The sequence below is a fragment of the Danio rerio genome, chromosome 1 (genome assembly GCF_052040795.2).
Source record: "Danio rerio strain M-AB ecotype USA chromosome 1, GRCz13ab, whole genome shotgun sequence".
Lineage (NCBI taxonomy): Eukaryota > Metazoa > Chordata > Actinopteri > Cypriniformes > Danionidae > Danio > Danio rerio.
In genome coordinates, this window is record NC_141021.1 from 54,793,865 (window position 1) to 54,917,939 (window position 124,075).

The window sequence follows — 124,075 nt, forward strand, 5'->3', positions numbered from 1 at the left end:
GGGCTTCTGTCTGCCGGAAGACTCTAGCTTCATAGCTAAATGGCTAACATGGATTTTGAGAAGAAAATAACAGTGTTTATGTGCTTTATGAAGACTGAAAAACAGCGTTGATACGTTTAGGGTCGTGTCTGAGTCCACTATATTCTTTCAGAGGTGCATCCAGCTCTGTGAGCTCATAAACTCCTCTAGAAACTTAACCTGGATGACGGAGGCTTTCAGCGGTGCTTCTGACTGAGCCAAGCCGAGTTTGATGAACTGTTGTCGGTGAAGGCTGGAGGATTTCCCTCGGAGCACCAACAACGTGTTCTACGTCACAATCACACCCCCACAAGAGCAAGCTTCTGATTGGTTATTGCGGCGCGAATGTCCGCTGAAGTTCAGATTTTCGAAATCGAGAGATTCGCGCGAAACGCTCGTTAAGCGCGTCAAACACGCAAAACGCTCAATTCGCCCCGCGCCATTCGCGCAGTTTGCGTTTGCATTGACTTAACATGTAAATCACTCGCGCTTGACGCGTGTTCTGCGTCTGGTGTGAACGCAGCATTAGACCGGCCCACCTCAGTCGACGACTGACTATATTAAAATAACGTCATTTACAAATTTAGTTTCAAATGACACTAACACGTCTTTTTCAAGGACACAGCTCCTTTAGAACTTCAAATGTTTTTCATAAATATGAAAACATTAATTCTTTATAGATATCCAGTTCTTTGTAATGGTCGTCACACACACACACACACACACACACACACACACACACACACACACACACACACACACACACACACACACACACACACACACACACACACACAAAAAGCACCCCTACATAAGTAACCCAAACAGTATTATATGTCTTAACACTAAAAATGAAAAAATAAAAATAAAAAAAGTATCCTGGTGAGGTTCAAACTCGGATTGGAGGCAATGTAATGCAACGTGCTAACCACTAGACCAAGATGGCAATTATAAAGTGATGTGTTCGGGATTAAAATATAAGTATTGCACTATTATCTGCTGCTATTGATGTCTACTCCTTTTCTCCCCTTTTTAGATTTCTGATCAAGTTATGTCAAATTTATTAATGTAGTGAATCATCTGATTTTCATTGAGCAGGTGTAATATTCTTTAATATTAATTAATATTCACTAACGTGCCGCCGTTTGAGGTGGAATGATAGTTACAACATTATTAACCAGCGGGCGGCATTTTGATCACAGGGCTGCGAGAAAATAAATAAAAAGAGCGAGGCTGCGGCAAAATAATGAATAAAAATGGTGTGGCTAGGTCAAATAAATAAATAAATGAAAAAAAGTGCAACTGCTGAGAGTGCAAGCAGCTAGGGACACCAGCCCTCGTGGCCAAAAAACGGACCGGCCCACCGGGAATTCTCCCGGTGCTCCCGATTAGCCAATCCGGGCCTGAATGAGACTAATAAAGTGGCCGGTGAGTGCATATTGCAAATGAAATTAATTATTGCAATGTCAGAATTCACAGCATTGCATGATGACATTGTGTTTATCATCAGCGATTACGTCATCCTTCAGATGCTCGAGCTGCGAGGATTGTGGTTGGTTGTAAAAGTTTTTATTGTTCAGAAATGTGCATTGCATTGTACGGTGCAGATTAACTTTTGTATAAGCTTGACAGCTGAACTCACACCCTAACTTTTTCTGATTGATTGTTATATAATAGCACGCTTCATTTGTAAAGCTGCTTTGGAACAACAGATCTTTTGAAAAGCATTATAAAAATAAACTCGCATTGAATTGAAACATTGTGTCTTTGGCATGATTGAACCTTAACAAGCAAATCAAGTTAGATTGTTTGAACACAAACACTTCTTAAAGCTACTCAAATCCAAAGTGACAAAGCAAAAATAAACACAGAAACAGAGAATTATATTTCACTCTTTCATTTTCTTTTCAGCTTAGTCCCTTTATTAATCTATACATAGACCCATTTCAAACCTGTATTAGCTTGTACACCCTGAAAATAATGGCGATTTTGTTTGATTTAAACATTTAGAAATGAAACTTATGAGACAGCTGTTGCTTAATTTTATTGGTGATACCAAATAAACGATGCAATCGTAAGCTAACAGTTTTAGAGGATTTGATGTTTCCACATTCAGACAGAATGCCCAAACATACTGCCTAAGAGGCGTTTCAAAGATGGCAGCCGAGGGAAATGACTTGCTTTAATGCTTTGAATGCTTGCTCAACCAAATGGTTGACCATATTTAGACTGTTTTAAATAATGACTGTAAATTCATTTAAATGATGACTGTTTTAAATAATAGTTTACACACACACACATCACTGTTGGTTCACACACAAAAAAAAAAAAAAATCAAACAAACATAATCCTGTTACACTACTACACCTGATTTTGGTTTTATTGTAAAAAAAAACAAACAACAACAACAACAGCAAAAAAAAACAACAAAAAAAAAACATGTTAAATGAGAATCCGATTTATTTTATGGCGTAAACCAGGGGTTTTCAAAGTGTGAGGCGCGCCTCCCCAGGGGGGCGCCAGAGCATGTCAGGGGAGGCGCGGGAAAAATATTATATAATAAAAATATAATGATTAAGTTTAATTATTATATGTGTTTTTTATTATTTTTAAACGTTTTAATTAAACAAAGCTTAAAAAATATTACGTCAAAAATAAGAAAACCTTTTTTACCCAGAAGGCCATAGCTGTGAATTCGCTTCTGTTTGGCAAGCCTGCCAATACAGGTATAAGCCTGCTAATCATGCTGCTAATATCGGTTTCTGAGACCGATCCATGATGAGGTAGCAGAAAAACCTCCAGAATTTTTTGTGTGTGTGTGTGTGTGTGTGTGTGTGCGCGTGCGTGTTTGGGAGGAGGGGGGCGCCAATGGATAAGTTGTGTCAAAAGGGAGGCCCACTGTCTTAGACTTTAAAAAACCCTGGCGTAAACCAAAAGTAAAGATAATTTAGTATTCAAAAATGTTTTATTTTTAATATATATATTTGTAATAATTTGGCCTTATGTTTCATATTTTCAGATTTTTCATAGTATATGTGTTAATTACGGTACTTTTACCATAAACCGACAAATCAACCATTTGGTAAAGGTTGATGTTTTAGAAATTATGGGATGTGTTGAACAAAAAATGCATTGAGTGCGTTAACTAGCGACATTAAGAGTTAAGTCTTGGTGGGGTACTTAAAGGCACTTTGATTATGTTTCTATATGTTTTCATTCAAATCTGAAAATCACTGCAGTCAACAAGACAATGAATGAACACAATGTACAATGAATGTTGAACACACATCTCTATACTGGTCGTTGAATATAATTTGTGGTGTGAAATATGCATAACTGCCAATCTCTAATTGTCAATAAAGCTGGACTCTGAACACACAAACTCTTTCTGACAATTGACACTCATGTTAACGCTACGGGACAGGTGTCATTACAGCCCAGACTCCACGGAGCCTGAAGAAAGGCTAAAAACAACACGGTCTGACTGTGGCCAAACACTCTCTCCACAGAACCCTGTAAAACAGCTACATTAAGACACACAGCAATGCTGGATTGTACAGTGCTTTTTACATGTTCTGTAAAATTCCTTCTGCATGCTGATTTTGCCTTCAAACACAATGAAAATGAAAAAATAACACTAAATTTGCTCTAAAGTATGTTTGTTTACATGCATAAGAACTAGTTATGCGCTATAATAACAACAATGCATGATAATATTAAACTACAATTCCATTAGGCTGTTGAGCTTGGACTAAATATCTCAGCTTTGCTTTAATGTTCTCATTTAATGACATTTCCGCAATAAACTCACAATCAGTGAATCACTGAATGAAGACTTGCTCTTTACAAATCAATTGAATCTGTGATTTGTTGACTGGATCGTTTTGGAAATGAGAAATCCAATTCAAATGATTCGGTCAGAGCAAGTCTCTATGTCCAAGTGATTCACCAGAAAATAACTCACTGATTCAAAAGATTCAGTTATAATGAATCTTGTTCAGGTTTAACTGATCCAGTCAGAACAAGTCTTGGGTTGCAAACTCTCTGTTTGAAATGATCTGGTCAGAGTGATTCTCTATGTAACACTTCAGTGATTCAATCTATCCGATCAAAGTGAGTCTTTAGGAAATGACTCACTGATTCAAATGATCCAATCAGAGGTAAACTGTTCACCATTTCAACTGATTCAGTCACAGCGAGTCTTAAGTTAATTATCAACTGATTCAACTGATCCACTCTGAACAAGTCTTGAGTTACAAACTCACTGATTTAAATGATCCAGTCAAAATGAGTCTATGTGCAACTCAAGGATTCAAATGATCTGGTCAGAGTGAGTCTTCAGAAAATGACTCACAGATTCAAATGATCCAGTCAGAGTTGATCTGTTCACTGTTTCTATTGATTCAGTCAGAGGGAGTCTTAAGTAAATTGTTTACTGATTCAATTGATCCACTCTAAACAAGTCTTGAGTTACAAACTCACTTATTCAAATGATCCAGTCAGAATGAGTCTATGTACAACTCAAGTTTTCAGGAAATGACTCACAGATTTAAAGGATCCAGTCAGAGTTAATCTGTTCACAGTTTCAATTGATTCAGTCAGAGAGAGTCTTAAGTAAAATTATTAAGTGATTCAACTGATCCACTCTGAACGAGTCTTGGCTTACAACTCACCAATTCAAATGATCTGGTCAGATCGAGTCTCTATGTCCAAGTGAGTCTCCAGAAAATAACTAACTAATACAAAAGATTTGGTTATAGTGAATCTGTTCAGTTTCACCTGATCCAGTCAGAACAAGTCTTTGGGTTACAAACTCACTGATTCATATGATCCGGTCACAGTGATTCTCGATGTAACACCTCAGTGATTCAAATGATCCGGTCAAAGTGAGTCGTTAGGAAATGACTCATTGATTTAAATGATCCAGTCGGAGTTGATCTGTTCACAGTTTTAATTGATTCAGTCAGAGTGAGTCTTAAAGTAATTGTTAACTGATTCAACTGATCCACTCCGAACAAGTCAAGTTACAAACTCACTGATTCCAATGATCTGGTCAGAGTAAGTCTTCAGGAAATGACTCACAGATTCAAATGATCCAGTAAGAGTTAATCTGCTTACTGTTTCAATCAATTCAGTCTGGATGAGTCTGAAGTTGATGGCTAAAGGATTTAACTGATCCAGTCAGGACAAGCCTTGGGTTACAAACTCACTGATTCAAATGATCCGGTCAGAGTAAGTGATCAGCAAATGGCTCCCTCATTCAAATGATCCAATCAGAGGGAGTCTCCAGTTTATGTTTTAGAGATTCAAATAATAAAGACAGAACGAGTGTCTATGTAACAGCTCAGAGATTCAAATCATCCAGTCAGAGTGAGTCTCCTGTAAACGTCTATTCAATAAGCATTTGAAAACACAATATGCAGCAATGGATTCCCTGCCCTTATTGATGACAAATGTACATCATGGAAATATCAAAACAACTGGGGCTCATTTAACTTTGACCAAATAAGTAACCAACTGTGTCACAGTCTGTAGTAAAGTTTGGTAAACAGTAATGTCAAATGAGGCTCCCAGGATACCATTCTTAATCAGTGAAGAACCTGAGTGATATAATGATTTTCTGCACTGTGATGATGGCAGTGCTGTGGAAGAATCGAGAAGCGTGGCTGCATATTTGAGGAAGACCACCAAGGTGCTGCCACCCACAAACACATATGACTGATGACCTGGCAACCTCTCCACTCAGCGTCTACGCTTCCAGCCAAAATTATATCATTATTACATGGTGCAAATGTCACATAAAATGAACTCATGAAAAGACAACAGTATTAAAACCCATCGTACTATTATAATATGCAGTAGAGTTAAAGACAGCTTGTTAGAGTTCCAGTGAAAATGTAATTCTTATTCAGTTATTTGTGTGCTGTTTAAAAGAGCAAGGACTGTTCATCTCTTTTAAAATAATAAGACAGGATGCTTTACAGTAATATATTTGTGCATAAACATTAGCCAGTACCAAAGCCAAAACTGCAACTAATCTAGCAAGAAAACGTAAGATCTCAGTCCAAAAACTAGTAAACATGAAATGATTATGTTAAGGAAAAATATTAAGTTCAGTAATGAAGTCTGCACTCGGTTTTTAAAACATTGGTGTATTAATCTTGTTAATAATGCCATTCGGGATGTGATTTGAGCTCGTTATTTTACATTCTTAGGAGATATAACAATAATAACAATAGAAATAAAAATAATAATAATAATTCTCATCATCATAATTCCTGACATTTATACGGAGCTTTTCTGGACACTCAAATGCTTTACACATTTTTGGAGTGAATCTCCTCATCCATCACTAGTGTGCAGCATCCACGTGAACGTGGGAACGGTGGGCGGGGATGACTAGCCTTAAAGGCCCAGTGCAAAAAACAGCAACAACCTTTTCCCAGCTATAATACAGACACTACAAACAGCTATAATAAATACTCTGATGGGTGTTTTGAGCTGAAACTTTACAGACACATTCTGGGGACACAAAAGACTTATAATAAATATGAAAAAAGGGGTAACCTATGTGCCCTTTAAGATCAATATTATTAGCCTCATATGCAGAATTATTTCAATAGTCTACAGATCAAACCATCATTGTACAATTAACCTAACTACCCTAGTTAAGCCTTTAAGTGTCTTGAAAAAGATCTAGTCAAATATTATGTGCTGTTATCATGGCAAAGATAAAATAAATCAGTTATTAAAACTATTATGTTTAGAAATGTGTCTGTGAAACAAAATCTGGTCCCACTTTATATTGTGGCCTTAACTAATATGTACTTACACATGAATTAATAGTTTGTTACAATGTACTTATTGTGTAAATACATGTATTTACTGTGTATTTATGCATGATTAAATACCTGTATATATATATACATCTTTTGTAATTACATTTGTAAATACACTGTTGACCATCCCTTACACCTTAACCCATCCTTAAACCTACCCATGCCACCAAACCTGTCCATAACCCAACCCCTATCCCAACTCAAAAGCACCACAAGTGTTCTTAAATACATTATGCACACAGTAAGTACATTGTATTTATTTTTTGATGTAAGTACATAGTAGTTAAGGACACCTAATATAAAGTGGGACCCAAAATCTTCTTTCCCTTTAACATAAATTGGGGGAAATATACAGGGGGATAATAATTCTGACTTAATATACCTCATAGATATACATCTCACAGATAAGCAATACTGATCAAATAGTAAGAGCTGCCATTGATATAATCATTTTCGTCAGAATATAACCAGAAGCTCCCAAACCGGTTCTTTTACTCTAAACTTGGAGGAACTCTCTGTGTTATCTGTGAGTCATGTTCAGAGCTATGCACCACTGCAGGTCAAACTGGTTACACTAGACCAAAACTCCTTTTAAACGGTGCATTTAGTTGAACAAAATTTATTGAAGGCATATGGTATTTTCCCGCATTTATGAGCATGTTTGAGATTTCTGGATTGGTTACCTGTTTACATGCCATTTAGCAGATGCTTGTCATTCATAAAGACCTCTCGTATCATCTGATAATTGAAGTGTTGGCTGGAGACACCTGAAGTTATGCGCTTCCTCTTTGGCCAAAGCTGTAATTTCAGAAAATCTTCCTTTCCTGACTCACATTAAATGCTTAAGCAGACTTTAAAAAGGCACATGACAAAATCCAATAACGGTAAAAGTTGTTGAACCGGGTCTTACGTCAGAAATGCAACCCGTCTAACAGTGAAAATGATTCATTGCAAATTGTTGCAAACAATTATTATAAGCTGAATTTAAACAAACAAGTAAAGTTGAACATTAATAACTTGATTTTATTAGTTTAATTTCAGCCCATATAAATTGTTTACAACCACTTACCTTTATAACATTTATATAAAATAAGCGCAAATGCATGCGAGTATTAGGATAAAAACTAAATGAGTTGTGGTTTGTTAATGTTATGACCCACATTGTTTTATAAAATAATAAAGGAAATTAAAGAGTAGTGCTGCCAAATGATTGATCATCCAAAACGTTTATTTGTGCAAATAGTACATATACTATGGTACTATGGCAAATGGTACATATATATATATATATATATATATATATATATATATATATATATATATATATATATATATATATATATATATATATATATATATATATATATATATATATATATATATATGCATAACTACATTGTATAGAATGCAAATTTATGTGCATGTATGTGTGCATATATACATATATATATATATATATATATATATATATATATATATATATAACTAAAAATCGGCAGTGCCCCTGTAAATGTTTTGACATAGAATTTACTTTATATGCAAGTGTATTTATTAAGAGTGGTAATCCCGCGATAAAAGCGTTATTCTTTATGTGCAACCAAACCAACGCTGGTGAAAGCAATTTAGCTTAATCTAAAAGTAATCTGACGCATCTCTGCACGTGCGTGGAAAACCATACCTGCGCACCTCACACACTGCTCCTGTTGGACCCTGACGTGCTGCTTTTCTCCAGGGAAAGTGCCGGTTGTTTACCTACGCCAACACGGGGAGAACATGCAAACTCCACACAGAAATGCCACTGACCCAGCCAGGACTCGAACAAGCGACCTTCTTGCTGTGAGGCAACTGCTAACCACTGAGCCACTGTGTCACCTTACACAAACACACAAAAATATTCTTAAACAGCAGTTGTCTAAAGTAAAATTTAAAAAGTGAAAAAAGAGAAACTGCCACAAACTTTCCTGTGAAACGTATTTACCAAGTGATGTTTAACAAAGCAAAGAATAGTATTTCCACCCAAAAAAATGTCTTCTGGAAATTGTTTTTTTTTTTTTATTTGTCTGAAATTAAAGCATTTTATTGAAGATCTAGCCCGTTAAGATTTTTTTGTTTGATTTTGATTGTTTGATTTATTTATTTTATTTTATTTTATATACATTTGAAGTTAGAATTATTAGCCCCCCTCAATTATAAGACCGCTCGTTTAATTTTCCCCCAATTTCTGCTTAATGGAGAGCAAATTTTTTCAACACATTTCTAAACATAATAAACTGTTTTTATTCTAGCCAAAATAAAACAAATAAGACTTTTTCCAAAGAAAAAATATTATCAGACATACTGTAAACATCCGTTGGAAAACATTAAAAAAATTCAAAGGGAACTAATAATTCTGACTTCATTTGTATATATATATATATATATATATATATATATATATATATATATATATATATATATATATATATATATATATATATTTGTTTATTTATTAATTTATTTATTTTTGACTGGCTACAGAATCCAACTGCTGTCCAATGGTTTGTCCAAATTTACTTGGTTAGCCCAATTAACAACATTTAAATGTCACTTTAAGCTGAATACTAGCTACTATATAATATTACTTTACTACTATAACATATCATGTACTGTAATCATGCCAAAGAAATTAGTTATTAAAACTATAATACTTAAAAATGTGTTGAAAAAAACAATTCCACTAATAATTTTGCTTTCAACCATACACTATCTGACAATTGTCTTCCCGGTTGTATAAGCAACAAATAATAATAACTTCACTTCTAGTTGATCATCTGGAAAAGTGATTTTTCAGATGAATCATCTGCTGAACAGCATCCCAATCATCACAAATACTGCAGAAGATCTACTGGAACCCACACGGACTCAAAATTTTCAGAGAAATCAGTCAAAATTGGTGAAGGAAAAATCATGGTTTGGGGTTACATTCAGTATGGGGGCACGCGAGAGATCTGCAGAATGGATGGCAACATCAACAGCCTGAGGTATCAAGACATTTGTGCTGCTCATTACATCACAAACCACAGGAGAGGGCAAATTCTTCAGCACGATAGCAAGAAGGTCAAGGTGCTCCAGGATTGGCCAGCCCAGTCACCAAACATGAACATAATTGAGCATGATGGAGACTTTTATCTAAGCAAAGTCAGAGCTTACTGTCCTAATGAAATAATTAAAAATCAATGTATGATCCTATTATATTTTGGTAAAATAAGACTAGAGTCTTTTGGCTTTCACTTCTGATACCAAATGATCAACTAGAAGTCAAGTTTTTATTTGTTTTCCTAAAACTTGGATAGACCACAAGACTGTAGTCAGGCAGTGTACATATGCATATGTGTTTTTGCCTGAAGCACTTTGAAATATCATCAAACAGCTGTGTATCTGTGCTATCTGCATCAACTAATCCCACCTTATATTAAATGTTTTTTTGCCAATGTCCTTGATCACCTTCAACCAGATGTGGCATTTGTTTTCACAGCTGGAGAGGTGTTTCTTTAATATTGCACAAACACTTGAGCACGCATTCATACTGACACTCAAACACCGTTTAATCTGTGCTCGATCGCTAAACGGTAAATGAGGGCAGATCGCATCGCGCTAATGGTTCATAAACAACAGCACGTTCGCACAACTTTCCAAAGTCACCTGCCTCCCAACGCAGAGGAGCGTGAGATAAACACATCTACTGCTCAACACCTGGATTCGGTGGCATTTCAGGCACTCAAATTAGCCTGAAAAGCACTGCGCCCTTAAGCGTGCATTTTTTTGGCACTCGACACAGTGTTTGCACATGAAAGCTGCTGGAGTCTACGGTGGCAAAGCCAGGCTCTCTACACTGCATGGTATGGGAGGCCTGTGGTTAGTCTTAAGTATAGGGAAGGCATGAATTACATTACAGTGAATGGGTGTAGCAGTCGAGAAGAAGAGGGAAAAGCAAAAAATGGCAGAAGGAGACAGACTCAAAGGGGTTTTCGATGGGCTTGTCGGGACAGGACGTCTTCCAAAGTGCTTTGAAAACCTTAAAGGTGAACTGTGTAATTTCTGTGGTGGAAAAAAAAAATCTAAAGTAATCACTTTTTAAGTTTGGTGCCACTAGTAGCACAGAAATTACATGCTGAACCTTCAGAGTCATTAGCTGTTTCCATCCACCTATTTTATGTGCATTTTGCAAATGCGCATAAAAAAACCAGCATACATTTTGAAAATGTGCATAAAAAACTTATGCGCCTAACTGGGTAAGATAAACTTTTTATTTAATAAGAAAAGATGTGCATAAACTGCCATGGAAACACTTTTACCGCACAAACTCCAGCATGCGCATTAAAAAAGGTCATGTGATTTTGTTAAAAGAGATCATGTGATGCTTAAAATGTGTGAATGGATAAAACGTCAGGCTGCACTGCAAAGATTTTTTGTCTTGTTTCTTGTCCAAATATCTAAAATTTCTTATATCAAGAAGCATTTTCTAGACAAGCAAAACATATTGTCTTGTTTTGAGAAATAATATGCCAATATTAAGTGAGTTTTTCCTTAAAACAAGCAAAATAATCTGCCAATGGGGTAAGCAAATTAATCTAGTTTTTTCTTTTGACGAAAGATTATTTTGCTTACCCCATTGGCAGATTATTTTGCTTGTTTTAAGGAAAAACTCACTTAATATTGGCATATTATTTCTCAAAACAAGGCAATATGTTTTACTTGTCTAGAAAATTCCTCTTGATTTAGGAAGTTTTAGATTTTTGGACTAGAAACAAGACAAAAAATCTAAGTAAGAAAAGCATTTTTTGCAGTGTGAGCACATTATAAAACATCTGAAATGTTGTTTTGGTCATTATAAAACGTCTAACCATTTCAGTATTAATGTTATTATATTATTAATGACCTCCAGAAGAGCGCCTGTGCTCCGCGTCTGACACCTTCAAACGCCACTGCGCGCTCACTGCTTGTCAGGATTGTCCTCTGAGGCGCATTCATTTAGAAAAGACTGATGCAGCTTCTCCTACTGCAGCAAATGCAGTTTTTACTGTTGATATTTGCCGCCAGTTAATCAGGAAGTGACGATTTTGTTCGCTTTGACTCGTTGGATGGAAACGATGCTTCATTCGCACAACTTTTTTGCGATAATCCAGTTTTGCGCATAAAGTGTATTCGCATTTTTGGATGGAAACATAGCTAATGTGAAATAGTGTTCATACAAGTGAAACAAGATTCGCAACAATTAAAAACATTATAACTTTATCGGAAATTGACTGGGAAAAGTGGGAGAGTCCAGATTAGGGCACAGGTACAGTATAAGACGAATAAGCAGTGTTATCTCAAGTCATTTTAGAGCTGAAGGAGATTGTAGTAAGTTCAACTGTCGTGTTTATATGTGACCAAAGGTCTATTGCACAGAATGAATCATTTTTAAGGCAAGTCTCTTCACTCGGTGTTCATCTTTGAAACGCCTCTCGGGCAGTATGATCGGGCATTCTGTCTGAATAAGGAAACATCAAATTCTTTAAAACCGTTTGGCAGACTTGCGATTACATTATATATTTGGGACCTTCAATAAAATTAAACAACAACTGTCTCATAAGTTTTGTTTCTAAACATTTGTATCAAACAAAATCTGTATATTTTCAGGGTGTCCAGGCTATTGCGCATGAAGAAAGAAACGAGATCACGACACCAACCTCATTTATGGTCGTGTTATACATTGTCATCCTCTGGATATTGATCGTTAGATTGTGCTGATCTTCTAAAGTAAGTCACAACTTGGTCATGATGGTGAATCTCCTCCACAAATGACCGAGACTCTTTGTTTATAAGTTTGTGGGCATTTGAGTAGTGTCTGTCGTGTGATGTGCGTTCGACAAGACTAACTGCTCCTCGTGTTCGTTTCATACAGATTACAAAACCGAAAAAAACTTTTGTTTTCAAGTGTAGTTGGTTCATTTAAAAGTACAGATGTTAAGCTTCTTATGTCCCTGAAACAAAGTATTTTTTGAGATTCCAGTGTGTTTGTTGACCACCAAACTGTTGTAAAAGCACACGCCTGGTCTGAGCTACTCCACTGGAGAAACGTTTTATATATATATATATATATATATATATATATATATATATATATATATATTTGCTTAATATATTTATAAGTCATAATTTAATAGTAAAACGCTGTCAAACACACATGTTTGAGTAATATGGTAGGGTTGTATGCTAAACTAGCAGTATTCCGCTGTATTGTATAGACAAGCATAGTCATTTGAGTTCTGAATGACCCAAATAGGCTCAACAAACCTGCTTACTGTAGTAAAAGCGCTTTGTATGTTGAAGTACATTTTTTGTGTCTATTAAATGGTATAAATATAAATGTATATATTTTTTAAACCTACAGTCTAATTCACATATTTCATTGCCTGAATCATAATATTAAAATACGAAGTATTTTTTTATACTAGACAACACATGGGGCTCTATTTTGACAATCCATGTGCATAATTAAACAAATATAAATTTGAATATAATAAATAAAACTGCTAATAATAATAATAACATTATACAAAAGCAAATTGTCATGAATAAACTGAAAAGCCTCTTGAGATGAAGAAGACATTAAAGTATGTTTAATTTTTGTTTAAGATTTATGTAGGCTAGAAAATAATGTTTTGTAATATTTTAATTCTTTATATTTATATCCTATTTATATCCTTATTATATCATATATATATATATATATATATATATATATATATATATATATATATATATATATATATATATATATATATATATATATATATATATATATATATATATGTGTGTGTGTGTCCTTAATATTTTAATTTTTTTTTAGGTTTAGGAAAGTGGGTGGCCGCTGGTCAATCTGTGCTTTTAAAAAACACCCTCGGCTGGGTTTAGGGACAGGGGTGGGTGAAGGAGATCGGTCAGTCAGTCAGTCAACAGCGGACTCTGGTGGATTTACAAAAAGCACTCGTGAGAGAAAAGCATACACAGTGACCTCTGGTAAATTTGAGAACACAAAAAAATGCCTAAGTATGTAGCTCCTGAGACTCTTACTATGAGTGCTCGAAGCAGTCAGCGACTAACCAAGAAACTAAAGATAAGTAGGCAAGGCAAGGCAAGTTTATTTATATAGCACATTTCATACACATTGGCAATTCAAAGCGATTTACATAAACAAGAATAAAAGAGACAAGTATAAGAAAATGAAAACAAATCATAAGAATTATAAAAAATCGGAATAAAAAATAGATAAAACAGATAAAAAATGTGTTAAAATATGTAATAAGATAATGAAAAAGAAGAAGAAAAAACACAATAGTGTGATCTGTAACAAAAGATACAATTAAATATACCTTGTGACTGTTCAGTGGGGCATTGAGAAATGTATAATCTGTATATCCTGCATTTTGCCATTCTCTTAAGTCGTTGCATAGTAATGGTGTGGTCACACAAGAGTTTGAGGATGCATATTTATGACATACGGTGCTGTGAAAATTGGCGGCATTGATTTGCAAGCAAGCGATTGGTCCATGTTTTACATTTATGTAAAAGAGGCCATGTTTTGATCTTCGTTTCGTCTTACGCAATCATGTATAATCACTGTTGTAATCTCAAAACAAAGCCTGGGGCAAAATTTATGATCCCTTGTTCAACACATCAGTTTGTCTTTTGGCTGACAATCTCCTTAGAATGTTCTTCAGGTCTTTATATGCAAATTTTTATGGTGTGCACCGTGAGCAATGCAACTATGTATTGATGGGCCTGCTTTTCTTTGGGGGTTTTACACTTGTGGAGTTTACATAAGAATGAGGAAACAATGGTGTTTGAGGCTCGCGGTTTGGCTATTTCTATGTACTGAACCCTTATTATTCAACTATGCCTATGGTATATCCAAATTTGATTATAGGGCACCTTTAAAGAAGGCAACAAAAAAAAAAAAACCTTTTTGATCTACATTTTTTATTCATCATAATGTAAAAAAAAAATGTTGTTGGACTTAAAAATCTGAATTTAGCTCTAGCCAAAGCAATTTAAATGCATCTGACATCATAATAACAGCTTGCCTACTTGTAAATACGTATTTAAATACTCATAAATACTTGCTAGAAGGACATGAACGCCCTATTATTTCATGTTTAAAGATTAAAGGGGCATTTACACAACACCTTTTTATCTAAAGAGTTTTTATGAGCTTTGGCTGTTTCTTCTGTGTTTCTTGAAGAAAACCTTTTGGGCAATTTATACAGATCAGTGTGAACGGAGACAGCTTTGACAGCCCTGACGTCTGTATGAGAAACGTTTCAAAAATGCAGGGAAAACGTTTCCATTTTTAGACCATTACCGTCATGAGAACTCACCCTAACATTTACCAAAGCATTTTCTTTTGAATATTTCTTGTAGACTTGTCAAAAATGACTTGTTTAAACCACTAAAAAGAGTTAAACAACACAATTCTTAAGGTTTTTTTAGGGGACAACTTAATTGTTTTATGTTCAATCCAATTAAATTTGTATAAAACAATCAAGCTAACTTGACAGCTTGAAGGAAATGTGTCAACATAGGCTCATTCTGAAAATGTACCCCTATATGCATTTCTGGAGATTGTGAATTATGTAACAAGAAGTACGTATGGCAGCCTTTTGTTTTTCAAAGGAACGCTACGGGGCAGTAAATATGCCGTTTCTTTTTGCACTAACCGGTGGCCCGCCATGTCGGTGGACTTAAGACACAGAGAGGAGTTAACCACAACGACGGAATTTGGCGAAGAACAGTTCCAGAAAGCAGTTAAAACAAAATCAAAAGCCAAAACACAAAATAAACAAGTAAATAACAGGGTGGAAATGTGGTTAAAATCAGGCAAGAGCTTTTCTTTTTCTGGATTGCTTTTTAAAACTGCTGGTTAAGTTTAGGGAAGTTGGTGATCTGGTCAATCGGTGTTTTTGAAAAAAACACTATTGGTTGGGTCAGTGATCTTTAGTGGATTTATGCAAGAATGGCAGGCGCGAATGGCACTCACGAGAGAAATTTGAGATCTGAAAAAGAGTACACAGCGCCCTCTGGTGTCTTCATGAAAACGAAAACTACAAAAAAAGTAACTTCTGGGATGTATTTGGCGCTCTCCAGAAATGTATATAGGGGTACATTTTTATAATGAACCTGGTTGAATTGTGGAACCCAGCATTTTTTACAGTGTACTAAAAAAGGAAAGGGTCGGTTCTGATTTCACTTTGATTCTAAGGTGCAAGGATAGCACACATTGAAACAGGCACGGACAGTAGAAGCATAAATCTCCAACTCCATTAAACATTTTTTATTGCAGTTAGTAAAGTGCTTTTATTATCCAATAAAGGCCAGTTGTTTAAACAGCTTTAATAATCATCAAAGCATATGACACACGGTTTCTCTTTTGCGCTGCCGTCTCAATGCTTTTCAAAGCAGCTTTTTTGTGAGTTGATTTAGTGTGTAAAGGCAGACATATGTTGCTTTGAGATCTTTATAAAAGAAAATACATGAATGCGTTTTTTCCCTCAGATAAATCAGGTTATTGCGATTTGAACAGTACAACTTTTAACCAATCAAACAGGAATTTATTTAGCTTTGCTATAAACATAATTACTCATCAACTAATTATGCATGTTTACTTAATATAGATTCATTCTTCTTTAACTGATTATATCTTTTCTCATTTTTAAACTACATTTAAAAACATTATGTTTGCTATCTGTTCAAACTACTTATTTAAAATGAGTTGAACACAATTCTTGAGTTTCTTTGAGACAACTTTTTTATGCTCAGTTTACTTTGTAAAAAATGTGCAAGCTAACTTCCTTCCTTCATGTTGTCCCAACACAAATCGCTTGTGGAACCCAGCATTTTTTACAGTGCATTAACAAAAGATAACTCCCTAAAATGAACACTGACATTTTTTTATTATAAGAAAGTAATAAAAAGGCAAAAAAAACAACAACTAGCTATTAAATATAAAGCATACAGCAACACCGCTCACAAATCTATGTTTTAAAATTATATTTAGCTCTACAATATTATATTTGTGCATATACAGTAGATTAGTCAGTACTGAAGCCAAATCTGGAGTTTATATAACAAAATACCTGATGATAACAGTCCAAAAACTACAGCCAAATTTAAATGTTAGAAAAAAAATTATTAAATAGAAATTTTAAAAAGAAGAAGCAAAAAAGAGAAGCAAAAAATAAATAAATAAAAAAAAGCAAAAAAATATTTATTTTTGCAATATTTTGCTTGAGTTTAATTGTATTATCTTTCAATATATAGATATGTTTGGTGACTAAAATATTATTTGAATAATTATATAAATCTAAATATATAAATCTGTTTTGCTTAAATGCACCAAAATACATTGCCTATATTTACAGAGAAATGGAGAAAAATATTCAGTTTCAAATAGCCAATTAATTCCAAACACTGACTAATAATATATATTTAAATGTTAAACTCTTAGTATTTCCATATGCGCAAGTGCCTCAAGAGATGAGACTTTATCCAATTTGATGGCACATTTAAAGATTGACAAAACAGTTTTCTTTTTGGCACTCCTTTCCTGTTATCATTCTCAGAGAGCGTTTGTTGTATTCTTGTCTTTGCTGAAATGTGCTTATCTATCTAAGATTCACATCTGCGGCAGGTGCAGACAGATAAAACTCTTCTCTCAAGCACATCTTTGAAGTGCAATATACACAAAAATACAAGTGTGTTTGTGCCTGTGTTGAGAGAGCGCGGATGTACCTGTATTGTCTCATCGCATGCCATGATCTTTGATCTTCAGCCTTAAAGGTGATGTTTACCTTTGTACTTGGGTGCCCAAAAAGGAGAAATAACTTTTGATGATAAATATGTATACTGCAAAATATGTTTATAAAGAGATTCATTTATTAATATATTTTTTGTATCAGTTAAATGTAAGTTTTTTTATATAGCACTTTACATACAATTTACAAGTAGACTGTGTCAAGCCGCTTCACATAGGATTACTAATAAAATCCAGAGTTCAGAATTGAATTTAAGAGTTAGTTATCAGTTACAACATATTCATTCTGTTTATTTAGACTTTTGTATTGTACAATGGGTCTATAACCTTTGCTTTGAGAACTTTTAAAGTAAAACAAAACTTTTATTGCCATTTTATTATATATATATATATATATATATATATATATATATATATATATATATATATATATATATATATATATATATATATATATATATATGTATGTGTGTGTGTGTGTGTGTGTGTATACACACACACACACACACACACACACACACACACACACACACACACACACACACACACACACACACACACACACACACTTACTGGCCACCTTATTTTTTTAATTACATGGCAGCAACTCAATGCATTTAGGCATGTAAGCATGTAGACATGGTCAAGACGATCTGCTGCAGTTCAAACCGAGCTGCTTTGAGTATTTCAGAAACTGCTGATCTACTGGGATTTTCACGCACAACCATCTCTAGGGTTTACAGATTCTATGGGCACAAATGCCTTGTTGATGGCAGAGGTCAGAGGAGAATGGCCTGTCTGAGTCCAGCTGATAAAAAGGCAACAGTAACTCAAATGACCACTCATTACAACTGAGGTCTGCAGAAGAGCACCACTGAACACTCAACAGAAGACGACACCGGGTGCCACTCCGGTCAGCTAATAACAGGAAAATTAGGCTATAATTTGCACAGGCTCACCAAAATTGTACAATAGAAGATTGGAAAAACGTTCCTGGTCTGATGAGTCTCGATTTCTGCTGCAACATTCGGATTTTAGGGTCAGAATTTGGCCTCAACAACATGAAAGCATGGCTGGTGGTGGTGGTGTCTGGGGGATATTTCCTTGGGCCCATTAGTGCCAATTGATCGTGTCAGCGCTACAGCCTACCTGAGTATTGTTGCTGACCATGTCCATACCTTTATAACCACAGTGTACCCATCTTCTGATGGCTACTTCCTGCAGGATAATGCACCATGTCATAAAGCGTGAATCATCTCAGACTGGTTTGTTGAACATGACAATGAGTTCACTGTACTCAAATGGCCTCCACAGTCACCAGAGCTCAATCCAATAGAGCACCTTTGGGATGTGGTGGAACGGGAGATTCGCATCATGGATGTGCAGCCGACAAGTCTGCAGCAACTGCGTGATGCTATCGTGTCAATATGGACCAATTTTCCCTGAGGAATATTTCCTGGATCTTGTTGAATCTATGCCACGAAGGATTAAGGCAAAAGGGGGTCCAACCTGGTACTAGTAAGGTGTACCTAATAAAGTGGCCGGTGTATATAAACAAATTCAATTTGTATTTATTTATTTGCAAGGGTTCACCTACGACCCTGGAAAAGTGTTTTTTGGCTTTAGAATTTTTAAGGTTTAAAAGCTCAAATGATCACTAGGTGCTGACAGAGATATCCTCATGAGAGGATTCACAAAGTAACAAAGAGCAGAAAAATAAACGCCTACAGAGCCTGAATGTCATGATGAAAGGAATGTCACAAGGTTCCCCGAGTTGCATTCTTTGCTGGCATAACATTGCACAACCTACAGTATCGCGTTGACACCAATTTACTCCTGGATCATTTCACATCAATAGACGTGACGCATTCCCTCTGAATGCCACTACAAAGTAAGCAGAAATGTTGGTATTGTGATTATTACAAGTGTTTAGGGCAAAACTATTTATGTTAGTACAAGGAAAGAGCTGTCATTTTCATGTGAGAAGTCACATGGATTGAGTTAATCTGCTATCAATATTATTACATACCATATTACAGAGCAATCAAGCCTGCCCTCTTCTGGACAAATCCAAACGTGTTTGACAAGCTCAAATGAGGCACACACATGCATCCCAATTCACGTGCTTACTTGACACCCCAAAGGTTTGCATTCCTTAGTGCATAAAAATAGCTGACTTCGAGTATGAAAGCAAAATAATAGACTAGTCTTAGGACAAACATTATAAAATCTTCCACATACATACTTTCCATATACGACACACCAGTTGATTTAATAAAATGCAAGTGGTGCTCGCTGCAGAGCCATTTGGGCGAGCTGAGCTCCAGCGAGGGGGAGCTTGAGCTTGAGCTCCACCTTTTTTTTGCACTTCTTCTACTAGTGATGTCACTGGGGGTAGGGTTAGGGGTGGGGTTGGTGTACGCATTAAAACAGCTTACAGGAGGCAGAGCGAGAGCTCATGCTCTGCTCAAATGGCTCTGCAGCGAGCACCCTCTCATAAAATGTCCACCATTCAAGCCATTCTTCCTAATGCCCGTTGACTATTCATGTGAAGAACTCATGGTCTTACAAAAAAAGCAGATGAAATATAAAAACACTTTATCATCTGGTTAGATATTATAACTAACATTATACTGCTAATGTTATCAGTTGATATTTTTAACCAATATAATTACCAAAGAGTTAACTATTCCTAAATATTAAACAGTAATCAAAGCATCTCTAAAACATCTACTTGCCTTGTAGTTCTTTTATTTTTGTGTTTGGGGTTCTGAACCAAATGTTCTTCAAAGCAAAATGGAAGCAGAGTTGACTATTCAAATGTCTCGACTTTAAACTGTTTATGAACTAAACATCCATCATGTTTGTCGTTCTGTTTGAGTTAGCAAAAAACTAATGTTGCTGGTGAAAGGAATCAGCTTATATGAGCCTAAGGAGCAGGAAGGCGCATTATTAGTCCACCACGCTGTTTGTTTGTTGTTAAATGGTGTGGTTTGACCAACGTTGATTGGGCAGACTGAGACTGTGCTCATTCAGTTAGCTAGTAAGCCTGTCATTCAGGCACTTACTCTTGGCTGCATATTTCTGTTATATTATTTATATTGCGGTTTTGAAACTTCAGCTCTATTCTCCACCTCTACTGATCTACTGAGAGGATCTCAGGGTATCTATAATCCTGGACCAGGCCGTATCCCGAGCTGATGCTGTTGTCGACATGGAGGAAAGAAGTCCCTGCATTGATCTTGTGGCCCAGCCTGACCTCCTGCTGGAGTCCTGCTCACACCTGCAGCTTCTCCATGATAGACGTCCAGCAGTTTAAAGCTGCTCGCCTAGACAGGAAGTTTGGCCAAAAGAATAATGATCATGCCCAACAGAGCCTAGTCTCTGTCAAGGTTTTTTTTCCCCTTCACTTCATCAATTGGTGAAGCTTTTTTTTTTTGTCCTTGCCACTGTCACGACTGGCTTGCTTGGATCAGGACTTGTGAAGCTGTGCTTCGATGGATTTGCTCTTTGGTGTTTGAAGTTTCATCAATGAAACATAAACCACACTGAACTAAACGTAACTGAACGTCAGCTCTGAAATCTGGACTTTACTAGAACTATATTGAGCTGCTTTGACACAATCTACATCATGAAAGCGCTATAGAAATAAACATGAATTGAATTGAATACTGGAAAAGAAGCAGCAGTTTCTCACCAACACTGTTAATTGTGAAGGTGGGGAGCTGTTGACCTAAAATGGGGATGTTGTCAGACAATGGAAGAGATACTTATCCTGAAGAATAAAAGACGGGGTTGGCACATATTTTGACTTCACCATACCCCGAGCTGAAGCCTGTGAGGTAAGCGGCAAGGCATTGGGTGTGGATCAGATCTTGAGTATCTCAAGTCGAATGTGTGTTGGGGCTCTCTTGGGTGACATCCCTTTATAACATTGCGTGGGGGTCGGGGACAGTGCCTCTGGATTGAGCAACTGTTTATTTTTAAGAAGGGGGACTGGAGAATGTGTTCCAACTATAGGGGCATCTATGTCAGATCCATGCCAGTGTACTGGAGAGCAGAAACTGGCTGATAGCACAACCTCAAATTTAGGAGAAATCATATGGTGTTCACTTGGGCCGTGGAACATTGTAGCAGCTAAATACACACAGCTCTTGACAGCTCTACACCCTTAGGGTGCTTGAAGAATAATAGGAGTTTATCCGACTAGTCCAGATTTGTTTCATGGACCAAGAGAAAGTGTTGATTGTGTTCCTCATGGCATTCTGTGGGTGGCACTCTGGAAGCATGGGGTCGGAGGTTCTCTGTTAAGGGCTGTAAGGTTTATGTGTTAGTCCAACACAATCTCACGGCAATTCGTAACTTTTTCATTTAGTGGCTAATTCGTATGAATTCGTACGATCTAATTCGTACAATTTAGTATGATTTGCTCATCCCCCAATGACGGTTGGGGTTAGGGGTGGGGTCAGGTGCCACGCCTCCTTTTTAAAATCGTACCATTTCGTACGACTGAACTCGTACGAATTCATACGAATTTGCCACTAAACTGGCAAAACGTAAAATACTTACGTTTTCTCGTGAGATCAGGCTGGTTAGTCAATATTAGGTCAGTAATAAGTCAGACTTGTTCACAGTGCATCTTGAACTCTGGCAGGGCTGCCCTCTTTTCATTGGTTCTGTTCATTTTATTTTTGGACAGAATTTCTTGGCACATCCTGGGGGCTGGAGGCGGACTGATTCAGGGACCATATTTTGATCTCTGCAATATGCAGATGGTGTGGTCCTGTTGGCTTAATGGCCCGTTTCCACTGAGTGGTACAGTATGGGTCGGTACAGGTCACCTTTATCAGGCTTGCATTTCCACTGCCAAAATGGTACCAATGGCAGGGCCGGAGTGGGACTCCTTTTCAGCCCTGGAGTTTCAAGCCTCAGACCGGCCCACCTCAGTTCACGACTGACTATATTGAAATAAGGTAATTTCCAATTCAGTTTCTAATTACACTATCACATCTTTTTTTTTTTTGAGAAAACAGCTGCTTTAGAACTTCAAATGTTCAACAACCCTAACAGTATTATATGTCTTAACAATAAAAATGTACTCAGACGAGGGTCGGTGGCGTCAAAACTTAACGTGCTAACCACTCAACCACAACAGTTATATGATCATTAACCTGCAGGCTGCATGTTGTTCACGAGGCTGCGAGAAAATTGATAAAAAGAACAGAGCTGCGGTAAAATAATGAATAAGAAGACTGTCGTCAAGTAAATAAATACATTAATTTAAAAAGCGAGACTGCTGAGAGCAACAAATTCTGGACGGACCGGCGGACCGGCCCACTGGGAATTCTCCCGGTCCTCCTGATTAGCCAATCCGGGCCTGACCAATGGTGTACGACAGAGTTTGCAAAGGGTACCCAAAAAGTGGAATGTTATGGTTCGCTTTTAGATACCTTTTGACAGTGGAAACCATACCGCACCATTCAGTGGAAACAGGCCTTAATCGGACCTGGGTGGTCCAGTATACTCTAGAATGGTTTGTAGCCAAGTGTAACGTGGACAAGAATCAGTCCCTCCAAGTCTTAGGCCATGGTGCTCAATGGAAAAAAGGTGTCTTGCCCTCTCAAGATAGGAGAAGAATTTGTGCCTCAGGTGTTCAAGAGATCAAGTGGCTTGAGGTCTTGGTCATGAGTGAAGGAAGGATGGAATGTGAGACTAACTGACAGATCTGTGCAGCGGTATCAGCAATGCGCTCAGTGTACTGGTCTGTTGAGTTAAAGACGGCGCCGAGCTGAATGAAGATACACCGGTCAGTCGATGTTTCTACTCTCACCTATGGTCATGAGCTTGGATACAAACAGCTTAATTGAGCTTCCTTCACAGAGGGGACAGAGAGGGAGTAGATCCAGAGACAGAAAGTAGAGCCACTGCTCCTCTGCATCTAGAGGACGTAGATAAGGAGGCTCAGGCATAGATTTTAGATAAGTCCTGAGGAGCGTTCTGGTCTTGTCTAAATTGGAATAGGCCTGAAGGAAGACCCAGGACACCCTGGAAGGCTTGCCTGGGGATTTCCTAGAGGAGCTGGAGAAAGTGTCTAGAGAGAGGAAAGTCTGAGGCTTCCCGCTGAGACTGCTGATCCTACCACTGTAGTTAATAATGTAAGAATGAATGCATGTTATTTCCAGTAGGATGGACAGTATGGACATTGGAAAATAAGGGATGGTCAGTAAACAGGATATACTTGTATCTCTCTAAATTTGTAAATGTGCAGCAGCAATGAAATGCTTTTACAACGTAATTACAGTCGAACGCAGGTGTGATTTTTTTCAAAACTACTGCTACAAGAACTATAATTACCATTGAGGATGTGAGTTTACACCCTTGACGAATGACAACTGCAGTTGGAAGGGTTGCCAAAAGGTCAAAGACGAAAATAAATGTCTTTCTTAATTTCTTCATAATAGTACATATGTCTTTTCAGATGAAGTAAACCAATGGCACCAGGTAAATAAAAATGCTAAACAGCCCCAGTGAGCAGTGAAGCTACACGTTTTTTATGTTAAGTATATTTGTGTTGTAATTTATTTGTACGCAATTCAATAAAATAACAAACACAAACTGGTTTGGTTAACATATTGGTGGTCTTCACTTGCTGTAATACAGGGGTGACAAACTCAATTCCCGGAGGCCCGAAGCCCTGCACAGTTTAGTTCCAACCCTGCTCCAACACACTTACCTGTAGGTTTCAAACAAGCCTGAAGGACTCAATTAGTTTGATCAGGTGTGTTTAATTAGGGTTGAAACTAAACTGTGCAGAGCTGCGGCCCTTTTGGAACTGAGTTTGACACCTGTGCTGTAATACAAATAAAAATAAACTGAATGTGTGTGTGTGTGTGTGTGTGTGTGTGTGTGAATTCATATCTAAACCAAATGCATTCATTTTGAAACACACAGTGGGTTAGATATTATATTAGTATTATCCATATTGCAGTAATTGACAGATGCATAAATATGAAAACACCTGGATTTATTCAGTGCACATCCTTTGACATCAATAACAAAAAGGTTATGACAAGCTTTATCTCCACCCTTTTGAAGCTGATTTGCCTGTTTATGATGTTATGTCAGCTATGCTGAATGCAAATTATAAAAAGAACTAACCATAGAATGTGCAGAATCTGTCATCTATTTTCCTGCAGTTTGTAGCCATTTTCAGTTCATGACACACCGTTTGAGAAACAGTAGGCTACAACAGATGACCTCTGAATGTATAAATTTAGCCTTGATCATTATCTTCATTTTAATATTCATTTTGTTTATCACTTGTCTGCCAGGTTAAGAAGGGTGGAGTGGGCGTAGTGGACTGAGCTGGTAACCACAAGGTTGAATGGAACTTTTTCTGTGGGATTTTAAAGGTTACGAACCAGACAGAATGTGTTTTGACACATACACTCCTTAAAAATATTTATTTTTAGACACCACTAGAGGTGACTCAGTGGTTAGCACTGTTGCCTAACAGCAAGAAGGTCACTGGATCGAGTCCCAGCTGATTCAATTAGCATTTCTATGTGGAGTTTGCATGTTCTCCCACAGTTGGTGCGGGTTTCCTCCATGTGCTCCGGTTTCCCCCACAGTCCAAAGACATGCACTAGGTCAGTGATGTCCAGACTAGGTCAGTGATGTCCAGGTGTCCTCCAAAGTTTAGTTCCAACCCCAATCAGACACCTGGGCTAGCTAATCAAGCTCTTACTAGGCATTCTAGAAACATGCTTGCAGGTGTGTTTAAGCAAACTGGAGCTAAAATCTGCAGGACGCCGGCTCTCCAGGACCGAGTTTGGACACCCTTGCACGAGGTGAAGTGGATAAACTAAACTGGCTGCAGAGTATGAGTGTGCATGGGTGTTTCCACATATTGAGTTGCAGCTGAAAAGCATGTGCTAAAATGTATGCTGGATTAGTTGGCGGTTCATTCCGCTGTGGCGAACCATGATAAACAAAGAGACTAAGCCGAAAGAAAAGGAATGAACAGATAGCACTATTCAATCCAACAGAAGACTTTTGCTGCTTGTTAAAAATGAGTTGAAACATCACAATTCTTAAGGTGTTTTTAAACAACTTAATTTTTTATGTTCAATAGACTGCAATTTATAAAAATGCATTTTTTTTTTACAGTGTGTGTTTTGTAATGTTTCATCTTTCAGTCTAATTCAGCTTCTGTATACCGAATAAACACTGTGGGGAAACTTGCTGGTTATGTGACTCTGGGATTCCAGCTGTATTTATTTAAAGATGTATGCTGCTCATCAAGTTTGTTGACCTTTTTGAGTGACGCTAAAGACAGATTTTATTATTCATTCAAAGCGAAACAGAAAGTGGCTTCATGCCATTTAATTAAATTTATCATTAGTTCAAGGACAATACACAGATCACACCCATGCAATTATAATGCACAGTGTTGTGTCAGGTGGTATAAAAATGTATTGCAATTATTTGTGACACAACAAAGGACGGTCAATAGTGACTATACAACAACCTTCCAGTAAGCTTGCTTAAACTTGACATGACATAAAGACCAATTATGAAAACCCAAATCTAAAGGCATATAATAGCTAAAAAGCTTTTAGAACATGCATTTTGCAACAGTTCATGATAGCTCGCCCATCTTCTACTCATCCTCCACATTTTCTAAGCCTGTTTGGGTTTCATTCTTCTGTTGAACACTAAAGGAGATGTTTACAAAACATTTAAAAAGCAGAATATCCATAATATCTATGGAAGTCAATGGCTGCTGATGTCCAACATTCTTCTGAATGTCTTGTTTGTTTTCAACAGAAGAACAAATCTTACAGTTTAGAACCACTTGAATGCAAATAAATAGTGAAATATTTTGTCATGCTTTTCATTGGTTGTGCATAAACAACATGACTAAAGTCTTGTCGCCTATCTAAGTTTTAGGAAGTTGACCTCTAGTTGATCATTTGGAATCAGAAGTGGCTTATATGAAAGGTAAAGGCCTCTAGATTACGCTTATTTTACCAAAATTAAATATGATCATGCCTTGATTTTTAATGATTTCAATAAGACAGTAAGTTCGGACTTTGCTTAGACTAAAGTCTTGTCACTTAACAGAAATAATGTCCAGTATAGAATATAAACTCATGCTGCAGTGGAAAAAGAATGACTATTGTGTCTGACTCCATCATGAGCTTGTAGGACTGCATCCTTACATCTGCAACGACTCAAATCACTTATTAATAAAGTCATCTGGAATGGCAAAGAAAGCGTTCTTGCAGGACTTCCAGAGTTCATCAAGATTCTTTGGATTCATTTTTAATGTCTCCTCCTGTGTCTTAAGGCAGATTTATACTTCTGCGTCAAGAGCATGTGTATGCTTTGGCGCGGCCTACTCGTGGACGCAAAGCCCTCGCCGTGGCCATCGCTGACATGCACCTCTTAAAAAAATTTACCTACACGTCGCAACGACTCATAGCGCAAGCTCTGTGATTGGTCGGCTTGGTAGGGGTGATGAGTGTGGGCGGGACCGAGAGCCATACGAGCCCGATGGAGCGAATGTTTACAAGTGTGGAGTCCCGTGAGAGAGCTCTGGATGGAAAGTGTTTACCTCATGTTTAAAGTGGTTGCATGTCCGCCGGTTCCTGCTTCAAAATGAGCAAGTTTGAACCACTTGTACATCTAGGAAGTGTTCAGAAAAAACAAAACCCCAGCGAAGAAACTCGACACAGTGGAAAATAAACACTTCACTGCCAACTAGCGTTTCGGAAGTGTTATTGCAGAGCAACAGAATCAGCGTGCAGAAGTATCAATGCACAGCAACGCGCGTTGCATGCGCTATGAGTCACGTCAATCACTTGACGCAGAAGTATAAACCAGGCTTTACCTTAAACATGCTCAATTATGTTCATTTCTGGTGACTGGGCTGGCCAATCCTAGAGCACCTTGACCTTCTTTTGTTTTCAGGAGCTTTGATGTGGAGGCTGAAGTATAAAAAGGAGCGCTATCCTACTGAAGAATTTGCCCTCTCTTGTGGTTTGTAATGTAATGAGCAGCACAAATGTCTTGATACCTCAGGCTGTTGCTGCTGCCATCCACTCTGCAGATCTCTCGCACACCACTATACTTAATGTAACCCCAAACCATGACTTTTACTTCACCAAACTTGACTGATTTCTGAGAGAGTCCTGGGTGGAGGTGGGTTCCAGTAGGTCTTCTGCAGTATATGATTGATGATGATTGGGATGGATTTATCAGAAAGATCTACCTTCTGACACTTTTTCAAATCATCAACTAGAAGCCAAGTTATTTTTTGTTGCTCTTACAACTGGGATCGACCACAAGACTTTTGTCAGAAAGTGTATGTGTTATGGTAATTTTAGCACATGACAACTCCTGAAAAGCTTGTTTAGGAATAAAAAAAGTCCCAAGAACACCATCAAGAAATAGCATTTCCAAGACTTGCAAAGGTCAAAATTATGATTATAATGAGGAATGGTTGAATTCGGTGTCAACCTCGACTTTTTTTGGTTCCTCCATCTGATTGTTTGCTGTCCATCAAAGTTGAATGGCAGCATTCACTCATATTCAAATTATCCTCAATAAGAGAGCAATCACACCAATGTTAGTTCAAATCAAGCCAAACCTGCTTGGGTGTGAACACTCAGAAGCACTCCATTGGACTATTTTTACCAATGCATTCACCCACTCACCTGCTCTCACGACATAAGAGTCACTTGAATGTAAAAGCCCAACCTACGGTTCACTTATGGTCTAATCACCAACTCTGATTGCTCATCGTTTCTACTGAATTGTGGTAACTTGCCCATTATACAAGGCCTATGTTCTCTATTGCTCATTGGAAACAAATTTCCTCACAGTTTTCAAAGTCTCCTGTAAAAGTCTACAGTGATCTCCAGTGACATTTAGTGATTTTCAATGCACATCTTCACTGATTACTGCTCTCTATTCACCACCTTTTGTATTCACTGCCACTGTATTGCTCACATATCCAAAACTGTCTCCTACACATAATTACAAAACGATAGTCATATGACCGTCATTCAGACCTAGCATTAGGATGGTGAAGAAAGGTCATTAAAGGGATTCAGAGGGTGTAATGATTGTTGTTGTCAAGTCAAGTGATCTTTAGTGCTTTTACAATGTACAATAGATTGTGTCAAAGCTTCTTAACATAAATAAAAAGCCATAACATCGTAAAAACATTCCAGCATATCAAGCAGGCATGAGAGTTGTGGTGGAATGCTGCTGTAGTTGTAGTTAAATTAAAACTGATTCAGTTCAATTTAATACAAACGTCATTGTTGAAGTTGGGTTTAGTTTGATTCAGTTCAGCTTAATGCACATGTCGCTGTTAAAGAACATTCCATTGAAGCATAGCTCCAACCAACATGGGCTCATTCTGGAAACATAGCTCTATATACGTTTCTGAAAATCACGAATTATGTAGCCAGAGCTACATATGGCTGCATTGAGTCTTTAAAACGAATGCTACAGGGCGGTATAACACGGTTCCTTTTCTAACTTACCAGCTGACCACTTGTCTGCATGTGGATGGCTTTTCTGCTGTTATCAGTTTGTCCAGTAGCTCGACATGTACATCAGCGGAGTTGAGGTACAAAGCGGAGTTGAACGCAGTGAAAGAATTAGAGTTTGGAGGCTACTTTTAGCAGGATTATGAACCATATCAAGCTTAAACAATCCCAAACTAGCTTCGTGAAAATGACAGTGATTTTCTTCATATCATTCAGTGATTTTCCTACTGGGACGTGGTTGGGAAACACTGATATAGGGGATATTTTCTTGGCTCAACTTGAGTGCCTTAATACCACATTAGCATTGTTTACACCACAGCTGAACATGGTCATCCTTTTACGATCACAATACTAATCTTGTGATGGATATTTTTAGCAGGATAATGAACCATATCAAGCTTAAACAATCCCAAGCTAGCTTCTTGAAAATGACAGTGATTTTTTTATATCATTCAGTGATTTTTTACACCACAGTTGAACATGGTCATCCTTTCACAATCACAATAATAATCGTGTGATAGCTACTATTAGCAGGATAAAAAAAACATATCAAGCTTAAACAATCCCAAGTAAGCTTCTGGTAAATGACAGTGATTTTCTTCACATCATTCAGTGATTTTCCTACAGGGACGTGGCTGGGAAACACTGATATAGGGGATATTTTCTTGGCTCAACTTGAGCGCCTTAATACCACATGAGCATTGTTTAAATCACAGCTGAACATGGTCATCCTTTTACGATCACGATGCTAATCTTGTGTTGGCTACATTTAGCAGGATAATGAACCATATCAAGCTTAAACAATCCCAAGCTAGCTTCTTGAATATGACAGTGATTTTCTTATATTCAAATCACTCCACTTTGGATCTTACATTATAATCGGTTCTTGGATGTGTATGCCATAAACCTTCAATAACTGCACAATGCTCTGATGTCAATATGGATCAAAATCTCTGATTAATATGTTCAGAATTAAAACAGTTCTGAAGGTTAAAAATAGCCCAATGTGGTGAAGTCAGCAATTCACTTTAAACTTAATAAGTACTGACAGTAAATCTGTGCCCTCGAGATTTGAATCACATGATGCAAATAAAGGCATAGAGGATTTTTAACAATTTTTACTACCATCTTTTGGTATCATGTTAAACACAAGCACTTTATTTGAATTATGCTTGTATTATGAGCTTTGAGAGATTCAAGGAATGTCACTTTACAAAGTGCGCTATGAAACATAATGTACGTGACTCTGTCAATCAAGACGTTTAGTTAGGCCAGTCTGTCTACTTCTCTGCATTGAATCGAACAAGTAACAATTATGAGTGTCAAACTTCTTTGTAAGATGGCACGTTTTATAAGACACATTTTTTTGTCTTCTGTATGTACAGTACACGCAGTACACCCAAAGTGACCTACAGTAACTGCGAAAGTTCAGGCTTTATAAAACAACAAGCTAGTTCTCAAAGTTGTTATCTGCAATGCCCCCACCTTCACCCACATCTCAAAATGAAGTTTCAGGTTATATTCATTCATTCATTTTCTGCCACTTTTCTGGGGCTGAGTCACGGGGGCAGCAGGCAAAGAAGAGAACCCCTGACTTCCCTCTCCCCAGACACTTCCTCCAGCTCCTCCGGGGGAATCCCCAGGCGTTCCCAGGCCGGCCGAGAGACATAGTCCCTCCAGCGTGTCCTGGGTCTTCCCTGAGGCCTCCTCCTGGTGGGACATGCCTGGAACACCTTCCTAGGTAGCCGTCAGGAGGCATCCGAAACAGATACCCGAGCCACCTCAGCTGACTTCTCTCGATGTGGAGGAGCAGCGGCTCTACTCCGAGCTCCTCCCGGGTGACAGAGCTCCTCACCCTATCCATAAGAGAGCGCCCTGCCACCCTTCGAAGGAAACTCATTTCAGCTGCTGGTATCCGAGATCTTGTCCATTCGGTCATGACCCAAAGCTCATGACCATAGGTGAGAGTAGGAACAAAGATTGACAGGTTATATGTTTCAGGTTATATTGTATACAAAAAGCCAAAGATACGTACAGTTTTGCTATTCGAGCAGTGCGTCACGATGCAAGAAGGATGCTAGTTCGAGCCCCTGCTGAATCAGTTATCATTTCTGTGTGGAGTTTGCGTGGGTTTCCTCCGGGTGCTCATCCACAGTTCAAAAACATGCGCTATAGGTGAATTGAATAAGCTAAGTTGGGCATAGTGTATGTGTGTGAATGCAAGAGTGTATGGATGTTTCCCAGTGTTGAGTTGCAGCTGGAAGGGCATATGCTAGATATATGCTACAAAACATATGCTAGATAAGTTGGTGGTTCATTCCACTGTGGTGACCCCTGATGAATAAGCAGAAAAGAAAATGAAGGAAAGAATGTATTTGGCCAGCATTTTTGTTATCTATTGTAAAAGGTACAATATTGGACACCTCTTCATTGGCATGCATCATTGGAGGCCTATGTGTGTGTGTCATCTATTCAAAGTCGATCTGAAAACAAATATCTGTTTCTGATATGCCTGTTAACAATACAAGTATCCTGCTTGTCAAGTGTAATAGTTTCTGGCTATTATAAATAATAACAGCAGCAACAATACAATAGAACTGAACTTCCTGATGACAGTGCATGCAAATGAGCCATTCTTGTGAAAATGCGTCATGACATAATGGCGGCAAACAGTATGCGTGTCTTTGCAGTGAGTTTCTGCGTGGGTTTGTGGTGGTATTGACCATGGGTAAATCTGATTTAGAGGTGCTGTATATAAGTTTTTGACTCTTCTGAAGTATATAGTATTCACGGCGCTTCACTTTTTCCACTTTTTAATGTTACAGCCTTTTTCCAAAATAGATTAAATTAATTAGTTTCCTCAAAATTCTACACACAATACCCCTAAATAAAAATATGAAAAAAAATAGTTTTTTAAACTGTTGCAAATTTATTACGAATAAAAACCTGAAAAATCGCATGTACATCAGTATTTACAGCCTTTGCTCAATACTTGTGCACCTTTGGCAACAATTACAGCCTCAAGTCTTTTTGAATATGACGCCACAAGCTTGGCACACCTGTCTTTAGGAATTTTTGCCCATTACTCTTTGCAGTATCTCTCAAGCTCTATCAGGTTGTATGGGAAGCGACAGTGTACAGCCACTTTCAGATCTCTCCAGAGATGTTCAATAGGATTTAGGTCTGGGCTCTGGCTGGGCCGCTCAAGAACATACACAGAGTTGTTGTGAAGCCACTCCACTGATATTTTGACGATGTGCTTAGGGTCATTGTCCTGCTGGAAGATAAACCGTCGTCCCATTCTGAGGTCACGAGCACCCTGAAGCAGGTTTTCATTCAGGATATCTCTGTACATTGCTGTATTCATCTTTCCCTCTACCCTGACTAGTCTTCCAGTTCCTGCTGCTGAAACACATCCCTACAGCATGATGCATCCACCACGGTGCTTCACTGTAGGGATGGTATTAGCCTGGTAATGAGCGACGCCTGGTTTTCTCCAAACGCAACGCCTGGCATTCACTCCAAAGAGTTCAATTTTAGTCTCATCAGACCAGGGAATTTTGTTTTTTATGGTCTGAGAGTCCCTCAGATGCCTTTTGGCAAATTCCAGTTGGTGAGAGGCTTCCGTCTGGCCACTCTACCATACAGGCCTGATTGGTGGATTGCTGCACAAATGGTTGTCCTTCTTTAAGGGTCTCCTCTCTCCACAGAACAACGCTGGAGCTCAGACGAAGTGACAATCGGGTTATTAATCACCTCTCTAACTAAAGCCCTCCTCCCCTGATCACTCAGCTAAGATGGCCGGCCAGCTCTAGGAAGAGTCCTGGTGGTTCCAAACATCTTCCACTTACGGATGATAAAGGCCATTGTGCACATTGGAACTTTCAGAGCAGCAGAAATTTTTCTATAACCATCCCCATCCTTGTGCCTCGAGACAATCCTGTCTCTGAGGTCTACAGACAATTCCTTTGTCTTCATGCTTGGTTTGTGCTTTGACATGCACTGTCAACCCTGGAACCTATCCAATCAACTGAATTTACCACAGGTGAACTCTAATTAAGCTGCTGAAACATCTCAAGAATGATCAGTGGAAACAGAATGTACCTGAGCTTAATTTAGAGCTTCACGGCAAAGGCTGTGAATACTAATGTACATGTGATTTTTCAGCTTTTTGATTTTTAATAAATTTGTAACAATTAAAAATATTCTTTTTTTTTTTGTTCACCTTGTCATTGTGGGGTATTGTGTGTAGAGTTCTGAGGTAATAAATTAATTGAATCCATTTCGGAATAAGGCTGTAACAAAACAAAAAAAAAAAAAAAAACTTTCCGGATGCACTGTAAAAAATACCCAAATGTGTTTGCAGATATTTTAGAAAAATACTAAGTGAAACATTCTTGATTATCTGAAAAACAATGCCAAAGTCAGATATTCTGCTTTGAAAATGTGTGTTACCTGCCTGGGACGTCTGTTTTTGTTTTGGTAATTTAACCCGCCCACTGCCAATTATATTTCAGCACCCAGGGTCGTCTTTGTTGCCTTTTCATTCATTCAGTCAGGAAGGCTCTCTAAGTGTGCGTCTGCGACCAAAATGCAAACTCCGGCTGACAGTAGCAGATTCCAAGAAGAGATGCAGATTCAGAGTTCCACATGAGGTGGTTATTAATTAGCAAATAGTACAAATATTACGAATGTAAATATTAGGTGAGCAGGTTACATTGTAACCCCATGTCCTAACAACACATGACGTGACAAGATTTGCAGTGATTTGGCTGTTTGCATTAGACGAAACATGACAGAAATTCAAATACAGCAATTCAGAAGCACAGAACAGTGCCCTCACTGCACTTCAACGAAATGGTAAGGTTTATAATCTAATTAATACATATTAAACCTGTTTAACATTATTAAATGTAGATGCTGAATCACTGATGTGTGTTATTTAGCACTGAGTCACAGTTCTAAAGTTCAATTTCAGATGGTTTATTTTATTTACAAGATCAAAGATGAACTATCTGCTGCTGCTTTCAGGAGTATGGCAATAAATGTCATGTTAAATGCCATTCAAACTCACATCATTAGCATTTTATACTGAATAAAGCACATGAGGTGTACCTGAGGTGGTCGTTGTCTGTTGTTCAGCTGCAAAAAAAATAGTTTCTAAAATATAAATTTTAGACTTTGGTTAGGACAAGAACTCCTTTTAATATGGAAAATATTCCTTTTATCGCGTGCCGTTGCTTTTATGTAGAACGTGGTTTATATCAGGCATAAGACTCGATAGTCAGGCACACTGCTGTTAGTGTCGTCGATCTGGCAACCTGCACTTGCATGTGTTTTAAACCAGGTGAGCAATACCTAATTCCACCACTGGGTGTCAACTTACATACTGCACCCTTTAAGTCAAATTCCTAACCACTTTGCCTTTTCTGTGATGAATAAACCTGGAGGAAAAGATGAATAACAGCGTTCAGTGAAAAAAACTGTATCTTTTATGGGTCAGGGCTGTTTCTCAATGTGTGTTCTTAATCTGTCCTGCGTCATTGTGTTCTTGGATAAAATAATCAGCATCCACCGCCAAATATCAGATCCAATATTTAAAACAGCAAGAACAGAGGACATGTGACAGAACCCTGATGTGTTTATGATATTGCAGATGCATCTAATGCAGTCATTCCAAGTTCCAGAAATCATAACAGCTTAAGGGAAGCGCAATATTTTATATTCACTATTATGTGCAATTCAGAGATACAAGTCATTAAGCTCAGGAGTCTGTCTACCCTATGTTGTGCTTATGTTATGCCATGTAATTTCTTTGTTTCCCTTCCCATCAGTATTGGTGTTCATTAGTTTTACTTGTGTTCTTCCTAATGTTTGTTATCACTTAATCATGCCTTGTGTATAAGACATTTATTGTTTCTACTCTGTCTCCTTTGCTTTATGTATGCAACCATGACATTATTTATAGGTCAGATGACAAAAAGATAGCAACAACGAACACAATGTGAAATATGCTGGAAGGAAATACAGTATAATAAACTACGCTGCACCCACCCTAAATAACCATCTTAGTGAGTTGGCTCGTCAAACATGCCATAAGCTATGAGGAATAAAAGCGTTAAGTAACTTAGACTTGTCTTAGCATTTATATACTCACCGGCCACTTTATTAGGTATACCTGCCTAGTACAGGGTTGGACCCCCTTTTGCCTTCAGAACTGCCTGGATTCTTTGTGGCATAGATTCAATAAGGTACTAGAAATATTCCTCAGAGATTTTGCTCCATATTGACATGACAGCATCATGCAGTTTCTGCAGGTTTGTCAGCTGCAAGTCCATGATGCGAATCTCCTGTTCCACCACATCCCAAAGGTGCTCTATTGGATTGAAATCTGGTGACTGTGGAGGCCATTTGAGTACAGTGAACTCATTGTCATGTTCAAGAAATCAGTCTGAAATGATTCATGCTTTATGATTCATAGGTTTTACGCCACCACCACTAGCCTGAACTGTTAATACATGGCAGGATGGATCCATGCTTTCATGTTGTTGACACCAAATTCTGACCCGACCATCCAAATGTCGCAGCAGAAATCGAGACTCAACAGACCAGTCAACGTTTTTTTTAGATCAGCAGTTTCTGAAATACTAAGACTAGCCCGTCTAGCACCAACAATCATGCCACGTTCAAAGTCACTTAAATCCCCTTTCTTCCCCATTCTGATGCTCAGTTTGAACTGCAGCAGATCGTCTTGACCATGCATGCCTAAATGCTTTAAGTTGCTGCTATGTGATTGGCTGATTAGAAATTTGCATTAATGAGCAGTTAGACAGGTGTACCTAATAAAGTGGCCTCTCATCCTGTCTTGCAAGTCGCTTTGGATAAGTGGAAAAGTCTGGAAAGTGTCTGCTAAAAAAGTAAATGTAAATTTTACGGTTACTTCCTCAGTGGCATGTGCTGAACTAATGAAGGTACAGTTTTTTGGCTCATTTTTTTGGCACCCCCTTAGTATAGCCTTGAATTGGTTCTTGTCATATCTGAAGGATAGAACTTAAGCTTCGGTCACACTAGAGTTTGAGCTTGCGAAATTCTCTCGTACGGCTCTGCAAAAAGGGGCGGGATTAAACAAGATGATCAGACATTTAAAAAGCGAGCGATTGCTCCATATTTCAGGTCAGAGTTCACCAAGCTTGAACTTTGCACCGTAGCAACCTGCGAAACTTGACGCATGACTCTGCATTTCTGGTCTGATGCATTCGTATGAATGGAAGTCTATGGGAGGAAAAGCCCAGTGTGACCGCAGCTTAACTCAGTCAGTTTGGGCAACTCTTCTTCATCTGTCTTATAATAATTTGTGGGGATTTTGAAAAGCATGGCATAAATTACCATCTATATGCTGAAAAATCTCAAATCTACTTCCCTATAAAATCTAGGGATCAATTCTCCCTTCAGGCTTTGTGTTATTGTTGGCTGATGTGAAGTGTTGGTTAGCAAATAACCTTCACCAACTGAATGAGGACAAGTGTGAATTCATAGTTTTTGGTCAAAAAGGTTCAGATTGTAATGTTAAACTGTCATTGCTATCTGGAAAAATACATTCCTCTGCAAAAAGTCTTGGTTTCATCTTTGACTCTGAGCTTGAATTTGATCGGCAAATTAATGCGGTTATCAAAAATAGTTTATTTGATTTTATATATATTTCCAAGCTAAAATCTGTCCTCTCTTTCAGTGACTTGGAGAAGGTTGTTCATGCTTTCATCTCTTATTGTCTGGATTATTGTAATGCATTGTAATGGTGTGAGTCAGGCCTCTCTCTCATGACTCTTAGGCTCTTAAAAGGCACAACAAAACAAGAACACATTACACCTGTACTGGTTTCTCTACACTGGATGCCAATCCAGTTTAGAATTCTCTACAAAGTACTTCTGTATGTTTATAAATCCCTCCATTGCCTGGCCCCTTAGTATATTACTGAGCTAAATAATATATACCAACCTGTGAGATCTCTTCGCTCTAAGGATCGTATCTATTTGACAGTCTCACGATCGCACTTAAAATGTTGAGGTGATAGAGCTTTTTCAGAAGCAGCTCCAAGACTCTGGAAGGATCTTCCACTCTCCTTAAGAACAGCTCCATCTTTTGAGTCTTTTCAGAGGTCACTGACAACACACTTATTTTCTTTAGCTTTTAATCATGTGATGTGAGCTTATGTATTTTGGTTTTGTCTATATTTGCATGTGTTTTTAAGTGTTTTATGTACAGCACTTTGGTACCCATTGTGGTTTGTTGAAAGTGCTCCAGAGTTGTACAGTTTAACATGCAAAGTACAATACAGAATGCTAATTTCTTTCTTTGACTCAAAAAGATATTAAACAAAACAAGATATGTTTAAGAATATATGCTGGGTATAACTGAAAAACATCAGTTGGCATTTCTTTGGGAAATTTGCATGTTCTCCCAGTTTTGGCGTGGGTTTCCTCCGGGTGCTCCGGTTTCCCCCACGGTTCAAACACATGCGGTATAGGAGAATTGAATAAACTAAATTGGCTTTAGTGTATGAGTGTGTGTGTGTGAATGTGAGAGTGAATGGGTGTTTTCCAGTGATGAGTTGCATCTGGAAGGGCATCCATTGCATAAAACCCATGCTGGAGTAGTTGGCGGTTCATTCCGCTGTGGCGACTTCTGAAATAGAGACTAACTGACACAAAATGAATGTTGTCAATGCCACTTTTACAGTTAAAAATGACCTGCTTAAGGCAATGACCTGCTAAACTAGAGCTGTACACATAGCTCAAAAACAGCAAGTTAAAAGTTTCAAGCTAGACAGGCAACATCAGCTTTATTTTTGATGAGTAGATCTTGCCTTTCAGCAAAGGCAAGGTCAGCGATCTTGGGCTTAAAAAGGTTGGGTACCGCTAGAACTGAGGTTTGGAACAAGTAAATCATGAGAATTTTCATTTTTGGGTCAAACTCAAACACCAAGGCTGCAGGAGATAGGGGAAGATTGATTTTTTGGTCTCACGGTTTAGCTATCAGAGTAGAGCAATTCTTTGACTCATTATTCGGACATCTCACATCACTAATATTGTGAAATGGTTTTCTGTTGACATTGACTGGAGCATCTGTAATAGGAATGTCAATTGTATTATATGATATTTGTCAAAAATACTCCTCACAGTACTGTTTAAAAGAAGTATATTAAACCAATTTTTAAACACGGCTAAACATTTCTTTTCATTGCAGATCCACTACGCAGAGAATAAAAATGCAGTTCAAGATTTGTAAGGTAAAGTAAATAGTGAAGATTACTATATTATATTACTGATATTGAGTGAAATCTGTCTGTCCACACTTACTGAATACTTTCAGCAAGCATTTGCTTTGATGTTTTGTGACGTTCACTTCTCAGTTCTCAGGGCAAGTTAATGTCTCTATGGTTACTAACACACCCTGAAAATTAGCTTGCCTGATGTCAACATCTACGTGCTCTGCAAACGCAAATATGCACACACACACACAAACACACACACAGTGTAAAACAACCTAAGTATTCCTACATTTTGAGGTCATGTAGTCTCATTTGCAAGACTAACAGTAACAAGAGACCAGCTTTAAGTATAAATCAGTAGTTACATGTAATCTATAGACAATACTAATACAAATATAATTGACAGAGATCAACGCTAAAAATAGAGAAGTTAATAGCTATTTTAGCCACATATTTTAATGTGTCAAAATAATGTCTGTGAATTTAAGTATTCTAAAAGTGTTAATAAATGTATAATGAGCACCAATATTCTAAGAGTTATGCAAACAAAAAGAGCAGTAAGGAAAATGTGCAGGAGTTTTAAAGCAATTCAAAATAATTTAACAATTGGTGGCCGACTTGTCATACTGACAGCAAATTGTGCAAAACATCACTTCATTTTTTTGTTGTGTTGTACCCATGTAAATGTCTGCTTCTAAGACATTAGAAGCAAATGTTTTCTTGTACCCTTATAATTTGAGTTTGCCATCCCTTACTGGTTGTTACCAGGTCACAAAAAATAGCATACTCAAAACTTAAGTGACAAGGCAGCACTGTCCCCAGAAATGATCCTCTCTACTGTCCCAAGCGCCTCTCACACTGGTCACAGGCTTTATGCAACTCTTCAACTTGTGCCTAATTTATATATATATTTATATATATATATATATATATATATATATATATATATATATATATATATATACTAGGGGTGTAACGCTTTACAAAAATCACGGTTTGTTCGATACGACACAGTGGTGTCACAGTTCAGTATGTTTTCGATACAGCAAAAAAAGAAAAAAGCCAGAGGATTTTTCTGAATTAATTTTTTTTAATGTATTAAAACTAACATCATGTAACGGGGAGACTGACACGGAGGGATCCATTATGCAGTATTTATTAGTCACACTTTCACTCAAACAATCAACACGCACAAAGGTGCGAACATACAACAATAACAGCAATAGAGGTCTTAGGGCTGGTGGCTGACAGACACAGAGTGATTTACCAGGCATGGGTCAGAGGCAGGCGGCGTGATTCAGAGTCCGTGTAACAAGCTTGGGTCGAGGGCAGGCAGCGAGTTTCAGAGTCCGTGTAACAGGCTTAAGTCGTGGGCAGGCAGAAGGCGGAGCAGGGTCAGGAATGGGCTGGAGTAATACACAGGAGATCAGGCAGGATAGAACGCTCAGTAATGCTGGCCGGGGCTGAACAAGACTTCGCAAAGACTGAGTGTTTGAGTGCGGCTTATAAAGGGTACGTGGGTCATTAGCGGGATTCAGTTCAGGTGTGCTGGATCAGTGTAAGTGGATGATGTAATGCTTAGAAGTCCGGAGATGGTGGCCTCTGCTGGCCAGCGAGGGGAGTGACTGGGACCGAGTCGGTGACACATCATTAAAGTATGATCCTGTTTTTTTTTTTTGTTTTTAAACAGGGATAGAGCTATACTTCCGGGGTTTCTGCTTAGCAGCAAATAAAACAAATCCTTCTTTATACTCAAAACTAAAAAGCTGCTAATAAAAAAATAACTGTAATATTGTAGTAGTTAAACAAATAAAAAGAAAAGAATTTAGTTTCATATGGAACTCAGTTTCAATCAATTTTGAGGTAACTTTTTTATTTTCAGATGAGTGTCCACCTTTTCTTCAGACAGCACAGATCTGCTTGATTTGACTGTCGCCTGCCATTTTAGTGGATCTGAAAGCAGGAATTATCTGACTGAAATTGGCTCTTGATGGAATTATTTAATGGGGCTATTACATCTAACATTTTCTTAAAACTCGAAATTTCCACTACCGATTAAGGTCTCTACACACACACACACACACACACACACACACACAATATTAATAAATAGCATTATATTATAAATATTACATTTATTTGAAGCCCTGTTTTCACACCAACACTGTCCACAACATCAATTATTCAACAGGTAGATTTAAGAAGCGGTGGGTGGTTGAAAGTAACACCCACCACACCCATCTATTCATTTTAAAAACTTGATTGTAATGGCAAGAATGACAGCTGCTTTACATCACTTCAGAAGCAAAGTGTCACTTAGTACAAAAAGACTTGAAGGCTAAACGTTTTAACTGCATTGATTTACTGTAACCGCTTGTAATGGATCTGCTTGCTTGTCTTTAATTTACATTCAATACCTTATTTCAGCACTAGTCGTTTCTGTTTTTGGTTTTATTCTATATTTAATTGAACACATTTAACAACATGTTGACTACATCTATAGTATCTCATAATAATAAACTGTCAGCTCACTTTAATGATATCAGGTCAAAATGCTACATTTGATCATGCCAGTAAATATATTGTGGCTCATTCATTCATTCATTTTCTTGTCGGCTTAGTCCCTTTATTAATCCGGGGTCGCCACAGCGGAATGAACCGCCAACTTACCCAGCAAGTTTTTACGCAGCGGATGCCCTTCCAGCCTCAACCCATCTCTGGGAAATGTGGCTCATTATGAAACTGTGAAATCAAAAGAGTCTAATACACTGGAAGAGGAATGTTTGAATAAATGTCAGCTCGCATTGTGCTAAAACTTGATTCACCAAATGACGACTGACACAATTTCAAGATGTGTTGTGTAGGAAAGTTTGCCAGAAGCAGTGAATGTGAAGAATGTGTTGGTTAACCAGTTGCCTTTTGGCGGCTAGCATGTGCACCCCGCATGAACATTTGACAAAGGAATAAATAAACAAACACATTTAAAATGTGCTGCATGGTGACCTAAATAAGAACATGCACGCAGTTTTGTGAAGCACCTTAAACTATAATTTAAATATAGTTGCATATTTTTTAGTTTCACTCCCAATTTTCAGAATAAAAAATAATCAGTATCTTTTTTTTTTCAACGCAATCTCACGGCAATTCGAAACTTTTTCATTTAGTGGTTAAAGCGTACGAATTCGTACGATCTAATTCGTACACTTTAGTACGATTTGCTCATCCCTCAATGACGGTTGGGTTTAGGGGTGGAGTTAGGAGCCACGTCTCCTTTTTAAAATCGTACAATTTTGTCCGACTGAACTTGTACGAATTCATTCGTATTCGCAACTAAACAGGCAAAACGTAAAATACTTACGTTTTCTTCGTGAGATCAGGCTGTTTTTTTCACGCAGATGATTTGTAATGTTGCTGTAATTATCGCTGAGTTTATTCATTTACACTCTTGTAAACATTTAATTATATTAATTTTGATTACTGTTTGCTAAAACGCAGCAAGCATTGTTTGTTTTTAAAAGACGTCTAATAGATGTCTAATAGACATCGAAATATAGTCGTCTTGGCTAAAGCTAGGCTAAATGTGGGCTGTCAGTGAAAATCTAAAAGAATAGGTTAAATCTAGATTAGTCATTATTAGTCAAATAAACCAAAATGAATGACTACACATATACATGTCTAATCTGTCTATTTTTGGGCTATTCTTGGATATATATCAGATTTTCACTGGCAGCCCAAGTTTAGCCTTGTTTCAACCAAGCTGTCTACATTTAGATGTCTATTAGACGTCTGTTACACACAAAATTGTTTGAGTCTCAACAATATAACCAAAAACCGAAGTGAAAGCATCATGAAAAATGGCAACAATAGAAAACCCACACAATAACTTGAAACAGTACTATTTCATATTATATTATTCAATATCTATATTATTATCAATCTTTTGAACGCAGAGCTTGTTTAAAAGCCTATTTATCTGAACCTGGCCTTGTTCTTTAGCATAATATTACATTGATATATTGGAGTGCAAACAGCAGATGCTATTGACAGACACAATACAAAAATCACAGCCTTCTGCATTCCTTTGCTCATTTGTGCAGTTCAATACAGAAGAAAGAAAAAAAACTCACAGGACGTCACTGCTTTGTATTTAAGACCAAGTATTGCCACAGGTGAGTGAAGAAGAGGTAAAACCTGTACCCTAGCCATTACTAGTACTTGTGTGGATTATCAAGTTAACACAGTATTTTTGGCAGTTTGGGATAAAAACAAGTCTGCTGAAAGATTGGTAAGTACAGTTTTATGTTTATATGTTTAATTAATAGGTCAAATGTTTAATTGATAGGTCAATTTGAATTTTTATGAAGACATTTGTATAAATTTGAAAAAAAAAAGTGTAAAATAAGACATTTTATTCAAGAAAAACATCAGAAATCAGTTAAATAGATGCAATCAAGCCTGAATTATTAGAAACTCTTCAAAAAGTTTGTGTTCAAATGAAAATAAAAGCGGAGTTATTTTTTTCCACAATGATGCCTTATTGTCTTATTATTTTTAGGAGAATTGGCCTGTGACTTTTCCAGTAAAGAAAAAAAAAAAAAAAACTAAACTTGATGCTTGAATAATGTTACTTTAAGTAAAAATTTGCCAAAATTTGTGCAACCTAATTATTTCTGCTGATTAGCTTTTATTTTAGTAGTAGTAGTAGTAGTAGTAGTAGTGGTATTTGACAAGTTATTTTCTGTGATCTACCTCATGTTTTATCTGATTATGCAATAGATATTATATTATATTATATTATATTATATTATATTATATTATATTATATTATTTAAATTATATTATATTATATTATATTATATTATATATATATATATATATATATATATATATATATATATATATATATATATATATATATATATATTTATATATTATTTATATTATATTATTTTATATTATATTATATTATTTTATATTATAATAATAATAAAAATAATTAAAAATAATTTAAATTATGATTATATTATATTATTTTATATTATATTATATTATATTATATTATATTATATTATATTATATTATATTATATTAATGGTATGTTATGTTATGTTATATTATATTACATTATTTTATATTATATAATTGAACATCTGAAATGTTAAGAAATTATGATATGTGTAGAAATCAAATTAAAGTGTGGGGGGAAGCGTGATGAAATGCTAATTATTTTATGAAATTGTAGTAATGGTGTGATGTATAATGCAATGGGGTATATGCACAGTTAGTGTTTGTCAGCTGATGATACCGGTGAAAGCTTAAATGTGACTATTTTCAATTTCATAAGGTTCTTTTTACAGCATCGATTTTGTAATGTAATTAAAATACATTCAGTTAAATAGACTTAAGCATTTATTTAGTTGTTCAAGCGTAAAAGGAGGTGAAAAACTGCAGACAACCAGCAGGCAAGCACAGAAACTCCTTTGAAAATACTGGGGTACGATGAATTATCATATTTTAAATGGCGGGGGAAATTAAATTTAATGCAGTGCTTCTTGCCCAGTCTGAGAACCACTTTAATTGTATATCTATCAAGCAGTGAAAAATCACTGATTTTTAAAGAAATCAGATCTGAAACGTGGCTATTTTATAATGGAAAGACAGTTCACCGGAAGCGGCTGATGCTGACAAGCTGAACTCAAAAGTTTGTGTGCATAAACCTCATTCGAATGTGATTTTTTCAGTTTACAAATGATCCTGTTAGGTGTTTTATTTACACTATTTTACTTCTGATGGATGGGTAACAATTAAAAAATTTTCATAAAGTGAAAGCATTGTTTGTAGTGTTATTCTATAAAATACTGGTTATTCCTCCAGGTTCACTGATGCTTTAATTTATAAACTTTATATTTAAATGCATCTACACTGTTAGAAAATCCCTAAAATTAGCAGTTTTCCAAATTTTGTGATTCATACTTTAATTTGTTTATGCTTTTGAATTGCATTATAGCACCTCAAGCTTTCTTCCAACAACTTTTTACGTTGAAAAAATTGTAAAAGTGACTTTTATTATAGTTTTTAATAGTTTAAAGTGATATATTGTCTGGATTGGCTTTTTATATTTTTGTACAAGACCTTGTAATAAACTGCCAGCACATTTTCTGTTACTTTACAGACTTATTTCTCAATGTATTATAACTTATACAGTACAATGCAAAACAGTCTTTTTTATCTAGTAAAATGAGTGTAGTTTGAAAAGACTCATTTGAAAAGAGTTTTAAACTCTGTGTTTAAGATAAAGAGGTAACTAAATACCTCATTACTTCTACCTAAATGGAGTAACTTTACAGTACTCATATAGATGAGTTTTTTAACTCAAATGGTTTGTTGCAATTGGTTTCCTCAAACGGTTTGAGTTGCCTTAACTTATTGGGTTTTACAGTGTACATTATGTTATTTAAAATTACTAAATGTCAATAAAAGTCATTTTGTTAAAGTGTGGAGATGAATTTTCAACATAACTGAGCAGAAATCAACACCCACTAATGCAATTCACAACCATGAATTAACGGAAAACACTTGTGAAACGCAAAATATGGAAACTGTTCATAACAGATTTTTTTATACTGTATGTCATTGTGTGTATGTTTGTGTGAAAAAAAAACTCAGTTGAAGTATTACTTTCTTTGCAGATTTACCTCTTCGTTGCTTTACCTTTTCCAGAATGGAGAGGAAAGCATTTATTATACTATGGATTTTTATCTGTAAGTATATCATTACTAGTCTCACTATTCAGATATATTTGTATTTATTTTATATTAAAATCAAAGTAATTTTGCTCAGTTGTTGTTTTGTTACTTCAATATCTGAAGTGAGAGTATAGAAGTTTTGATGATAATTTGACCTCATAGCGCCCTCTATTGGTGCAAATGTAAGAATGTATACAGATATTTTTACACTATACTCTTGTCTATGTAAAGCAAGCGTGATAGTATGACCAAAGTGTACATGCATGTAATAGACTCAGACAGTCTTATGTTTAGAATAGATGGTAAAAGCATTTTGTTTGTAATATTTATAGGGGAGTGCTGTGTGATAATTTATAAGGCCTTAAAGATGATGCCAATTAGAAATACAAATATAATATTTGACAATTTTTACTATAAATGTATATACAGTTGAAGTCAGAATTATTAGCCCCATTTATTTTTTCCCCCAATTTCTGTTTAACAGAGAGCAGATTTTTTCAACACATTTCTAAACATAATAGTTTTAATAACTCATCTCTAATCACTGATTTATTTTATCTTTGTCATGATGACAGTACATAATATTTGACTAGATATTTTTCAAGACACTTCTATACAGCTCAATTTGACATTTAAATGCTTAACTAGGTTAATTAGGTTAACTAGGCAGGTTAGAGTAATTAGGCAAGTTATTGTATAACAATGGTTTGTTCTGTAGACTATTGAAAAAATACAGCTTAAAGGGGCTAATAATTTTGACCTTAAATTTGTTTTTTTTTTTAATTAAAAACTGCTTTTATTCTAGTTGAAATAAAACAAATTAGACTTTTTCCAGACGAAAAAAATATTATCAGACATACTGTGAAAATTTCCTTGCTCATTTAGAATTTTTTTTTTAAAAGGGCGCTATAGGGTAGGGGGGTAATAATTCTGACTTCAACTGTAAATAAATATACATATTATATTGAGTTTATAATTATAGCATCTCATTGAAATAAATAAATGAAAAAATAAATAAATAAATAAAAATCTTTGCTTTAATTGACCCTTCGCTAAGCCCCGCCCTCCTTAGTTACTGTTGCTACGCCTGTCAAGCTTTCATGCCTGGCTCGTCTATTACAATACGTATGCGCCAGTGTCAGACATTGCCAGGGATATAATAAGTCATTTTTGGCGAACAGGTAAGATATCAGAGAAAGCCAGATAAAAAAAAGGACTGCAGTCTGCATTACAGGAGTATATTCACAAAATAACAGGCGACCGATTAGAAAATAACTTAATCAAAATTGAAGCTAAAGCCTAGCCGCCTCATACGCTGACCATTCAACAGTTTAGTTCATGCACAGCAGGAGAGAGGAAAATTTGAAGTAATCGAATAATACCTGATTAAAACGTGATTTCACTTCTTTAGCCAAAAAGCCTGATAGATTAATGTTGTGCAATGAAAAATAGCGTTACTAACCGACCAGGAAACACGCATGGACAGTGCTTCTACATCATTCATTCATATACAGAGAAGCCAGAAAGGGGAAACTGGTGGATTTGTGCTGAATATTAGCATCATTGACCCATAACAATGTACATTAACTATATCTGTCAGTATGTTTGTCTGCTCTTTATACCGTTTCTATTCTAATTTGCAGTTAAGTGGAATAAATAAATAAATTAAACTGCAAATCAAAGTATAAATAGCAGAAGTGAACAAATAGATTTTCCCTACCAGCAAATATTTACCAGACACCAAATATAACTAACCCGCTACAACACCGTCATCAATGACTAAATCTCCAAAAAACAGACGAAAACATCAGTGATTTGTAGCTTGTAGCTTTGTAACATGGACATCGAGGCTTATAAATTACTAAAAAACAGCTGCAGATGAAGTATAGTGATTGCAAGTTTGAGATCATATCTCTGTTTTGTTCTGTTAATATTGAATTTAAAATATTTGTAGCTTGAAACAGATGGAAATATGATTGCTATTAATATGACTACTATGGCGAGGACTTAAACGAAGCAGTGCTCATAATATCGAGTGAAAAAACAAAAGCACAGCTGGGAAACATAACCTACTTTGTATTTTTGTAGGAAACACAGTTTAGATCTTTTTAAGGGTAAGAGGTGTGTGAGTTATTGCTGTCTTTGACTATGTCAGGAATATAGAACCAAAACCAACTTAGCTCCGCTCCTTTAGCGCCCCTCACACAGCTTGATCCATGCTGGCATTTCTCCTCTTGGGTTTTTGGTTTTGAAAAGGGAAAACATTCCACCACCCTGTCCAAACTTTTAGGATATCGGGTGTCAGATTTGCACAATCCATATGCACAACGCTTTGGTCAGTTTACCTCGCTCGAAAGCTTGACAGAGCTCCTGCGCGTAGCTACGGTTGCTAAGCCACGATTGGTGGGTGGAGGTTTTTGGGTGTGGCTTAGCGAAGGGTCAATTTGCTCCAGGTAAAACTTTTACCAATTTTACATAATTTAGATAAAAGCCTAGAGATAAAAGTGTAAAAACAATTGTGGGGCTTGCTTTTGCAATTTGCTCTTAAATATGTACAGTACAGTACTTTCTTTCTGCCTTATTTACAACAACAGACCTCTCTAAGACAACGGCTCAAACATATAGCACGACAGAAGCAGTGTCAACAACTACAACAACTGAGCCCTCAACGACCGCTGCTGAAACATCCACCTCTGCTGCAGAAGCAATATCTACAACAACAGAGGCCTCCACAGCACCAGCTGAACCATCCACCAGTACAGCAGCAATAACATCTACAACAATAGAACACTTAACAAAATCTCCGCCTGAGACATCCACTAATGCTGCAGAGGTAACATCTACAACTGCAACAGAGGCCTCCACAACAACAGCTGAACCACCCACCACTACAGCAGCAGCAACATCGGCTACAACAACAGGGCCCTCAACAAGAACTCCTACTGATACATCTACCACTGCTGCAGAAGAAACATCTACTGCAACATCAGAGCCCTCCACAACAACAACTGAACCATCCACCACAACAACAGAACTCTCCACAACAACAGCTGAACCATCCACCACTGCGGTAGAATTAACATCTACTACAACAACTCCTACTGAAACATCTACCACTGCTGCAGAAGAAACATCTACTGCAACACCAGAGCCCCCCACAACATCAACTGAACCATCCACCACAACAGCAGAGTCCACCACAATAACAGCGAAATTATCCACCACGACAACAGAAACTTCCACAACAGCTGAACCATCCACCACTACAACAGAACTCTCCACAACAACACCTGAACCATCCACCACTACAGCAGCAACATCTGCCACAACAGCAGAGCCCTCAACAACAACTCCTACTGAAACATCCACCACTGCTGCAGAAGAAACATCTACTACAACATTAGAGCCCCCCAAAACAACAACTGAACCATCCACCACAACAACAGAACTCTCCACAACAACAGTTGAACCATCCACTGCAACAACAGAGTCTTCCACCATAACAGCTGAACCATCCACCACTGCGGTAGAATTAATATCTACTACAACAACTTCTACTGAAACATCTACCACTGCTGCAGAAGAAACATCTACTACAACATCAGAGCCCCCCACAAAAACAACTGAACCATCCACCACAACAACAGAAGCCTCCACAACAGCTGAACCATCCACAACTACAGCAGAACTCTCCACAACATCAGAGCCCCCCACAACAACAACTGAAACATCCACCACAACAACAGAAGCCTCCACAGCAGCTGAACCATCCACCACTACAGCAGAACTCTCCACAACATCAGAGCCCCGCACAACAACAACTGAACCATCCACTACAACAACAGAAGCCTCCACATCAACAGCTGAACCATCCACCACTACAGCAGAACTCTCCACAACATCAGAGCCCCGCACAACAACAACTGAACCATCCACTACAACAACAAAAGCCTCCACATCAACAGCTGAACCATCCACCACTACAGCAGAACTCTCCACAACATCAGAGCCCCCCACAACAACAACTGAACCATCCACCACAACAACAGAACTCTCCACAACAGCTGAACCATCCACCACTACAGCAGCAGTAACATCTGCCACAACAGCAGAGCCCTCAACAACAATTCATACTGAAATATCTACCACTGCTGCAGAAGAAACATCTACTACAACATTAGAGCCCCCCACAACGACAACTGAACCATCCACCACAACAACAGAACCCTCCACAACAACAGTTGAACCATCCACTGCAACAACAGAGTCTTCCACCATAACAGCTGAACCATCCACCACTGCGGTAGAATTAATATCTACTACAACAACTTCTACTGAAACATCTACCACTGCTGCAGAAGAAACATCTACTACAACATCAGAGCCCCCCACAACCACAACTGAACCATCCACCACAACAACAGAAGCCTCCACAACAGCTGAACCATCCACCACTACAGCAGAACTCTCCACAACATCAGAGCCCCGCACAACAACAACTGAACCATCCACTACAACAACAGAGGCCTCCACATCAACAGCTGAACCATCCACCACTACAGCAGAACTCTCCACAACATCAGAGCCCCCCACAACAACAACTGAACCATCCACCACAACAACAGAAGCCTCCACAACAGCTGAACCATCCACCACTACACCAGAACTCTCCACAACATCAGAGCCCCGCACAACAACAACTGAACCATCCACTACAACAACAGAGGCCTCCACATCAACAGCTGAACCATCCACCACTACAGCAGAACTCTCCACAACATCAGAGCCCCCCACAACAACAGCTGAACCATCCACCACTACAGCAGCAGTAATATCTGCCACAACAGCAGAGCCCTCAACAACAATTCATACTGAAACATCTACCACTGCTGCAGAAGAAACATCTACAACAACATCAGAGCCCCCCACAACGACAACTGAACCATCCACCACAACAACAGAAGCCTCCAAAACAACACCTGAACAATCCACCACTACAGCAGGAGAAACATCTGCCACAACAACAACTGAACCATCCACTGCAACAGAAGAACTCTCCACAATAGCAGCTGAACCATCCACCAACACGGTAGAATTAACATCTACTACAACAACTCGTACTGAAACCTCCACCATCGCAATAGAAGAAACATCTACTACAACATCACAGCCCCTCACAACAACTGAACCATCAACCACTACAACAGAGGCCTCCACAACAACAGAGACTTCCACAACAACACCTGAACCATCCACCACTACAGCAGGAGAAACATCTGCCAAAACGACAGAGCTCTTAACAACAACTCCTACTGAAATATCAACCACTGCTATCGAAGAAACATCTACTGCAACATCAGAGCCCCCCACAACAACAACTGAACCATCCACCACAACAACTGAACTCTCCACAACAACAGCTGAACCATCCACCAGTGCGGTAGAATTAACATCTACTACAACAACTTCTACTGAACCATCCACCACAACAGAAGCCTCCACAACAACTGAACCATCCACCACAACAACAGAAGCCTCCACAACAACACCTGAACAATCGACCACTACGGCAGGAGAAACATCTGCCACAACAACAGAGCCCTCAACAACAATTTATACTGAAACATCTACCACTGCTGCAGAAGAAACATCTACTGCAACATCAGAGCCCCCCACAACAACAACTGAACCATCCACTGCAACAACAGAACTCTCCACAACAACAGCTGAACAATCCACCAGTGCGGTAGAATTAACATCTACTACAACAACTCCTACTAAAACATCTACCACAGCTGCAGAAGAAACATCTACTACAACATCAGAGCCCCCCACAACAACATCTGAACCATTCACCACTACACCAGCAGTACCATCTGCTACAACAACAGAGCCCTCAACAACAACTCCTGCTGAAACATCTACAATTGCAGCAGAAGAAACATCTACTACAACATCAGAGCCCCCCACAACAACAGCTGAACCATCCACCACTACAACAGAGCCCTCCATAACAACTCTTGAAGAAACATCCACCACTACTGCAGCAGTAACATCTACTGCAACAACAGAGCCCTCCACTACATTATTCACAACTAATTCCAATAGAACACCTGGAAATGAAGTATCAATAACTCTTGTGTTTCGCTCTGAAGAAACATTTATAGATGAACTCAGTGATAAAACTTCTACTGCTTTCAAAGAAAGGGCTAGACGTGTTCAAGACCTCGTGAGTATAAACTGATATTCTGAATTCTTTGTATAATCCTTGAGGGATTAAGCTGTAATTGCAATTATTTTTAACACTTAAAATCTGTTCAACAAACGTTTAGATGTTTATTGTAACTGCCTGTATTTTGTTACAGCTTAAAAATGGTTACAAATCCTACACATCTTTGGTAGATGTCATTGTTGTAGAATTCAGGTAAATATACTATATTGCGATACAATTAATAAATGTCCCATTCATGTGTGTTTGAAACTGTGAGACAAAAAAGAGAAAGAGGCCATTAATGCACTGTTTTCAGTAAAATATATTAAGATAAGAATCAGATTATGTTGTAATACTAATATAATGTTTCCAAAATATATTTTTTCAGGAAGGGGTCAACCATTAATATAGCAGACCTGGTTTTCAATAGTTCGCAGAGTGTGCCTTCAAATAAAGAAATTACCAACACGCTACTAAACGACCCAAATATTGTCAGTGCCCTGAACGTAACTTCTGCTTCTGTTGAAGTTAATGGCACAGGTAAGGCTTACAACAACTGAAATAAAAATATCTTTTAAAATGTTATCCCATATAAATGTATAAGAATGTAAACAATGACAAAAATACATTTTTAAAAAAGAACTAATACTATATTAAAGTAAGCTTGTTTAGTACTTACTACATGACATACATATGCAAATACGTAATTTTATTCATCCTTTCCATCTGAAATATGTAACTAATTAAAAAACTTTTTTTCTATCAAGTAACAACTGCTCAACCAACAAATGAGTACTCAACAGCCAAATCAAATCCTGCTGAGACGATAATTAGTACTGCAGAACTAACATCCACTACAACAACAGAGCCCTCCACAACAACAGCTGAAACATCCACCACAACAGCAGAAATAACATCTACTACAACAACTGAGCCCACCACAACAACTCCTCCTGAAACATCAACCACTATAGCAACAGAAACGTCAACAACAACAGAGCCATCGACAACAACAGCGAAACCATCCACCAGTACCGCAGAAGTAACATCAACTACAACAGAGGCCTTCACAACCACCCCTCCTGAATCATCCACCACTGCTATAGCATTAACATCTACAACAACAGCAGAGGCCTCCACAACAACAACTGAAATATCCACCACTGCTGTAGAAGTAACATCTACTAGAACAACAGAGCCCTCCACAACAACTCTTGCTGAAATATCTACCAGTAATGCTGCAGTAACATCTACAACAACAGCATTTACAACTACAACAGAGCCATCCACAACAATTCCCGTGGAAACATCCACAACTGCTGCAGAAGTAACATCTACTACAACAGAGCCCACAACAACTCTTGCTGAAGAATCCACCAGTACTGCAGTAGTAACATCTACAAAAACAACATCAACTACAACAACAGAGCCCTACACAACAACTCCTCCAGAGACATCCACTAGTACTGTAGCAATAACATCTTCTACGACAACAGAGTCAGCAACAACAACAACAACAGCTGAAACATCCACCACTGCAGCAGAAGTAACATCTACAACAACGACAGAGTACACCACAACTACTCCTGCTGAAACATCCACCACTACTGCAGCAGTAACATCTACAAAAACTACAACAGAGGCCTTCACAACAATTGAAACATCCATCATTACTGCGGCAGTAACATCTACTAGAACAACAGAGCTCTCTACAACAACTCCTGCTGAAACATTCACCAGTAATGCAGCAGAAACATCTACAACAACTACAACAGAGCCCTCCACAACAACTTCTGAAACATCCACCACTGCTGCAGCAGTAACATCTACTACGAAAACAGAGCCGTACACAACAACAAGTGCTGAAACCTCTACCACTAATGGTGCAGTAACATATACAACAACAACATTTACTACAACAACAGAGCCCTCAACAACTCTTGCTGAAACTTCCACCACTACTGCAGCAGTAACATCTACTGCAACAACACAGCCCTCCACTACATTATTTACAACGAATGCCAATAGAACACCTGGAAATGAAGTATCAAAAACTCTTGTGTTTCGCTCTGAAGAAACATTTATAGATGAACTCAGTGATAAAACTTCTACTGCTTTCAAAGAAAGGGCTACACGTGTTCAAGACCTCGTGAGTAACAACTGATATTCTGAATTCTTTTTATAATCCTTGAGGGATTAAGCTGTAATTGCAATTATTTTTAACACTTAAAATCTGTTCAACAAACGTTTAGGTGTTTATTGTAACTGCCTGTATTTTGTTACAGCTTAAAAATGGTTACAAATCCTACACATCTTTGGTAGATGTCATTGTTGTAGAATTCAGGTAAATATACTATATTGCAATACAATTAATAAATGTCCCATTCATGTGTGTTTGAAACTGTGAGACAAAAAAAGAGAAAGAAGCCATTAATGCAATGTTTTTAGTAAAATATATTAAGATAAGAATCAGATTATGTTGTAATACTAATATAATGTTTCCAAAATATATTTTTTCAGGAAGGGGTCAACCATTAATATAGCAGACCTGGTTTTCAATAGTTCTCAGAGTGTGCCTTCAAATGATGAAATTACCAACACGCTACTAAACGACCCAAATATTGTCAGTGCCCTGAACGTAACTTCTGCTTCTGTTGAAGTTATTGGCACAGGTAAGGCTTACAACAACTGAAATAAAAATATCTTTTAAAATGTTATCCCATATAAATGTATAAGAATGTAAACAATGACAAAAATACATTTTTAAAAAAGAACTAATACTATATTAAAGTAAGCTTGTTTAGTACTTACTACATGACATACATATGCAAATACGAAATTTTATTCATCATTTCCATTTGAAATATGTAACTAATTAAAAAACTTTTTTTCTATCAAGAAACAACTGCTCAACCAACAAATGAGTACTCAACAGCCAAATCAAATCCTGCTGAGACGATAATCACTACTGCAGAACTAACATCCACTACAACAACAGAGCCCTCCACAACAACAGCTGAAACATCCACCACAACTGCAGAAGAAATATCTACAACAACAGCTGAAACCTCAACCACTGCTGCAGAAATTACATCTACTACAACAACTGAGCCCACCACAACAACTCCTTCTGAAACATCAACCACCATTGCAACAGAAACATTGACAACAACAGAGCCTTCGACAACAACAGCAAAACCATCCACCAGTACTGCAGAAGTAACATCAACTACAACAGAGGCCTTCACAACCACCCCTCCTGAATCATCCACCACTGCTATAACATTAACATCTACAACAACAGTAGAGGCCTCCACAACAACAACTGAAACATCCACGACTATTGTAGCAATACCATCTACTACGCCAACAGAGCCGTCAACAACAACAGCTGAAACATCCACCACTGCTGTAGAAGTAACACCTACTACAACAGAGCCCACAACAACTCTTGCTGAAGAATCCACCAGTACTGAAGTAGTAACATCTACTACAACAACAGAGCCTTCGACAACCACTCCTGCTGAAACATCCACCAGTAATGCAGCAGAAACATCTACAACAGCTACAACAGAGCCCTCCACAACAACTTCTGGAACTTTAACCACTGCAGCAGCATTACCATCTACAACAACAGCATTTACAATTACAACAGAGCCATCAACAACTCTTGCTGAAATATCCACCACTGCTGTAGAAGTAACATCTACTAGAACAACAGAGCCCTCCACATCAACTCTTTCTGAAATATCCACCAGTAATGCTGCAGTAAAATCTACAACAACAGCATTTACTACTACAACAGAGCCATTCACAACAAATCCTGTGGAAACACCCACAACTGCTGCAGAAGTAGCATCTACAACAACAGAGCCAACAACAACTTTTGATGAAGCATCTACCAGTACTGCAGTAGTAACATCTGCAACAACTACAACAGAGCCCTCCACAACAACTTCTGGAACCTCCACCACTGCTGCAGCATTAACAACTACAACAGAATTGTCCACAACATTTACCATGGAAACATCCACCACTACTGCAACAGAAACATCTACACCAACAAAGACCTCCACAACAACTCCTCCTGAAACATCCACAACTGCTGTAGCAATAACATCTACTACGACAACAGAGCCATCAACAACAACAGCAGAAACATCAACCACTGCTACAGAAGTAACATCTACTAGAACAACAGAGCTCTCTACAACAACTGTTGCTGAAACATCCACCAGTAATGCAGCAGAAACGTCTACAACAGCTACAACAGAGCCCTCCACAACAACTTCTGGAACATCCACCACTGCTGCAGCATTACCATCTACAACAACAGCATTTACAACAACAACAGAACCATCAACAACTCTTGCTGAAACATCCACAACTGCTGTAGAAGTAACATCTACAACAACAGAGCCAACATCAACTTTTGCTGAAACATCCACCAGTATTGCAGTAGTAACATCTGCAACAACTACAACAGAGCCCTCCACAACAACTTCTGGAACCTCCACCACTGCTGCAGCATTAACAACTACAACAGAATTGTCCACAACATTTCCCATGGAAACATCCACCACTACTGCAACAGAAACATCTACACCAACAAAGACCTCCACAACAACTCCTCCAGAAACTTCCACAACTGCTGTAGCAATAACATCTACTACAACAACAGAGCCCTTCACATCAACTCTTGCTGAAACATCCACCAGTAATGCACCAGTAACATCAACAACAACCGCATTTACAACTACAACAGAGCCATCCACAACAATTACCATGGAAACATCCACAACTGCTGCAGAAGAAACATCTACAATAACAACATCAACTACAACAACAGAGCCTTTGACAACCACTCCTGCTAAAACATCCACCACTGCTACAGAAGTAACATCTACTACAACAACAGAGCCCTCCACAACAACTCCTCCAGAGACATCCACTAGTACTGTAGCAATAACATCTTCTACGACAACAGAGCCAGCAACAACAACAACAACAGCTGAAACATCCACCACTGCTGCAGAAGAAACATCTACTAAAACAACAGAGCCCTCCACAACAACTCTTGCTGAAACATCCACCAGTAATGGGGCAGAAACATCTACAACAGCTACAACAGAGCCCTCCACAACAACTTCTGAAACATTTACCACTGCTGCAGCATTACCGTCTACAACAACAGCATTTACAACTACAACAGAACCATCAACAACAATTCCCATGGAAACATCCACCACTACTGCAGAAGTCACATCTACAACAACAACAGAGCCCTCAACAACTCTTGCTGAAACATCCACCACTACTGCAGCAGTAACATCTACTGCAACAACACAGCCCTCCACTACATTATTCACAACTAATGCCAATAGAACACCTGGAAATGTAGTATCAAAAACTCTTGTGTTTCGCTCTGAAGATACATTTATAGATGAACTCAGTGATAAAACTTCTACTGCTTTCAAAGAAAGGGCTACACGTGTTCAAGACCTCGTAAGTAAAAACTGATATTCTAATTTTCTTAATAATCCTTGAGAGATTAAGCTGTAATTGCAATTATTTTTAACACTTAAAATCTGTTCAACAAACATTTAGGTGTTTATTGTAACTGCCTGTGTTTTGTTACAGCTTAAAAATGGTTACAAATCCTACACATCTTTGGTAGATGTCATTGTTGTAGAATTCAGGTAAATATACTATATTGCGATACAATTAATAAATGTCCCATTCATGTGTGTTTGAAACTGTGAGACAAAAAAAGAGAAAGAGGCCATTAATGCACTGTTTTCAGTAAAACATATTAAGATAAGAATTAGATTATGTTGTAATACTAATATAATGTTTCCAAAATATATTTTTTTCAGGAAGGGGTCAACCATTAATATAGCAGACCTGGTTTTCAATAGTTCTCAGAGTGTGCCTTCAAATGATGAAATTACCAACACGCTACTAAACGACCCAAATATTGTCAGTGCCCTGAACGTAACTTCTGCTTCTGTTGAAGTTAATGGCACAGGTAAGGCTTACAACAACTGAAATAAAAATATCTTTTAAAATTTTATCCCATATAACTGTATAAGAATGTAAACAATGACAAATATACATTTTCAAAATAGAACTAATGCTATATTAAAGTAAGCTTGTTTAGTACTTACTACATGACATACATATGCAAATACGAAATTTTATTCATCCTTTCCATCTGAAATATGTAACTAATTAAAAAACTTTTTTTCTATCAAGTAACAACTGCTCAACCAACAAATGAGTACTCAACAGCCAAATCAAATCCTGCTGAGACGATAATTAGTACTGCAGAACTAACATCCACTACAACAACAGAGCCCTCCACAACAACAGCTGAAACATCCACCACTACAGCAGAAATAACATCTACTACAACAACTGAGCCCACCACAACAACTCCTCCTGAAACATCAACCACTATAGCAACAGAAACGTCAACAACAACAGAGCCATCGACAACAACAGCGAAACCATCCACCAGTACCGCAGAAGTAACATCAACTACAACAGAGGCCTTCACAACCACCCCTCCTGAATCATCCACCACTGCTATAGCATTAACATCTACAACAACAGCAGAGGCCTCCACAACAACAGCTGAAATATCCACCACTGCTGTAGAAGTAACATCTACTAGAACAACAGAGCCCTCCACAACAACTCTTGCTGAAATATCTACCAGTAATGCTGCAGTAACATCTACAACAACAGCATTTACAACTACAACAGAGCCATCCACAACAATTCCCGTGGAAACATCCACAACTGCTGCAGAAGTAACATCTACTACAACAGAGCCAACATCAACTTTTGCTGAAGCATCCACCAGTACTGCAGTAGTAACATCTGCAACAACTACAACAGAGCCCACCACAACAACTTCTGGAACATCCACCACTGTTGCAGCAATAACATCTACCACGACAACAGAGCCATCAACAACAACAGCTGAAACATCTACCACTGCTGTAGAAGTAACATCTACTACAACAACAGAGCCCTCCACAACAACTCTTGCTGAAACATCCACCAGTAATGCACCAGTAACATCTACAACAACCGCATTTACAACTACAACAGAGCCATCCACAACAATTACTATGGAAACATCCACAACTGCTGCAGAAGTAACATCTACTACAACAGAGCCCACAACAACTCTTGCTGAAGAATCCACCAGTACGGCAGTAGTAACATCTAAAATAACAACATCAACTACAACAACAGAGCCTTCGACAACCACTCCTGCCAAAACATCCACCACTGCTACAGAAGTAACATCTACTACAACAACAGAGCCCTACACAACAACTCCTCCAGAGACATCCACTAGTACTGTAGCAATAACATCCTCAACGAAAACAGAGCCAGCAACAACAACAACAACAGCTGAAACATCCACCACTGCTGCAGAAGAAACATCTACAACAACCGAGCCCTCCACAACAACTCTTAAAGAATCATCCACCACGACAACAGAGCCCTCCACAACAACTATTGAAGAAACATCCTTGATAACTGCAGAAAAAACATCTACTACAACAACAGAGCCCTCAACCACTACAGCAGAAATAATATCTACCACATCAGAGCGCTTAACAACTCTTTATGAAACATCCACAAGTAATGCAGCAGAAACATCTACAACAAGTACAACAGAGCCCTCCACAACTCTTGCTGAAACATCCGCCACTACTGCAGCAGTAACATCTACTTCAAAAACAGAGCCATACACAACAACAATTGCTGAAACATCTACCACTACTGGTGCAGTAACATATACAACATTTACTACAACAACAGAGCCCTCAACAACTCTTGTTGAAACATCCACTACTGCAGCAGAAAGGTCTACTACAACAAGAGAGTTATCCACAACGACTCTTGAAGAAACAAACACAACTGAATACTCAACATCCACCGCTACTGCAGCAACATCCACAACAACAGAGCCCTTCACAACAACTCTTGATGAAATGTCTACTACTACCATAACAGTAACATCTACTACAGCAACAGAATCCTCTACAACAACTCCAGTTGAAACATCAACCAGTACTAAAGCAGTAACATATTCTATGACAACAGAGCCCTCCACAAGAACCCTTGAGGAAACATCCACCACTAATGCAGAAGTAAAGTCAACAACAAACTTTGAAGAAACATCAACTATTACAGTAGATTTGACATCTACCACTGTAACAGAGCCCTCAACAACAACTTACACTGAAATATCCACCACAACCACAGCAGTAACATCTACTACAATAGAGTCCTCAACAACTCCTGCTGAAACAGCCACCACTACTGCAGCAGTAACATCCACAACAACAGAGACAACATCTCTCTCTACTACTGCAAATACAGTATCTGAAAATGTAGTGGTAACAACACTGTTTTTCACCTCCCAAGACACATTTACAGATGACTTATATGATAAGAGTTCTCCCGCTTTCAAGAAAAGGGCATCATTTGTGCAAGGACTTGTGAGTAAAGACATAAATTATCTTTTCACTATAGTGTATTTGTTTTTAGTGTATAGTTTTCTGTTGTGTACAGTGAATTCTGCTGAATGAAAGTCATTGGGATGTTTTAAAGGCCTTTACATATGAACAACAAACGCATGTGGCTTAGTTGTAATAATTTGTATTGGTTACAGTTTGTCAACATTTTCAAACGGTTTGATGCCTTCCTACAAGCCATTGTCAAGAGATTCAGGTGAATACACTATATTTCAATGTGGCTTATTTTATTCACACAGCTGATAAATATTTTGTGAAACAAATTTGTAATTAATGGATTATTGGACAGGTTGCAATATTGAGAAATTGTTCTTAATATTTCATAACACTAATATGATATTTCTGAACTATATTTTTCAGCAAAGGATCAGTCAAGACTGAAGTTGATCTGCTTTTCAACAGTACAAATGTTGTGCCATCAAATAATGAAATTGGCAATGCAATATTGAACAACGTACAATTTCTAAATGACCTAAACGCAACTGCTAATTCAGTTGACATTAATGGAACACGTAAGTCTTTTATTTCAATGTGAACAAAATTACATGTCTTACAGGGAAACCAGTATGAAGGAAAAAACTGACGAATAAAACCTTGTTTCACAGTAATGATTATTTGAAATGAGTATTTGAGAAAATGTAAAATCATTGTTTACATTTTTGGTCAAAAACAGCACAAACTCAAAACAACTCAATATTTATTTATTTATTTTTTCTCTTAGAAATATCATCAATTACTGAACCAACAACTGAATACTCAACACCCACAACAACACCTGCTCAAACATCCACCACTACTGCAGCAGAAACATCTACAACAGAGGCCTCCACAACAGAGGCCTCCACAACAGAGGCTTCCACAACAACTCCTGTGGAAACGTCTACTACTACCACAGCAGTAACATCTACTACAGAAACAGAATCCTCCACTGCTCCTCTTGTGGAAACGTCTACTACAACCACAGTAATAACATCTACTATAGAAACAGACCCCTCCACAACAACTCCTGTTGAAACATCAACCACTACTGAATCAATAACATCTACTATGACAACAGAGTCTTCCACAGCAACTCTTAAAGAAACAGTCACAACTGAATACTCAACACTCACAACAACACCTGCTCAGACATCCACCTCTACTGTAGCAGAAACATCTACAACAACAGAGCCCTCCACAACAGAGTCCCCCACAACAACTCCTGTGGAAACGTCTACTACTACCATAGCAGTAACATCTACTACAGCAACAGAATTCTCCACAACTACTCCTGCTGATACATCCACCACTACTTCAGCTGTAACATCTACTACACCAACAGAGTCCTCTACAACAACTCTAGGAGAAACATCCACAACTGAATACTCAACACCCACAACAATGCCTGCTCAAACATCCACTACTACTGCAGCAGAACCATCTACAACAACAGAGCCCTCCACAACAACTACTGTAGAAATGTCTACTACTAACATAGCAGTAACATCTACTACACAAACAGAGTCCTCCACGACTACTCTTGAAGATACATCTACTACTACAATAGAATTAACATCTACTACTATAACAGAGCCCTCAACAACCACTCCTGCTGAAATATCCACTGCTACTGTTGCAGAAACATCTACAACAGCAACAACAGAATCCTCCACAACAACTGCTGCTGAAACATCCACCAGTACTTCAGCTGTAATGTCTACTACAACCACAGAGCCCTCAACAACTGTTGTTGAAACATCTACCACTACTGCAGCAGAAACATCTACTACAACCAGAGAGTCAGCCACAACAACTATTGAAGAAACATTCACAACAACAGAGCCCTCCACAACAACTCCTGTGGAAACATCCACTACTACCATAGAAGTAACATCTACTACACCAACAGAGTCCTCCACAACAACTCTTGGAGAAACATCCACTACTACAGTAGAATTAACATCTACTACTATAACAGAGCTCTCAACAACAACTCCTGCTGCAACATCCACAACTTCAGTTGTAACATCTACAATGCCAGAGTCCTCCACAACAACTCTTGAAGAAACATCCACTACTACAGTAGAGTTAACATCTACAACAACAGAGCCCTCCACAACAACTCCTGTGGAAACGTCTACTACTACTATAGCAGTCAAATCCACTACAGCAGCAGAATCCTCCACGACAACTCTTGAAGAAACATCCACAACAGAACAGTCAACACTCACAACAACTCCTGCTGAAATATCCACCACTAATCCAGCAGTAACATCTACAACAACAACAGAGCCCTCCACGACTACTCCTGAAGAAACGTCTACAACTACAATAAAAGTAACATCTACTACACCAACAGAGCCCTCAACAACCATTTCTGCAGAAACACCCACCACTTCAGTTGTAACATCTACTACATCGGAGTCCTCGACAACAACTCTTGAAGAAACACCCACAACTACAGTAGAGTTAACATCTACTATTATAACAGAGCCCTCCACATCAACTCCTATGGAAACGTCTACTACTACCACTGCAGTAACATCTACAACAACAACAGAATCCTCCACAACAACTCCAGTTGAAACATCCACCACTGAATACTCAACACCCACAACACATGCTCAGACATCCACCACTACTGAAGCCGTAGCATCTACTACAGCAACAGACTCCTCCACAACAAGTTTTGAAGAAACAGCCACTTCTACAGTAGAACTAACATCTACTACTATAACAGAGCCATCAACAACAACTCTAGCTGAAATATCTACCACTACTGCAGCTGTAACTTCTACAACAACAACAACAACAACAACAACAGAGCCCTCCACAACAACTCTTGATGAAATGTCTACTACTACCATAACAGTAACATCTACTACAGCAACAGAATCCTCTACAACAACTCCAGTTGAAACATCAACCAGTACTAAAGCAGTAACATCTTCTATGACAACAGAGCCCTCCACAAGAACCCTTGAGGAAACATCCACCACTAATGCAGAAGTAAAGTCAACAACAAACTTTGAAGAAACATCAACTATTACAGTAGATTTGACATCTACCACTGTAACAGAGCCCTCAACAACAACTTACACTGAAATATCCACCACAACCACAGCAGTAACATCTACTACAATAGAGTCCTCAACAACTCCTGCTGAAACAGCCACCACTACTGCAGCAGTAACATCCACAACAACAGAGACAACATCTCTCTCTACTACTGCAAATGCAGTATCTGAAAATGTAGTGGTAACAACACTGTTTTTCACCTCCCAAGACACATTTACAGATGACTTATATGATAAGAGTTCTCCCGCTTTCAAGAAAAGGGCATCATTTGTGCAAGGACTTGTGAGTAAAGACATAAATTATCTTTTCACTATAGTGTATTTGTTTTTAGTGTATAGTTTTCTGTTGTGTACAGTGAATTCTGCTGAATGAAAGTCATTGTGCTGTTTTAAAGGCCTTTACATATGAACGACAAACGCATGTGGCTTAATTGTAATAATTTGTATTGGTTACAGTTTGTCAACATTTTCAAACGGTTTGATGCCTTCCTACAAGCCATTGTCAAGAGATTCAGGTGAATACACTATATTTCAATGTGGCTTATTTTATTTACACTGCTTATAAATATTTTCTGAAACAACATAAAATCTTGTGATTAATGGATTATTGGACAGGTTGCAATATTGAGAAAGTGTTCTGAATATTTCATAACACTAATATGATATTTCTGAACTATTTTTTTCAGCAAAGGATCAGTCAAGACTGAAGTTGATCTGCTTTTCAACAGTACAAATGTTGTGCCATCAAATAATGAAATTGGCAATGCAATATTGAACAACACACAATTTCTAAATGACCTAAACGCAACTGCTAATTCAGTTGACATTAATGGAACACGTAAGTCTTTTATTTCAATGTGATCAAAATTACATGTCTTACAGGGAAACCAGTATGAAGGAAAAAACAGACAAATAAAACCTTGTTTCACAGTAATGATTATTTGAAATGAGTATTTGAGAAAATCATTCTTTACATTTTTGGTCAAAAACAGCATAAACTCAAAACAAGTCAATATTTTTTTTTCTCTATTAGAAATATCATCCATTACTGAACCAACAACTGAATATTCAACACCCACAACAACACCTGCTCAAACATCCACCACTACTGCAGCAGAAACATCTACAACAACAGAGTCCTCCACAACAGAATCCTCCACTGCTCCTCCTGTGGAAACGTCTACTACAACCATAGTAGTAACATCTACTATAGAAACAGACTCCTCCACAACAACTCCTGTTGAAACATCAACCACTACTGAATCAATAACATCTACTATGACAACAGAGTCTTCCACAGCAACTCTTGAAGAAACAGTCACAACTGAATACTCAACACTCACAACACCTGCTCAGACATCCACCTCTACTGTAGCAGAAACATCTACAACAACAGAGCCCACAACAACTCCTGTGGAAACGTCTACTACTACCATAGCAGTAACATCTACTACAGCAACAGAGTCCTCCACAACTACTCCTGCTGATACATCCACCACTACTTCAGCTGTAACATCTACTACACCAACAGAGTCCTCTACAACAACTCTGGAAGAAACATCAACAACTGAATACTCAACACTCACAACAATGCCTGCTCAAACATCCACTACTACTGCAGCAGAACCATCTACAACAACAGAGCCCTCCACAACAACTACTGTAGAAATGTCTACTACTAACCTAGCAGTAACATCTACTACGCAAACAGAGTCCTCCACGACAACTCTTGAAGATACAGCTACTACTACAACAGAATTAACATCTACTACTATAACAGAGCCCTCAACAACCACTCCTGCTGAAATATCCACTGCTACTGTTGCAGAAACATCTACAACAACAACAACAACAGAATCCTACACAACAACTGCTGCTGAAACATCCACCAGTACTTCAGCTGTAATGTCTACTACAACCACAGAGCCCTCAACAACTGTTGTTGAAACATCTACCACTACTGCAGCAGAAACATCTACTACAACCAGAGAGTCAGCCACAACAACTATTGAAGAAACATTCACAACAACAGAGCCCTCCACAACAACTCCTGTGGAAACGTCCACTACTACCATAGCAGTAACATCTACTACACCAACAGAGTCCTCCACAACTACTCCTGAAGAAACGTCTTCCACTACCATAGAAGTAACATCTACTACACTAACAGAGTCCTCCACAACAACTCTTGGAGAAACATCCACTACTAAAGTAGAGTTAACATCTACTACTATAACAGAGCTCTCAACAACAACTCCTGCTGCAACATCCACAACTTCAGTTGTAACATCTACAATGCCAGAGTCCTCCAAAACAACTCTTGAAGAAACATCCACTACTACAGTAGAGTTAACATCTACAACAACAGAGCCCTCCACAACAACTCCTGTGGAAACGTCTACTACTACAATAGCAGTCACATCTACTACAGCAGCAGAATCCTCCACAACAACTCTTGAAGAAACATCCACAACTGAACAGTCAACACCCACAACAACTCCTGCTGAAATATCCACCACTAATGCAGCAGAAACATCTACAACAACAGAGCCCTCCACAACAACTCCTGAAGAAACTTCTACTACTACAATAAAAGTAACATCTACTACACCAACAGAGCCCTCAACAACCACTTCTGCTGAAACATCCACCACTTCAGTTGTAACATCTACTACATCAGAGTCCTCGACAACAACTCTTGAAGAAACATCCACTACTACAGTAGAGTTAACATCTACTATTATAACAGAGCCCTCCACATCAACTCCTATGGAAACGTCTACTACTACCACTGCAGTAACATCTACAACAACAACAGAATCCTCCACAACAACTCCAGTTGAAACATCCACCACTGAATACTCAACACCCGCAACACCTGCTCAGACATCCACCACTACTGAAGCCGTTGCATCTACTACAGCAACAGACTCCTCCACAACAAGTTTTGAAGAAACAGCCACTTCTACAGTAGAATTAACATCTACTACTATAACAGAGCCATCAACAACAACTCTAGCTGAAATATCTACCACTACTGCAGCTGTAACTTCTACAACAACAACAACAGAGCCCTCCACAACAACTCTTGATGACACATCCACCACTACTGCAGAAGTAACATCTATTATAACAACAGAGCCCTCAACGATTCCTGTTGAGAAATCCACCAGTACAGCAGAAATAACATACACTACTACAGCAGAGCCCTCAACAACAACATTTGAAGACACATCCACCACTACTGAAACAGTAACATCTATTTCAACAACAGAGACACCCACAACTACTCTTGAAGAAACATCCACCATTACTGCAACAGTAACATCTACTGCAACAACAGAGTTCACCACAACTACTTCTGCTGAAACATCCTCCACATCTGCAGCAGTAACATCTACAACAACAAAGACAACATCTCTCTCTACTACTGCAAATGCAGTATCTGGAAACGTAGTAGTAATAACACTGTTTTTCAAATCCCAAGACACATTTATAGATGACTTCAATGATAACAGTTCTCCCGCTTTCAAGAAAAGGGCATCATTTGTTGAGCAACTTGTGAGTAAAGACAAAAATTCTCCATTCACTTTTGCGTATTTGTTTTTAGAGTATAGTGTATATAGCGTTCTGTTGTATATAATGTAATCAAGTGAATAAAAGTCATTGTGCTTTTTTTTAAAGACCTTACGTATGAACAAAATATGTATTTGGCCTAACTGTAATAATTTGTATTGGTTACAGTTTCATGAGCTTTTGAAAGGGTGGTTTAAGTCTTTCCTAGGAGCCATCGTCAAGAAATTCAGGTAAATACACTATATGTATTAATTTAACGCTGCTTATTTCATATAGAATGTGTATGGAAAATTAAATTAAACTACTTTAAATATTTTTAATAATGTTTTAATGATCAGGTTGTGATATTGAGAATTTAAATATTTCATAACACTAATATGATTTTAACCGATATTTTTCAGCAAAGGATCAGTCAACACTGAAGTTGGTCTTCTTTTTAACAGTACAGATGTTGTACCATCAAATAATGAAATTGGCAATGCAATATTGAACAACGCACAATTTCTAAATGACCTAAACGCAACTGCTAATTCAGTTGACATTAATGGAACACGTAAGTCTTTTATTTCAATGTGATCAAAATTACATGTCTTACAGGGAAACCAGTATAAAGGAATAAATTGACAAATAAAAACTTGTTTCACAGTAATGATTATTTGAAATGAGTATTTGAGAAAATGTAAAATCATTGTTTACATTTTTGGTCAAAAACAGCATAAGCTCAAAACAACTCAATATTTATTTACTTATTTTGTCTATTAGAAATATCATCAATTACTGAACCAACAACGGAATACTCAACACCCACAACAACACCTGCTCAAACATCCACCCTTACTGCAGCAGAAACATCTACAACAACAGAGTCCTCCACAACAGAGGCCTCCACTGCTCCTCCTGTGGAAACGTCTACTACTACCATAGTAGTAACATCTACTATAGAAACAGACTCCTCCACAACAACTCCTGTTGAAACATCCACCACTACTGAATCAATAACATCTACTATGACAACAGAGTCTTCCACAGCAACTCTTGAAGAAACAGTCACAACTGAATACTCAACACTCACAACAACACCTGCTCAGACGTCCACCTCTACTGTAGCAGAAACATCTACAACAACAGAGCCCTCCACAACAGAGTCCTCCACAACATCTCCTGTGGAAACATCTACTACTACCATAGCAGTAACATCTACTACAGAAACAGAATCCTCCACAACTACTCCTGCTGATATATCCACCACTACTTCAGCTGTAACATCTACTACACAAACAGAGTCCTCTACAACAACTCTAGGAGAAACATCCATAACTGAATACTCAACACCCACAACAACGCCTCAAACATCCACTACTACTGCAGCAGAAATATCTACAACAACAGAGCCCTCCACAACAACTACTGTAGAAATGTCTACTACTAACATAGCAGTAACATCTACTACACAAACAGAGTCCTCCACGACAACTCTTGAAGATACATCTACTACTACAATAGAATTAACATCTACTACTATAACAGAGCCCTCAACAACCACTCCTGCTGAAATATCCACTGCTACTGTTGCAGAAACATCTACAACAGCAACAACAGAATCCTCCACAACAACTGCTGCTGAAACATCCACCAGTACTTCAGCTGTAATGTCTACTACAACCACAGAGCCCTCAACAACTGTAATTGAAACATCTACCACTACTGCAGCAGAAACATCTTCTACAACCGGAGAGTCAGCCACAACAACTATTGAAGAAACATCCACAACAACAGAGCCCTCCACAACAACTCCTGTGGAAACATCCACTACTACCATAGCAGTAACATCTACTACACCAACAGAGTCCTCCACAACAACTGTTGAAGAATCATCCACAGCTGAATACTCAACAACACCTGCTCAAACACCCACCACTACAGCAGCAGAAACATCTACAACAACAGAACCCTTCACAACAACTTCTGTAGAAACATCTACTACTACCTTAGCAGTAAAGTCTACTACAGCAATAGAATCCTCCACAACAATTTTTGAGGAAATATCTACTACTACAGTAGAATTAACATCTACTACGATAACAGAGCCCTCAACAACTCTCAATGAAATGTCCACCACTACTGCAGCAGAAACATCTACAACAGCAACAACAGAATCCTTCACGACAACTTTTGCTGAAACATCCACCACTTCAGTAGAAACCTCTACTACACCAACAGAGTCCTCGACAACAACTCTTGAAGAAACATCCACTGCAATAGTTGAGTTAACATCTACTAGTATAACAGAGCACTCAACAACAACTCCTTCTGAAACATCCACCACTACTGAAGCAGAAACATCTACAACAACAAAGCCCTCTACAACAACTCTTGAAGAAACGTCTTCTACTACCATAGAAGTAACATCTACTACACCAACAGAGTCCTCCACAACAACTCTTGGAGAAACATCCACTACTACAGTAGAATTAACATCTACTTCTATAACAGAGCCCTCAACAACAACTCCTGCTGAAACATCCACAACTTCAGTTGTAACATCTACTATGCCAGAGTCCTCCACAACAACTCTTGAAGAAACATCCACAACTACAGTACAGTTAACATCTACAACAACAGAGCCCTCCACAACAACTCCTGTGGAAACGTCTACTACTACAATAGCAGTCACATCTACTACAGCAGCAGAATCCTCCACAACAACTCTTGAAGAAACATCCACAACTGAACAGTCAACACCCACAACAACTCCTGCTGAAATATCCACCACTAATGCAGCAGAAACATCTACAACAACAGAGCCTTCTACAACAACTCCTGAAGAAACGTCTACTACTACAATAAAAGTAACATCTACTACACCAACAGAGCCCTCAACAACCACTTCTGCTGAAACATCCACTACTTCAGTTGTAACATCTACTACATCAGAGTCCTCGACAACAACTCTTGAAGAAACATCCACTACTACAGTAGAGTTAACATCTACTATTATAACAGAGCCCTCCACATCAACTCCTATGGAAACGTCTACTACTACCACTGCAGTAACATCTACAACAACAACAGAATCCTCCACAACAACTCCAGTTGAAACATCCACCACTGAATACTCAACACCCGCAACACCTGCTCAGACATCCACCACTACTGAAGCCGTTGCTTCTACTACAGCAACAGACTCCTCCACAACAAGTTTTGAAGAAACAGCCACTTCTACAGTAGAACTAACATCTACTACTATAACAGAGCCATCAACAACAACTCTAGCTGAAATATCTACCACTACTGCAGCTGTAACTTCTACAACAACAACAGAGCCCTCCACAACAACTCTTGATGACACATCCACCACTACTGCAGAAGTAACATCTATTATAACAACAGAGCCCTCAACGATTCCTGTTGAGAAATCCACCAGTACAGCAGAAATAACATACACTACTACAGCAGAGCCCTCAACAACAACATTTGAAGACACATCCACCACTACTGAAACAGTAACATCTATTTCAACAACAGAGACACCCACAACTACTCTTGAAGAAACATCCACCATTACTGCAACAGTAACATCTACTGCAACAACAGAGTTCACCACAACTACTTCTGCTGAAACATCCTCCACATCTGCAGCAGTAACATCTACAACAACAAAGACAACATCTCTCTCTACTACTGCAAATGCAGTATCTGGAAACGTAGTAGTAATAACACTGTTTTTCAAATCCCAAGACACATTTATAGATGACTTCAATGATAACAGTTCTCCCGCTTTCAAGAAAAGGGCATCATTTGTTGAGCAACTTGTGAGTAAAGACAAAAATTCTCCATTCACTTTTGCGTATTTGTTTTTAGAGTATAGTGTATACAGCGTTCTGTTGTATATAATGTAATCAAGTGAATAAAAGTCATTGTGCTTTTTTTTAAAGACCTTACGTATGAACAAAATATGTATTTGGCCTAACTGTAATAATTTGTATTGGTTACAGTTTCATGAGCTTTTGAAAGGGTGGTTTAAGTCTTTCCTAGGAGCCATCGTCAAGAAATTCAGGTAAATATACTATATGTATTAATTTAACGCTGCTTATTTTATATAGAATGTGTATGGAAAATTAAATTGAACTACTTTAAATATTTTTATTAATGTTTTAATCATCAGATTGTGATATTGGGAACTTAAATATTTCATAACACTAATATGATTTTAACCGATATTTTTCAGCAAAGGATCAGTCAACACTGAAGTTGGTCTTCTTTTCAACAGTACAGATGTTGTACCATCAAATAATGAAATTGGCAATGCAATATTGAACAACACACAATTTCTAAATGACCTAAACGCCACTGCTAATTCAGTTGACATTAATGGAACACGTAAGTCTTATTTCAATGTGAAAAAAATTACATGTCTTAGATGGAAACCAGTATGAAGGAATGAACTGACTAATAAAACTGAAATTAGTATTTCAGAAAATTTGCTTATTTTTTTGTCAATGCCATCCTAAATTCATAACAACTCAATATCATTTTTTGTCTATCAGAAATATCATCCATTACTGAGCCAACAACTGAATACTCAACACCCACAACAACACCTGCTCAAACATTCACCACTACTGCAGCAGAAACATCTACAACAGAACCCTTCACAACAACTCTTGAAGAAACATCCACTACTACATTAGAGTTAACATCTACAACAACAGAGCCCTCCACAACAACTTCTGAAGAGACGTTTGCTACTACCAAAGAAGTAACCTCTACACCAACAGAGTCCTTCACAACAACTCTAGAGGAAACATCCACGACTGAATACTCAACAGCCACAACAATGCCTGCTCAAACATCCACCACAACTACAGTAGAAACATCTACAACAGCAGAGCCCTCCACATCAACTCCTGAAGAAACGTCTTCTACTACCATAGAAGTAACCTCTACTACACCAACAGAGTCCTCCACGACAACTCTTGAAGAAACAACCACTACTACATTAGAGTTAACATCTACAACAACAGAGCCCTCCACAACCACTCCTTTGGAGAAGTCTACTACTACCATAGAAGTAACATCTACAGCAGCAGAGTCCTCCACAACAACTCTTGAAGAAACATCCACCACTACTGAAGCAGAAACATCTACAACAACAAAGCCCTCTACAACAACTCCTGTAGAAACGTCTTCTACTACCATAGAAGTAACATCTACTACACCAACAGAGTCCTCCACAACAACTCTTGGAGAAACATCCACTACTACAGTAGAATTAACATCTTCTTCTATAACAGAGCCCTCAACAACATCCACAACTTCACTTGTAACATCTACTACGCCAGAGTTCTCCACTACAACACTTGAAGAAACATCCACTTCTACAGTAGAGTTAACATCTACAACAACAGAGCCATCAACAACAACTCCTTTGGAAAAGTCTACTACTACCATAGAAGTAACATCTACTACAACAACAGAGCCCTCGACAACAACTCTTGAAGAAACATCTACAACTGAACACTCAACACCAACAACAACTCCTTCTGAAATATCCACTACTACTGAAGCAGAAACATCTACAACAACAGAGCCCTATACAATAACTCCTGAAGAAACGTCTTCTACTACCATAGCAGTTACATCTACTACAGCAGCAGAATACTCCACAACAACTCTTGAAGAAACGTCTACTACTACAATAGAAGTAACATCTACTACTATAACAGAGCCCTCAACAACAACCCCTTCTGAAATATCCACCACTACTGAAGCAGAAACATCTACAACAACAGAGCCTTATTCAACAACTTCTGAAGAAACGTCTTCTACTACCATAGCAGTCACATCTACTACGGCAGCAGAATCCTCCACAACAACTCTTGAAGAAACATCTACAATTGAACACTCAACACCCACAACAACTCCTGCTGAAATATCCACCACTAATGCAGCAGAAGTATCTACAACAACAACAGAACCCTCCACAACAACTCCTTTGGAAAAGTCTACTACTACCATAGAAGTAACATCTACTACAGCAGCAAAATCCTCTACAACAGCTCTTGAAGAAACATCCACCACTACTGAAGCAGAAACATCTACAACAGCAGAGCCCTCTACAACAACTCCTGAAGAAACGTCTTCTACTACCATAGAGGTAACATCTACTACACCAACAGAGTCCTCCACAACAACTCTTGAAGAAACATCCACTACTACAGTAGAATTAACAACTACAACAACAGAGCCCTCCACAACAACTCCTGTGGAAACGTCTACTACTACCATAGCAGTCACATCTACTACAGCAGCAGAATCATCCATGACAACTCTTGAAGAAACATCCACAACTGAACAATCGACACTCACAACTCCTGCTGAAATATCCACCACTAATGCAGCAGAAACATCTACAACAACAGAGCCTTCTACAACAACTCCTGAAGAAACGTCTACTACGACAATAGAAGTAACATCTACTACTATAACAGAGCCCTCAACAACAACTCCTGCTGCAACATCCACCAATTCACTTGTAACATCTACTACGCTAGAGTCCTCCACAACAACTCTTGAAGAAACATCCACAACTGAACAATCAACACTCACAACTCCTGCTGAAATATCCACCACTATTGAAGCAGAAACATCTACAACAACAGAGCCTTCTACAACAACTCCTGAAGAAACGTCTTCTAGTACCATAGAAGTAATATCTACTACACCAACAGAACCCTTAACAACCACTTCTGCTGAAACATCCACCACTTCAGTTGTAACATCTACTACATCAGAGTCCTCCACAACCTCTCTTGAAGAAACATCCACTACTACAGTAGAGTTAACATCTACAACAACAGAGCCCTCAACAACAACTCTTGAAGAAACATCCACAACTGAACAATCAACACTCACAACAACTCCTGCTGAAATATCCACCACTACTGAAGCAGAAACATCTACAACAACAGAGCCCTCTACAACAACTCCAGTGGAAAAGTCTACTACTACCATAGAAGTAACATCTACTACAACAACAGAGCCCACCACAACAAATCCTGAAGAAATGTCTACTACTACAATAGAAGTAACATCTACTACACCAACAGAGCCCTCAACAACCACTCCTGCTGAAACATCCACCCCTTCAGTTGTAACATCTACTACATCAGAGCCCTCCACAACAACTCTTGAAGAAACATCCATTACTACAGTAGAGTTAACATCTACTACTATGACAGAGCCCTCCACAACAACTCCTTTGGAAACCTCTACTACTACTACTGCAGTTACATCTACTACAACAGAATCTTCCACAACAGCTCTTAAAGAAACATCCACCACTGAATACTCAACACCCACAACAATGCCTGCTCAAACACCCACCACTACTGAAGCCGTAGCATCTACTACAACAGATTCCTCCACAACAAGTTTTGAAGAAACAGCCACTACTACAGTACAATTAACATCTACTACTATAGCAGAGCCCTCAACAACAACATTTGAAGACACATCCACCACTACTGAAGCTGTAACATCTACTTCAACAACAGAGACACCCACAACTAGTTCTGCTGAAACATCCACCAACTCTGCTGCAGTAACATCTACAACAACAGAGACAACATCTCTCTCTACTACTGCAAATGCAGTATCTGGAAACGTAGTAGTAATAAAACTGTTTTTCACCTCCCAAGACACATTTATAGATGACTTCAATGATAACAGTTCTCCCGCTTTCAAGAAAAGGGCATCATTTGTTGAGCAACTTGTGAGTAAAGACAAAAATTCTCCATTCACTATTGTGCATTTGTTTTTAGAGTATAGTGTATATAGTTTACTGTGTACTGTTGTTCATAGTGTATTTAAGTGAATAAAAATCACTGTATTATTTTAAAAGACTTTCCGTATGACCAAAATATGTATTTGGCTTAACTGTAATAATTTGTATTGGTTACAGTTTCATGAGCTTTTGAAAGGGTGGTTTAAGTCTTTCCTTGAAGCCATCGTCAAGAAATTCAGGTAAATACAATAAATTTTAATGCTGCTTATTTTATATACACTAATTATGGATATTTTACCAAGCTACTTTAAATCTTGTGAACAATGTATTAATGGTCAGGTTAGCACATTGAGAAAGTGTTCTCAATATTTTATAACACTAATAAGATATTTCTAAACAATATTTTTCAGGAAAGGATCAGTCGGCACTGAAGTTGATCTTCTATTCAACAGTACAGATGTTGTACCATCAAATAATGAAATTGGCAATGCAATATTGAACAACACACAATTTCTAAACCAACTGAACATAACGTCTAATTCGGTTGACATTAATGGAACACGTAAGTTTTTTGACAAAAATGTAATATTAAAAGAAAATGTTTTTATGTCTTACATGGAACGACTGTTTGTAATCAATATTTCTGAAAATAATAAATCATTGTTTACCTTTTTGTTTAAGTCATCTTAAATTAAAAAAAAGTTTAACAAATATATATTTTCCATTAGAAATATCATCGATTACTGAACCAACAACGGAATACTCAACACCCACAACAACATCTGCTCAAACATTCACCCCTACTGCAGCAGAAACATCTACAACAACAGAGTCCTCCACAGCAGAGGCCTCCACAACAACTCCTGTGGAAACGTCTACTACTACCATAGCAGTAACATCTACTACAGCAACAGAAGCTTCCACAGCTCCGGCTGAAACACCAGTGACCTCCACAACAACTGGTGATGAAACGTCCACAACTACCAGTGGAGTGAAATCTTCTACGACAACAGAGTATTTAACAACAACTGTGGAAACATTCACCACTATAACAGATATTCTATCTACCACAACAGAGCCCTTAACAACTCTTAATGAAGCATCTACCACCACTGAAGCAGAAACATCTACTATAAATACAGAGCCCTCCACAACAACTCCTGCTGAAACATCTTCCACTGCTGCAGAAGAAACATCTACTACAACAGAGGCCTCCACAACTCTTGAAGAAACATCGACCACCACTGAAGCAGTAACATCAACCACAACAACAGAGGCCCCCACAACAACTTTTGCTGAAACATCTACCACTGCTGCAGAAGAAACATCTACTACAACAACAGAGGCCTCTACAACAACTTTTGCTGAAACATCTACAACTGCTGTAGAAGAAACATCTACCACAACAACAGAGGCCTCCACAACTCTAGAAGAAACATCCACCACCACTGAAGCAGTAACATCAACCACAACAACAGAGGCATCCACAACTTCTGCTGAAACATCTACAACTGCTGCAGAAGAAACATCTACCACAACAACAGTGGCCTCCACAACTCTTGAGGAAACATCCACCACCACTGAAGCAGTAACATCAACCACAACAACAGAGCCCTCCACAACAACTTCTGCTAAAACATCTACCACTGCTGAAGAAACGTCTACTACGACAACAGAGGCCTCCACAACAACTTCTGCTGAAACATCTACCACTGCTGCAGTAGAAACATCTTCTACAACAACAGAGGCCTCCACAACAACTTCTGCTGAAATATCTACCACTGCTGAAGAAACATCTACTACGACAACAGAGGCCTCCACAACTCTTGAAGAAACATCCACCACCACTGAAGCAGTAACATCAACCACAACCACAGAGCCCTCCACAACAACTTCGGCTGAAACATCTACCACTGCTGAAGAAACATCTACTACGAGAACAGAGGCCTCCACAACTCTTGAAAAAACATCCACCACCCCTGAAGCAGTAACATCAACCACAACAACAGAGCCCTCCACAACAACTTCGGCTGAAACATCTACAACTGCTGCAGAAGAAACATCTACCACAACAACAGTGGCCTCCACAAGTCCTGAGGAAACATCCACCACCACTGAAGCAGTAACATCAACCACAACAACAGAGGCCTCCACAACTCCTGAGGAAAAATCCACAACCACTGAAGCAGAAACATCAACAACAACAACAGAGGCCTCCACAACAGCTGCTGAAACATCTACAACTGCTGCAGAAGAAACATCTACCACAACAACAGTGGCCTCCACAACTCTTGAGGAAACATCCACCACCACTGAAGCAGTAACATCAACCACAACAACAGAGCCCTCCACAACAACTTCTGCTGAAACATCTACCACTGCTGAAGAAACATCTAATACGACAACAGAGGCCTCCACAACTCTTGAGGAAACATTCACCACGACTGAAGCAGTAACATCAACCACAACAACAGAGGCCTCCACAACTTCTGCTGATACATCTACCACTGCTGAAGAAACGTCTACTACGACAACAGAGGCCTCCACAACTTTTGAAGAAACACCCACCACCACTGAAGCAGTAACATCAACCACAACAACAGAGGCCTCCACAACTTCTACTGAAACATCTACAACTGCTGCAGAAGAAACATCTACCACAACAACAGTGGCCTCCACAACTCTTGAGGAAACATCCACCACTACTGAAGCAGTATTATCAACCACAACAACAGAGCCCTCCACAACAACTTCTGCTGAAACATCTACCACTGCTGAAGAAACGTCTACTACGACAACAGAGGCCTCCACAACAACATCTGCTGAAACATCTACCACTGCAGAAGAAACATCTACTACAACAACAGAGGCCTCCACAACTCTTGAGGAAACATCCACCACCACTGAAGCAGTAACATCAACCACAACAACAGAGCCCTCCACAACAACTTCTGCTGAAACATCTACCACTGCTGCAGAAGAAACATCTACCACAACAACAGTGGCCTCCACAACTCTTGAGGAAACATCCACCACCACTGAAGCAGTATTATCAACCACAACAACAGAGCCCTCCACAACAACTTCTGCTGAAACATCTACCACTGCTGAAGAAACGTCTACTACGACAACAGAGGCCTCCACAACAACATCTGCTGAAACATCTTCAACTGCTGCAGAAGAAACATCTACTACGACAACAGAGGCCTCCACAACTCTTGAAGAAACATCCACCACCACTAAAGCAGTAACATCAACCACAACAACAGAGGCCTCCACAACAACTTCTGCTGAAACATCTAAAACTGCTGCAGAAGAAACATCTACCACAACAACAGTGGCCTCCACAACTCTTGAGGAAACATCGACCACCACTGAATTAGTAACATCAACCACAACAACAGAGGCCTCCACAACTTCTGCTGATACATCTACCACTGCTGAAGAAACGTCTACTACGACAACAGAGGCCTCCACAACAACTTCTGCTGAAACATCTACCACTGCTGAAGAAACATCTACTACGAGAACAGAGGCCTCCACAACTTTTGAAGAAACACCCACCACCACTGAAGCAGTAACATCAACCACAACAACAGAGGCCTCCACAACTTCTACTGAAACATCTACAACTGCTGCAGAAGAAACATCTACTACAACAACAGAGGCCTCCACAACTCTTGAGGAAACATCCACCACCACTGAAGCAGTAACATCAACCACAACAACAGAGCCCTCCACAACAACTTCTGCTGAAACATCTACCACTGCTGAAGAAACATCTACTACGAGAACAGAGGCCTCCACAACTTTTGAAGAAACACGCACCACCACTGAAGCAGTAACATCAACCACAACACCAGAGGCCTCCACAACTTCTACTGAAACATCCACAACTGCTGCAGAAGAAACATCTACCACAACAACAGTGGCCTCTACAACTCTTGAGGAAACATCCACCACCACTAAAGCAGTATTATCAACCACAACAACAGAGCCCTCCACAACAACTTCTGCTGAAACATCTACCACTGCTGAAGAAACGTCTACTACGACAACAGAGGCCTCTACAACAACATCTGCTGAAACATCTACAACTGCTGCAGAAGAAACATCTACCACAACAACAGTGGCCTCTACAACTCTTGAGGAAACATCCACCACCACTGAAGCAGTAACATCAACCACAACAACAGAGCCCTCCACAACAACTTCGGCTGAAACATCTACCACTGCTGAAGAAACATCTACTACGAGAACAGAGGCCTCCACAACTCTTGAAGAAACATCCACCACCACTGAAGCAGTAACATCAACCACAACAACAGAGCCCTCCACAACAACTTCGGCTGAAACATCTACCACTGCTGCAGTAGAAACATCAACCACAACAACAGAGTCCTCCACAACAACTATAAAAGAAACATCTTTGACTACTGCAGAAGTAACATCTATTTCAACAACAGAGCCTTCCACAACAACTTCTGTTGAAACATCTACCACAGCTGCAGAAGAAACATCGGCTACAACAACAGAGGCCTCCACAACCACAACATCCCCCACTACTACTGCAATTGCAGTATCAAAAAATGTAGTAGTAATAACCTTGACTTTCAGCTCACAGGACACATTTATCAATGACTTCAGTAATAACAGTTCTCCGGCCTTCAAGGAAAGGGCATCATTTATTGAACAACTTGTGAGTAAAGACTAAAAGTTTAAGTGTTTTAAGTGAATAATTTGTATGCATTATCAGTGTATGTAATAAATAATGTATTATTTTTAAACAATTTACATATAAACAGCAATCTTGTTAGACTTAACTGTATTTCTTTATGTTATATTACAGCTTGGCATCATTTTCAAACGACATTTTAAGGCTTTCCTAATAGCCATTGTCAAAAGATTCAGGTAAACACACTATTTTTCAATGCTTATTTTATTCACACTACTCATTGATATTTTGTCAAATTACTTAAAATGTTGTGATAATTGCTTATTGATTATTGCACAGGTTGCCATATTGAGAAAGTGTTCCTAATATTTTATAAGACTGACGTGATACCTCTAAACATACTTTTTTCAGCAAAGGATCAGTTGAAACACAGGTTGAAGTGATTTTTGACATAACAGAAGGGGTCCCATCAGAATTTGACATTGGAAGTGTATTATTAAATGACCAGCAAACTCTAAATGCCCTAAACATAACTTCTAATTCAGTTGACATCAATGGAAAAGGTAGGTCTTATGACAAAACTTCTAAATGAAAAAGTCTTTTACAAACAAATGTATATTTTTAAAGTATCGATCATTTGGAATTATTATGTCAACACACACAATTATTGTAAAAGCCATCAGAAATTCAAAACAGCCTGATGAACATTTTTTTCCCACCAGTAATATCTACATCTAGTACAGCAGAACCCTCCACAACAACTCCTGAAGAAATGTCTTCAACTACTGCAGAAGTAACATCTACAACAACAACAGAAGCCTTTACAACAACAGTTGAAACATCCACCACTACTGCAGAAGTAACAAGTACAACAACAGAACCCTCCACGACAACTCTTGAAGAAACAATCACCACTTCTGCAGAAGTAACATCTACAACAACAACAGAGTCCTCTACGACAACTCTTGAAGAAACATCTACAATAACAACAGAACCCTCCACAACAACTCTTGAAGAAACATCCACCACCACTGCAGAAGTATCATCTACAAAAACAACAGAGCCTTCCACAACAACTAATGAAGAAACATCCACCACTAGTGCAGAAGTAACATCTACAACAACAACAACAGAGCCCTCAACGATAACTCTTGAAGAAACTTCTACAACAACAACAGAGCCCTCTACAACAACTCTTGAAGAAACAACAACAACAGAGCCCTCAACGACAACTCTTGAAGAAACAACAACAACAACAGAGCCCTCCACGACAACTCTTGAAGAAACAACAACAACAACAGAGCCCTCCACGACAACTCTTGAAGAAACAACAACAACAACAGAGCCCTCCACAACAACTCTTGAAGATACAACAACAACAACAGAGCCCTCTACAATAACTCTTGAAGAAACAACAACAACAACAGAGCCCTCAACGATAACTCTTGAAGAAACAACAACAACAGAGCCCTCCACAACAACTCTTGAAGAAACAACAACAACAACAGAGCCCTCAACGATAACTCTTGAAGAAACTTCTACAACAACAACAGAGCCCTCCACGACAACTCTTGAAGAAACAACAACAACAGAGCCCTCAACGATAACTCTTGAAGAAACAACAACAACAACAGAGCCCTCTACAACAACTCTTGAAGAAACAACAACAACAACAGAGCCCTCTACAACAACTCTTGAAGAAACAACAACAACAACAGAGCCCTCTACAACAACTCTTGAAGAAACAACAACAACAACAGAGCCCTCTACAACAACTCTTGAAGAAACAACAACAACAACAGAGCCCTTAACGACAACTCTTGAAGAAACAACAACAACAGAGCCCTCCACAACAACACTTGAAGAAACAACAACAACAGAGCTCTCCACAACAACTCTAACAACAACAACAACAGAGCCCTCCACGACAACTCTTGAAGAAACAACAACAGAGCCCTCAACAACAACTCTTGAAGATACAACAACAACAGAGCCCTCCACGAAGACTTTTGAAGAAACATCCACCACTCCTGCAGAAGTAACATCTACAACAACAACAACAACAGAGCCCTCAACAATAACTCTTGAAGAAACTTCTACAACAACAACAGAGCCCTCTACAACAACTCTTGAAGATACAACAACAACAACAGAGCCCTCCACGACAACTTTTGAAGAAACAACAATAACAACAACAGAGCCCTCCACGACAATTCTTGAAGAAACATCTACAACAACAACAGAGCCCTCAACGACAACTTTTGAAGATACAACAACAACAAAGTCCTCAACGACGACTCTTGTAGAAACATCTACAACAACAACAGAGCCCTCAACGACAACTATTGAAGATACAACAACAACAGAGCCCTCCACGACAACTCTTGAAGAAACAACAACAACAACAAAGCCCTCCACGACAACTCTTGAAGAAACAACAACAACAACAGAGCCCTCCACAACAACTCTTGAAGAAACAACAACAACAACAGTGCCCTCTACAACAACTCTTGAAGAAACAACAACAACAGAGCCCTCAACGACAACTCTTGAAGAAACAACAACAACAACAGAGCCCTCCACGACAACTCTTAAAGAAACAACAACAGAGCTCTCAACGATAACTCTTGAAGAAACAACAACAACAACAGAGCCCTCTACAACAACTCTTGAAGAAACAACAACAACAGAGCCCTCTACAACAACTCTTGAAGAAGCAACAACAACAACAGAGCCCTCCACGACAACTCTTGAAGAAACAACAACAACAGAGCCCTCCACAACAACTCTTGAAGAAACAACAACAACAACAGAGCCCTCTACAACAACTCTTGAAGAAACAACAACAACAACAGAGCCCTCCACGACAACTCTTGAAGAAACAACAACAACAGAGCCCTCCACTACAATTCTTGAAGAAACAACAACAACAACGGAGCCCTCTACAACAACTCTTGTAGAAACATCTACAACAACAACAGAGCCCTCCACAACAACTCTTGAAGAAACAACAACAACAACAGAGCCCTCCACGACAACTCTTGAAGAAACAACAACAACAACAGAGCCCTCCACAACAACTCTTGAAGAAACAACAACAACAACAGAGCCCTCAACGACAACTCTTGAAGAAACAACAACAACAGAGCCCTCCACGACAACTCTTGAAGAAACAACAACAACAGAGCCCTCCACGACAACTTTTGAAGAAACATCCACCACTACTGCAGAAGTAACATCTACAATAACAACAGAGCCCTCCACGACAACTCTTGATGACACAACAACAACAGAGCACTCAACGACAACTCTTGAAGATACAACAACAACAACAGAGCCCTCCACGACAACTCTTGAAGAAACAACAACAACAACAAAGCCCTCCACGACAACTCTTGAGGAAACAACAACAACAACAGAGCCCTCCACAACAACTCTTGAAGAAACAACAACAACAACAGAGCCCTCAACGATAACTCTTGAAGAAACAACAACAACAGAGCCCTCCACGACAACTCTTGAAGAAACAACAACAACAACAGAGCCCTCCACGACAACTCTTGAAGAAACAACAACAACAACAGAGCCCTCTACAACAACTCTTGAAGAAACAACAACAACAACAGAGCCCTCTACAACAACTCTTGAAGAAACAACAACAACAACAGAGCCCTCCACGACAACTCTTGAAGAAACAACAACAACAGAGCCCTCCACGACAACTCTTGAAGAAACAACAACAACAGAGCCCTCCACTACAATTCTTGAAGATACAACAACAACAACAGAGCCCTCAACAACAACTCTTGTAGACACATCTACAACAACAACAGAGCCCTCTACAACAACTCTTGAAGAAACAACAACAACAACGGAGCCCTCTACAACAACTCTTGTAGAAACATCTACAACAACAACAGAGCCCTCCACAACAACTCTTGAAGAAACAACAACAACAACAGAGCCCTCCACAACAACTCTTGAAGAAACAACAACAACAACAGAGCCCTCAACGATAACTCTTGAAGAAACTTCTACAACAACAGAGCCCTCCACGACAACTCTTGAAGAAACAACAACAACAGAGCCCTCCACGACAACTTTTGAAGAAACATCCACCACTACTGCAGAAGTAACATCTACAATAACAACAGAGCCCTCCACGACAACTCTTGATGACACAACAACAACAGAGCCCTCAACGACAACTCTTGAAGAAACAACAACAACAACAGAGCCCTCCACGACAACTCTTGAAGAAACATCCACCACTACTGCAGAAGTAACATCTACAATAACATCAGAGCCCTCCACGACAACTCTTGATGACACAACAACAACAGAGCCCTCAACGACAACTCTTGAAGATACAACAACAACAACAGAGCCCTCCACAACAATTCTTGAAGATACAACAACAGCAACAGAGCCCTCCACGACAACTCTTGAAGAAACAACAACAACAGAGCCCTCCACAACAATTCTTGAAGAAACAACAACAACAAAGCCCTCCACTACAATTCTTGAAGATACAACCACAACAGAGCCCTCCACAACAACTCTTGAAGAAACAACAACAACAACAACAGAGCCCTCTACAACAACTCTTGAAGATACAACAACAACAACAGAGCCCTCAACAACAACTCTTGTAGAAACATCTACAACAACAACAGAGCCCTCAACGACAACTTTTGAAGAAACAACAACAACAGAGCCCTCCACAACAATTCTTGAAGAAACAACAACAACAGAGCCCTCCACGACAACTCTTGAAGAAACATCCACCACTACTGCAGAAGTAACATCTACAAAGACAACAGAGCCCTCCACAACAACTTTTGCTGAAACATCTACCACTACTGAAGAAGAAACAACTACTACAACAGCAGAATTAACTACTACAACAAATACAAGATTTCTTCCTACTACTGCAAATACAGTATCTGAAAATGTAGTAGTAGTAACGCTGTATTTCCGTTCCCAAGATTTATTTATAGACGACTTCAAAGATAACAGTTCTCCTGCTTTCAAAAATAGAGCTTCATTTATTGAAAAACTTGTGAGTATAGACTAAAATGCTTCATTCACCATAGTGTATTTGTTTCTAATGTAGTGTATGTTATATAGAGTGTACTATACTATATTATATATGTAAGTGAATAATATTTCTGCATTATTTTTTAACATTCTAGTATGAACAACAAGCCTATATGTGCTTAATGTAAATATTTGTATTTTGTTACAGCTTGACATCATTTTCAAACGGTGGTTTAAGTCTTACCAAAGAGCCATTGTCAAAAAATTCTGGTAAAAACACTATATTTCAATGCTGCTTATTTTATAAATACTTATCATAAATATTTTGTGAAACTACATAAAATCTTGCAAACATTGTGGGCTATTGGTCAGGTTGGCATATTATCTTAATGTTTTCTAATGCTAATATGATGTTTCTAAATAATATTTTCCAGGAAAGGATCAGTCGATACAGACGCCGATCTTTTTTTCAACAGTACAGATGTTGTACCATCAAATTATGAAATTGGCAATGCATTATTGAACGACACACAAACTCTAAGTGACCTAAACATAACTTCTAATTCTGTTTACGTTAATGGAACAGGTAGGTCTTATGGCACTTTGTAAATCTTAATATGAAAAATATGTTGGTTTGTTTTTGTCTAAAACAGAAAACAGTGTAATGAATAACTATTAAATAAAAATCATGTTTTAGAGTAAAAATTACTACTTAAATAATGATTTTTTTAATGTAAATTGTTATAATGTTATTAAAAGTTTATCCAAAATTATTATTACTTTGTCAAAGCCTTGTTAAATTCAAACGAATCTAATCAACATGTCCTTTTATCAGAAATATCATCAAATGCTACAACAACAACAACAGAGCCCTCCACAACAACTCTTGAGGAAATATCCACCACAACTGCAGAAGAAACATCTACAACAACAACAGAGCCCTCAACGACAACTCTTGAAGAAACAACAACAACAGAGCCCTCCACAACAATTCATGAAGATACAACAACAACAAACGAGCCGTCCACGACAACTCTTGAAGATACATCTACAATAACAATAGAGCCCTCCACAACAACTTTTAAAGAAACAACAACAACAGAGCCCTTCACAACAATACTTGAAGAAACAACAACCACAGAGCCCTACACGACAACTCTTGAAGAAACAACAACAACAACAGAGCCCTCCACAACAACTCTTGAAGAAACATCCACCACTACTGCAGAAGGAGCATCTATAACAACAACAGAGCCCTCCACAACAACTCTTGAAGAAACAACAACAACAGAGCCCTCCACGACAACTCTTGAAGAAACAACAACAACCATAGAGCCTTCCACGACAACTCTTGAAGAAACAACAACAACAGAGCCCTCCACAACAACTCTTGAAGAAACAACAACAACAACAGAGCCCTCCACAACAATTCTTGAGGAAACAACAACAACCATAGAGCCTTTCACGACAACTCTTGAAGAAACAACAACAACAACAGAGCCCTCCACAACAACTCTTGAAGAAACAACAACAACAACAGAGCCCTCCACAACAATTATTGAAAATACAACAACAACAACAGAGCCCTCCACAACAACTCTTGAAGAAACAACAACAACCATAGAGCCCTCCACAACAACTCTTGAAGAAACAACAACAACAACAGAGCCCTCCACAACAATTCTTGAAGATACAACAACAACAACAGAGCCCTCCACGACAACTCTTGAAGAAACAACAACAACAACAGAGCCCTCCACGACAACTCTTGAAGAAACAACAACAACAGAGCCCTCCACAACAACTCTTGAAGAAACAACAACAACCATAGAGCCTTCCACGACAACTCTTGAAGAAACAACAACAACAACAACAGAGCCCTCCACAACAACTCTTGAAGAAACAACAACAACAACAGAGCCCTCCACAACAACTGTTGAAGAAACAACAACAACAGAGCCATCCACAACAACTCTTGAAGAAACAACAAAGACAGAGCCATCCACAACAACTCTTGAAGAAACAACAACAACAACAGAGCCCTCCACAACAACTCTTGAAGAAACAACAACAACCATAGATCCTTCCACGACAACACTTGAAGAAACAACAACAACAGAGCCCTCCACAATAACTCTTGAAGAAACAACAACAACCATAGAGCCTTCCACGACAACTCTTGAAGAAACAACAACAACAGAGCCCTCCACAACAACTGTTGAAGAAACAACAACAACAACAGAGCCCTCCACAACAACTCTTGAAGAAACAACAACAACAGAGCCATCCACGACAACTCTTGAAGAAACAACAACAACAGAGCCATCCACGACAACTCTTGAAGAAACAACAACAACAGAGCCCTCAACGACAACTCTTGAAGAAACAACAACAACAACAGAGCCCTCCACAACAACTCTTGAAGAAACAACAACAACAGAGCCCTCCACAACAACTCTTGAAGAAACAACAGAGCCCTCTACAACAATTCTTGAAGATGCAACAACAACAACAGAGCCCTCCACAACAAATCTTGAAGAAACAACAACAACCACAGAGCCCTCCACAACAACTCTTGAAGAAACAACAACAACAACAGAGCCCTCCACAACAACTCTTGAAGAAACAACAACAACAGAGCCCTCCATAACAATTCTTGAAAATACAACAACAACAACAGAGCCCTCCACAACAACTCTTGAAGAAACAACAACAGAGCCCGCCACAACAACTCTTGAAGAAACAACAACAACAACAGAGCCCTCCACAACAATTCTTGAAGATACAACAACAACAACAGAGCCCTCCACAACAACTCTTGAAGAAACAACAACAACCACAGAGCCCTCCACGACAACTCTTGAAGACACAACAACAACAACAACAGAGCCCTCCACAACAACTCTTGAAAAAACAACAACAACAGAGCCCTCCACAACAACTCTTGAGGAAACAACAACAACAACAGAGCCCTCCACAACAACTCTTGAAGAAACAACAACAACCACAGAGCCCTCCACAACAACTCTTGAAGAAACAACAACAACCATAGAGCCTTCCACGACAACTCTTGAAGAAACAACAACAGAGCCCTCTACAACAATTCTTGAAGATACAACAACAACAACAGAGCCCTCCACAACAACTCTTGAAGAAACAACAACAACCACAGAGCCCTCCACAACAACTCTTGAAGAAACAACAACAACAACAGAGCCCTCCACAACAATTCTTGAAAATACAACAACAACAGAGCCCTCCACAACAACTCTTGAAGAAACAACAACAACCATAGAGCCTTCCACGACAACTCTTGAAGAAACAACAACAACAGAGCCCTCCACAACAACTCTTGAAGAAACAACAACAGAGCCCTCCACAACAATTCTTGAAGATACAACAACAACAACAGAGCCCTCCACAACAACTCTTGAAGAAACAACAACAACCATAGAGCCTTCCACAACAAATCTTGAAGAAACAACAACAACCACAGAGCCCTCCACGACAACTCTTGAAGAAACAACAACAACAACAACAGAGCCCTCCACAACAACTCTTGAAAAAACAACAACAACAACAGAGCCCTCCACAACAACTCTTGAAGAAACAACAACAACAGAGCCCTCAACGACAACTCTTGAAGAAACAACAACAACAACAGAGCCCTCCACAACAATTTTTGAAGAAACAAACACAACCACAGAGCCCTCCACAACAACTCTTGAAGAAACAACAACAACAACAGAGCCCTCCACAACAACTCTTGAAGAAACAACAACAACCACAGAGCCCTCCACAACAACTCTTGAAGAAACAACTACAACAACAACAGAGCCCTCCACAACAATTTTTGAAGAAACAACAACAACCACAGAGCCCTCCACAACAACTCTTGAAGAAACAACAACAACAACAGAGCCCTCCACAACAACTCTTGAAGAAACAACAACAACAACAGAGCCCTCCACAACAACTCTTGAAGAAACAACAACAACCACAGAGCCCTCCACAACAACTCTTGAAGAAACAACAACAACAACAGAGCCCTCCACAACAACTCTTGAAGAAACAACAACAACCACAGAGCCATCCACAACAACTCTTAAAGAAACAACAACAACCACAGAGCCCTCCACAACAACTCTTGAAGAAACAACTACAACAGAGCAATCCACAACAACTCTTGAAGAAACAAAAACAACCACAGAGCCCTCCACAACAACTCTTGAAGAAACAACAACAACAGAGCCCTCCACAACAATTCTTGAAGATACAACAATAACAACAGAGCCCTCCACAACAACTCTTGAAGAAACAACAACAACCACAGAGCCCTCCACGACAACTCTTGAAGAAACAACAACAACAACAGAGCCCTCCACAACAACTCTTGAAGAAACAACAACAACAACAGAGCCCTCCACAACGACTCTTGAAGAAACAACAACAACAACAGAGCCCTCCACAACAATTCTTGAAGATACAACAACAACAACAGAGCCCTCCACAACAACTCTTGAAGAAACAACAACAACCGAGCCATCCACAACAACTCTTGAAGAAACAACAACAACCACAGAGCCCTCCACAACAACTCTTGAAGAAACAACAACAACAGAGCCATCCACAACAACTCTTGAAGAAACAACAACAACAACAGAGCCCTCCACAACGACTCTTGAAGAAACAACAACAACAGAGCCCTCCACGACAACTCTTGAGGAAACAACAACAACAACAGAGCCCTCCACAACAACTCTTGAAGAAACAACAACAACAACAGAGCCCTCCACAACGACTCTTGAAGAAACAACAACAACAGAGCCCTCCACGACAACTCTTGAGGAAACAACAACAACAACAGAGCCCTCCACAACAACTCTTGAAGAAACAACAACAGAGCCCTCCACAACAATTCTTGAAGATACAACAACAACAACAGAGCCCTCCACAACAACTCTTGAAGAAACAACAACAACAGAGCCCTCCACAACAATTCTTGAAGAAACAACAACAACAACAGAGCCCTCCACAACAACTCTTGAAGAAACAACAACAACAACAGAGCCCTCCACAACAACTCTTGAAGAAACAACAACAACCATAGAGCTTTCCACGACAACTCTTGAAGAAACAACAACAGAGCCCTCCACAACAACTCTTGATAAAACAACAACAACAACAGAGCCCTCCACAACAACTCATGAAGAAACAACAACAACAACAGAGCCCTTCACAACAACTCTTGAAGAAACAACAACAACAACAGAGCCCTCCACAACAATCCTTGAAGAAACAACAACAACAGAGCCCTCCACAACAACTCTTGAAGAAACAACAACAACAGAGCCCTCCATAACAACTCTTGAAGAAACAACAACAACCATAGAGCCTTCCACGACAACTCTTGAAGAAACAACAACAACCATAGAGCCTTCCACAACAACTCTTGAAGAAACAACAACAACAACAGAGCCCTCCACAACAACTCTTGAAGAAACAGCAACAACAACAGAGCCCTCCACAACAACTCTTGAAGAAACAACAACAACAACAGAGCCCTCCACAACAATTCTTAAAGAAACAACAACAACAGAGCCTTCCACGACAACTCTTGAAGAAACAACAACAACAACAGAGCCCTCCACAACAACTCTTGAAGAAACAACAACAACAACAGAGCCCTCCACAACAACTCTTGAAGAAACTTCTACAACAACAGAGCCATCCACAACAACTCTTGAAGAAACAACAACAACCATAGAGCCCTCCACAACAACTCTTGAAGAAACAACAACAACAACAGAGCCCTCCACAACAACTCTTGAAGAAACAACAACAACCATAGAGCCTTCCACGACAACTCTTGAAGAAACAACAACAACAACAGAGCCCTCCACGACAACTCTTGAAGAAACAACAACAACAACAGAGCCCTCCACAACAATTCTTGAAGAAACAACAACAACAACAGAGCCCTCCACAACAACTCTTGAAGAAACTTCTACAACAACAGAGCCATCCACAACAACTCTTGAAGAAACAACAACAACCACAGAGCCCTCCACAACAACTCTTGAAGAAACAACAACAACAACAGAGCCCTCCACAACAACTCTTGAAGAAACAACAACAACAGAGCCCTCCACAACAACTCTTGAAGAAACAACAACAACCATAGAGCCTTCCACGACAACTCTTGAAGAAACAACAACAACAGAGCCCTCCACAACAACTCTTGATAAAACAACAACAACAACAGAGCCCTCTATAACAACTCTTGAAGAAACAACAACAACAACAGAGCCCTCCACAACAACTCTTGAAGAAACAACAACAACAACAGAGCCCTCCACAACAATTCTTGAAGAAACAACAACAACAACAGAGCCCTCCACAACAACTCTTGAAGAAACAACAACAACAGAGCCCTCCACAACAACTCTAGAAGAAACAACAACAACCATAGAGCCTTCCACGACAACTCTTGAAGAAACAACAACAACCATAGAGCCTTCCACAACAACTCTTGAAGAAACAACAACAACAACAGAGCCCTCCACAACAACTCTTGAAGAAACAACAACAACAGAGCCCTCCACAACAACTCTTGAAGAAACAACAACAACAGAGCCTTCCACGACAACTCTTGAAGAAACAACAACAACAACAGAGCCCTCCACAACAACTCTTGAAGAAACAACAACAACAACAGAGCCCTCCACAACAACTCTTGAAGAAACAACAACAACAACAGAGCCCTCCACAACAACTCTTGAAGAAACTTCTACAACAAAAGAGCCATCCACAACAACTCTTGAAGAAACAACAACAACCATAGAGCCCTCCACAACAATTCTTGAAGATACAACAACAACAACAGAGCCCTCCACAACAACTCTTGAAAATACAACAACAACAACAGAGTCCTCCACAACAATTCTTGAAGATAAAACAACAACAACCACAGAGCCTTCCACGACAACTCTTGAAGAAACAACAACAGAGCCCTCTACAACAACTCTTGTACAAACAAAAACAACAGAGCCCTCAACGACAACTCTTGAAGAAACAACAACAACAGAGCCCTCTACGACAACTCTTGAAGAAACAACAACAACAACAGAGCCCTCAACGACAACTTTTGAAGAAACAACAACAACAACAGAGCCCTCCACAACAACTCTTGAACAAACAACAACAACCACAGAGCCCTCCACGACAACTCTTGAAGAAACAACAACAACCACAGAGCCCTCCACGACAACTCTTAAAGAAACAACAACAACAGAGCCCTCCACAACAACTCTTGAAGAAACAAAAACAACAGAGCCCTCAACGACAACTCTTGAATACACAACAACAACAGAGCCCTCTACAACGACTCTTGAAGAAACAACAACAACAGAGCCCTCAACAACAACTCTTGAAGAAACAACAACAACAACAGAGCCCTCCACGTCAACTTTTGAAGAAACAACAACAACAGAGCTATCCACGACAACTCTTGGAGAAACAACAACAACAATAGAGCCCTCCACAACAACTTTTGAAGAAACAACAACATCAGAGCCCTCCAAGACAACTCTTGTAGAAACAGCTACAACAACAGCGCCCTCCACGACAACTCTTGTAGAAACAGCTACAACAACAGCGCCCTCCACGACAACTCTTGAAGAAACATCCACCACCATTGCAGAAGTAACCTCTATGACAACAACAGAGCCCTCCACGAAAACCTTTGAAGAAACAACAACAACAGAGCCCTCCACAACAATTCTTGAAGATACAACAACAACAACAAAGCCCTCAACAACAACTATTGAAGATACAACAACAACAGAGCCCTCCACAACAACTTTTGAAGAAACAACAACATCAGAGCCCTCCACAACAACTCTTAAAGAAACATCCACCACTACTGCAGAAGTAACATCTATTACAACAACAGAGCCCTCCACAACAACTCTTGAAGAAACAACAACAACAACAGAGCCCTCCACGACAACCATTAAAGAAACATCTACAACAACAACAGAGCCCTCAACAACAACTCTTGAAGAAACTACAACAACAACAGAGCCTTCCACAACAACTCTTGAAGAAACAACAACAACAACAACAGAGCCCTCAACGACAACTCTTGAAGAAACATCCACCACTACTGCAGAAGTAACATCTACAACAATAACAGAGCCCTCCACAACAACTCTTGAAGAAACAACAACAAAGCCATCAACAACAACTCTTGAAGAAACATCTATCACCACTGCAGAAGAAACATCTACAACAAGAACAGAGCCCTCCACGACAACTCTTGAGGAAACATCTACAACAACAACAGAGCCCTCCACGACAACTTTTCAAGAAACATCCACCACTGCTGCAGAAGAAACATCTACAACAACAACAGAGCCCTCTACGACAACTCTTGAAGAAACATTTACAACAATAACAGAGCCCTCCACAACAACTCTTGAAGAAACATCCAGCACTGCTGCAGAAGTAACATCTACAACAACATTAGAGGCCTCCACAACATCTCTTACAGAAATGTCCAAAACTACTGAAAAAGATACATTAACAACAACAGAGCTCTCCACAACAACAGTTGCTGAAACATCCACCACCACTGTATATGTAACATCATCCATGACAACACTTGAGGAAACATACACAACTACTGCAGAAGAAACGACTACTATAAAAACAGAGCCATTCACAACTCCTGCTGAAACATCAACCACTACTGAAGCAGTAACATCTACTATGACAACAGAACCCTCGACAACAATTTTCGAAGAAACATCTACTACATCAACAAAGCCCTCCACAATAACTCCTGCTGAATCATCCACCACTTCTCAAGAATTAACATCTACTACAACAACAACAACGGATTCGTCCACCACAACTCCTGCTGAAACACCCACCACTACTGAAGAAGTAACATTTGCAAAATCAACACAGGCCTCTATGACATTTTCTGCTGAAACATACACCCCTACCGAAGTAGCATCTACAACAACAACAGAGTCCTCCACGGTTGAAACATATACCACTACTGTAAAAGTATCTTCTTTAACAACAACACAGCCCTCCCCATCCATTACTGGTGAAACACTTGCCACAACTCTTCTGACCTTGGCCGCTTTGTCCACAACAGCCTTTGAAAATAAAACTCTTACAACAGCTACAATGCCCACATCACCAACTAAGGAACTGTCAGCAGCCACCTCAACTATCACAAGTGGTGGAATAGGCACAGAATCAAGTAGAACAACTTCTGTTTTCGCTTCAGTGACTCCCTCTTTAAACACTGCTTCAATCTCTGATGTAACAACAATAATCACAAGACTATTCCCAACTAAAGCACCCATTACCACAACTACAAAAATACCTGCGTATCTAACGGATCTAGTGTTCCACTCTTATGACACATTTACAGCTGACCTCAATGATTCAAACTCTCAGAATTACAGGGACAGAGTTCATCTTGTTAAAACCCAGGTGAGATACCATCCCTAAGACAAGGTTTTGCTAGAGTACATTAAACATCCGCGTTTATGGTTGTGACCACCAATTTTCCTCTGTTACAGCTTACCCCAGTCTTCAGACCCAAATATCCATCCTTCATTGAAGTGATTGTCTTAGGTTTCAGGTAAATATGCAATGTTGCAGTGCTGAATGTTTCCATTTAGTTCATTAAGAAATCTTAACAATCTTTTATGTATTCTAGGCCAGGCTCAGTCGTCACAAAAACACAACTAGCTTTCAACTCCTCACAATCGGGTCCATCAGTGGTGGAGATTTTAGACACTCTTATGACAGCCGTGACAAATGGGAGTGTGAACCCACTGAACATAAATCCTCAGACAATTTCAGTCAATGGTTCAGGTGAGTTTTAAACATGCATAAATACTGACAAAACGGTGCATTATTTGTTCAGTAGCCTTGTTCGTATATACCAGGGCTCGAAATTGCGACCATTTTGGTCGCATATGCGCCCGAAATTTTACCTATGCGACTTCAAAATATATTTGGGAGCATGTGTGCGAGTGCAAAAAATTGTTGTATGCGACCAGTTTTTACTGCAAAATGTTCACCACATTCGGGAGACATTCACGCAGACTGCATCTCTGCACTTGAAACACAAAACGCAGCGTTCAGGAATGGTTTAAAACAGTTGTCATGTCAACTTGCTGCAGTAAACAAAGCCAAGTCCGCAATGCTTGCCCCGCCTTCGCGCTCTTCTTATTGGCCCACCACTGCTCTAGCACTGAAATATCAGCTGTCAATCACTCAGTCAATGCCTTCTGGCTTGGGATGACAGAGAGAGCTACTACCGCGAAAAACTGTAAAGCGCTGAAGATGAGAATGAAGATAACACTGACAGATTTTCTTTCAGAAACCATGGCATCAATGACACATCTTACTAGTGATCATGAGCTAAATTTGAATCCACCATCTACACTTTAAAAGACTTCTATTGGCTTCAAGTCCGCTATGAAAAGTCTGTGGGATGGAATTTTTAGGTAACTGTTTGCCACATCTAGCACGAGAGCTTCTGTTTAATCCTTCATTCAATCGCCAGATGCTGTCCGCCATGAAAGTGGCAGTTATATGTAAAATTTAACACCACGTACACCAACGCAAACGGGCTTACACTGAGTAAATTAATATTGCTACTCATAAAAAAGTACTGCTATTAACATGACATATGCATATAATAAGTTACAGTATATGTCAAAAACATCAGTGCAATATCAGACAGCACCCGTGAGAACAGCACAGTTATACCGTTAACAGATTCATTCATGTCAAGCAGTGTGTGCAGGGCCAATGTGCGTCCTGTGTACCTTTTGGTCACTCAGTTATGTTATAAAAATCTATTTTCTTGTGATAACGGGATTTCGTTGAGACATATTTTCCTCACGCTTGCATATAAATATATATTTTTTGCTTGTTAGCTTGATTAGTGTTGATTTCAAATGCAATTAACATGTTTGTAAAAAAACTTGTAGTAACAGTGCTTATAAGTGTGACTAAATTTTGGCTGATGCGCCTAAATTTCTTAAGTTAGGAGGACCGGTGATACCAAGCAAAAAGGTTAATTTCGAGCCCTGTATAATGTATAGGCTAATCTTATCTAGCTCTTGTCTTATGAATATAAGTATGATGCCACACACAAGAATAACACGTCTATTACAATTGCATCATGTGACAATGAGGATTCAATCATCTTTACATTTTTTCAAAACAGCATTGATAACTCAAAACAGAGGAACAGCTGATCATAGCAATAGGAATAACCAGAAATGTATGATTTGTCAAACACCAGCTATTTCATCTCTAGCTGGAGAAAACACTTGAATATAAATCGGGGTCTACGATAACTAGAGTTAATCAAGTACAAGACTATCCTATACTATATATCTTAGTCATAGGATCACACCACATTGCAAATTTTGTCTTTTTATTTTATTTTTTACACCTTAAGATAGTAAGCAGATAGCTACCCAAATACTGAAGTTAGCAACCACTGTGTTAGCTAAGTGTATTTTACTTAGCAAAATGTTACATATTTAACTCTGCTTATTAAAGTTGCTATTAATATGAATGGGGAATATGGCTTATAGCTTCCTAATTAATTTGATTGTTTTTTCTTACAGTTATAAATGCAACAACAGCACCAACAACAGTTACAACAGCAGCAACAGCACCTACACCAACAACAGAAGCAACAACAAATACAACAGCAGCAACAACAACAACAACAACAAATACACCAACAGCAACAATAGCTATGATATCAGCAATAACAAATACAACAGCAACAACAACACATACACCAACAACAACACCTACGACATCAGCAACAACAAACACAACAGCAACAACACATACACTAACAACAACAACAACCGCGGTAACAACAACACATACACCAACAACACCTGCAACAACAACACCTATGACATCAGCAACAACCAATACAACACCTACAACAACAGCAACAACAACAAATACAACAGAAGCAACAACACATACAACAACAGCAATTACAACAGAAGCAACAACACATACACCAACAGCAACATCACTTCTGACATCAGCAATAACAAATACAACAGCAACAACACATTCACTAACAACAACAACACTTGCAACACCAGCAACAAATACAACAGTAGTAACAACAACACATACACCAACAGCATCAACACCTTTGACATCAGCAATAACAAATACAACAGCAACAACAACACAGTCACTAACAACAACAACACTTGCAACACCAGCAACAAATACAACAACAGTAACAACAACACATACACCAACAGCAACAACACCTATGATATTAGCAACAAATACAACAGCAACAACAACACATACACCAACAACAACACCTACAACATTAGCAACAACAACAAATACAACAACAACACATACCCCAACAGCAACAACACCTACGACACCAGCAATAACAAATACAACATCAGTAACAACAACCCATACACCAACAGCAACAACACCTACAACATCAGCAACAACAAATACAACAACAGTAACAACAACACAAACACCAACAGCAACAACACCTATGACATCAGCAACAACAAATATAACAGCAGTAACAACAACACATACACCAACAGCAACAACACCTATGACATCAGCTACAACACATACAACAACAGTAACAACAACACAAATACCAACAGCAACAACACCTATGACATCAGCAACAACAAATACAACAACAACAACAACACATACACCAACAACAGAACCTATGACATCAGCAACAACAAATACAACAGCAACAACAACACATACACCAACAACAGAACCTATGGCATCAGCAACAACAAATACAACAGCAACAACAACAACACTTTCACTAACAACAACACCTTCAGCACCAGCAACAAATATTTTAGCAGGAACAACACCACACATACCACCAGCAACAATGCCTGTGACATCAGCAACAACAAATACGACAGCAACAACAACACATTTACCAACAACAACACCTACGGCATCGGCAGCAGCAACAACAACACCTTCACTAACAACAACACCTTCAGCACCAGCAACAAATATTTTAGCAGGAACAACACCACACATACCACCAGCAACAATGCCTGTGATATCAGCAACGACAAATACATCAGCAACAACAACACATACAACAACAACACCTACGACATCAGCAACAACAACAAATACAACAGCAACTACATCACATACACCAACAGCAACAACACCTACAGCAACAGCAAGAACAACAAATACAGCAGCAACAACACCTACGACATCAGCAAGAACAACAAATATAACAACAACACTTACACTAACAGTAACAACACCTACGACACCAGCAAGAACAACAAATACAACTGTAACAACACCTACACCAACACCAACAACAACTACAACATTAGCAGCAACAACAAATACAACAGCAACAACACCTACAACAACAGAAACAGCAACAACACCTACAACAACAGAAACAGCAACAACACCTACAACAACAGAAACAGCAAATACAACAACAGCAACAACACCAGCAACATCAACAAATAAAACAGCAGCAACGCCAACAACTAAAACAGCAGCAACAACACCAACAACAACAGCTACAACAACTACATCAGCAACCACAACAACAACTAAAACAACACCCTCAACGACTTCCACAACTAAAGTGACATCATCAACTTCAACATCTACTACTACAACTACTACTACAACAACTACATCTATACCAAAAATACCGGTGTATATAACATTTTTGGTGTTCCACTCTTATGATGTATATACAGTGGAACTCGATGATCAAACCTCTCAGGTTTACAAGAAGAGAGTTCAGCTGGTCACAGCAGAGGTAAGTTCAAGTACAATGACATAAATGGTTTTCCCCTATAATAGATAGGGAAATCAACAGCAATCAATGCAATTTCATAAAAAAATGTATGAATTCTCATTAAGGTCTCATTCTCTGTTACAGCTTGACCCAATCTACAGAGCCAAATATCCTGGTTTCATCGAAGTGATTGTGTTGGGTTTCAGGTAAATGCAGAATTATGCTGTCGTAATAATTTTTCTTAAAATAAATACTCCACTTTTTTTTTTTTTTTGTAAATAGACTAATTTTACAACTGCACTTCAGTTTAATAGAAGAGATTTGACATTTTTGGAGTTTTGGCCTGTTTAGGCAAATCTCCAGGCCCAGCAGGAGCACTTTTAGCTTAGTTTAGCATAGCTCATTGAATCACTGAACGACAAATCAGAAAAATATTATCGCAATAATCGTATATGCAATATCCATATACAGAGAACGTTTTATAAACTAATAGGATCATTTGCTTATGATTGGCCATGGCTGGTCTCGCATTAACAATAAAGGGTTCATACATATTTTTTTCTACAAAAAATCCTTGACTTTTCCAGGACTTGAGTAAATTTTTATGACCTAATATTTCATGTAATTTTTCTGTATATTCCATTTATCTGATTGGTTTATGATGTGATGGGCTGCAGCTGGAAGGGCATCCGCTGCGTAAAACATATGCTGGACAAGTTGGCGGTTCATTCTGCTGTGGCGACGCCTAATTAATAAAGGGGCTAAGCTGAAAAGAAAATAAATTAATGAATGATAGCTATGTGACTGTTAATACGGCACAATCTACATCCCAAGCGTGTGATCCTTTTGAAATTAGTTTATAAAAACTCTGGATATAGCATATGCTATTATTGCGATAATGATTTTTTCTTATATGTCAAACAGTGATTTAATAATATATATATATATATATATATATATATATATATATATATATATATATATATATATATATATATATATATATATATAATATAAAAATATATAAATAATATAAATATATATTATAATAAATAGTTAATAAATTGAAAAAACCCCACAATCGATACTGATATTTTAAAAACATCCATTTCCCGCTAACATTTAAGCGTGTTCTTAAATAGCGCTGATTTGCCATTGTGTTCATGTGCGCAACAGAAATGACTGTGAAGGTCATCAGTTCACCAAACTCACCACTGTGTTTACTGTGCGAAACCACAGATACAGGGACACTGGAGAGTTTCAAAGCCACAAAGATCAGCTGGTTTGTCTATAAGCTGACATACAAGTGATTCGCTGATGAATCGTGGCTTTCTTTTTTTTTAATACCAATTTTTTGACTGTATTTTTAAATTATTTATTCATTTTAAATATTTTGTTTCCAAAATTCTTTAGTTTTAAGATGCTCTGTGGTTAAATGTGAATGAAACAATTATGCTTGAGAATAATAGTAACTATACTTTCATTCACATTTAATATTTAATTAACTTTGCTGCCATACCATGGTTGTAGCCAGAACAATGATATTACACAGTGCCTGAGTATCAGCAATATAAGCAACATTGCAACCACAAAGACATTTAAAAGTTACATAACTCGGGGCTATTTTCAGGCGCTGCAAATTATCATTGCACCTGCTGTGATATTGAGCCTATTTCTAAAGCAAGTCCTTTAAGGAATCCTGTTTGACACTCTTTTATGTTTTCCAGCCGAGGGTCAGTCGTCACAAAGACACAACTCCTCTTCAACACCACAGTAGTTGAGCAATCCCCAACAGTTCAAGAGATATCAGAAACTCTACTGGCAGCAGTGGGAACAGGAGTGGTCAGTCCACTCAACATAAATCCTCAAACGGTTTCAGTCAACGGTTCAGGTATGTTTGAACCTCTAAACATACATGGCATTTGGGCTGGAATGAAAGGAAAGCAGACCTTACATTTTGTCTAATGAGTCTAATCTAATGTGTTCATCTTTTTCTTACAGTCATTGCTACAACCGCAGCTCCTACAACTCTTATAACCACAGCGTCAAGCGGATTAAAGATTGAATCAAGCTTGCAACAAGTAACATGGTTCATTATTTTGGCGAAAATATTAAGGTTTTTCTTTTAGATGCCATAAGAATAAATCAACTATGTTCAGGAAGGATTTCAGTAGCATGTTATATTCTTTCTCTCTATGTATTAATTACAGTTCTTAGCATGCTATAAAAATAAGGCAATTGCAATATAAATGTAAGCTTAAAACTTGAATTGATTGTCAAGAGCACAATTTATTTATTTAACAGCAGCTTGTTAAAATTAATGCTACTGTTGTCCTTTTCAGGAAAGTATTTTAGATGTAACGCTTTTAATCATCTGTCTGCTGGTTAAAGACTATTTATAACTCTTCTTTGTCTAGTATGTGTTAATAATAAGAGATGGTATTATAATCAGGTCAATATATTTATTGAGATGGCATGAATTGTGTAAAACGGAGATTATTTATAAACAAATAAAGGATTTAATATATATTTGCACAAGAAATTTGGAGATGACGTTGGTGTTAAGCTACAAAAAGTATGTATATTTATTCAAAATGTACAAGATATTTATGTTAATTTAAATAAAATCTTAATGTTATTAAAAAAAACTGTGTATGATGTTTTCCTTTGCAAACATACTTTGTCAGGGCTTCTTATAGCTTAATTTTAAGGTTTCAATGAATTTCAATGTAATTGATTGATCTATTTAGGTGGCACGGTGGCTCAGTGCTTAGCACTGTCGCCTCAAAGCGAGAAGGTTTCTGGTTTGAGCCCCGGCTGGACCTTTTGGCATTTCTTTTTGAAGTTCGCATGTTCTCCCCGTGTTGGTGCGAGTTTCCTCCAGGTGCTCCGCTTTTCCCCTAAGTCCAAACACAGGCGGTAAAAGTGAATTAAATTAGCTATGAATGAATGATTGATCTATTTAAATGGAAGGAATATTTTAGATACTATATAAATAAGAATTACATTTAGTATTGGGTTGTGTCGATTCTGGAATTCAGTACCCTTTGGTACTGAAATGTAAAAACCGTCAACATCGCTCAAATGCTAGCGTGAAATTAACGTTTTTAAAATTTCAGTATTGATTGGTAGCGAATTCCAGTTTCATGACGACCTTAATTTAGCATTTTTTGTTAATCAAATTGCATGATAATCATTAAAAAACTTAAAACAGGAAACATTCTAATTTATTAAAAATTTAAAGAATATGAAATATGGAGCCATTAATTTCGAAAAGGAACTTGTTTAAGTGTAATTTAATATATTTCAAATAAAAAAAATTTATGAAGGCTAGAATAATATTCACATCACAAAGATATCCAATGTTGAGTCTGAATTATAGTTGGGGAGGAGCTACGGATTAATTTAATCTTTGTATCTGTACAGAATTATATAATTTATGCAAAATTCAAACTTAAATTTTTGCCCTGTTTCTAGTCCAAATATCTACATTTTAAAGTAAAAACCAGATTATTTTACTTACCCACCAACAAATAATTTTGATTGTTTTAAGGAAAGTCTCTTAATTGTGACTTATTTCTTCTGATGGTGAACACCAAGCTATATTTCTACTTGCTCTAAGAATTTGTTAATATTTGGATTGAAAACAAGATGACACATTTTTTTTTCGATTGTGGTTATTCACTTTCTATACATGAACACTGCTAGACTCCCCAGAAAGCAATCGCTATTAAAATTAACTTGTGAAACGGTATTCATATCGCAATATTTATCGCAGAAAAAATTTAATACCACAATATCAGATTTTTACAATATCATGCAGCCCTAGCTGAAACCCTCTTTTTGACATACTTGACATATCATTCTGAGTAAAATATGTTTAATGTCATGTTTAATGTATTTTATAGTGACTTACTTTGTTTTAAAAGCATTATCTTCAACAAACAGAATCAAATAGTGTTTCTTTTAATATTATCTTCGCTAAGTACTGTCAATCCTAAACTTACTCTCTGTAGGGCTTAAGTTGTTAGAAGCTGAACATCTGCCATGACCAGTCTTTCTTGCTTGCTTGCATTACAAACTTGACTCGAAACTTAAAGATTTGTCATTTGTGATTTATGACATGCAATTTGGTCTTGTCAGTGGTAAATATAAGTTATGGAACAAACCTTTAAATGTCACCTTTTATAATCACAATCATAACATATAATCAAAATAAGCTATTAAATGCTGCAAACATTATAATGAAAGTGATTATTTTACTTCAGTTTTAAATCACTTTGAATTTTTGATTGACTTTCATAAGAGGTTTAAACACAATTGTGTGGCAACAGTGCGTGAATATAACCAGCTTTTAATAATTAAAATATATATTAATTCCATTTTTTATTACACCTCATAAAAACAGTCTGCAGAAACAGGTTGACTGACATTCTCCCTTTGTAAGTTTCATCAGAAGGGGAAATCCCCGGCATCCATTATTAACAATCTCTCCCTCATAATTATAAATAGCCCTAAGTGAAAAGCAGCCATCCGCCATTCTAATTTTTTACAATATTTCTGCTGAAGATAGTAGCCCCTTTCACACAGTGATACCGGTAAATATCCGGAAAATTTCTGGAACGACTTTACCGGTATATTCAAAAAAGCGCTGTTCTCACAGGCACGGACGTTACGGAAATTTTCCGGAAAAGAGCATTCACACATCCATTCCAAAATACCGGTAAATTCTGACATCATTAACCAGAAATGAGCTTTAAACGGCTGCGCTTGTATTTGTAAACATTTGACTAAATTACAAACTCTGCGGATGATCAATATTGTGAACAACTTTCGCAGGATCACTTTCGCATGTCGAGATGTTCATAATATGTGCGTGTGCAGGCGCTCACAGGCTGTTTCGCAGGCACACACAAAGCTTTAAGGTAAACAAACAACGGCTTGTCATAAGCATCTCATCGATGATTATTTACACGGTTGGCATTAAGAAGAACATATAAACGTGATCTGACTAACTTCTAGCAGCTAAATGTGTCTGGAAAAATATTCAAAGGCTTTTATTCTCATAAACCGCGCGGACGTAAATGCATCTGACAGTTGTGATTGGCTAAAGCAGACGTCTCACGTCAGCACGTTCTAGACGCGCACGCGCTTATTACGGCAATCTTCCTTCTGCATTCACACAGCGCAGCATTCCGGCAAATTGCCGGTAATGTTACAACTTCTCTTTCCGGAAAATAGCCAGAACGAATTTACCGGTATTTTCAAAAAGGACCTGTTCACACATACAACCTTTCCGGAAAATTGCCGGTAATTTTCCGGAAAGGTCTGTATGTGTGAAAGGGGCTAGTGTCAGGAGTTTTAGGACACACAACTTAACTCTGTAGTCACAAAATGTCAAAAAAGCACTTTAGTTAATATAAAACAACATTTTCTAGTTATTTTTAAATATTAAAGTGCTCACACTTGGCTGATGATTGGTAGTAAAGCTTGTTTAGCATGGTGGAGAGAGCCTTGAGGTCATACGATCCTCGAGCCCGAGGCTCCCTCCTGTTTGCAGGGCAAGAGGGAAGTTTGAGCTCAGAGAGATCTCGAGAACCCAAACCACCACCATGTTTTGGATTGTGGGAGGAAACTGGAGAACCTAAGGAAAACCCACACGAGCACAGGGAGAACATGAACTTTACACTAAAATGTCAACTGACAAGGTTAAGACCCGAACCAGAGACATTCTTGTTGTGAGGCAACAGTGATAGCCACTGGGCCACCGTGCAGCCCAATAGAGGAAATCCTAATATCAATCATATGTCAATCATAAGCACGTGATACTCTCGAAATTAGTTTATAAATAAACTTCACTTACAAAATAATTGAAAATATACCAATGACAGCTATATTTACTCTCTGCCCACTAGCATCGATCAAGTTTGCTTTTTGGCCTTTCATAAGAAAAAGTTTGTGCACCCCTCTAGTATAGGACATTGATTTTAATTGGCTAAACTGTTTATTCTAATGGTGACAAAGTGGTGCAGTAGGTAGTGCTGTCGCCTCACAGCAAGAAGGTTGCTGGGTCGCTAGTTCGAGCCTCGGCTCATATGGCATTTCTGTGAGGAGTTTGCATGTTCTTCCTGCGTTTGCGTGGGTTTCCTCCGGGTGCTCCGGTTTCCCCCACAGCCCAAAGACATGCGGTACAAGCGAAATGGGTAGGCTCTTGTCCATAGTGTACGAGTGTGTGTGTGTGTGTGGATGTTTCCCAAAGATGGGTTGTGGCTGGAAGGGCACCCGCTGTGTAAAAATGTGCTGGATAAGTTGGCGGTTCATTCAGCTGTGGCGACCCCGGATTAATAAAGGGACTAAGCCGATAAGAAAAGGAATGAATGAATGCTTATTTTAATGTCGATATTGTCTATTGTTTCCTATGTATTCATTTGAAGCTAATTGTTGTCCCATATTTTTACATCCCAATGTTGACATGCTCTAGCGATATCAGAGACTTCTTTTACATCTTGTAAAAAGGGGCATAATAGATCTCCTTCAATAATCATGCACGTGTTCTAAAATGACTGGAGATTTAATTTGAAGGTATACAGGAGACATCTTACATAACCGTGTTGCTTTTTATAACTACGCACGTCCTCTTATTGTTCAAGAGTGAAATAAATTCTGCCTGTAACATTATGCAGGGTTTTTTTTTTGCCAAAGCATTTCTTTTTAATAAAACTTAGTATTGTTGACACAAGCAACTTTTTAAATCACTATGAGGGATACTGCTATTTTAACATTCTTCCGATTTCACGTCTCTGTATTATTCGGTGCTGACAGATTGCTTTATAAAAACGATTTAAGTTGAAGAAGATACAATCAGTGGTAAATAAAACACCCATTTTCAGAATGTCGCGCAGTCACATTCCTTGCTGTTGAATAACATTGCGCAACCAATCATGTTTTCAGCAGATAATTTTAGAATCCCTTTATCTCTCTCTGAATGCTCTTTAAATGGGGCTTCTATGTGATCTTTTTAGTCTTTTCTTATTACAAATGATAATTTATTATACTAAGAAGAGACTATAATAGTATAATAGAGTATATATTGAGAGAGTATAATAAAGCTTGTGATCAGCTAAAATAAATTTTTAATGAAATTGGTATGCTTTTACTAGCTCTATGAAATTTATTTTTCTGGATTTATTGGAATATAATTTCTCGAAAAATCTGATTTTAATCACTGTACTTAAACGCTGTACTGTTTAATTAATGGATCTGATAAAAGTGTAAAGTCCTCCATAAAAAAAGTTATATATTTTTGGAAAGAAATTACAGATGTTGAGTTAACAACGTGTTATAGTGTCATTATTTTAAGTGTATACAGGTGCATATTGTCACGTTGATGTGAGAAACTAAACTTAGAGGCGTATTCAACTCATAGTAAATTCAATCCTGCCCTCTGCTGGTTATATATAAGTATATCTCTTAAAAGAGCTCAAAAGAATGGGTCACATTAGGTCGGAAAAGATTTACAGTCCTTTCTATTTCATTAACTGACTTTTGTTCTCTAATTCAGTGTCCAAGAAAAAACTTGCATGGACTCAACCATGTTAAATTAAAAATGCCTTTTATACTTAATTAGAATTTTCAATATGCCATGAGAGAAAAATGACTGAAGATAAATAAAATAATATAATCATTAATCCTGCTATAATATGCTATTGTATTAATAATAATCGATAAAATGATAAAGAAAAAAGAAAAAATATATATTTTGTGCATGCATATATAAGCAGCACGGTGGTTCAGTGCAAGAAGGTTGCTGGTTTGAGTCCCAGCTGGGTCAGTTGGCATTTCTGTGTGGAGTTTTCCCCGTGTTTATATACACAGCGTGTGTGAATGAGAGTATATGGGTGTTTCCCATTGGGTTGCTGCTGAAAGGGCATTTGCTGTGTAAAACATATGCTGGAAAAGTTGGCAGTTCATACCACTGTGGTGACCCCTGATTAATAAAGGAACTAAGCCAAAGGAAAATGAATGAATATAAATAATTTTATGGGAACAAAACTATTTTATGGGTTATAACCATTACAGACTGCTTAAGCAGCATCACTAATAAACTATTTTATATGGATATAGTAATGTGAATAAATTATTAACCCTAAGATTTACAGTTGAAATGAAAATACTACTGTATTGAGCAAATATGTACTGTATATCACCTGAGGAGTAATATAACAGCAATTTAAAAAAAATGGTTTGGTAAAGAAGTAACACTAAGTCATTTTATATCGAAAGGTCAAAACTAAAATTAGTTCATAATTGCTCAGCTATTTATTTCGTTATTTAAATGTGTAAGTGCACTTTACAAGTTCGCCAGTAGATAGCGCTATTGTTCTCTGAATCTTTCGTAGGTATTTAATACGTCATGTCCTGCACCTGCTCTCATCTAGTGTCGTCTTGCTTTAAAACATTTTAAAACACTGATTAAAAAGTATGCTGCTTGAATATTTTTTTATTGTTATTATCATGCCTGTTATTATTATTCCCTTTTTCCCTTAGTCCCTTTATTCTTGAGGGGTCGCCACATCGGAATGAACCGCCAACTTATCCAGCATATGTTTTACACAGCGGATGCCCTTTTAGCTGCAACCCAGAGATAGGAAACACCCATACACACACATACCAATTTAGTTTATTCAATTCACTATAGCGCATATTTTTGGTCAGTGGGGGACACCGGAGCACCCGGAGAAAACCCACACCAACACGGGGAGAACATTCAAATTCAACACAGAAATGCCAACTGACCCAGCCGAGGCTCGAGCCAGCGACCTTAATGCTGTGAGGAGCCAACTATTATTATGCTATATTTATTATTAATATATTTATAATTATTATTATTTTATACAAAAAGACAACGAAATAAAAAATAATAATAATAAAATAACAATATTTTAACAGTAAGAAATAAACATAAAAAGTAGGCTATCCTGCTTGATTACTTATTTGACAATTTCCTGGTCGAACTAGACTGCAGTATGATATGTGTTGTAATTTTTAATCCAGGAACAGGGAAGAAAGCATTACTTGTTAATACGGGATTTCGGTCAGTTCTATGTTGCAATAAATAGGCACAAAAAAATCATGATTATGGGTTTATAATTAACACGAGCGACAAATGGAAAATTGATCATAACGATATAGCCAGACTGATGAAAGGGGTGGTTCTTTTTTTCCTCAAAATGTGGACCTTTTGCAATTATAGCCTCATTTTCTATTTAATTACGAGGTTTAAACATTTTAAGCACTGTTTTTGCTGGATTAGCTTGTCGGGTGTTCATCAAGCACAATTGTTGATGTACCAAAAACATTTCTTAAAGATTTAGAATGGAAAAAAAGAATAATATTATTTTTACTTACAAATGTATTACATCACATATCATTAGAAAAAGGGTGCTATTCAAGTTTTAAATTCAAAGCTTATTGTCATTTATTAGGCAAACACAAACCGGTCAGCACATTCAAATGTCCTCAGTTACGCTAAAGCAACAGCCAAAAGAGGATTCCCCTTGGTCTTAAAGCCTTCATCGATGGTTATTTTCACAATTTATGATGGCATATCATTCAAAATAGAACAACTTCTGGACCTTTGTCAATGAGGGGAGGGTGTTTCGAACCACCCGAACCCCTCTGTCCAGAGAGAGGAGAACAGTTCATAGATTATATCACATATCCGTTTATTAGAGTCCAACATATGATTTCGGTAAGACTCACCCACACTGACAAAGGTCCAGAAAATGTCCCACACACTAGCTAATTTTGCTATTTTGACTAATATGTCATAATAAATTGTGAAAATAACCAAAAGGCTTTGAGACCAATTAAGCAGAATCCTCTGGCTGTTGCTTCAGCCTGATTGAATGTGCTGGCCAGTTTGTGTTTGCCTAAATGACAATAAGCTAGTTTTTATTTTAAAACTTGAACAGCATCCCAACTTTCTAATGATAGGCTATATATGACGTAATACATTTGCATTTGAAAAATATGTATTATCTCATATTTATTTTTCATCTAAATCTTTAGGAAATATTTTTGGTACATAAAAATGCGGTTGATGTGACAAGCTAATGCAGCAAAAAGTTATTTAAACCTCATAATTAAATAGAACATTAAGCTAATAACTGCAAAAAGGTCCATATTTTAAGAAAAAGGAACTACCTTTCACCCGGCTGGCTACGGGTCTGATAGTCTAGCAAAAAATAAATAAATAATTCATTTAATCTGCTGTTATTCATAATCAACTAATAATTAAACATCATGTTTGCCCAATTACGTAGGTTAAGGTAGCCTACATAAAGGTTGGTATGACTATGGCACAATGTCTTTTCAAATGCACGTCTTTTCATTCTTTCTTGCGTAGAGTTGTTTATCGAAAAAATCTCACAACATCACTAGAGTTAAGAAAAAAGTGTTGCATCAGTGTGCAGGGTGTTTACCTGTACCACCCACCGCGCCCATAGCTTATTCATTACGTAGACTTGATTGTAATGAGAAGAATGACAACTTACTTCGTTTGACGTTCTAAGGGGATGACACTTAAAATAAAATGAACGCACTTAGGTTTTTATTATAGCCCACTTATAACTTACTGGCGTTTTGAATAGCATCTTAATGTGATTCAACGCCTCCTTTGTGATTTAGACTTTTTATTGGCCAACTCATTTGAAGAATATTCTTTTAAAATAGACACGCGTTTTTAGGGAGTTCATTAATAAATCAAGTTAATCAAAACACTGTCCGCATTATTATACGAATAATTGTCTAAATCTTACTTTCATGTTATGGATTTTCTAAATAAATATATTCACTTCAATTATTAGCCGTTTAAGAGTTTACGAATGTCGGCATTTTGCTCGGAAACCCGCTTATTTTCCAGCCATAATCACAAGTTATATCTGTCAGATATTATAAGGGTCATAAATATACATCTTATATATGTACAGCTATATATATCTGTGCTATCTATTCATCACAGATACTTCACCGACCAGTTCAATCGCCAAAGGGTCTGTGAATGTGTGAGGAATGTCAGGAATGCTCCGGTAAACCTGGTGCCTTTTGTGTTGGCTTCTTTTGACATCCCTTATGTTTAGTAGTCATGATCAGTTGACGCATGTTCCTTAAAAAGAAACTCTCTGCATGATAATCGGTTCATAGTTTAGTCATTACACATTTAAGTAGGCTAATTCGTTAAAACAGCTTTTTTTTGGCTGTTATGGATGAACTGGTTATGGCTTTGTAATAGATGTTAAATATTTATTATAATAAGTACCGTCTGAAATTTCCAATGAAAATTAAACATTTTCTCAGCCTCTTTTGTTTATGTTGAGTTATTTATCTTTAAAGAGCAAAAGGGAATTATTCTTTGCCATAAAAGTGATATTACTGATCCTACTTTCAGGAGCCTGATAAAAAAATTTTTTAGACGGCATTTAGAGGTTTTTGCATCTAAACTCTCCATTTTTTCCTCACAAATATTTATCCTAATGTCGATTAAACATGTGTAAGAATTGTTTCGCAAAATTGGGATGGATTTAAAATACTGTGTAATTAGAGGGGAATAAATATTGATTTAAAAAAAAAACTATCAAATTAAAATGTGAAATTATTATGGGATTTTATCAGGTTATCTAATGGTTTCTATGAATACATTTTGCTTGAGCATACCAGACAATTCTTCGATTTAGTCACAATACAAAACACACACATACCGTCACGGCGACTGTGCTATCTGTGCATATCATTCAGGAAAAACACGATTTGGACGTCATTGGGTGGTATTTAAGAGCAGCACCACAGGTGCTTCAGGAAAGGTGGAAAACTGCAGCACAGAATAACCAGCAGGACTTTACTAATAGATACTGAGGCCACAGCGGATTACCAATAAGGGTGTTCGGTATAAAATATCTTCTCAAAGACCGGTAAGTACATTTTATTTCACTTAATATATGTGTGTTAATTACACTTTTATATATAAGGAAAATGAATGAATATTATATTATATTATATTATATTATATTATATTATATTATATTATATTATATTATATTATATTATATTAATTACCTCAAAATGTCAAGAGACATTATTAAATGATTTTATATCATTTTATTTAACTGAAAATTTGTAAAATGTAGCAAAAATTTTAACAGATTCTGTCTTTTGTCAGAAAACTGTAGTAGTCTGTGTAATGAGTTGATTGAATAAAATGAAAGAAATATACGTGGTCAGAATATTTAAGCATTTTCAAGAAACAGATGCAAGAGAATGATATTCTGTTTATGTATTAATCCTAATTTAATTTATTAGAAAATGCAGTATAAAAATAAAGGTACATTTTTCTTTTGTGATGCCACAATTTATTATTATATTATATTATATTATATTATATTATATTATATTATATTATATTATATTATATTATATTATATACAAGTAGTTGGATACAGCAATAGGGACAATATTAAATCCTAATATTATATAATATCAATTTATTAACATATTATACAGTATAATATTTTATATGAGGATAAATATAATAAGACTACATAAGATGATATTATAAGATATGATCATATAATAGATCAGGATCATATAATATTTTTTTACCGGCATAAAAAGCAATAGTATGTACAGTAATAATATTCTAAAATCAAAGTTTGTGTCAACAAAAATGTCAGAAGTCTGTGTACTGAGTTGAATATATTTTATAAAAAACATACCTGGTAAGATTATTTAAGCAATAACAAAAAACTGCAGCTATAAAAATGATATTCTATTTACAGATCAATTTCAATTCAATTTGATGCTGATTAGAAAGTGACAAACATCAAGGAAACAAAATTTTTTTATGTTTGTCAGTTTAGTGGCTAATGTACAATTTTAAAAAGGAGGTGTGGCACCAAACCCCACCCGAAAAGCCAACCTTAATTGGGGGATAAGCAAATAATACTAAATTGTACAAATGAAATTGTCAAATTCATATGAATAAACCACTAAATCAAAAAGGTACAAATTGCTATGAGATTGTGTTGCAACTATACACTTACAAAAATAAGGACGGTAAAAGCCAAATTTCTAATTTAGCTATTATGTCATTGAAGACCAATTATAGTTTTCCAAGTAAATGTTCAGTAATCAGCTCCTTTTTTTGTGTGAGCAAAGCCTAAGAACCTTTTTTTATTATTAAAAAAATAATAACTTTTGTGCCATGGAAATGCTTACACAGGATTTCTGTAGGTTTCTTCAAATCAAATTTAAGACTTTTTAAGACCATTATCAGTGAAATTTTAGTCTTATACAGGGCTAAAAGTAAAGATTTTTTATAACGGGCAAGCTAGTTCTGTAAATAGTGTTTGTATTAATGGAAGATAATGTAAAGCATAGATCTCAAACTCAATTTCTGAAGGTCCACAGCTCTGCACAGTTTTGCTCCAACCCTGACTGAACACAGCTGATCCAACTAATGAAGGTGTTCATGACTCTTTTTAACACCTATAGATGGTTTGGATCAAAACTGTGCAGAGCTGTGGACCTCCAGGAATTTAGTTTGAGACCTATGATGTAAAGGAATTTGTTGCTTTAGTTTTCTTTCCCTGATTAGTTAATTTAATTTGTAGAATTTGCAAAAAAAAATGTCAAACAGCTGTTGTGAATTGTCTATCTTTAAAATGTAAAACCTAAATATAAAAAAAGTTTTGAGATGGATTATTGGTGATTAGGTGTCGGCTTAATAGGGTAGCTTTACCTGGACATAGGGAAATTAGGGCCTGTTTAAAACCATTTAAGACCTACAACTCAATATTTCAGGGAATCTAAGACTTTTTAAGGCCTGAACATTTATTTTTTGTAATGCAAGACATTTTTAAGACTTTTTAAGACCCAACAGACACCCTGTGACAAAGAATCTTTATTTTTAACCCTAGTTTATGTCAACTATCATGACAAAACCAGTGTTTAATATTAAAAAGCCATAAGAAAGTTTGGGAAATAAAAATTTAGTTGGAATAAACACTGAAAAAATAACGGCCATTAAATTATAGACATTTACCATAAAATAATTGTTTTTAAATTACAGAAATTTCCTTAAATTTCCGGTAAATTTCTGTATTTACCTTCTGTTATTTTATGGTAAATGTCTGTAATTTACAGGCCATTAATTTTGTTTGTTTTTCCAGCACTCTACCTGCCATAAAATAAAGTTGTTGTTTTTTTACAGGGTACTTTAAATTGTTAATTATAATTCATTATTCATTAATAATAATTGTTGATTATTACTTAATCAGAAATAAAACTTAATGAACATATGGGAATAAACCAGTATATCATGCTATACTGTATATAACTTAATTCAAAAGTGTCAAACGTTTTTTTTTTTTCATACATTCTTTTTAATATCTCAAAGTTCATAAAAGTTGGAAACTGTCAAAATATGAAAATAACAGACAAAATATAATATTTAGTATTAGGTTTGTAGATATCAATGTGTCAGCGACATAGTTGCTATTAAACTGGTTCAGTTTTTTCTATGTTACTAAAGGGATAGTAATCAACAAAATGATTCATCTAACATCACTCATTTAAAATAATAATAATAATAATAATAATAATAATAAATAAATAAATAAATAAATAAATAAATAAATAAATGTAATATAAAATTCAGAATCCGCAAATAAATTAGTCAAACATACTCACAACAACACTAAACATAGACATTTACGTCTAAATGCATCAGCCTTTTTGAATTAATCGTATTTATCAAATTACTTACAGACTAAACAATTGGACAGATCATTTATATAAGAATAATATTGTGTATTAAAGATCTTCATAATCCATGATCACCCAGTGTGTTTATGTGTGTAAACTTTGTGTATTGCTTACATTGCAGACTCTGTTTGCTGTGGGCCACTTTCCAGAATGAAGAGAAAAAGTTTAATAACATTTTGCACTTTTTTTGGTAAGTCAAGCAAAAAACATTTTATATCATACCTAGAAAAAGAATTAATTAGCCTATTATGAGTGAAACAAATAAATTTGCTTAGGTGTTACATATGAATGTGCAAACTAACAGTACACTATATTTAATATCTTTTTATAGCAGTGCATTTTCTAAGTGCAACAGCTCAGAACACAACAGCTTCCACATCATCAGGAGCCACAACTGAAACATCCACCTCTACTACACAGACACCACAGACTACACTTACAACACCTACAACGACTGGATCATCCACCACTGCTACAACAGCATCACAAACTACTGCAACATCAACTGGATCCTCCACAACAACTTCCGGAATATCCACCAGTAGTACAGCATCACAATCATCTACATTTACATTAGTCAGCTCAACAACCATTCCTTCTACAATATCAACGGTTTCTACAGTGTCCACAGTTTCCACAGCCTCTACACCTGCAGTGTCCTCGGTGTCTACAGAGACTACAACTTCTACAACTGCAGTGTCCTCACCAACTACAGCTTCTACAACTGCAGTTACCTCACCAACTACAGCTTCTACAACTGCAGTGTCCTCACCAACTACAGTTTCTTCAACTGCAGTGTCCTCAACAACACCAGGGTCTACAACAGCAGCGTCTTCACCAACTACAGCTTCTTCAACTGCAGTGTCCTCGGCAACTACAGGGTCTACAACTGCAGCGTCTTCACTAACTACAATTTCTTCAACTGCAGTGTCCTCAGCAACACCAGGGTCTACAACTGCAGCGTCTTCACCAACTACAGCTTCTTCAACTGCAGTTACCTCACCAACTACAGCTTCTACAACTGCAGCGTCTTCACCAACTACAGCTTCTTCAACTGCAGTTACCTCACCAACTACAGCTTCTACAACTGCAGCGTCTTCACCAACTACAGTTTCTTCAACTGCAGTGTCCTCAGCAACACCAGGGTCTACAACAGCAGCGTCTTCACCAACTACAGCTTCTTCAACTGCAATTACTTCACCAACTACAGCTTCTTCAACTGCAGTGTCCTCAGCAACACCAGGGTCTACAACTGCAGCGTCTTCACCAACTACAGCTTCTTCAACTGCAGTGTCCTCAGCAACTACAGGGTCTACAACTGCAGCATCTTCACCAACTACAGTTTCTTCAACTGCAGTGTCCTCAGCAACACCAGGGTCTACAACTGCAGCGTCTTCACCAACTACAGCTTCTTCAACTGCAATTGCCTCACCAACTACAGCTTCTTCAACTGCAGTTACCTCACCAACTACAGCTTCTTCAACTGCAGTGTCCTCAGCAACACCAGGGTCTACAACTGCAGCGTCTTCACCAACTACAGCTTCTTCAACTGCAGTTACCTCACCAACTACAGCTTCTTCAACTGCAGTGTCCTCAACAGCTACAGTTTCTTCAACAGCAGCGTCTTCACCAACTACAGTTTCTTCAACTGTACTGTCCTCACCAACTACAGAGTCTACAACTGCAGCATCTTCACCAACTACAGCTTCTTCAACTGCAGTGTCCTCAGCAACACCAGGGTCTACAACTGCAGCGTCTTCACCAACTACAGCTTCTTCAACTGCAGTGTCCTCAGCAACTACAGTGGCTTCAACTGCAGTCTCCTCACCAACAACAGTTTCTTCAACTGCAGTGTCCTCAGCAACTACAGTGGCTTCAACTGCAGTCTCCTCACCAACAACAGTTTCTTCAACTGCACTGTCCTCTGCAACTGTAGGGTCTACAACTGCAGCGTCTTCACCAACTACAGCTTCTTCAACTGCAGTGTCCTTGGCAACTACAGGGTCTACAACAGCAGCGTCTTCACCAACCACAGCTTCTTCAACTGCACTGTCCTCTGCAACTGTAGGGTCTACAACTGCAGCGTCTTCACCAACTACAGTTTCTTCAACTGCAGTGTCCTCAGCAACTGTAGGGTCTACAACTGCAGCGTCTTCACCAACTACAGCTTCTTCAACTGCAGTGTCCTCAGCAACTACAGGGTCTACAACTGCAGCATCTTCACCAACTGCAGCTTCTTCAACTGCAGTGTCCTCAGCAACTACAGTGTCTACAACTGCAGCGTCTTCACCAACTGCAGCTTCTTCAACTGCAGTGTCCTCAGCAACTACAGTGTCTACAACTGCAGCGTCTTCACCAACTACAGCTTCTTCAACTGCAGTGTCCTCAGCAACTACAGCTTCTTCAACTGCAGTGTCCTCAGCAACTGTAGGGTCTACAACTGCAGTATCCTCAGCAAGTTCAGCTTCTACAACTCCATTGTCCTCACCAACTACAGCCTCTTCAACTGCAGTATCCTCACCAACTACAGAGTCTACAACTGCAGTGTCCTCAGCATCTACAGCCTCTACAACTGCAGTGTCCTCACCATCTACAGCTTCATCAGCTGCACTGTTCTCACTGTCTACATCTTCTACAGCTACAGTGTCTTCACTTTTTACATCTTCTACAAGTGCAGTGTCCTCACAGTCAACAGCTTCATCGCCTGCAGTGTCCACAGCATCTACAAGTGTAGCGTCCTCACCATCTACTGCTTCTACAAGTGCAGTGTCCTCACCATCTACCGTTTCTACAAGTGCAGTGCCATCAGCATCTACAGCTTCTACAAGTGCAGTGTCCTCACAATCTACAGCTTCTACAAGTGCAGTGTCCCCACAATCTACAAGTGCAGTTTCCTCACCATCTACAGCTTCTACAAGTGCAGTATCCTCACAATCTACAAGTGCAGTGTCCTCACCACCTACAGCTTCTACGAGTGCAGTGTCATCAGCATCTACAGTGTCTACAAGTGCAGTGTCATCACCACCTACAGCTTCTACAAGTGCAGTGTCCTCACCACCTACAGCTTCTACAAGTGCAGTGTCCTCACAATCTACAAGTGCAGTGTCCTCACCACCTACAGCATCTACAAGTGCAGTGTCCTCAGCATCTACCGTTTCTACAAGTGCAGTGTCCTCACCACCTACAGCTTCTACAAGTGCAGTGTCCTCACAATCTACAAGTGCAGTGTCCTCACCACCTACAGCTTCTACAAGTGCAGTGTCCTCACAATCTACAAGTGCAGTGTCCTCACCACCTACAGCATCTACAAGTGCAGTGTCCTCAGCATCTACCGTTTCTACAAGTGCAGTGTCCTCACCACCTACAGCTTCTACAAGTGCAGTGTCCTCACAATCTACAAGTGCAGTGTCCTCACCACCTACAGCATCTACAAGTGCAGTGTCCTCAGCATCTACCGTTTCTACAAGTGCAGTGTCCTCACCACCTACAGCTTCTACAAGTGCAGTGTCCTCAGCATCTACCATTTCTTCAAGTGCAGTGTCCTCACCACCTACAGCTTCTACAAGTGCAGTGTCCTCACAATCTACAAGTGCAGTGTCCTCACCACCTACAGCATCTACAAGTGCAGTGTCCTCAGCATCGACAGTTTCTACAAGTGCAGTGTCCTCACCATCTACAGCTTCTACAAGTGCAGTGTCCTCAGCATCTACCATTTCTTCAAGTGCAGTGTCCTCACCACCTACAGCATCTACAAGTGCAGTGTCCTCAGCATCTACCGTTTCTACAAGTGCAGTGTCCTCACCACCTACAGCTTCTACAAGTGCAGTGTCCTCACAATCTACAAGTGCAGTGTCCTCACCACCTACAGCATCTACAAGTGCAGTGTCCTCAGCATCTACCGTTTCTACAAGTGCAGTGTCCTCACCACCTACAGCTTCTACAAGTGCAGTGTCCTCACAATCTACAAGTGCAGTGTCCTCACCACCTACAGCATCTACAAGTGCAGTGTCCTCAGCATCTACTGTTTCTACAAGTGCAGTGTCCTCACCACCTACAGCTTCTACAAGTGCAGTGTCCTCACAATCTACAAGTGCAGTGTCCTCACCACCTACAGCATCTACAAGTGCAGTGTCCTCAGCATCTACCATTTCTACAAGTGCAGTGTCCTCACAATCTACAGCTTCTACAAGTGCAGTATCCTCAGCATCTACCGTTTCTACAAGTGCAGTGTCCTCACCACCTACAGCTTCTACAAGTGCAGTGTCCTCACAATCTACAAGTGCAGTGTCCTCACCACCTACAGCATCTACAAGTGCAGTGTCCTCAGCATCTACTGTTTCTACAAGTGCAGTGTCCTCACCACCTACAGCTTCTACAAGTGCAGTGTCCTCACAATCTACAAGTGCAGTGTCCTCACCACCTACAGCATCTACAAGTGCAGTGTCCTCAGCATCTACCGTTTCTACAAGTGCAGTGTCCTCACAATCTACAGCTTCTACAAGTGCAGTATCCTCAGCATCTACCGTTTCTACAAGTGCAGTGTCCTCACCACCTACAGCTTCTACAAGTGCAGTGTCCTCACAATCTACAAGTGCAGTGTCCTCACCACCTACAGCTTCTACAAGTGCAGTGTCCTCACCATCTACAGCTTCTACAAGTGCAGTGTCCTCACCATCTACAGCTTCAACAAGTGCAGTGTCCTCACAATCTACAAGTGCAGTGTCCACACCATCTACAGCTTCTTCAAGTGCAATGTCCTCAGCATCTACAGTTTCTACAAGTGCAGTGTCATCACAATCTACAGCTTCAACAAGTGCAGTGTCCTCACAATCTACAGCTTCTACAAGTGCAGTGTCCTCAGCATCTACAGCTTCTACAAGTGCAGTGTCATCACCATCCTCCGCTCCTACAAGTGCAGTGTCCTCAGCATCTACAGCTCCTACAAGTGCAGTGTCCTCAGCATCTACAGCTTCTACAAGTGCAGTGTCATCTGCATCTACAGCGACCTCACCATCTAGTGCTACTGCAGCATCTACAGTGTCCTCAACATCTACATCTACATCTACTACAGCATCTACAGCGTCCACAACTGCACAACAACCTGATACAGTAACATTACTGCAGTTTAGCTCCTCTGACACATTTACAGCTGCACTCAATGACCCAACCTCTCAGGAGTACCAGACAAGAGCTAACAATGTCAGGGCTGAGGTGAGTTAAATCTATTTACTACAACACACTACTGATTCTTTTCTTGATATTTAAACTCATTATTAACAAAAGATAAAGCAACTATGTAACTGACCCTCATATATTATCCTACTGTCTCTTTTTATTGTAATTGAATTAATCTCTTTATTTTTCTATTATGTTTTTCAGATTGAACCAATCTACAGAGCGAAGTATTCAAACTTCAAGAAAGCCGAAGTCACAGGATTCAAGTAAATACTTTTTATTGTGATTCTCATATTTTATGTACACTGTGTATGAAACAGGAAGCAAGGGAATAAAGGCTCTGGTATACTTCAAACTAATTTAACAATAAACTGAAATTACCTCATATTTGAACAAAATCTGGCCAAAAGAAGTTCTTTTTAGTTCGTTTTGGCACTTTAAAACAGCTTACAAAAGCAAACTTTTTTGCAATCAGTTGGTTTCTTCTGGAAATCTGACTTCTTTGACCTGCAATTGTTCCCACTTGATTTCTTTTTGTTCCACGGGGGTCAGACAGGAGAACAGCATTGGCCACATAAATACATTAGAGAGTCAAGTAGCTGAGCTGCAACAGATATATCCGCACCTGTACAATTGATTTTGAAGAGATTTTATAGACTTGGATGGGTTGTCAGACCAGATGAGAAACCCACGTCGTCGCGTCACATCATTTTGTTAGTTGGTGTCTGTGCGTGACATATAGAAAAACATGTGACAATGGCGGTTAAGAGCCACTGTGGTGTGATGTATTTAAGGGTACATGCGAGCAAGGTGGCAAATTTACAACTACTGCAGCATACCATCATACCGTATACAGTCACTACACCTATTTTAACTTATTTTTTATCCTCAAACAAAGAACTAAAAATAAATTAGCTTAAAGTATACCGGGGCCTTAGGGGGACAGCAAACAGAGTTTGTAACATGATTGCATAAAATATTCTTGTATAACATTTTATTTTTCAGAAGCGGGTCAGTCGTTACTTTTACACGGCTCACTTTCACCTACAGCGAATCCAACCCAACCACTCAAGAGATTTCAAACACACTCCTGGCAGCAGCGGTTGCAGGACAAATCAATCAACTGAACATAATTCCTCAGTCAATTTCAGTCAACGGTACAGGTAAGCTGTATTACAGTCTATTACAGCCTTCAATAACTTTACTGTTGTGGAAATTTTTAACATTTTATTTGTCGACACGTCAATAACTATCTATATTTGTGCTTGCTTTTTGACTGGAATGATGCAAATATGGTTGATAACTGACATTAAAGAAGATTCCCTCTAATTTGCTGATCTTTTTTTGCAGCTTCAGCGACAACAGCAGCAACAACAGTAGCAGTAACAACAGCTTCAAGTGGATTAAAGATTGAATCAAGTTTACTACAAGCAGCATGCCTCATTATAATGTCAAAATTATTCAAGTTTTTCCTACAGATGCCTTAATCATATATCAACAGAACTATGTTTTTATCATGAAACACACTGTAACAAATTAAACAAATAGAAAGTGTATTTTTGTTACATGGTAAATAATTCTACCACAATTACAAATAATGGTATCGGGCAATATAAAGATAATCTTGATATTGCATACTTTCTCAGGAATATTATTGCATATTTTAATTTAACAGCAGGCTGTTCTCAGGGAGGGAAAAGTGGAGCTTTTTCCTTATCCTCTTCCTAGTGTATTTTTTAAGATGTACACATTGTAAAAGATGTATTTTTCAGGATAAATACTGCTAAAGTGTCTTTTTTGGTCTGTTAATCTCTAACATTGTAATATAAAATTGTGTTTTAATCAATTAAATGTATTTATTAAGTTTGTATGGTCTGGAATATGTTGTTTTGAAACACAATAAATACCATAAGTGCTAACTATGGCCTTTACTGTCAAGTGTTCATTGCTTAAATGCAACTAGTTTACCTACTTATTCTGTTTTAACATCCCATTATTCAAATGTAAGAGACTTTCGTAAATCAATTCATATGAAGAGCTGTATGGACAGATGTCAATTTATTTCTAAACTAATTACATGTCTTCATGACAAAGGCGTGTCACTTTAATCTTGACATACTCAAACACACATTCTTTCATACACATTCTTAGAGAATTTTTGGCAGCTAGTCAATCCACAGAAGTGCCTGCCAAACAAGTTGTAATGGTGTAAATGTGGATACACCCAAAACTTAAAATCAGTGAAGGGCAGGGTTATCTGACCCTTCGTGTAAGCCCCCTCTGCCATACCCAAGGATTATTTGTTAATGAACTGATCAATCAGGGGGTTTAGATGAGGAATGCAGTTCTACGGCCAAAAACAATGTAAATGATATGTTTAGGTTTAGAATGCTAGCAACACAGAGTTTTTGGTTCACCCAAAAATGGAAATTCTGCAGCAGTAATTTACTCACCAGGTATTGAAACCAATACACTCCATTGACTTTACACTAAACAAATCTGTCTTTTCACATGAACTTTAATGACACCCTAATCATAGTTAGTGCCCACATAGCATAATATCTTTTGGTTTTTGCATGGCCCACATGCTGCAGTGAATTACGGTACATGACTGGACCAATTCTGGCTTCCAGAGTCAAGCATGGACTTTATCTGGGCCTAGACTCAGGCAAGTTAATAACTGAGTCTAAACAGCACCAATGAATCATTGCGCTTTAGCAGGATTCAACGCTAAGGATTTTTTCTATTGACCCAATCGGGCCAGTGGTTCAGATTTTTACTTGCTCAGCAAATATTTTCACTAGCCCCACCAAAAAAAAAAAAGATTTTATTAGCTATTTCTTAGCTACATATTTTAAATAATGTGCCAAAAGCCAAATATAATTCTATACATAGGCTTTTTATTCAGTATAACTTTTTTTTTAATCACAGTATAAGATTGTGATTTAAATAAGTTTGGGGAAAAAAATCTAAACATTTTGTAAAAGCATATCTATTGAATTAATCAATCTATTTACATAAAAAGGTTGGCTAGAATTATTAATTTCTTCATTCATTTTCTTTTCGGCTTAGTCCCTTTATTAATCTGAGTTCGCCACAGCGGAATGAACCGCCAACTAATCCAGCACATGTTTTACGCAGCGGATGCCCTTTCAGCTGTAACCCATCACTGGGAAACTCCCATAAACACTCATTCACACACACACTCATACACTACGATCAATTTTAGCATACCCAATTCACCTGTACCACGTCCTTGGACTTGTGGGGGAAACCAGAGCACCCGGAGGAAACCTACGCCAACACGGGGAGAACATGCAAACACGCAAAAAAGCCAACAGACCCAGCCGAGGCTCGAACCAGGGACCTTCTTTCTGTGACGAATGTGCAATCCATTTTTCTAGAATCACATTTGAAGTCAGGCACTGATGTTGGACAAGAAGGCCTGTTGGACTTGCATAGCCAGACCTCAGACTAACGGCTGGAAACTTTGAACGGTCATGGTCCACCCACTGTTAAATGACTGACAGGTTAACCAACCAATCACATTTCATTTTGTCTCATGCCATGTTTGTGGGCATAGAAATGTTCTCAGAATAAGAGCCCATCACGCAACCACAGAACACATCATTCTTTCAGAAATGTCTTTAATTATTTACAACATTGGCACATCAATATTCCAAATGGTTTGTCAGCAAATCATAGGAGTTTAGCAGAAAAATAAAGATAAAGATCAGGCAGACTGAGATAACAGATGACAGAGTAAAAGTTTTCTTTCTTCTATAAAATTGAGGTTTGTTCTATTTCTAAAGCACTTTGTTATTGACACTAACAGCAGTGAATTAAAGATTTTAATTAACTAATAATTTCAAACTGACTGGTATGAAATCTGAGTTGACCTAAATCAACACAGTTAACGCCATACAGGGCTATCCATTTGCCTTTGGTATGATGAGGAAGTATATTGGCAGCCCAATATCGCACTTTCGTTTTCTTATGAAGTAGGAAGTCTGAAGCAAATGCATGGCTAAAATCTTCACTACTAAGGTCTGAAAGATTGGTGGTTCTGATTTGATGTAACTTGGGTGTGTCACCTTCATGGGCAAACATACTCATACATTCTTTAAGGATGGTGTGACCCTCTAATGGTATGACTGTCCTGTAAATCAAAGCCTGACTGATGGGATTTTTAGAGGTCACTTAAACATGCCGAGTGTATATCAATGATGGAATAGATTAAGCACTTATTAACGAACTCACTTTGTCAGTATTTACTGTTCTAGGTTATAAAGTTTATAGATGCGATAAGGGTTAAGAAAATGGGGAAAGGTTTTGATGTACATCAGGGAAATTATTCATATAATATCTGTGTTAATCCAATGGAATGTGTGGGGATACAATCATGCTTTCTCCTCAAACGCCATTTGCGGTACTCATCAACTATACAAACACTACACATGTATTTGATACTAGGTTCGTTATAATGCTTAAACTATTTGAAGACATTTTTCTATACAGTAAGTAATTTTAACATGAGTGGATGAGGAAGATCGGAAGAAATTAAACTATATGAATTTATTCCAAATGACACAAATAATAAGTAAACCCACAAAAATAACCAATGGCTCCCAAACATTATAAGATCTAATTTTTAACCAATAATCAAGATTCATCCATTTGATAATGAATGATTTAATAATCCTTCATTCATTTTCCTTTGACTTGGTCCTTCATTTATCAGGGGTCGCCACAATGGAATGAATCGCCAACTATTCTAGCATGTTTTACGCAGTGGATGGTCTTCTAGTTGCAACCCAGGACTGGAAAACACCCATAGACTCATTCACACACATTCATTCATTCATTCATTCATTCATTTTCGGCTTAGTCTCTTTATCAATCAGGGGTCACCAGAGCGGAATGAACCGCCAATTATCAAGCATTTGTTTTACGCAGCGGACGCCCTTCCAGCTGCAACTCAACACTGGGAAACCTATCCACTCTTGCATTCACACTCATACTCTACACCCAATTTGGCTTATTCAGTTCACCTATAGCGCATGTGTTCAGACTGTAGGGAAAACCAAAGCACCTGGAGCCAACATGGGGAGAACATGCAAACTCCACACAGAAATGCCAACTGGCCCAGCCAGGACTTGAATTAGCGACCTTCTTGCTGTGAGGTGACAGGGCTAACCACTGAGCCACCGTGCCTCCCTTTGTGAAAACGTACAACCTAATAAAAGGTCTATTAAATCATAATCTTATATTAGTTTCAAGATAATCAAAAAATCATAATCCCTTATGGAGAATGATGTTAAGCAAGTACGCTGGAATGAGATAATAAAAAACAAGTCAAAAAATTCTAACGATTTTATTATGGATGCTGAAATATGCAAACAAGTTATGTTAAGAAAGCAATCAGACAGCAAAGAAGAACAGTAAATCACTCCAGTGGAGCAAAGGGGTGGGGGGGTTTGTTTGTTCACATCGGATACAGTTACATGGACACCAATAATCTCATTTTAATATAATTTAGACAATACCCTGATAGGTCAGTGCTCTACAATTTTACCATGGGGGAAGGAGGGGTTACTAGGTGACCATTAACAAATGAAACATTGCTGTCACTCTGCTAAAAGTTTTATTTCTGTGTTTGTCTGAGATAATTAGTCTTACCGAATTCTGTATATTCCATTCAAGCTCAAGCTGATGGGTGAATTCTTATCGCGTGACTCATGGTGCACTCACGAGATTCATTCAACTGGCTGCGCACCTCCATTGGAAATAACAAACTCGTGCAAACTCTAGAAAAGACACGATATGTGAACGGGGTTAAATTACGAGAGTGTTTCAGGAGAAATAACTAAATGCGAGGGTTGCGGGAGATTGGTCTGAAATACGGGAGATTTCCGGAAAAAAACAGTGTTAGCAGGTATGTCTTGCACAGCCATGGTGGATTCACATGATTTGTTTGTTGACAACTGGGTTGCGGATCCAATTGCTTGGCAGTTCAAGGGTCCTTGA

General features: G+C 38.2%; 1 long non-coding RNA gene across 1 annotated transcript; it reads left to right on the top strand.

Moving 5' to 3' along the window:
* The first annotated feature begins 42,698 nt into the window (after positions 1-42,698).
* Positions 42,699-119,599, top strand: si:ch211-217k17.8. The gene is made up of 45 exons (XR_015477294.1): positions 42,699-42,808; positions 45,213-45,284; positions 47,864-51,498; positions 51,635-51,693; positions 51,869-52,020; positions 52,248-53,629; positions 53,766-53,824; positions 54,001-54,152; positions 54,380-56,985; positions 57,121-57,179; positions 57,357-57,508; positions 57,736-60,005; positions 60,179-60,237; positions 60,402-60,553; positions 60,763-63,380; positions 63,554-63,612; positions 63,784-63,935; positions 64,131-66,658; positions 66,842-66,903; positions 67,075-67,226; positions 67,436-70,485; positions 70,669-70,730; positions 70,902-71,053; positions 71,221-74,447; positions 74,637-74,698; positions 74,870-75,021; positions 75,188-79,158; positions 79,309-79,370; positions 79,546-79,697; positions 79,857-84,196; positions 84,383-84,444; positions 84,609-84,760; positions 85,010-93,687; positions 93,777-93,838; positions 93,917-94,074; positions 95,850-98,074; positions 98,198-98,259; positions 99,781-99,944; positions 100,055-100,180; positions 110,005-110,022; positions 112,995-113,063; positions 113,205-118,084; positions 118,253-118,314; positions 119,054-119,211; positions 119,399-119,599. It is a non-coding gene; the product is annotated as a si:ch211-217k17.8 (long non-coding RNA).
* The last annotated feature ends 4,476 nt before the right edge of the window (positions 119,600-124,075 follow it).